At 25.4% G+C, this 144,179-nt stretch overlaps 6 protein-coding genes, 1 long non-coding RNA gene and 2 other non-coding genes across 13 annotated transcripts; 3 read left to right on the top strand and 6 right to left on the bottom strand.

Moving 5' to 3' along the window:
* Positions 1-1,058: 1,058 nt before the first annotated feature.
* Positions 1,059-1,165, bottom strand: LOC122850740. The gene has a single exon (XR_006373648.1). It is a non-coding gene; the product is annotated as a U6 spliceosomal RNA (small nuclear RNA).
* Positions 1,166-28,572: 27,407 nt separating this feature from the next.
* On the bottom strand, positions 28,573-33,318 carry LOC122848994 (TATA box-binding protein-associated factor RNA polymerase I subunit B). The gene is made up of 7 exons (XM_044147497.1): positions 33,156-33,318; positions 32,794-33,095; positions 32,553-32,712; positions 31,907-32,474; positions 31,629-31,827; positions 30,016-30,543; positions 28,573-29,950 (listed from the first exon to the last, which is right to left on the bottom strand). The coding sequence occupies exons 1-7, from the start codon at positions 33,240-33,242 to the stop codon at positions 28,657-28,659; spliced, it is 3,138 nt and encodes a 1,045-aa protein (XP_044003432.1). The 5' UTR covers positions 33,243-33,318; the 3' UTR covers positions 28,573-28,656.
* Positions 33,319-33,508: 190 nt separating this feature from the next.
* Positions 33,509-35,989, top strand: LOC122848988 (signal recognition particle subunit SRP72). The gene is made up of 3 exons (XM_044147490.1): positions 33,509-33,660; positions 33,738-33,855; positions 33,946-35,989. Exons 1-3 carry the CDS (start codon positions 33,555-33,557, stop codon positions 35,699-35,701), a joined length of 1,980 nt encoding a protein of 659 aa, XP_044003425.1. The 5' UTR covers positions 33,509-33,554; the 3' UTR covers positions 35,702-35,989.
* LOC122848991 (coiled-coil domain-containing protein R3HCC1L) lies at positions 35,812-40,562 on the bottom strand. Of its 3 annotated transcripts, none has more exons than XM_044147493.1 (7): positions 40,085-40,562; positions 38,551-38,697; positions 38,165-38,292; positions 37,988-38,093; positions 37,207-37,918; positions 36,667-37,144; positions 35,812-36,598 (listed from the first exon to the last, which is right to left on the bottom strand). In XM_044147493.1, the coding sequence occupies exons 1-7, from the start codon at positions 40,162-40,164 to the stop codon at positions 36,534-36,536; spliced, it is 1,716 nt and encodes a 571-aa protein (XP_044003428.1). In that variant the 5' UTR covers positions 40,165-40,562; the 3' UTR covers positions 35,812-36,533. The 3 variants fall into 3 exon arrangements, with proteins under 3 accessions (XP_044003428.1, XP_044003430.1, XP_044003429.1); XM_044147495.1 differs by lacking the exon at positions 40,085-40,562 and adding an exon at positions 38,765-39,078 and having other exon boundaries at positions 36,011-36,598; XM_044147494.1 differs by lacking the exons at positions 38,551-38,697; positions 40,085-40,562 and adding an exon at positions 38,370-38,462 and having other exon boundaries at positions 36,011-36,598.
* Positions 40,563-40,803: 241 nt separating this feature from the next.
* On the bottom strand, positions 40,804-43,026 carry LOC122848992 (polycomb group RING finger protein 3). Its single transcript, XM_044147496.1, has 4 exons — positions 42,819-43,026; positions 42,251-42,546; positions 42,034-42,179; positions 40,804-41,957 (listed from the first exon to the last, which is right to left on the bottom strand). Exons 2-4 carry the CDS (start codon positions 42,525-42,527, stop codon positions 41,688-41,690), a joined length of 693 nt encoding a protein of 230 aa, XP_044003431.1. The 5' UTR covers positions 42,528-42,546; positions 42,819-43,026; the 3' UTR covers positions 40,804-41,687.
* A 2,837-nt stretch (positions 43,027-45,863) lies between these two features.
* LOC122848990 (receptor expression-enhancing protein 4-like) lies at positions 45,864-56,567 on the bottom strand. 2 transcript variants are annotated; one of them, XM_044147492.1, is made up of 9 exons: positions 56,307-56,567; positions 50,212-50,284; positions 49,935-50,014; positions 49,571-49,805; positions 47,751-47,865; positions 47,523-47,670; positions 47,286-47,448; positions 46,394-47,000; positions 45,864-46,044 (listed from the first exon to the last, which is right to left on the bottom strand). In XM_044147492.1, the coding sequence occupies exons 1-9, from the start codon at positions 56,336-56,338 to the stop codon at positions 45,968-45,970; spliced, it is 1,530 nt and encodes a 509-aa protein (XP_044003427.1). In that variant the 5' UTR covers positions 56,339-56,567; the 3' UTR covers positions 45,864-45,967. The 2 variants fall into 2 exon arrangements, with proteins under 2 accessions (XP_044003427.1, XP_044003426.1); XM_044147491.1 differs by lacking the exon at positions 56,307-56,567 and having other exon boundaries at positions 50,212-51,217.
* On the bottom strand, positions 51,788-52,466 carry LOC122848993. The gene is made up of 2 exons (XR_006373491.1): positions 52,108-52,466; positions 51,788-52,008 (listed from the first exon to the last, which is right to left on the bottom strand). It is a non-coding gene; the product is annotated as an uncharacterized LOC122848993 (long non-coding RNA).
* A 663-nt stretch (positions 56,568-57,230) lies between the features above and the next one.
* LOC122848945 lies at positions 57,231-138,539 on the top strand. 2 transcript variants are annotated; one of them, XM_044147410.1, is made up of 16 exons: positions 57,231-58,086; positions 78,069-78,314; positions 78,619-78,732; positions 80,267-80,458; positions 80,529-80,613; positions 80,967-81,058; positions 92,848-92,938; positions 103,382-105,029; positions 124,984-125,140; positions 128,285-128,701; positions 128,798-131,464; positions 132,896-133,133; positions 133,608-134,071; positions 134,152-134,410; positions 134,617-134,747; positions 134,952-138,539. In XM_044147410.1, the coding sequence occupies exons 1-16, from the start codon at positions 57,931-57,933 to the stop codon at positions 137,091-137,093; spliced, it is 9,099 nt and encodes a 3,032-aa protein (XP_044003345.1). In that variant the 5' UTR covers positions 57,231-57,930; the 3' UTR covers positions 137,094-138,539. The 2 variants fall into 2 exon arrangements, with proteins under 2 accessions (XP_044003345.1, XP_044003346.1); XM_044147411.1 differs by having other exon boundaries at positions 57,239-58,086; positions 128,303-128,701.
* Positions 134,793-134,869, top strand: LOC122850748. The gene has a single exon (XR_006373656.1). It is a non-coding gene; the product is annotated as a small nucleolar RNA SNORD36 (small nucleolar RNA).
* Positions 138,540-144,179: the final 5,640 nt, after the last annotated feature.

Raw genomic sequence — 144,179 nt, 5'->3', positions numbered from 1 at the left:
TCAACTGAAATAATTCATATCCGTATAAATAAATGTGTATTTGAAAATATTGTTACAATAGTTTTGAGATAACCTGGACATTTTCCGGTTTTAATAGCCGAAGATTTCTGTCGGACGGAATTCTTCGAAGCTCTGTTGAACCTCTACTGGTGCTGGGCTCATCTCTTGAACAATGACCTTGGAAAATTATTTGCCATCAAATTTTATTGTCAAAGTATTTTTCAAATTTCAATTTTATTAAATTACCAATTTGTTGATTCAGCAAAAGCACGAAAAAAATACAAGTTACTTTCATAATAATTACAGAAAATATGTTTTTATTTAAAATTTCTGATAGATCTGATCAGTATAGCTGCTATTAATGTTTTAAAAAAAAATATTTTTCATTCAAAACACATACTTTATGCTCAGGAATTCAAGTCATAAACGAACTCATAAACTTTATTTTAATTTGTTTTTCCATTTTTTTTTTAATGTCGATATATAATTTTTTTTGTGATAAACTTGGAATTTTTTATTTTATTCGAGCAGTGACAATATTTTTGTGTCGAACAAAATTTACAATATTATTAATATTTAAATGTTACAAAAAAATTATATTATATGATGTATATGATAATAAATTGAAGAATGTAGTCATAAAATACAAATAAAAATCCCAAGTTTATTTCTTATTATTTTTTTATGAAAAAAAAATACATGTTGACATAAAATGAATGTAAAAAATAAATTTCAAAGTAAAGTTTTTCTAAATTAAACAACTTATAATTATCATCATAGTTAGAAGAGATAAAAAAGAGATAAAAATTTTCATATACATTTATTTTCATATTCATTTTTTTTTTATAATATGAAGATTGTTTTTTTTTTTCAGCACATGTCATTCAGATGCATTCATCAATTGGTTGAATCTTATAAAATTCTCCGACTAATATTTAACTTTTTTTTTTGTTACTATTCATATTACTCTAATCTAGTATTTTCCAGTAAATCATGTCGACAGAGACGACATGTTTAGTTGTACAGGTGTAAACTGAAATTATGATAAATAATAACAAAAAAATGTGGAACGCTTCACGATTTTGCGTGTCATCCTTGCGCAGGGGCCATGCTAATCTTCTCTGTATCGTTCCAATTTTAGTATATGTACTGCCGAAGCAAGTACAAAAATGGCCACTCTTAAATCGTATATATAGAAACCAAACACTGTGTGACCACATGCGAGAAAAATTAACACTTTACTTATTAATCAATATCTCAAATTCTAATTAACTAAATTCAATAATTTTTTCATCATTCGTAAAAACAATTTAACGTTGAATTATTGCATCTAAATTTATATTATAAAACTATTCTCAATAGTTTTTTCGTGACATTTTTATTAAACACACACATATAAATTTAGTAATTTTTACGAGTATGAACTGTCATTCAAAAATTTGATATTAAATGAGTTAAACTATCATTAAATATTATTTATTTATTTATTTATTTTTTTATGGTCCCCGACTCAACCTGTTGGCAAATTGTGAGGGTCAATGTGTTGGATCATATGTTGACGTATTGAATATAATGAAACTATCACTATATTGATTTGCTATATCCGGTTTAAACTATTTCACGTAAATTGTTTCAAAATAAATATTAGTATATTACTATAGACAAAATACTTCTCGAGTCGTATATATACAAACAAAAACACTGTGTGGCCATATGCGAGAAATATTAACCCTTCACTTATTAATTAATCAATATCTCAAATTCTAATTAACTAAATTCAATAATTTTTTTCATCATTCGTAAAAACAATTTAACGTTGAATTATTGCATCTAAATTTATATATTATAAAAATATTCTCAATAAGTGGTGTGATGTTTTTTCGTGATATTTTTATTAAACATACACATATAAATTTAGTAGTTTAATAAATTAAGAAATTCTTTTTTTTTTATTTAAACAATTTATTGTGTTTTCAGTTTTTATAAATACTTATGAGTTTCCTGTTAAAAAAGTATCATGTAATCAAATTATTAAACATGTGATTTACTTTTTTCATATTAATTTATTATCCGTTATCTTTTTGAATTTAATGGTCATTATATTGATAAATTTTCGACCAAACTGTTATTTAAAAATTTGAACAAGTTAAATTATCATTAATTATAATTTATTTATTTATTTATTTTTTTTTTTGACGTCCCTGACTCAACCTGTTGGTGAACCTGTAGACTCAACATATGATTCAACACATTGTTGACGTATTGAATATAATGAAACTATCACTATATTGATTTGCTAAATCCAGTTTTACCTATTGCACGTGAATTGTTTCAAAATAAATATTACTATAGACAAAATACTTTGAGCTCAATATTAATTACTATTATTAATTAAAAATTAATTTACGAATACATAAAATGTTGAATGCGTAAAACCAGCATCAATAGATTTTGCAACAAGTTGATCTGGTAGACTTCCAAACCCTACATGTCCTTAGAGTACAGTAATACAGTGTTTTATAAAAATTCAAGACTTCACGTTTTCTATTCCAGCCTTATATTTGGTATTCATATGATTTTATATTTTTACGAAGAAGAGAATGAAATATATTTCTATTTTCGTTTTAACTATATATAACGAGTATATTTTTTCAATTTTTTTTCTTAATACTTTGCAGTAAAATAATTATTAAAAAATAAAAAAAGTAAATATAAAAAAAAATTTTTAGTAACGGATTCGTTCTATTGAAAATCGAAAATTTTCAAAACTCCGGCGAAAGCCCGTGTGGTTCTTCTTGATTATTCCAAATTCATTTTAGTTTTTTTTTTTTATTAATAATTTTAAATTATATGATTAAATATTTTTTATTTTTTTCGCGCTGTTTTTCACCTGTCAAATTATGTACATAAATCAAAATACAGATGAAAAAATTTTAAGGTTATACCACTTGTAATTAATAATTTTATTAGATTCGTTCAAAAAAGAAATCAATACAAATATAAAAAAAATAAATCGTTCAATTTAGTTGTTTTTTAACTAAACAAATCTTTTTTAGAACCATTTTGTTTATTACTTTTATTTATAAAAATTTGTCCATGGTAGTTTTTTTTTTCTTTTCAATAACATGGTAACATAAATAACTATTTTATCAATCAAGCAAATTGTAACCACAGCAAAGAAAGTTTTACACATGCGCTTTCAACTCTTTTTTGAAGAAAAAATGTTTAAAATAAAAATCGGTAATTGTTTATATTTTGGATAACTTTTGAACAAATTAACATAAAAAAGTTTTATTAAGCTCAAAAAATTTGATATGAAATGCCTGAGAGCCACCCTGTCTTGATAAAAATCGCTGAAATCACTCCTCCGTTGCTATTTTTCAACTGTAACATAGAGGATGATAGTGATTGTTATAAACAATTGCTGATATCTAATTAACAAATGATCAGAGCAAATTTTATCAAGAGAAGGTGGCTCTCGGTATCGAAAAGACAATTAATTTGAGCTATAAACAAAGCTTGTAAGTTAAAATTTTAAAGAGTTATGCAAAATATAAAAAAACAGCAATTTTGTTTTTTTGTTTATTAACAATCTTCCAACGACATTAAAAACAATTTTCAACTCGATTATTATCAATTCTGTCATTCTTAATATCCTGGCAAAAAATCGCATCCATGATTTGTTCTTAGTTTTCTTATTATTTGACTTTAAAAATTATACGGTAATCGTTTTTTGTTAATAACAAATTAAATAACAATTATATAACAAGAATTTAATGTAAGGTACAGATAAATAAACTATTGTGTAGTATGATAATTTAAACTGAACGTAGTGATACTTCATTCGTGATTCGAAATGAGAATTTAAAGTAGAACATAGTCCAAAAGTTGTGGACTTATACATGGTTCTGCTGGAGCTCTTGACAAAACTGATGGATATAAATTTTTTTATTATACAAAATTATTAATGAGTATAGTAATATAATTATTATTTTAATTGAATTATCGAGATATATTAAATTTTTGTATAACAAATTAACATTTTTTGTTTAATTAAATTACTATAAAAAACAACAAGCAATATTCAACAATTGATAGATAAAAAACAAAACAGAAACGTCAGTGAACAATCGGAGAAATAATAATAGGCTGCATTTCTACTTTCGTATGTCAATTTTTTCATCAATGATATTTTTTATATTCAATAAATTTTACAAAAAGAATGAAACTATATTTACTTGTTTTTCCTTAATATTGCATATTGTTTAATATTTGTCAATTATTTTTACAAAAATTTTAATTATAAACAAAAAATAAATAATTAAATATAACAATTTTTCGAATAAAAACATAATACTTTAATGGAATTATAGATGAATATCATCATTGATTTATGATTCATCAATATGTAAAACAACAATTATTTTTACTGTGTGTTTTTTCTAGGATATACCACTGGAATGTGAATGTTGAAATTATTTTTTGAGTTTCATCTATCAAATTTTATTTATTTCAATAATTACATTACATAGTAAATTAAAACTGTGAATTTGTCGAGTATATTCAATCACTATACATCACTATACATTATACCCATTATACATGCTTATAATATTTCATTTACTATTTGTTAATAATGAAAGTTAAGTTTTGAGTCGGAATTTTACTATACTGCAAAAACATCAGTAGTAAAATTTTAAACACAAAATATAACTATCTGGCTTCTTCCCAAAACTTATCCAATTCATTATAATATATAACCAACCATTTAGATTTAATTGTTGGCCTACAAGATTTTTCACGAACCAGACGACCACAGTGTATATACAATATAATATCATTCTTACGATATTCAGTTTCCTGATCAGCAGCCATAATTGTATTAATTGTCACATTAGTGTTAAAGAGATGAAGATGTTCAAGATCTGGACAATTTTTTATCAATTGAATGATACCAGAATCAGTAATTTTTTGGCACCCGACTGCTTTGAAAGATGTTAAACCCTTTAGTTTGATGATAAAACTGTCTGTTACACTTTTAAGATTGGTGACATTTAATTTTTGTAATGATTCCATGCTAGTTATGGCATTAAGACCTGTTTTAGCAATATATTCGCAATAAGATATATTCAAATACTTGAGACTCTTACACGAATTAGCTACAGCAATAATACTACTATTAGTGAATTTATGTATACCTGACACATTTAAATATTCGAGATATTCTAATTTTGATAACTCATCAAAAACGGTTACATCAGGAACTAGTCTTTCATCATTATCATCATCTTCAGTATCAAAAAACAATGGTGTACATACATTAGAAATTTTCAGATGTTTGAGTTTTTTACAATTGTTTGATATTGCCAGTATTGATTCATCACTGATGACCGATGAAACAAAAAATTTTAAACATTCGAGGTTTTTTAATTCTGTTAATTTTTGCAAGACGGTTTCTTCTACTTCTGTCTTAAACGATAAGTATTTTAAATTATTGCAATATTTGACAATTTTGAGTGCTGAGTCATAATCGAGAAACCAAAAAATAGTGAGATATTCCAAGTTATTATGGTTTTCCCACTTTTCAATTGAAGCCATGAAATAGGGTTCATACAAATATGGCTTCGACACATTGAAATATCTTAAATTTTTGCATGTATTAAAAATATCCCTCACAAAATTTGGAGAGACACTGTCAGAATTTTCAAAAAGATGTATATGTTCCAAATTTACAAGCTTATTAAAAATACCAGCTTTTATATGTAACAATCCATTACTGCAGATTAAAGAATGTTCAAGATTTAGATAAACAAGTGTTACTTTTTCTGATATTTGTTGGATAATAGTGTCGAGATTGCAGGCGCTTAATGTCAAGCCTTGGAGATTTTTGAATTTTCTTAAATCCTAAAAAAATGATCAAAATTATTTTCAATAATGTGAGATGAATGCTAATGCATTTTATTTAATTGGTAGAATTAATTATCAACAAGTACTTACAATAAACCATGGTTTTCCAAACTCGCTATTTCTTTCAAAAATTACATGAATTTCATTAATTCCTTCTGGCAGACTATGAAGTATTGCAGACTTCAATTTTGTTTTTTCTCCACATACCCGATTAATAACATGTATTTTAATGAATTTTATTTTATGTAACTTCTTGAAAGCTTGAATATAGTCATCTTTATTGAGTGGCAATTCGTCGTCAAACACAAATTCAAGTCTTGTCAAATTTTTGCAGTGTTCACCAATGATTGGCATGATACTTGAGGTGCAAATTTTCGAAAGAATTAATTCTCGTAAATAAGTACCACAACGTAATATCAAAATTTTAACATATGATTGTGTCAGCAACTGGTTATTATAAACACCACCAATTGAAAGGCTACATTCGTATTTTTTAATATCATACCAAGTTTGTTTAGAGATTTCTTTCCATCTGGTACAAACTGAAAAACAAAAAAAAATAACATAAAAAACATTAGTAAGAAACAGTATTAGTAAACATTAGAAAGAACTTTAATTTTAATAATTACCTTTTTCCATATTTATTCTGTCACATATTGGCAGCAGTATGAATATTTTTTCTAATGAATAATGATCCAGGGAGTTGATAAAATCCATCTTTTGGTCAACATCATCAGAAAATTGTTGTTTTTCCGTACTTGACATTATTAAGTTCATCTATTAAAAAAATAATATCTTTATATAAATATGAACACTATACAATGTATAATGATGATAAATTTAATCATTGTTGGGCAGTTTTGTATTTTTCAAAGCGTGATGACGCATTGAGTAATATTTATCAGCTAAATTTAAATAGCACAAATTTATTAATAGTACATGAATAAAATCATGCAATAAATTTTGAAGATGCAAAATAATGTACTGAACAATAACAGATAATTTGGATCGATTATTTTTAAAATGATTGCCGGGGAAAAAATTAAAACTTTTATCACTTATTTTTTTTTTATCCAAGCACCACCAATTCAATTAAAAACGAAAAGAAAATTCAAAAATTTATTTATCAATTTTTCATATAATATATTTATAATTACCTTTTTTTCAAATTTATTCCAAGTTTAAGTTAAAAAATATGAATGCAATATTAAAATTTTTTATTTTTAATTAAATGAATTCACTTATCAATATTAGCACTGACCAACACAAAAATCCAAAATAGCACAAAGTCAAAGATTGCCGTATCGATGCCAGTGGCTGCTGATAACTGGACTCTAAGATGCAGTGGTGCTAGCATAGTGCTAGGTAAAAAAAGCATGTGTGGAAGGGATGATAAGTCCAGCTTGAATTTGATTGGACATCTTGGTGTGTTGGTATCCCCAAAAGATCAAAGAAAAATATTAACATAAAAATAATCCTACACGGATTAACTGAGTAGTCAAATAAATCAAATTCTATTGAATCGAGAAAAAAAAGTTGTCTACACGGTCTGTACCGGGCTCGCTTCAAAGCCGGCCCCCACGAAAAAATATATATCCTGGATTAAAGCCAAATATTAAAGCCAAAAAGAAATCCAAGTTCAAAGGGCGTTATTATTGCATCCGAGTTCGCTCCAACCGCTTTCCTTCTAATACATATACCCCCATCTCAGTTTTAAGTATCTCCGATCTCCTTTAACATTTCTCTTGTGAAAAGTTATTTTTTTTCTAATTTCGAAAATGAGAATAGTTAGCTGGGAAATTGGAGAAGGAATTGTATAGGAGGGAAACGAATGCAGCGAAATCGGATTTTTGGTTTTTTTTAAACGTAAGTGAACTCAGATGGATATACCCCGCCCTCCAAAATTAATCCGGATATTTCGTGAAAGACGTAAACATCTATATGTATGTTTCAAATTTTTCAACGGAGAAAAAAATTTAAAAGTTCAAGCTATATGTATTTAAAATTTTGAATACATATTATATGTATAGCTTGAACTTTTAAATTTTTAAAATTTTTATATTTTTAATCTATAAAGACTAAACAAATAAATATAAAAAATAGAAATTATTGTAAGATGCGCTGATTTTCTTTTGTCACCCTTTTTCTTTTCCTTTTTAAATTACATAAGAATGATGAAATTGTAACTCAACACTTGGGGGAAATTTGATTATCTATATATTTTATATGAAAATTCAATGAGGCAAAATATTAAGGATATTTATTTTTCTATTTATATTTAAATCTTATATCTATCAATGACAAATGATGTTTTTAAATAATAATTTATTATTAAGATTGATGAAGAATTGTGGTTAGTAATTATTTGTTACAAATTTATTATTTACAATTTACATATATAGATAGAACATTCTAACTGTAGTTTTCTTTTTTTTTTTTAAATGTTTCATCCGCTGGATAGTTATAAAAATTTTCGAAAAATTATACAAATTTATATTTCAAAGATTTGTAGATTAAGAAAAAAAAAAAAGAAAATTCAAACTTTATATTTAAAAATATAAAATATGGTAATTGAATTTCTATATATAGCCATTGATAATGTCATCTTGTCAAGGCCTGTGAATATATCTTTTGGTAATGATGTAAGATGATTTTTGTGTATGTAAAGAATCTTTAGATATTTAATAAACTTGACTCAAGATAATTTATATAGTCGATTGAACGACAAATCAAGTTTTTTAAGATTTTTAAGCCAGTAAATATATATCGTTTGGAAAAACAAGCAAAATTCTTTGGCTAAGTTTGATTCCATAACTTCTATTCATATTTTCACGGAGTAATAAACAAATTGTCGGATCATAATGAGATATCTTAATTTTTGTACAAAAATATTTATGAAACAGTTAACTATTAGAGGTTATAAAGCAACATCATCACACAGTTTTCTTAATTCATCAACTAAATATGTCTGATTTTCATTATATAATATAAATTATAAATTACTTTTTTAATGATATAAAGATATTACAAGGTTATGTATAATTCATTACTATATTATACATGCTAATTAATTTACTACTTATTGAGAATAAAATTTTCAATTATGCAAATACATCAGTAGTAAAATTTTAAACACAAAATATAGCTATCTGGCTCCATCTTTAATGTTTTTCCATTCATGATAATATGTATATATAAGCAGCCATATACTGCAGAATTAAATACTGGCTTACAAGATTTTTTGAGCACCCTGGTGATATCTTCAATATTAATTATGATTTATGAATATATCGAAAGAATTTCAGTAAGACATTGCAGTATCAGGGAACTTGTTTCATAAATCACGAATGAATATTTGCGTATGATAATGTACGACCAACCATTTAGATTTAATTATTGGTGTACAAGATTTTTCAAGCACCCGACGACCACAGTGTATATACAATATAATATCATTCTTACGATATTCAGTTTCCTGATCAGCAGCCATGATTGTATTAACTGTCATATTAGTGTTAAAGAGATGAAAATGTTCAAGATCTGGACAATTTTTGATGAATTGAATGATACCAGAATCAGTGATTTTTTTGCACATGATCGCTTCAAAAGATGTTAAACCTTTTAGTTTGATGATAAAACTATTTGTTACACTTTTAACATTGCTGACATTTAATTTTTGTAATGATTCCATGCTAGTGATGGCATTAAGACCTGCTTTAGTAATATATTGGCAACTAGATATATTTAAATACTTGAGACTTTTACACGTATTAGCAACAGCAATAATAGTACGATTAGTAACATAACGTAAACCTGACACATTTAAAGATTCCAGATATTCTAACTTTGATAACTCATCACAAACAGTAACAGGAAGTACTGGTTCATCATCATCATCATCGTCATCATTACTATCATCTATTACAACATCACCATGATCATCTTCATAAGCAGTATTAAAAGAATATATACTAAGTTTATAAGAAATTTCCAGATGTTTAAGTTTTTTACAATTGTTTGATATTGCCAGTATTGATTCGTCACTGATGTTATATGAAACAAAAAATTCCAAATATTCAAGGTTTTTTAATTTCGTTAATTTTTGCAAAACGGTTTCTCTTACTTCTGTTTTAAACGATAAGTATTTCAAATTATTGCAATATTTGACAATTTCAAATGCTGAGTCATATTCAAGAAACCAAACAATATCAAGATATTCCAAGTTATTATGGTTTTTCCAGTTTTCAATTGGAGCAATAAAACGTCGTTCAGAAAATGGCTTTGACACATTGAAATATCTTAAATTTTTGCATGTAGTAAAAATATTTTTTACGAAATTTAGGGAGACACCATCAAAATTTTCAAAAAGATGTATATGTTCCAAATTAACAAGCTTATTGAAAATACCAGCATCCATATGTAACGATCCATGGGAGATCACAGAATGTTCAAGATTCAGATAAACAAGTGTTATCTTCTCTGATATTTGTTGAATAACATTGTCTAGATTGCGACCGCTCAATGTCAAGCCTTGGAGATTTTTAAATTTTTTTAAATCCTGAAAAATGATAAAAATTATTTTTAATAGTTTGAGATCAATGCTTATGCATTTATTTGATTTATAGAATCAATTATCACCAAGTACTTACAAAAAACCATGGTTTTCTTAACCAGTCTCTTTCATAAATTACATGAATTTCGTTAATTTCTTCTGGCAGACTATGGAGTATTGCAGATTTCAATTTTGGTTTCTGTCCACATACCGGATTAATAACATGTATTTTAATGATTTTCATTTTATTTAACTTTTTGAAAGCTCGAATATAGTCATCTTTATTGACTGGCACTTTGTCGTCAAACACAAATTCAAGTCTTGTTAAATTTCGGCATTGTTTACCAATAATTGGCATGATACTTGAGGTGCAAATTTTTGAAAGAATTAATTCTTGTAAATGAGAACCACAATTTAATATCAAGTTTTCAACATATGATTGTGTCAGCAACTGGTTATTATAAGCACCACCCATTGTATGGCTACATTTGTATTTTTTAATGTCATACCAAGCTAGTTTACAGACTTCTCTCCATTTGGTACAAACTAAAAGGAAAAAAAAAATAAAAATCATTAATATATATACATATATTAAAAGAATTAGAATTCCAATAATTACCTTTTTGCATGTTTATCCTGTCACATATTGGCAGCAGCATAAATATTTTTTCTAATGAATAATGATCCAAGAAGTTAATAAAATCCATCTTTTGGTCAACATCATCAGAAAACTGTTGTTCTTCCTGAACAAGACGGACTTTTTTTGTACTTGACATTATTGAGTCCTTCTGATAAAAAAAAAAATACCTATATAAATATTAACAGTATAATGATGATAAATTTAAATTATTGTTGGGCGATTTTGTATTTTGCAAAACGTGATGACATCAAGTAATATTTATCAGCTGAATTTGAATAGCACAAATTTATTAATAGTACATGAATAAATTCATGTAATAAATTTTGAAGATGCAAAATAATGTACTGAACAATAACAGATAATTCGGATCGATTATTTTTAAAATGATAGCTGAGGAAAAAATTAAAATTTTCGACACTTACTTTTTTTTTATTCAAGCACCACCAATTCAATTGAAAACAAAAAGAAAATTTAAAAATTCATTTATCAATTTTTCATATAATATATTTATAATTACCTGTTTTCAAATTTATTTCAAGTTCAAGTTAAAAAATATGAATGCAGTACATATTAAAATTTTTTATTTTTAATTAAATGAATTCACTTATCAATATTAGCACTGACCAACACAACAATCCAAAATAGCACAAAGTCAAAGATTGCCGTATCGATGCCAGTGGCTGCTGATAACTGGACTCTAAGATACAGTGGTGCTAGCATAGTGCCAGGGAAAAAAAGCATGTGTGGAAGGGATGATAAGTCCAGCTTGAATTTGATTGGACATCTTGGTGTGTTGGTATCCCCAAAAGATCAAAGAAAAATATTAACATAAAAATAATCCTACACGGATGAACTGAGTAGTCAAATAAATCATATTCTATTGAATCGAGAAAAAAAAGTTGTCTACACGGCCTGTACCGGACTCGCTCCAAAGCCGGCCCCCACGAAAAAATATATATCCTGGATTGTGTTTTTTGAAAGTTTAAGGTTAAAGTTTTATAAATAAATTTAATATAACGAATAATTGTAATATAATAAATTATTATATTACAATTCATTATTAAATAATAAATAAAAATTGTAATTTCGGAGTTAACGCGTCCTCCCACCGGAGTTTTGAAAATTTTCAATTTTCATAGAGAATGCAGCCGTTCCTAAATTTTCTATTTTAAATTACATAAGGATGATGATATTGTTACTCAACACTTCGGAAAAATTCGATTATCTATATATATTTTATATGAAAATTCAATGAGGCAAAATATCAATGATATTTAGTTTTCTTTATATTTGAATCTTATATCTATCAATGACAAATGATGTTTTTAAATAAAAATTTAATATTAAGATTGATGAACAATTGTGGTTAGTAATTATTTGTTACAAATTTATTATTTACATATAGATAGAACATTTTAACTGTAGTTTTCTTTTTTTTTAAAATGTTCCATCCGCTGGATAGTTTTAAAAATTTTGAAAAATTATACAAATTCATATTTCAAAGATTTGTATATTAAAAAAAAAAAACTTAGTAACGGCTGCATTCTCTTTGAAAATTGAAAATTTTCAAACTCCGGTGGGAGGACGCGTTAAATCCAAAATTATGATTTTTATTTATTATTTAATAATGAACTGTGATATAATAATTTATTATATTACAATTATTCGTTATATTAAATTTATTTATAAAACTTTAACCTTAAACTTTCAAAAAACAGGATAAATACAAAATAATAAATAAACCAAATCGATTCCTAGAATTGTTGAGTGCTACCATCTGCCATTTCAAAAAAAAAAATCTAATGGTAAAAATGAGTGGGTGACTCTACAGTCACAAGTGCGCATGCGTACGGCAAAAATAATGATTGTTTAAATCTTCATTAATTGCTTAAATAATTAACTAAAAAAATCTCATATTATAGTCAAAAAATTTGTTAGAAAATTTTCAACAAGTTGTCAAGCCAAATTAGCTGATTGAATGATTTCTTTGTGGTTCTTTTTATTTTATAAACTACTCACTCTGATATTTTTTATAAACAATCGCTAATTATAAAAAAACTAATTGTTGAAAAAATTTCGTGTATGGCTCTGGTTGTAGATTTTTTGACGAGGAATCCATTAAAACTAAAATAAAATGTCTTAGTTAATTTTTGAAAAAGTTATGTCTGTTCCGAAAAAATGTCGTTTCAGTTTTTCTTGAATAAACAAACGAATTCGATTTTAAAAAATATAAACTCTTTTTAATTATCTTTATTTTACTATTTACTGTTATCTGTGAAATTTTCGCATCCATGATTTTTTTTTAGTTTTCTTAATATTTCGCTTCGAAGATTTTGTTACATTTTTCTTTCGTCATTTGTAAACTCAATAATAACTCGAAAAATTTCAATTTTATCAGAGGCTCTAGAGCTCATCGAGATCTTCAATTTAAGCCTAATACGAATAATCTAGCTTAATTATTATGGAAGCTATGAGCGGTATTCATAAAACATATAGTGAAAACAAAACTATGGTGGGACGCTTCGCGTCTATCCCACCTCCGTAAAAAGGAAATCAAAATTTTATATTTAAATATATATACTTATATATTTGGTATTTATATGATTTTATACTTTTATGAAGAAGAGAATGAGATATTTTTTCATTTTCGTTTTAACTATTATATGTATAATGAGTACATTTTTTCAATTCTTTTTCTTGATAATTTGCAGTAAAATAATTATAATAAAAAAAAAAAGCTAAATATAAAAAATTATATTTTTAAATCAGAATTTCATTTAAGGTAGATAAATAAATTATTGTGTAGTATGATTATTCGAACTGAACGTAGTGATACTTTCAGAATGACAATTTAAAGTGGACTGCATAGTCCAAAAGTTGTGGTCTTACGTGGTTCTGCTGGAGCTCTTGACAAAACTGATGGATATAAATTTTTTTATTATACAAAATTATTAATGAGTATAGTAATATAATTGTTATTTTAATTGAATTATAGAGATATATTAAATTTTTGTATAACAAATTAACATTTTTTGTTTAATTAAATTACTATAAAAAACAACAAGCAATATTCAACAATTGATAGATAAAAAACAAAACAGAAACGTCAGTGAACAATCGGAGAAATAATAATAGGCTGCATTTCTACTTTCGTATGTCAATTTTTTCATCAATGATATTTTTTATATTCAATAAATTTTACAAAAAGAATGAAACTATATTTACTTGTTTTTCCTTAATATTGCATACACTGAGAGAAATTTTAACTAAAAATTAAAATCATGGTTGGATAGAAATTACTATAGTACTTTGTAATTTTTGTTTTAATTCTGGGACTGGCCGCGAGAGTCGGAATTCTACAATAAAATTATGTAAAATGTGTAAAATGTCAAAAAATTGTTGGGTTACTTCAAGCCTCTATACATCGTTATCTATTGCAGATGGACATGAGGTTGAGTAAAGTTTATTATTGAAAATTCAATTCTAAACAATTTATAAAGAATTACTTTTTTTGATTAATCTCTTAGATAATGAGTTATGAGTTAATTAAAATAAAGACATACATGTTTTGTGAAAACAATAAAAATTATTATATGGTTGAATAAAAAATACTGCACAATTTAATAAATATTCTTATATATATAATAAAAATTATCATGTAGACATATAAAAGTTAGCATAGACTTAAATATTTTTTACTATATAGCTTTGTAAAAATTCTGTTTGTGGGACGAAATAACACAAAGATGGCCGACCGATTGAACAAATGATTGAACTGTCATGTAATTTCAAGCATTTCTACAGCCTTATCTGTTGAAGCTAGGTATGGGGTTAAGCGAGGTTTATTGTTGGTTATTTATTTCTAAACAATTTATCAAGAATAACTTTTTTCTATTTAACAATTAGTTTTCGAGTTTTGAGCGTGTAAACAGAAAAGAAAAAATGTTGCCGGGAATTGATTGCTATTCTCCGTGAATCTAGCACAAACTGCCCAACTTAACACAAAAAATGTCCAACTTTTAAATAAAATTTGTAATAAAATTTAGTAAATTCTAAAACCGGTAGTGGGTAAATTCTCAGTCTGCTAGAATTTACTTGTGAGTGTCGTGAATTTAGTCATTTTTTTAAACAGAAATTACAATAAAATTGTGTAAATTTTATGGCTTAGTAGTGTATATAGTCAATGGCCAGATTTTTTACATAATTTTATTGTAAAAATTATCTATCAATATACGAATAATTCTTATAAATGACGGGGGAACGCAGTTTTTACTATTTATTTTGTATTTTTTTCTTTTACGTTTGTAATTCTTAGTTAATATTTCTCTCAGTGTATTGTTTAATATTTGTCAATCATATTTACAAAAATTTTAATAATAAACAATTAAATCTATTGATTAAAAAAAAAAAAGAAGAATAAATATTACATTTTTCCTAATAAACGTAATACTTTATGAAATAGATGAATATCATCATTGATTTATGTTTTAATTTATCTGGCTCCATCTCAAATGTTTTTCTCTTGGTAATAATATACATCCAACCATTTAGATTTAATTATTGGCCTACAAAGGTTTTCACCCTGCACCCGACCACCACAGTGTATAAACAAAGTAATATTATTCATACGATAGTCAGTTTCCTGGTCAGCACCTATAATTGTATTAGCTGTAATATTAGTGTAACGGAGATGAAGATGTTCAAGATCTCGACAATTTTTTATCAATTGAATGATAGCAGGATCAGTGATTTTTTTACACTTGTTTGCTTTAAAAGATGTTAAACCTTTTAGTTTGATGATAAAACTATTTGTGACACTTTTAAGATTGCCGACATTTAATTTTTGTAATAATTCTATGTTGAATATGGCATTAAGGCCTGTTTCAGTAATATAATTGCAATGAGATATATTCAAATACTTGAGACTCTTACACGAATTAGCTACAGCAAAAATACTACTATCAGTAAATTTATGCATACCTGACACATTTAAATATTCGAGATATTCTAATTTTGATAACTCATCAAAAACGGTTACATGAGGAACTGGTTCATCATCAATGAATTCATCATTATTATCTTCAGTATCAGAAAACGATGGTCTATATTCATCAGGAATTTTCAGATGTTTGAGTTTTTTACAATTGTTTGATATTGCCAGTATTGATTCATCACTGATGTCCAATGAACCAAAAAATTCTAACCATTCGAGATCTTTTAATTCTGTTAATTTTTGCAGAACGGTTTCTCCTGCTTCTGTCTTAAACGATAAGTATTTTAAATTCTTGCAATATTTGACAATTTTGAGTGCTGAGCCATAATTAAGAGTCCAAACAATAGCGAGATATTCCAAGTTATTATGGTTTTCCCACTTTTCAATTGAATCAATCGAATGTGGTTCAAACAAATATAACTTTGACACATTGAAATATCTCAAATTTTTGCATGTATTAAAAATACCCCATACAAAATTTGGAGAGACAAATTCCCAATATTCAAAAAGACGTATATGTTCCAAATTTACAAGCTTGTTGAAAATACCAGCATTCTTGTTTAACAATTGAAAGGAGATCGAAGAATTTCTAAGATTCAGATAAACGAGTGTTACTTTTTCTGATATTTGTTGGATAATTTTGTCGAGATCGCAGCCGCACAATGTTAAACTATGGAGACTTTTAAATTTTTCTAAATCCTAAAAAATAATAAAAATTATTGTTAATAATTTGAGATCAATACTAATGCATTTATTCGATTTATAAAATTAATTATCAACAAGTACTTACAAAAAACCATGGATCTTTTAACCAGTTCATTTTATCAAAAATTACATGAATTTCATTAATTTCTTCTGGCAAGCTACTGAGTATTTCAGACTTCAATTTTGTTTTTCGTCCACATTCCAGATTGGTACTTTGTATTTTAATGAATTTTATTTTATTTAACTTTTTGAAAGCTTGAATATAGTCATTGTCATTGACTGGCACTTTCTCATTAAACACGAATTCAAGTCTTGTTAAATTTTTGCAGTGTTCACCAATGATTGGCATGATTCTTGAAGTGCAAATTTTTGAAAGATCTAATTCTCGTAAATAAATACCACAATTTAATATTAAGTTTTCAACATGTGATTGTGTCAGCAACTGGTCATTATATGCACGACCAATTGTAGGGCTACATTTGTATTTTTTAATGTCATACCAAGCTACTTTACAAACTTCTTTCCATTTAGTACAAACTAAAAAGCAAAAAATAAATAAATAAATAACATTAATATAAATTAAAAGAGCTTGAATTCCAATAATTACCTTTTTGCATGTTCATTCTGTCAAATATTGGCAGCAGCATGAATATTTTTTCTAATGAATAATGATCCAGGGAGTTTATAAAATCCATCTTTTGGTCAACATCATCAGAAAACTGTTGTTCTTCCTGAACAAGACGGATTTTTTTCGTACTTGACATTATTGAGTTTATCTAATAAAAAAAAAATATCCAAATAATATATATATATATATATATATTAACACTATACAATGTATATATAATAATGATAAATTTAAATTATTGTTAAGCGATTTTGTACTTTGCAAAACGTGATGACGCATTGAGTAATATTTATCAGCTGAATTTGAATGGCACAAATCTATTAATAGTACATGAATAAATACATGTAATAAATTTTGAAGATGCAAAATAATGTACTGAATAATGTACAGATAATTCGGATTGATGATTTTTAAAATGATAGCCAAGGAAAAAATTAAAATTTTTATCACTTATTTTTTTTTTATTCAAGCACAATCAATTTAAGGGAGTTCGAACGAAAAAACTACAAACAAGAAATGTGGCCTAGTGGGCACCTTAATGCTATAGTAAAAATTTATAAAATTTTATGCGGCACCCTTAACTTTTTGTTGCGTAGACGGTCCTGTTTTCCACCAATGCATATACGGTTGTGTGTATCAATATGCACACAAACGTATTTTGTTACCTCCACTCCTCCACTCTTTGATTTTTTTTTTTTTTTTTAAACATTGATTATTCAACTTTCTAGCAGGGAACTTGAATTTTTTTTTTTTCTATGATTTTACTATGATTTTGAAGTTTTATGAAGGTAGTTTTTTATTTAAGGAGGTTATGCACAAATTCATTGCGGGTGTTGCGGGGAGCTTCTGACGTCACAGACAAAACTGAAATCTGGCTACACTGTAAAAAAATAAAGTGAAAAGCGCCTGTGCCCCGTATACAATATATGGAATTGCGGGTATGTGTGTGTGTGTTTGAACATGTCATACGTTGCCACATCTAATTTTTGTAAAGTTTATAATTAATTTCTCATTAATTGACCGATCAACATATGAAAATTTTTCGCGCAATTAATAGAACTCGGTTTCTACTATATGTGTGATTTTTTTCAAGACTTTTCCGTCATTTTTTCTATCCGAAAAAAATGGTTGAAATCTCCATAAGAGCCAATGTTAAATATTATTTTCAATAATTAATTACAAAAAATTTAACCGATCAACATAAGAAAATAATTATACCGTTGTATTCAGAATGAAAAGATCTACTTGTGTACAAAATTTCAGAACATTCTCATTATATTTTTAAAAAAAAGAGTAATTTGTGCATAACCTCCTTAAGTGTTAAGACAAGAACAACGTGAAAATTCGAGATATGTTGTTTTTTTTTTAACACTTTTCGTTTTTTACGTTAGCGTACACGTTAAAAGTTGTTGACTTTAAACATTATTACATTAATAACTATTTTACTAGCAGGAATAGACTTCTGAAATTTTTGCATAAGATAGATAACTATTTTATAAACCTACTCCAAAAATCTAAAAAAAAGTTAAAAATAATCGAGTGTTGTTCAAACTCCCTTAATTAAAAAGAAAATTTAAAAATTCATTTATCAATTTTTCATATAATATATTTATAATTACCTTTTTTTCAAATTTATTTCAAGTTTAAGTTAAAAAATATAAATGCAATATTAAAATTTTTTATTTTTAATTAAATGAATTCACTTATCAATATTATAATGCTATAGCACTGACCAACACAACAATATTAACTCCAAAATAACACAGAGTCAAAGATTGCCGTATCGATGCCAGTGGCTGCTGAAAACTGGACTTTAAGACGCAGTGGTGCTAGCATGGCTACCATAGTGCCAGGGGGGCTACTCTCGAATTCATATAAGAGTCGACTCGTATGAATTCGAGAATAGCCTCCCTGGTAGAAAAGCCATGTCTGGAAGGGATAATAAGTCCAGCTTGAATCTGATTGGGACATCTTGGTGTGTTGGTATCCCCAAAAGATAAAAGAAAAAAAATATTAACATAAAAATAATCCTACACTATAGAATATATGACGGATTAACTGAGTAGTAAAATTCTATTAAGTCGAGAAAAAAATATTGTCAGAGCCTGTAACGAGTTTGTCCCAACTACTCTCCTTCTAATACATATATATACCCCTATTTCAGTTTTGAGTATCACCTCTTTTAACATTTCTCTTGTGAAAAGTTGTTTTTTTTTTCTAATTTTGAAAATGGTAATAGTGAGCTGGGAAATTGGATAAGCAATGGTACAGGGGAAACGAGTGAAGCGAAATTGGATTTTATTGTTTTTTTCAAACGAGAGGAAACTCGGATGAACATACCCCGACCTCCAAAATTAATCCGGGTATTTCGTGGAAGACACAAACATCAAAATTTTTCACCGAGAACAAAGCAACACATTTATTGGAAAAAAATAAAAAGGACAATTAATACTCATCGATATTATTACAAATTTTAACTATTATCATTATTAATACATATTTTTTTTTTGTTCTATATATCACGAAATTTCCACGTCGTTAAGAAATTGACGCAAAAAAAAAAAATAGAAAAAACAAATATAAAAAACAAAAAAAAAGTTAAATAGAAATAATAATATTTATTATAAGATTGATAAAGGATTGTCGTTAGTAATTTTGTTACAAATTTATTATTATTGCATATAGACCATTCTAACTGTATAGTTTTCTTTTTTTTTTTTTAATTTTTTTTTTTTAAATATTATGTATATCCACAATGAATTTTTTCTATTTTTTTTTCTGAAATTCTCAAGAATTATATATATTCAATTAGTATATACATGCTGGTAATTTTTGATTTACGATTTGTTGAAAATAGAATTTTCAATTTTGCAAAATTATCAGTAGTAAAATTTTAAACACAAAATATAGCTATCTGGCTCCATTTTAAATGTTTTTCCATTCATGATAATATATAACCAACCATATATAGAATTCTTACAAGATTTTTTAAGCACCCTGGTGATATCTTCAATATTAATTATGATTTATGAATATATCAATAGAACTGCAGTAAGACATTGCAATATCAGGGAACTTGTCTTAGAAATCACAAATGAATATTTGTGTATCATAATGTACGACCAACCATTTAGATTTAATTATTGGTCTACAAGATTTTTCAAGCACCCGACGACCACAGTGTATATACAAAATAATATCATTCTTACGATATTCAGTTTCCTGATCAGCAGCCATAATTGTATTAACTGTCATATTAGTGTTAAAGAGATGAAGATGTTCAAGATCTGGACAATTCTTTATGAATTGAATGATACCAGAATCAGTGATTTTTTTGCATCTGGTCGCTTCAAAAGATGTTAAACCTTTTAGTTTGATGATAAAACTATTTGTTACACTTTTAACATTGCTGACATTTAATTTTTGTAATGATTCCATGCTAGTTATGGCATCAAGACCTGCTTCAGTAATATAATTGCAATAAGATATATTTAAATACTTGAGACTCTTACACTCATTAGCAACAGCAAAAATGCTACTGTCAGTAAATTCATGCACACCTAACACAATTAATGATTCAAGATATTCTAATTTTGATAACTCATCAAAAATGGTGTAATGAATTATCATCTGAGCTGGTTCATCATCATCATCATCATCATCATCATAATCAGCATCTTCATATTCAATATCAGATAAATATGTTCTATGCTCATATAAAATATCCAGATGTTTAAGTTGTTTACAATTGTTTGATATTGCCAGTACTGATTCGTCACTGAGGTCATGAGAAACAAAAAATTCTAAACTTTCAAGATTTTTTAATTCTGTTAATTTTTGCAAAACGGTTTCTCTTACTTCTTTCTTAAACGTTAAGCATTTTAAATTATTACAATATTTCACAATTTTGACTGCTGAGTCATAATTAAGATCCTGTACCATAGCAAGATATTCCAAGTTATTATGGTTTTCCCAGTTTTCAATTGGAGCCGGTAGTCTATAAGAACATGACTCTGACACATTGAAATATATTAAATTTTTGCATGTATCAAAAATATCCTTCACAAAATTTGGAGAGACAACATTAAACTCCTCAAAAAGGTGTATATATTTTAAATTTACAAGCTTATTAAAACTTGTTTCTACAATAGCATGACGAAACAATAGAGGAGAGATCCAAGAATGTTTAAGATTCAGATAAACAAGTGTTATTTTTTCTGATATTTGTTCGATTATGTGATCCAGATCACAGCCACTCAATGTCAAGCCTTCGAGATTTTTAAATTTTTTTAAATCCTGAGAAAATGATAAAATTTTTTTTTTAATAATTTAAGATCAATGTTAATGCGTTTATTCAATTTATAGAATTAATTATCAACAAGTACTTACAAAAAAGCATGGAGTTTTTAACCTGTTATTTCTTTCAAAAATTACATGAATTTCATTAATTTCTTCTGGCAGACAACAAAGTATCTCAGTTTTGAACTTTGGATCTTGTTCAAATACCGGATAAATGACATATATTTTAATAAATTTTATTTTATTCAACTTTGTGAAAGCTTGAATATAGTCATCTGTATTGAGTGGCAAACTCTCGTCACACACAAAGTCAAGCCTTGTTAAATTTTGGCAGTGTTCACCTATGATTGACATGATACTTGAAGTGCAAATTTTTGAGAGAATTAATTTTCGTAAATGAACACCAAAAATTGACACCAAGCTTTCAACATATAATTCTGTTAGCAACTGGTCATCATAAGCACAACCAATTGAACGGGTACATTTGTATTTTTCAATGTTATACCAAGCTAGTCCACAGAGTTCTTCTCTCCATTTGGTACAAACTAAAAAACAAACAATAAATAAATAAAAAACATTAATATAAATTGAAACATACTTTAATTTTAATGATTACCTATTTTTATATTTATTCTGTCCCATATTGGCAGCAGCATGAATATTTTTTTCAATGAATAATAATCCAGAGAGCTGATAAAATCTATCTCCTGGTTAACATTATCGGAAAATTGTTGTTTTTCCTTAACATGACGAATTTCGTTTGCACTTGACATTATTAAGCTCTGTTAATAAAAAAAAATATATCAACATATATCAACAGTATAATGATAAATTTAAATTATTCAAAGGCAATTTTGTATTTTGCAGAACGTGATGACATTGAGTAATATTTATCAGCTGAATTTGAATAGCACAAATTCATTGATAGCACATTTAGTTTTTTTTTATAGATGAATTTATCAAATAAATTTACTTATCGATATTAGCACTGAATAAAATAACGATATTAACTTTTAAAATAACACAAAGTCAATGATTGCCGTACCAAAGCAAGTGGCTGCTGAAAACTGCACTTTGGAGTTTAGTAGCTGATCCTACAAGTGAAAAAGTCTTGGAAGGAAGGGATAAAGTCCAGCTCGGATCTGATTGGAACATTTTGGAACCAAACTGACGCACCGTCGCTTAGTATTGTAAATTCCTCTTGCTTAGCATATATTGCCTACCATGTTGTCTATTAAGAAAAACATCCCGTTGAGATTTTAAATTCAACGTGAATCTTTTCTGACAATTGTCGTATAGGAATGAAGGTTAGAAAAGATTAAAATTACTAAATCTTTCATAATTTCCACAGTCATCTCCCAGGTTTTTTTATCGTTCTTTTATCGTGAAAATATCGTTTTAAGTGCAATCGTTTAATTATTATTAAATTAATATAAAATATAGAATCATATTTTACACTTCATATTCAAAAAAGTTATATTCATTAATTGATACAATATAAGAATTTTTAGGATTTTTAAATGTTTTTTTTTTTTTAATTTGTGGTGCTTTTAGAAATAAGTGATTTTAATTTTTTATTGTTTACGGTTTCAAAAATACCTTATTAATTTTTTTTTCACTTAAAAAATTTTTTTTTTCTTCAATATTTATTATAAACCAAAAAAAAAAAAAAATATCGATAGAATTGCAATAAAACATTGCAGTATAAGGAAGCTTGTTTTATAAATTATAAATAATCAATAAAAGAGTAATTATTTTCATTTAATTAAAATTATTTTTTCTTTATTTTTCATCAAACATTTAAAAATTATATATATTTCTGTCATCATTCAACAGGTGCATAATTAAATTAGCCATAATTTTTTAATAGATCCTCTATTATTATCAGTTGATTGATCGAATTTTGTACTTTTATTTTTATTATTATTTTTTGGACCATCACCAACATCAACAGACAACACATCAGCAAAATAACTTTCAACACGACAAATTTCATGGAACAATAATTTTACTCTTCGAATTTAAAGAAGCGGAGTACATTATATTATACTAGTAATCTTCACAATATAATCAAATGATAATTTAAATCTGATGTTTTTATAAATTCGAAGTATTTAAAAAATAATACAATAAATTAACACGATGACTATACAGTTTTTTTATTTAAAGTTAATTTAATTAAATTAATACATAAACTATTAATTTACATGAATTGTTAGCTCGTCCCTTAAACAGATCAAATCAATACTTAATTAAATTATCATAATTATATCTATTCATTAAATTATTATAATTGTATATGAGTTTATGCCATGAAATAATACAGAAATGTTGCAAGTTTCTAATTTTCGCTCTTGTTCGTTAACAACAAAACAATGATTTCTATCAAAAATTATATTGATACCGAGATCACACGATAGTATATACTTATTTTTAAATTTCATTAAACAAAAATTGAACATAATTTTTTTATTTTGTTTTACTTATCTTTTTTGTTAAAATAATAATAATTTTCATTGTATGACCGAGCTACTGTTCATGGCAGATTTTTTAATACACACACACAGCCTGCCGTAACAATGATTGACAAAAAAAAAAATTATTTTCCAAATAAATCATTGTTTACTGAGTGACAATTTTTCAAGTCAATATCTCAATCAATCCAGCAATAGCTTTTCAATAATTTAGATATACTCCAATAATAAACTCTAGCATTGCAATAAAAATTAAAATTGTTTTATTATTTCTTTGTTTCTATATCTTTATGATAATGATAAATTTATATCCTAAATTGATGTGCTATATTAATTATTTACTCATGTAGGCTTGGTTTTTATATATACATCGAATAATAGCTGAGTTTTTTTATCTAAAAAAAAAACTAGTAACGAACGCGTTCCCTGTTGAAAATTTAAAATTTTCTAAACTCCGGCGAACCGGCTGACACACTAATATTTTGATTTTAAGTTTATTTTTTTTTTTTTTTTTCATACAATAAAAAATTATGAGATGATCAAATTCAATTTAAATTTAATAAATAAATAAAAAAAGTAAAATTGATAAATGATATACGAAAAAATTAGAAAAGTTGTTATTTACATTTATGATTTTAAACCAAATTTGAATTTAAAAAAAAAATAAAATTCTCTTTTTTTATTTAATTTATTGATTTTTTATCTATTAATTTATATTTTATTTTTTTTTATTCTGAGATAATTTTTTTTTCTTCCGATAATTATAAAAAATGATCTTACTATGAAAATCCATTTTTTCTGCAAAAAAAAAAAAAATGATCGAGGTTTGAATTCCGGCAGAGATACTTCGAAGTTTCTGCTTTTAAAAATCGCGTGTGTAAGATATTATGTATATGTATCCATAATTTTTTTTTCTATTTTTTTTCCGAAATATAACATTAGAATGTGAATCTTAAAATTATTTTTCAAGCTTTATTTATTGATTTTTTATTAAGGAATATATAACAGGGTTTATTAATTAATAGTTTTAAAACTATCAATTTGTAAAATATATTCAATTACTATACTATACAATATTTACTAATTGTGAAAAAATGAAATTTTTTATTTTCCAAAAACATCAGTAGTAAAAAATTTGAACACAATGTAGCTATCTGGTTTTACTATAAAAGTGTTTTTTTTTAAATATAATTTATAACCAGCCATTTAGATTTAATTGATGGCCTACAAGATTTTTCTATCCTCCAACCACAAAGGTGTATGTACAAAATAATATGATTTATACGATTTTTGGTTTCCTGGTCAGCAGCGATAACTGTATCTATTGTCATAAAAGTGTTCCAGACATAAAGTTGTTCAAGATTTGGACAGTTTTTAATAAATTGAATGATACCAGAATCAGTGATATTTTCGCACTTGTTTGCTTCTAAAAATGTTAAACCTTTCAATTTAATTATAAAACTGTTTGTAACACTTTTAAGATTGCTGACATATAATTTTTGTAATAATTCCAAACTGGTTATGGCATCAAGACCTTCTTCAGTAATATAGCTGCAATTAGATATATTCAAATACTTGAGATTTTTACAGTTATTAGCAACAGCAATAATACTACTATCAGTAAATTTATGCACTCTTGACACATTTAAAGATTCGAGATATTCTAATTTTGATAACTCATCAAAAACGGTTACACGAGGAACTGGATTACCATCATCATCATAATTTTCAGTATCATCTTCAGTATCAATATCAGTATCAGTATCATCATCATCTTCATCATCATAAGTTTTAACAGAATATAACATTTTACAGTTATGTGGAATTTCCAGATGTTTAAGTTTTTTACAATTGTTTGATATTTCAAGTACAGATTTGTTACTGATCTTTTTCAAAAAACACAATTTTAAACACTCGAGATTTTTTAATTCGGTAAATTTTTGCAGAGCCTTATCTGATATCTTTATCTTAAACGATAAGCTTTTCAAATTATCGCAATATTTGACAATCTTGCACGCTGAGTTATAATTTATAACCCAAGCAATAGTGAGATATTCCAAGTTATTATGGTTTTCCCAGTTTTTAATAAAAACCGGAAGTCCACTAGTACTCGAAGTTGACAGATTGAAATATCTTAAATTTGTGCGTGTATTAAAAATATTCCTATCGTCATTCAGAGATCTTATATATGTATAAAAACCCTCGAAAAGATGTATATGCTCTAAATTTACAAGCTTGTTGAAAATACCAACATTCCTGTAAAACAATCGACGGGGAATCGAAGAATTTTCAAAATTCAGATAAACGAGTGTTACTTTTTCTGATATTTGTTGGATAATTTTGTCGACATTGCAGCCACTCAATGTCAAACTATGGAGACTTTTAAATTTTTCTAAGTCCTAAAAAAATAATAAAAATTATTTTTAATAATTTGAGATCAATGCTAATGCATTTTTTTGATTTATAGAATTCATTATTAATATATACAAGTACTTACAAAAAAGCATGGAGTTTTTAACCAGTTATTTTTATCAAAAATTACATGAATTTCATTAATTTCTTCTGGCAGACTACTGAGTATTTCAGATTTTAATTTCGTTGTCTGTTCAACTACCAGATTAATAACATGAATTTTAATAAATTTCATTTTATCCAACTTTGTGAAAGCTTGAATATAGTCATATTTATTGAGTGGCAAACTCTCGTTAAACACAAATTCAAGTCTTGTTAAATTTTTGCAGTGTTCACCGATGATTGGCATGATACTTGAGGTGCAAATTTTTGAAAGAATTAATTCTTGTAAATGAGTACCACAATTTAATATTAAGTGTTCAACATATAATTGTGTCAGCAACTGGTCATTATATGCACGACCAATTGTAGAGCTACATTTGTATTTTTTAATGTCATACCAAGCTAGTTTACAGACTTCTCTCCATTTGGTACAAACTAAAAGGAAAAAAAAAAATACAAAACATTAATATATATTAAAAGAATTAGAATTCCAATAATTACCTTTTTGCATGTTTATCCTGTCACATATTGGCAGCAGCATAAATATTTTTTCTAATGAATAATGATCCAGGGAGTTGATAAAATCCATCTTTTGGTCAACATCATCAGAAAACTGTTGTTCTTCCTGAACAAGACGGATTTTTTTTGTACTTGACATTATTGAGTCCTTCTAATAAAAAAAAAATACCTATATATAAATATTAACAGTATAATGATGATAAATTTAAATTATTGTTGGGCGATTTTGTATTTTGCAAAACCTGATGACATTGAGTCATATTTATATAAGCTGAATTTGAATAGCACAAATTTATTAATAGCAACAAAAAAAGTATTTTTAAAGTATATTTTAAGTTATTTTTTTTTATTCAAGCACCACCAATTTAATTTAAAAAAAAAGAAAAATCAAAAATTAAGTTATTAATTGTTTATATAATATTTTCATAATTACTTTTTTTTTTTCAAATTTATTCAAAGTTTAAGTTTAAAAATATGTGAATACAGTATTGAAATTTTTTACAATCAATTTAATAAATTCACTTATCGATATTAGCACTGGATAACAAAATGATAACACAAAGTCAACGATTGCCGTACTAATGCAAGTAGCTGCTAAAAACTGGACTCTGAAGTGCAGTAGGCTAGTGCCAGGTAGGAAAGTCATGCGTGGAAGGGATAGAGTCGATAGAAGGTAGTGTAAAATCTTCTTGGTATGAGAAAAATATATTGTCTACCATCTTGTCTACATATTGAGAAAAACATCCCGTTGAGATTTTAAATTCATCATAAATTTTTTTTTGTTTTTTTGACAATAGTCGTATGGGAATGAAAGTTAAAAAAGATTAAAATTACCAAATCTTTCACAGATTTATTTTTATTTTTTTTTTAAATTGTGAGATTGTTTTTTTTTTTTCTTTTCAGCACTTGTAATCTAGATGCATTCATCAATTGGTTGAATCTTATTAAATTTGTAATGATAATTGCTGAAAATATCGTTTTAAGTGCAATCGTTTAATTATTATTAAATTAATATAAAATATAGAATCATATTTTACACTTCAAATTCAAAAAAGTTATATTCATTAATTGATACAATATAAGAATTTTTAGGATTTTTAAATGTTTTTTTTTTTTTAATTTGTGGTGCTTTTAGAAATAAGTGATTTTAATTTTTTATTGTTTACGGTTTCAAAAATACCTTATTAATTTTTTTTTCACTTAAAAATTTTTTTTTTTCTTCAATATTTATTATAAACCAAAAAAAAAAAAAAATATCGATAGAATTGCAATAAAACATTGCAGTATAAGGAAGCTTGTTTTATAAATTATAAATAATAAATAAAATAGTAATTATTTTCATCTAATTAAAATTATTTTTTCTTTATTTTTCATCAAACATTTAAAAATTATATATATTTCTGTCATCATTCAACAGATACATAATTAATTTAACCATAATTTTTTAATAGATGCTCTATTATAATCAGTCGACTGATCGAATTTTGTACTTTTATTTTTATTATTATTTTTTGGACCATCACCAACATCAACAGACAACACATCAGCAAAATAACTTTCAACACGACAAATTTCATGAAACAATAATTTTTCATCGATATTTATAATTTTTGAACATTCAGTTAATAACCAACGATAGTTAAATGGTAAATCTAATTTAATATCTGTAAATTTTGGATTTGTCATTAGTCGCCAATCAGAAACACGTCTTAGCCAAAAATCTTTATATGGTATAAACATTATTTCTTGTTTTAATTTATTTTTATCATTTATTGATTCAGATAATATTAATATTTCTTGTTCAGAATCAGAATGATTATCATCAACATCAATAGGAATTATTTCATCATCATCATTTTCATCGTCAATATCAATTATTTCTTTGTCATTTTCATCATCTATATGAATTATTTCGTTATCTTTTTCAATATTAATTATTTCATTATTATTATCAATTATTTCATGTTGATTTTCATTATTATCATCAACTATTTCATGTTGATTTTCACTATAATCATCAATTACTTCATTGTCATTTTGATTTTCATCATGATCATCAATTATTTCATTTTGTTTATCAATATTATCATCAACTATTTCATCATCTTCATCTGAACAATTTTCACACATTAAACAATCACATAATTTATTTCTTTCATATGATACTTTTGATGATTTATCTAATTTATTATTTGTATATAATTTACAAATTGTTCCATCAATATTTAGCCTTTCAAATTTCGATAGTAATATTTTTTCATTTTTATCATCATTATCATTACTATCATCATTGTCAGATGAATCTGATGAATCACTGTCACCATCAGGAACATACAAATCACCATTTGGTTTAACTAGACCAAATCCAAAATCATCAATTGCATTTTTTTCGATTTTTTTTCTACTCAATTTTTTCTCATCAGCTTTACACATATTTCGATAAACTTTTTGTTTTCTTTTATCAATATATAATTTACCATAATTTTTCGAATGAAAATACGTTAAATGATCATCATTTTTTAAGCTATTAATTATTATCTCATTATTTTCTTCAATTGTTGATAATACAACTGGCACATCTTTGTTAAATATTTCTGGTGTTTTTATGAGTAAATTACCAGTACAACCATCCCACGTTGGTACAATTTTTTCAACATAATTTGCTGATGATTTAACAATTATCAAATCAAATCCATTGTCAGCAGCATGTTCTTTAAACCTATAAATAAATTAAAAACAAATTAATATATTTAAATTAATTAATTAACAAATATTTATACTTACATATCTGGATTTGTGATATAGCCAATTTTAGATGAAGTTAAATCAAGTCTTAAAAAACCTGGTATATCAATATCAGTATTATTTTTTAATTTTTCAAGATAAGAATACAATGGTGTTAATGAAAAATCAAATTTTATATTATCATTTATTATTGGTGATTGTTCAATCAATCTATTAACTTCATCTTTCATGGCGTTTGTCATTTGATCAATTGTTTGAGCTAAATCTCTATTTATTTTATTTTTAAATATTGTATTATTATAATTTTGTGTATCATTGTGATCATAACCATCATTATAATCATCATTATCATCTAAATCATCATTTAATTTTGTATTTTCATCAATTGGTTTAAATTCTTTTAAATAATTTACATATAAATCACTATTTTCAGTTGGTGTTTTTGGATAATATCTAAATTTCGTTGGATAATGTTGTGACATTATTATTGTTTTACGACATTCAATGTATCTTTGCCATTCACAAAAATTAAATAGTCTATCATTGTTGCCTCGTTCTTCAGCAGCTCTATAAAAATACAAATAACAATTATTATTAAAATTTACACATGATAATAATTATTAGAAATACATTAATATTCGCAATAACAAGATGAATTTTTCATGTAATTTTGAATTTTTTCATATCTTGTATCACCGGATTTCCATCCATATTCAATTAAATCATCTTGTATTATTGCATAAGGCATAAATGAAGATGTAAAATAAACACTGTGACAACCATTTGATTGCAATACAATTCCTCCAATATTAATATTATATTTTTTACTTGTATTATCAATGAATTCCTGTAAAACAATATTACAACAATTTCCATTTTCTGTAATATCATCAACAACATCACGTGCTAATGTTGTTTTATATAATTCATCACTTGCACCAGTTAAAATACATGATGCTGATTGTGTTGCAAATATACTAGAACCAATTGTACATGATACTGTTCCTGGATATTTTTTATTTCTACCACCACTGCTTGTACCAGCTGACATATTAATACCATCCCAAACAACACATCCAGGATTTGAATCAATTACATCAATATTATCATTTGAATAATTTGCAATCATGTTACCAGGTGTTAATAAAATATTTCTATTCCAATTTTTAATAATTTCATTAGTAACAATGCAATTTGGTAAATTATCCATGACTTTTTTAGCAATTAAAATTGGATGTTCAATATTTCTAACAGATAATACAGTGCCTGATTTAAATTTTGTTCCATTTATTATACTTGCATCCATTTCAATAATATTTTCATTATTTGCAAATGAACCATAGCCACAATTAAAAAATTCATCATTTTCTAACCACCATATTGCATCAACAACAGCTTCATCACTATTTTTATTATTAATCAATGCATCATATGCTTTTAATGCTGCTTTAATACAACCTGATACTTTTTCCATGATATTAACATCATTGTCATTTGACAAACCTCCAAGAACCATTACAATACATGATGATGATGTTGATGCATCATCCAAATTACATTTATTCATAATTTTGACTTTAAATTTATTTAATTTAAACTATAATATATAATAAAACAAAATAGAAAATAAATGACAATCGAAATTTACTTACGTATTAATTTTATCAACAACACGACTCATTTCGATTTCTGTGACACCATCAAGACCAAATAATATTTTTAAAATTGTTATTATAATTGCCATTGCTTTAGCTTCATAATTTGGAAATGTTGTATACATTGTTTTTTTTTTAACTGTAAATATTGGTGGTGATTTTGATAATATACGTTCAGCATAAATTCCAATACCATCTGTTAAAAAAAGAAAATTAATTTTTAATAAATTAGAAATAATTATTATTCAAATTAATTAATGTAATAAAAAATTTACTTGGTAATTGAAGTTCAATGCAATATCTTTTAATTAATGTTATTAAATTTGGTGATGGTATTTGTGAAACACCTAAAAATTTAATTAACTTTGATGATGTATCAATTAATGATTGATATGATAATTCTGTATTATTTGTTATTTTTTTTTCTGGCTCTTGTTCATTTTTATTATGTAATTGTTTATATTTTAAATGTCCTTCATTATGTAATCGCAATAAATCACTTAAATGTATATCTGAATCATGTATTCTTAATGCAATATATAATATTCCCCATAATTTTGTTAAACCAAGACAATCTGGTTCAGCTATATTTTGTGATTTTAATATTAATTTATCAATTTTATCACTTTTAATTTTTTTACTTTTAATAGTTTTTATTTTTTCATTATTTTTTTTTTCACGTTCAATTGAAATTTTATTAAAACGACGATATAAATTAATTTTATCTTTTTTTTTTAATTTACTTGCATTTGAATGATAACTTGATAGTGTTATATTTGTAATACTTGTTATGTCTGTTCCAGAGTCACTTCTTTTTTCATATTCATTAAGATAAAATGCTTTCTGTTGATTATTTTAAATTATTATTAATTTATTTATTCATTATGTGTAGTTATTATTTAAAAAAAAAAACTAATTTACCTTGTCTCTTTTTAATTGTCGTACACGATCAGTGAAATTAATTCCAGTTGCTTCACTAGATGTCAATGATGAACCACAACTTTTCGATGATGCAACTGAATGTGAACGTTTACGTTTTCTTCCTTTTTTACCTTCATATTTATATATTATTTGACAATCTCTATAAATAAATATCATTATGAATTATATATAAATAATATTGTCAATATAAAAAAACATAAAATTATCATAAATACTATACTTTTTTTTATAGTTACGTGAAAGTTTTGGTAGCTCTTTTTTACTTGTTTTTCTTGACATAAATGCAACTTGAATTTTGCCTAAATATGTTGCCCATAATTGTAATACTGTTATTTTAATATCAACATTTGTTATAGCCAATATATCTTGTGTTAAATTATAAAGTATATAATTATATTGTTCCCAACTTGTCCAACCACTTAGTTCAATTTCATTTTTATTTACTATTTGTGGTTTTTTTATACGTTTTTTTTTTGCTCTTACACTTGGATCAAAAACGTAGACATTAACTTCTTCACGTTTCTATTAAAAATATCATTAATTAATATATTATTTAAGCAATAATTCGTTTATATTATTTACCTCTTGTTGTGTATTACATTCGAAACAAAAATAATGTCCATCAGCAAGATAAAATTCTTTATTAGAACATACACCACATGGATCCATTTTTTACTCATCAATTTAAATTATTTAAAATCTTTTTTTTGTACTCTTTAAAATTAATTTAATAAATTGTTATTTATTTGTTTAATATTTTTGTGGTTATAACGCACGTGGTCACTTGTCAAATTTTGTTATTTAAGACGGCCGGTACATTAGCACAAATGTCATGTCAACGGACAGCTATCAAATTGTAAACTCAACTTTATTTTATGTCGAGTTGGAGCTCTCTCTTTTTTTTATTTGTGTGTGTTTTTTATTTATAATAATAATAACAATATTACAGTGGCATGTCAGTGACAAACAATTGCCAACAACATGACTTCAAAAGAAAATAATTTATCAATACTTTATATTGAATTAAACAAATTGGGACGTAGTGCCAATAATGACTATGAAAAAGCTCTTAAAGTTGCAAATAAAAGTAAGTTAATTAATAATTATTTTATTTATGTTTTTTATTGTTAAATTTTATTAATTATTAACCTTAAAATTTTTTAGTTCTTGGACTTGCTCCAGATGAAGAGGCTGCATTTAAATGTAAAATTATTTGTCTAATTCAATTATCGAAATTCAATGATGCACTTCAATTTATCAATAAAAATCCAAAATTATCAACGTAAGTTAATTGAAAAAAAAAAAACAATATTATAAATCTAACATATTGTTGTAAATATTTTTCGATTTTATTTTTTGTTTTTCTTTGTAGAAATTTGGATTTCGAAAAAGCATACTGTCTTTATCGATTGAATCAAGTACAAGAAGCTTATAACGTTGTTGAGAAGATACAAAATCCATCAATGAAAATAAAAGAGCTTAAAGCACAAATACTTTATCGTCTTGAAAAGTATGAAGATTGTTTTACAGTTTATCGTGATATAATAACAAATTCAAATGATGATTATGAAGATGAAAGAGAAACAAATTTAGCAGCTGTATTGGTACAATTAGCTGTTAATAATTCAAAACTTGATGTACCAGAACTTCGTGAAGATACATATGAGTTGACATATAATTCAGCATGTCGTTTAGTTGCACAAGGTGCATCTGGTGATCGTAATACTCTTATTGAAGCTGAAAAAAAACTTCGTTTAGCTGAAAAAATGTGTAAAGAATCATTGGAAGAAGATGAAAGTACTGAAGAAGAAATTGATGATGAGTTACGAATAATAAAAGTACAACTTGCATATTGTTTACAATTACAAGGTCGTGAAAAAGAAGCACAAGTACTTTATACAAATGCACTTAAAGCAAAACCTGATGATATTGCATTAATTGCAGTTGCAAGTAATAATTTAATAACATTAAATAAAGATCAAAATGTATTTGACAGTAAAAAACGTATGAAATATGCAACAAATGATGGTTTAGAACATAAATTAACATCGAAACAACGTTGTAGTATTGCATATAATCAATGTTTATTAGCATTATATACAAATCAAGGTGATAATTGTCATCAATTATGTAAAAAATTAATGCAAACATATCCACAATTATTAATTGATGCAACAATTGTTAGAGCTGTACAGCTTAATAAAGAAAATAAAATAAAAGAAGCTGTTAATTTATTACTTGATCATACATCTGAATTATTTGTTAAACTTGTAAGTGTACAATTATTATTATCACAAGGTGAAAAATATGAAGCAATTAAAATACTTGAAAATTTAAATGAAAAAGATAAAGCATTACCTGGTATTGTAAGTGCACTTGTAACACTTTATATGGCTGATAATAATCGTGATAAAGCATCAGAAATATTAAAAGAAGCTGTTAATTATTATAAATTAAATAAAGATAAATCAGAAAATCTTGGTACAATGTGGAGACAAGCTGCTGATTTTCATTTACGTAGTGGTCAAATTGAAATTGCTGCTGCAAGTTTAGAATCATTATTAGAATTATCACCAACAGATAAAAAAACATTGTCACAATTAGTTATTGCATATTCAAAATTTTCACCAGCTAAAGCACAATTGTTATCTAAAAAACTTCCACCAATGGATCATTTATCAGAGGCTATTGATGTTGATGCATTGGAAACAAGTAATTGGATTATTGGTACAAAAGTTGTTAAAAGAAAAATTGAACCATCACCTGCTGGTGGTTTATTAACAAGTGATTCAACTGGACCAATTGTTAAAAAAAGAAATAAAAGAAAACGTAAAGGTAAATTACCTAAAAATTATGATGCAAATTCATTACCAGATCCTGAAAGATGGCTACCAAAATATGAAAGAACTGGTTATAGAAAAAAAAGAGATAGAAGAAATAGAGATACTGCTATGAAAGGTACACAAGGTACTGCTGCTGGTGCTAGTGATCTTTATGATATAACTAAAATGCCAGCAAATGTTAAACCATCACCCAATCCAAGACAAAGTCCAGCTGTTGAAACTTCTGGTCCAAGACAACAGCAGAGAAAATTTCAACAAAAAAAAAAGAAAAAAGGTGGTAGATAGTTAAACTATTTATCTACAAAAATTTCATAAACAATGTTTTTTTTTTTAATCAATACTTATTATATTAATAACAATAATAAAATGCTTTCAAATAAAAAAAAATTTGATTATTTTGCTGCAACATAATTTTTATTTACTTTGTTTTTTCACAATGAAATTACATAATTAATTTTTTAATTTACATATTTAATTATTCTCTGGTAACAACAACAATAATTTGTGTATTTGACATATTAACATATATGTATCAATATTCAAATTTTCATTTCAACAGCAAAAAAAAAGAAACAATGATTCTTTTAACTTTTATTTTTTGTCAATAAAATTTATAAATATATTTTTTTTGAATATATTTTATTGTCGTGTTGTACTACCATGATGAATAAATTATATTTAATTAGTCAAAGTAGAGGCAGTTTTGTTGAAGGTACATTATGAAAAAAAAAAATTGTTAAATATTTAAAAAATTGCATTGCCCGAACATGTAAATTATAAATTTCCTAGGCATTGATTTGTTTTTTTTTTTTTCGAACTTTTAAAGTCTTAAAAGTTAAAACAACACATACTGACAAAAAAGAAAAAAATTACACACGAGATTTAACTATAAATTATTAATTTTTGAACATTTTATCAAGCGATATGTACAAACAACATTGAGTCTCTAGTTGCCTCATGCAACACTCATCTATACTTTGAATAAAAATGAATCAAGATTATTATTAATTAACAATTAAAAACCTTAATCATTTGTTTTTATATTTTTAGATGAGTAAGGCACAATTGTACACAACTTTTCGTGCTTTGATTTAATATTATTATTGATATTTTAAAATCATTTTGGCGTTATTATACCTTCCCAAGCATCATCACGTTGTTGATTTGCAAGTCTTTTTCTTTCTAAAATTAAAAAAAAAAAAAAACAATTAATAAATTATATATTAATGTATAATAAATTTTCGAAATACCTTTAGCTTCACGTAAAACAATTTTTTCTTGTTCTCTTTCTTGTCTAGCTGTTGCTAATCTAACACCAAGTGCACCAGTAACAAGTCTTCTAGCAAGTGCTGCACATGTTTCTGGTCTTGTACGATATGGTTGAAGTGTTTCAGCACTTTTACGAGCCTTCGTTTTACTTAGCATTGTTGCTTCACTCAATGGTCTTGTTTTAACAAGTGAATGATCTGATGCCAACACTTCAGCAGCAACAAGTGGACTACTAAATACACCAAGACAATGTGTATCATCAACCCATTTTAATTCAAAACCACCATTTCTAAATGGACTAAAAACAGCAGCAAGATCACTTGTTTTATATTCCGATGGAAAATTATATATTTCAACAACATGAGCAAATTCATCAGTTGATACTTCAATTGGTTTAACAAATGGTTTATAATCATTTTTTGGCTGTTCAATTGTCACATCACCAACTGCTGCTGTTAGCTATTAAACAAAAAAATCATAAATAAAATAAAGTTATTTAAAGCAAAAGAGATTATAAATACCTCCTCAATTAATGTTGGATCAAGACAATCACCATTGTCATCAAAAAGACTATCCCAATCACATTCATCACGATTTAATTTAACTTGTGGTGAAGGTGGTGACACCGGCTTACTTTTAGCTCTTGATATTTTTTTAGATTTTTTTTCAGGTGGTCTAACAGCTATTGGCAATTCATCATCATCATCGTCAATTTTCTTAATTTTTTTATCATTAATACTATCACACTGTGATATTATTAATACACTTGAACATTCTATATTTTTTTTTTCAATTTTTATTATTTCATTATTTTTATCTGATGATAAATCATCAGAATTTAAACTTGTCATTGAACTATCAGAATTTTCATTTATAATTGAATTACTAAAATCATTATTATCATAAATTTCTTCATCAATACTGTCGTCATTATTTGTCAAATTTTTATCAATTGAATCGTCAATATTTTCTTCTTCTTTATCATTGTTTATTAAAATTTTATTATTTATTTCTTTTGGTATAACTGGTTCAATGATATTTTCAACTAAAACAGTATCAATATTCTCTTCTAATTCCAATTTTGAATCATCACATGATTGTATTATTTTTTTATCATTTGTTTTTAATGGTATCACGTCATCTTGACGATGAGGACTACCTTCTGGATCTGTACTACGTCGATGTTTTGGCACATAAACTGCTCTGTCTGGTCGTCGTTGACGATTGTTATTTCTAAAAAATAATAATACGTTATTAATAACAATACAAATAGAAAAGTTATTTTGATTTTTTAAAATATACTTTGATGATGGTGATTGGTCATTAAATGGTGTTGTTGTGGATGAAGATAACTGGCCTCGTCGAGCAGCAGGTGGTCGATATATTTCAACAGCTGGTGCTGATTTTACTGTAATTCAAAAACAAAATCAACATATGTATTTTTAATTCATATATTTGTTATTTAAGCTGAATAATTACCTTGTCGATTTTTTGTATTTTCAGGAGATGCCGATGGTGAACGTCTATCTTTAACTCCCATTTTTGATGATGCTTTATCAGTCTCCTCTCTGCTCCAAAAACCCTGCACGTCATTCAATTTTGGATCTCTAAAATAACAAATAATTATAAATTAAACGACAAATAATTAAGCTTTATAATAAATAATTTATAAAAAAAAAAATACTGCATTAAGCTGTTGATGGGTTCATTAAAATATCCTGAGTCAATAAATAGAAAGCCTCAGTACATATTACAATTAAAATTTAAATGACTAAAAATATAAAACTTTTGGCTCGAGTGTTTAAAAAGAAAGAAAACATTGTATGTATGTGCTTTTTTTTTATTTCTATTGTTGGTGTACTCACCTCAACACATCTGACTTGAAGCAAACAACTGTTCTCCTTGATAAATCTTGACCAATTGAAAATGTTTTTAATTCGTTAAATCTTTCTTGAACAATTTGATGAATAAGAAAACGTCTGTAGTTGTTGACAGGTGGAAAAACAAGTACTCTGTAAAAGTGAAAATATTTTTTTTAAATATTTAACAAATATAACATCAGGAAAATTTAATTAATACATTATGACTTTTCCATTGAAATATTTGTCGTCAACTGTTGATATTTTGTTAAAAACAATTTGTTTAAAAACAATTTTAAATATTCAATTTCCCCTGCTAAATAAACTCCAACATATTTGTGTTTTATTTTTCAAATCAACTATTACTAGTAGATTCAATATAAAAAATTCATGAATTTATGTAACACCAAGTTGAATTGCAACTTTCACTTTTGTTTGACTTCCTGATATCCCCACTTGAATTTTGTGATGGTTCATCAACAGACAACGACTTTCAGATACAAATCAACAAATTTAAACAACGTAATCGATGACGTAAAAATTTATTTGTATTTAAAAATATTAATAATAATATTTCAATCATATTAAGTCTCTAATTTAATTAATCATCAAATGACAATTAAATTTTATTTTATGTAAAATAAATTTCTATAAAATTTGCGTGTTGATAAATACAGATATCCTATATAAAAATATTCGAAAAAAAAAATATAAAAATACATTTTTATAATTAAATATCTGGAAAATTTAGAGTCGAGTTAAAAATATATTTTTTATGTTTATAAAATTCTGAAAATAAATGAGAAAAAGAAGAGAAAAAATAATAAAAAAAAAAGGCACAGCTGAAGCAAGCTGAAGGCCAGATGTCTGGAGTCTATAAAAATTGTAACATAATAATAATGTGGTTTAATAAATATAAGAAAAAAAAAATTGAGTCATTGGCATGGAACGAGATCAAACGAGACTGGTAATCATGGATTTACTTAATATTTTATGCATCAAGCAAATTTACGTTATACGTACGGATAACGGGAAAGTTTGTAGGGAAAATCTTGTTTAGTCTGTAACAGATATTATGAATATAAAAAAATTATTGCGCAATATAAAATAATAATTATTAAAATGATTTAATAAAATTTTATTAATTTTTTTTAAACTTTAAAGCTATAGAAATTTAATTTTATTTTTCGAAATATTTCTAATTCTATTTTTTTTTTTAACTTTAAAGCTATAGAAATTTAATTTTATTTTTCGAAATATTTCTAATTCTATCAATTTTTTTTTTTTTTTTAATTTTAAAGCTATATAAATTTAATTTTGTTTTTCGAAATATTTCTAATTTTATTATTATTTGTTTTTTTTTAATTTTAAAGCTATAGAAATTTTATTTTGTTTTTCGAAATATCTAATTTTATTAATTTTTTTTTTTGGAGTTAATGAATGGCCAGCTAGAAAATAATTATTTATTCCTATTATTTATATTTTTTTAATAACAATTTACTAATGTTATTATTATTTTTATTATTTTTATTTTTTTTACCTTTTTCGTGTTTGCAATTGAGCAAAAAGAGTCACGTCGTCTTCGACTTCCTCAGCGAAGAGACTATCTTGCAAACTCATCTATCATTTAAAATTATTAACATTAAAATTAATTAATATTATTGACAATATATTGTCAATATGAAATATATTATTTTAAAAAAAAATATATATTATCAGCTGTCTTTATAATTTTTGTCAATAAACACAAATACACACACTTAAAAATATCCACACACTTTATTAAGGTTAAATTGTTACAATTAAATTAATAAATTGTAATTTTTTTTCATTTAAATTAATAGGTTTTTATTAACCTATTTTTATTTATCATAATTTTTAGCTACAAAAATACTATTTGTACTACGAATAAACACATAGAAATTATTTTATTTTTTTAAGAACGTGTTGACTAATTATAAAAAAAAAAAAAAAACACCACAAAGAAAGCACACGCTTTTTTTTTTTTTTTTGGTTTGTCATAACAGTGTTTTTTTTTTTTTTTTATCGCGTCCAAGATGGTGGATGTAATTCCCAAGGCCACTTGACAGATGGCGCTCAATAAAAAAGCGGGAATAATTTGAAAAAAAAATTTCTAATATATCAATTATTGTCATTTCAAATTAAATTTATTAATTGGTCCTAAATTAAAAAATTTAATTACTATGTAAAAATATAAACAAAAAATTTAATGGATTTTTTAAAAATAAAAATTATTGATTTTTAAGTTGTACTGTACAAAACATATTTATTTAATAATTTACTGACATTGATCCTTCAATAATCTCATTTCGATGGTTATGCATTTTTTTTTTATTATATTTGTATCTCTTTCTCTCTCTTATTACTATTAATTATTTATTTTTTTTTGACCTGGCACTTGTGTACAATCATACTCCTGACTTTTTCGAAACAGACCAAAAATACAATTAACTATTAGAAACAGTGTTCATTGAACTCGGCAAAAGCAGGCAAAAATTTAAATTAAAATTGTTATCGTAATTGAAAATAATTTTATGTTATGCGTTATTATTTTTATGACTTTTTTATTTATCGCCAAGTATAACGAATGCAAAATCAAACAAAACGTAAACCTATTTCATCGGAAGAATTTTTAAATTATATATTTACAGCAAAATAAAAAAACTTTTATAATATATATATACTGGCAATTTTTTTTCTCCTATTATTGCTGTTATTTAATTAAATTAATATAATAATAAATCGTTTGAACGATAAAGAATTAAACATAAACAACTCAAAATAAAAATAATAAATTTTTTTTTTTTTTTTTTTCTTTTTCAATTTGAGCTTGATATTAGTTTTTTTGTTTGTAATTATTATTTATTTTTTTTTGTCACTTGGACAATATTGTTTGGTAGTTTTATAATTATTATTTGCTCACCGGATTTATTTATTTATAATTTTTTTGGACGATATAATCTAAGTACTTGAAAACACGACATTTATGATAATTCTAAAAAAAATTACTGCACTCATTTTACAAATAATATAATCTTTTTTTGTTTTTTTTTTTATGTTTATACTTAATTAATATTATAATAAAATTAAATTATAACAATTTAATATTATTATTTTTTAAATTAAATATCTATTCTTTGTCGATACTGTAATTTTAATGGAGGATCTCGAAACCTCCATCGTGTAACATAAACAAATTTTAACGTATGATCTTTACCAAGTAATTCATCATTGCACAATATATCAATGTTTGGATATTTTTCAACTCCACTAAGAACTTTTTGAGCAATAAATTTTTTAAGATGTGTTATTGTTGCTTGTGCTGAACATCTGATAAATCTACGTCTCAAAGTTTTTAAACTTTCATTGATACATTCCAAACAAACATTGACCTAAATAAATAAAATCCAATTAATAAAAATGTTTTTTTAATATGTTATAATTAATGATATATTTAAAGCTAATTACTTGTTCATCTGTTCGATGATTATCTGATGCAGCATGAGGATCAGCAACTGCTTTTTCTTCTTCAGCTTCACCAGCATTTGGTAGTACATCTTTGGGACAAGGAAGTCCTCGCGCACGATAAAATTCACGTTCTCTTTTAATCTCATCTATCAAAAAAAATGGTCAATGTTAATTAATGTTTCATTACAATTATGACAATGATTATTTGATGACATACTTTCTTGTAATTCTGGTACTAATTTATAAACAATATCCTGCATTGTTCTGTCAAAGCTAATATACTGTAATGGATGAGATTGATGAATGACAATTTGACATGTTGGACAAGTATGTTGTTCTTCAAGATGTTTAACAAGACAACTTTTACAAAATGTATGTAAACATTCAGTAACTGTTGTTGCATCAATCAAATATCCCCTGCATATTTTACAGGTTATGTTTGGATTTAAAGTTTTTAACTTTATTTTTCTTTCCATGGCTCCTGCGAGCACCATTTAAACTTAATCAATTAATCTGTAATTAATAATCAATTATTTAATTATACAAATACAAATATACATTATCAAAAAAAACAAAAAATAATATTACAAAACAAACAAAATTAATTTTTAAACAAAAAAAAACTTGGAATTGTTTTTCGAAATGATTAACGATGTTTGTTTGTCTTTTTTATTTTGCTAATAATTATCAAGATAATATTGATAATTTATTTGTAAACAACACTTGTAAATACTGTTATTATTATTATTATTTTTCAATGAAAAAAATTAGGTTGAATAACTAACCTAAATTATTGTTGCAATGCCAGATATTTATTTTCACTGGATCAAATATTTTTGATGTAATATAAACAATTTTCTTTTCAAGCACAACATTGTCGTATTTGTGATTTTTTAATTATTCATTAATTAATTTATTTGTTTACTTTATTGACAAATAAATATGTTGAGAGAGAGACACAATATTTGTAAATGTGGCTGCTGATGACAACAAAACGATGATTCCGACTGAAGCGCTCCCTAGCAGACAACAGTTATTTGTTTTTTGAAGTGTGTGTGTGTGTGTGTGTGTGTATTTAAGGTACAAAACTTAAGGTCTTCTTTACATTTATTGAAAAAAAAAGACGATGGGAAACAATGGGAAATCAAAAAGAATCTTATTTAAATCTTTTCCGTGCATTTCCGTGGAAATTGGTGGAAATCTTAACTTTGGAAATGGCTAATGAACCTTTTCTAAATTTGTTTTTTTATATTTATTTTTTTACTCTTTACCTTTAAATTATTTATCAACTAATTTTTTAATTATTAAAATATATATTACAGTTGATCGTTCAATCCCTGGTAGAAATATTTCTCCGTCTTTTGTCGAACTTTATCCACCTTTTTCCGAAAATGACCCATGGTTGGAGAACGCTGGAGAAATGTTGGAAATATATTGAAAATAATTATAAGTGATATTTGAAATACGTATTTTGAGCTTCAATCATTATTATTCCATGTATATCTAGATTCACTAATTTAATTTCGAGATACATATACATATCATATATTTATATTATTATATATTGGAATTAATTATTCCAATATACAGTTCAATATGAACCAAACAAAAAAAACAGCCGGAAGACTATTGTATATTTACTGGTGGTGTTGTTTTGCTTGACACTAGAGTTTGGTATCATGCTACACTTGTCAGAGAGAAAAATTCAATCGGGTATTTGGTAATAATTTTTAATTAATTCCGTTAAACCTTTGTAGGGGTACCCTCGGTTAAAATTTCAACCCTCTGAGACTGGTAATTCGGGTGGGAGAGGGTAGTGAAAACCGAGTATTTGATTATTTTTTTTTTTTAAATATTCATTATTTAAACAATAAAAAATTTATTTTTACAAAAAATTTTTATGGAGAATAGATTGAGGATATAGATAGGTACATGAGGGTAAAATTTCAAATTCTAAGGAGTGGTATTGTGGGTAAGAAACTTGGATTTCCTTTTTTTTATTTCATACAATAATTATTTAAACAAAGAAAAATTTATTTTCACAAAATATTTTTATGGAGAATAGATTGAGGATATAGATAGGTACATGATGGTAAAATTTCAAATTTTTAAGAATGGTATTGTGGGTGAGAAACTTGGATTTTTTTGGTTTAGTACATGAGTTGGATAGGTACATGAGGGTAAAATTTCAAATTTTTGGTGAAAATATATTTGTCGACGATTTTCCTTAATTTCTTTATGATTACTCCGAATTTCTCACAAATTAACCCATGCGGAGAAATGTTTAAAAAAATTTCTTCGAAATCGCTGACGACGAAGAAATTTTTCAACCGTTTCTCCGAAAGAAACTTGCGTGAAGAAATGTTTGGAAAAATTTCTCCGAGCTACGAATATTTCTCTCCACATTTCCGGATAAATAAATGAATAAATATTTAATTAAATAAATAAAAATATGGAAATTATAATTTGTAAAATTAATAACTACATAACTAAACAATATAAATAATGAATAAATAAATTACCAAATAATTTTAGTTACATAATTTTTTTTTATTACTCATTGTTTTTTTTTCTGTTTCGTTTGAAATTTAACATTTTGAAATAACATCTATACAGTCTAACAGATAGAAAAAAAATTAATAGCTTTGATAACGAATCTTGGTTTTTTTTTTGTTTATTTTTAGCACCTTGAATTATCTTTTTAATAATTATTATTAATATTTGTATTTGAAAATTTTATTTTCATACAAAATTATGAGTAATTAGCAAAATTACTTTGATAACACATTATATCAAGCATGGTCAATTAACAATATTAATTATTTAAAAATAAAACAATGATTATCAACCAGAAAAAGATGTTTTTATTTTATTCATTCTTATTTTTAACGATACGTATGATTAGATGATGATTCCATTGATATTTATTTATAAATTAAATCTTTACTAATCTCTTATAATCATTTAAATAAACAAATGAAATTCAATCATTAATAAACTTTTAAACTTAAAATATTAAACATATTGAATTAATTAATCTAAATAGAATAAAATAATAATTCTCATAATAAACTATTATTTTATATTTCAAAAATGACAGTGATATAAATGTATTATGATAAAATATATATTTAATAAATTCATCAACGCATTATCTAATTAATTTATCATAATTTTTCCTCATTAATATTAAGAATAAGTTGAAGAAAAAAAACAATCAACAAAATTAAATTCATCTTGTGCGTAAAGTGTGCTCAAATAATTATTTATAAAAAAATTCATTTGAAATTTATAAATATATATGTAATTGTTTTTTTTTTTTGTAAATAAATTCATAAAATTTCGTGCTAATTATAAATTTAAATTATATTTTAAAAATTTAGTTAAATTTGTATTTAAATATTTGACACATAATTATTATGTTTTTTAATTTTAATCTAATTTATTATTTCTGTAGTCATAGCTAATTGAAAAATTTAACAAAATATCAATTTTTTCCATTGAATTGTTTTATTGTTTTGAAACAAATAATAAATCATTATTATTATTATTGCTATCTAGCTAATGTTGTAATAGAAAAAACTGAGCTGACTAGACATCACATTGTTTTTCATGTTTTGCTCATTTTTAAATTATCTATTTAGTCAGTTTATTTTTTAAAAATACAATAAAAAGCAGTACTGTGTTTGGTATAGAAATATTGATGTTATAAATGAGCTGTAGTAATTATTTTCACTCATCTATTATCAATTAATATTTTACTTATTATCTTGTTTGTAATTTTTGCAATTCATTCAAATCTAGTGCGCATTTTGGCAATATTATGATTGATTGATTAATTTTCAGCTCATAAAAATTATTCAATAATTTTTTTTAATTACAAATTGTTTTTTATATTGTTGCAAGTATACAATTTTCTTCCATAATGCTGTACTCAGCACATGTCCTGTCTCATGGAATTTTCTTCTTTGTTGGTTTCTTGCTTCGTGGAAGAGTTGCAAAGCTTGTTATCTAAAAAAACATAAACAAACATTCGTTTTAATAACAAATAAATTATCATTTTTTAATTATTATACAATCATCAAACAATTAATAAAACCTTGAAGCTTTTTAAGCAAAAAATATATTAGTCACACACAAATTTCATCATTTAAAAAAAAAAAAAAAACTCTCAACCATTTAGACAAAACGAACCAGATTTTTTTATCATCCAAATTTTCATTACAATCATGATTAATAATAATCACTTGAATCTTTGTACTTGATCTTACAACTGATGATTTTTTTTTTATAAAATTTTTGATACATTTAATTGATTAAAATTTTTTAAATAAATATTTTTTATATTTATTTATCATACCAGTATTATTTATGTTGTTATTAACAATATTATTATCATTATGAAAATTTATTGTTGATAATATTGGAATTTTTGGAGCTTGTTTTTTATGATATTTTCCTGCACGTTTATTTATTTCTAAGCTACGTGTTGATGTTGATGGAGTTGTCCAAATATCATTTGTAATTTTATTGTCAATTTTATCTTGTGAATTTAGAACAACAGTATTATGAGCTGTTGTTAAAAGTCGTTTTAATTCATTCATTTTATCATGACATATTTCTTCAGTTATTTTACAAATATCAATGATTTTTTTGTCACTATTATTTGATGAATAATCAATACTTGATTCATCAATAATTTTGTCATTTATTGAATCAATTAAATTACTTGATTTTTCATTATTTTCAACAGTCTCATCTTGAGTATTTAATAACGAACAAACAGATGAAGATTCTGTATTATTTAAATCATCACAACTTTTTGTTGGGGTGTTATTTATGCTTGATATTAAAAGAAATAATTCAAGAGCTTGTTGTGCACTTATGTGGGACAAAGAAGTCGGCGATCTTCTTGGTTCAGCAGTAAAATTAAGCCACTCATCTTCATCATCATCATCTTCTTTCTCCTTCAAATCATTCAATTTCATTTCATTTCATTTTTGTTTTTTTCTATTAAAAGCAAACGTTTAGATACCAGAAAGAAATTGATTTTACAAATCTCATTAAAGTTAATTTTCAATAAGACTTGTTTATCAAATTACAATCAATATCTGACATTTTTCTATTCATTTTTTTGTAAACATAAACCGATTGATATTCAAACCATTTGTATATTTATATTTTCCATATTATTTCATTAAAAAAATTGAGTTAGCTATTGATTAATTTAAAATAAATAATAGAAAACAAACCTCTGGTGATTTTTTTGTTATTGTTCGTGGCTTTGATGATCTTGTTCTTGCACCAACACTTGATGTTCTCATCAATGATTCCGAGCTTGGTGTCATGCGTTGTACTTGCATTGCTTCACCACTGCTATATCCACTTGATATGTCATCCGATGATTTGATATTACTATTCAAAAATAAACAATATTATATCATTTTACCATTATAACAATTTAAAGATATAAATAAAAATTAACATACGCTAAATTAGATATTGGTTCTCTAGATGTTGGCTGTCTAACTTCAACATCTACCTCTGAAAAATACATGTCAACTCTGTTGCTACTTGACTGTGTTCTACGTGGACTATATCCTCTTCTTCCTGGATTTACTCTTCGACGTGGTTCAACTATAAAAATTCAATAAATAATCAAACAAAAATCAACATTAAATTTCTATCAATTTAATTTATATGTATTTTTAAATAACCTGTCATATCTGGTTCATCATTATTTTTAGTATTTCTATTTTCATCATCTTTTTCGCCTGTTAAATCACTCAAACTGTAACTCTTTTTCAATTGCTGGACAAGTCCACCACCTCCCTGGAAAATTTATACAAATATTTTTATAAATATTTTTACTAAATTAAAGTCAATTTATTTATTAAATATGTGTGTGGTGTTTGGTGTGGTGTAAATAAAAAATAATAGAAAGAAAAGAAAAAAAAATCATAAAAATTCTTACCTAACAAATAAAAAAGTTAATGAGTTATCTGCCAATACCAGTGGAATTTTTATATACGTCTGTATAAAATCAAGCTTTTTTTATTTTTTTATTATTCTAACATTCAATATTTATCTCGTCCAAGTGTGAGATTATATCAGTGCTTCTATATTTGTGAGAGATAAATATTAGACTGGCAAAACAAGCATAAAATAAAAACGTAATTAAAATTAAAAATAATAATTATTAAAATGGAAATAATGAAATTTATTTATTGATTAATATTAATAATTTATTTATTGATCTTTGGGATCGTTTATAAAAAAAACTGCTGATAATACAACTTAAAAAATAATTAATTTTATAAATGGTAACATTATATCTAAAAGAAAAATAATAGTAATATTAAATAAACATATGATAATTATTATATAATTTAATTAGAAGTGATGTTTGAATTAAATAAGCTTTATCACATTGAGTTACAGAGGCACTTTTGATTATTATCATTAAACTTTCATCTAACAATATAAGTAGCTGATTATTTAATTAATATAAAGAAAAATAAAAATATTATTAATAATTGTGCTTGAAAAAAATTAAAAATAACAAATGAAATGAAAATTGTTGGCCTCAGTCTTTCTTTTACATTTTATAATTTCTAATTAACAAAAATATTTTTCATCGAAACACAACAAAAAAAAAAAGAGAGAGACTTTCGAATAATTATAAATAAAATAAAAAAAAAAAAAGATGAAAGATTATTTGATAAATGAATTAATTAAAAAACAATTTATTGAAATGAAAAATTAATAATATTCAATCATCATCATCATCACTAACATCATTATAACTACGTAATGTTTTTTTACGTGATGTAACATTACGTTGACGTTTAACTTTATTTGAATTTTTTTGTACTTTAATTGGTACTTTAAAATCATCAACAATTAATGATGTATCATCATCAACATCATCATGAACATTCATACTGTTATCCTCATCACTGTTATCACTTTCAGATGTTGTTGTTTCCATCAGTGTAAAACGTTGTGGACTATCATCACTCAATGGACTATCATCACTGTTACTTCGTCGTGAAATTGAACCATCCACGTTGTCCTTGTTCATATTCTTTTTCTTGGTTGATTTGTTGTTGACTAAACTAGAAATCGCCGGATCTGATTGGCTTTCGGAAACACTTGGACTAGGAGGATTCAGGATCACATTTGGCAAATTCTATTTTTTTTTTTTTTTGCAATGTTAGTCGTTTTGTTGATGAGTTGTTTTAATTTGTTTAAATGATCCAGATGAATTGATGGTTGATTTTTTTTGTTAATTTGGATAACAGGAAGCAGTGGATGGCAATAAAACAAAAAAAAAAAATTAAATAAAATAATAATAATGAGTCAAATCAGTGTGTAATTTTAGTGCATGAATAAGTGCATTAAGCAAGCTCAGTATGAATGAAAAAATAAACAAAAAAATATATAAAATAAATTAATTTAAAATTGGGAAAATGGATTTTTTTATTTCTTTTTCTTGTAAACTATTGGGAATATAATTTAATGATTTTTTTTTTACCTTTATTGCAGTTTGCATGAGAACAGTTGTAGCATAATTGACTCCCTTGGTACCAAGATGAAGAACAGCAGTGTAACCTTGCTCAGTTGCTCTTGCTAATGCATCATCAATTTCAGCTTCACGTCTTATCAATGCTGGATGAACAAATCTTCGATAAAGTATACTTGATCCTTTTGTTGCTGGACTCAAAAGCCACAGTACCAAAATAATTTTAATTTCATAATAAAATGGAAACCTATTTTAACACAAAAAAAATTATATTATTCCATTAAATAATTTACAAGATTTATTACTTTTTCAAGTATAAATATGAAACATGCATTATGCACATTTAGTTTATTCAAAATTTTATGTTTATTTTTACCAGAAACTGAAGAAAACATCTGTGAAAGTTTCAGCACATGTGAATAGAGCAAATACAATCCAGTACATCATCCATTTTACCTTAAAAAAAAAAATTTTTATTATTTATTCTTTCTCTAGATTCTTGGAAAAAAATTAAAATTTATTAACACTAAAAAAATGAGCTTTAAATAATGTTAATTAAAATTTATATATAAAATTTTTTAAAAAAAGTATTAACACTTTTTTACATTTAATTAATGTAAAATATATTTTAAAATTAAAAATATTAAACTTACATATTCTTTGACATTTTTAGTTCTAACTGCTTTGTATGAAGCATAGGCAGGATACAATGTTCCAAAGACAAGTCTGAAAATTGGATAAATAATTGCATAAGTGAATGAACGTGGAAGAATAACAGCAAGTACAATAGCCACAAAGCCAAGGTTTCCAAGTGTTAATTTAATTGGTAATTTGCCGATTGAATATTGTGCCCATTTAAATGATTTTTCAGTAAATACATCCGCTACACTTTTATTATTTTTCATTGATAATTTTCTATTATCAAAATTAATATGATAATCATGAGGATCATCAACTTCACATACATCAATTATTGAACGACAATTATGACTTGTTACGATGTTTTTCATATTTTTTAAAATTTATCAACACTACTAGTGTTCTTCTGGACCAAAGTAAATTGTTGTTGACGTGATGATAATGATTAATAATGCTATGACAATTATCAATGTCAAGTGTGTGCGTTATATTATTCAAAGAAAGATGTGAATGACTTGCTTTCCAGTAGTCAACTGATGCCTTCAGAATAAAAGCTAGCTTGATAGTTTAACACGCGCTATTTTCGCGCAAAGCCTAAAACAACTTTGGCCCCTTTCGGTAGGTTTTTTTTTTTTTTATATATATATTCTAATTTTGTCTCTATTTTTAATCTTTTCAAGTATTTTTATTTCTTTTTTTGAATAAAAATATACAAACTTAATAATAATGTGAATTTTTTTAAATGAAGAAAATATAAACTAGCTTCATTTAAATTTCGAATAAAAATTTACAATGATTTTTTTTATTGAATAAGGTTTATTATGTGACACCAGGTAATACGATGATTATTCTCGTCTCAAATGTGAGCATTATGCAATGACATGTGTGCAGTGAAGTAAACTGAAAATAAATTTAAAAAAAAAAAATACATCCTTTGTTTAAATCAGTGTATAAAAATAGATCTTCATTTTTATTTTTTTTTGACCATGTTACAAAGAAAGTCATGTATTGATAAAGAAAAAAAAAAATTTATTTTGGAAAATTTCCAAAAATAGAATCAAAGAAAAAATATAAATAAATTAAAATTAAATAAAACAAATTATAAAATTATTAATAATATTTTAATAATACATATTTTTAATTAATTATTTTAATTGGTGGTGGATGATAATTAATTGTTTTAATATTAACAACAACAACACGTTGAAATATTGGTGTATGAAATTTAATAAAATAACGTTTAGCTATTGGAATAATAATTCCACGATTTTTTCTATCATGTGGTGTTAAACAAGTCATATTGAATTAAATAAATTACAACAATAAAAAATTATATATTTTTACTATTTTTCAATAGTCCAACGACCCCTTTTAATTCACAAAAAACCAATTGAAAATTCTATTTTTAAATAAATTCACTTTCACTTTTTATCATCTCAATCATCAACAGCAGCATGTCATTAGCTTTCTTTCAATTTTTTTTTTACAATTATTATTATTGTTATTATTATCTAGACAATGTATTTATTTTTTATTTTTCTTTTTTGTCTGATAGTCGTCTATTGGATACGGTCGATTACACTTTGCTGGTGTTTTTATATACATGAACACGATCACGCAAGGTTCAATGCCCAGAATTGTAATTTTTTTTTTTTATTAAATATTTCTTTTTTCTCTGAGGTATATAGACGCAAATAATTTATTTTTTATATAGTAAAGAGTTTGACGATGAGTCATATGTAGATGACAACCATATCGTCATGAAAAAAAATTGTTATTCGAATCTCTTGATGAACAGGTGAAGACATTATCTGTGTATGTAAAAAATATAAATTTTTAGTTAATTTAACTTTTGGCTAATTGACATTGGCAATTAATTAATTTATTTATTTTTAATTTATTTATCATACCTTGTTTGTAATATTAATTTGAACGTTGAATTTTTTTATTTATATCCATGCTAGTTTTTAATTTTAGATTATTATTTTTAAATGAGAAAGTTAAGTAATAATCAGCTGATATTTGATATTATTTTGTTGAAATAATTATGACACTTGGATATTTAAAAATTATTTTATTATTTTTATTATACGTGGTTCGTTAAACGTTGCTTGGCTAAGACTAGAAGACTCAAATTCGTGCAGTTGAATTTATATTTAAAACGATGCTGCTTGAGAGAGTCCTAACGAAATAAAGAAAATTTTTTTCGTCTGACGATTTGAATTTACAAATTTCATCTACGTCATAATTTACATGCGTGGGTTTTTTATTCAAGTAAATAAAACGAAAAAATATATGTTTTATAAAATTTATAACGTGACAGTTTTTGGAAAATTTTATAGAAATTTTATTATTAGTTTCTTTGTTCTGAGCTTTTTAGTTTTTCAAGAAGAATTAAAATTTTGCGGAGATTATTTTTGGCATTAAGAGACAAGAGAATTTTAAGTTAAAGTATTTTTTTAATTATTAAAATTTCTGAGTCATTGGAAAAACCATGTGTAATGTTTATAAAAAGATTTCAAGATTCATTATATTTGAATGTTGAAGTGTTTCAATGTGCTTTTATTAGATATACGTAAAATATTTTTATTTTTATATAAATTATTTTCTTGTCAAGCTGATTCATCAATTTCTATGCGGAAAATTAACTTGAACTTTTAGTTTTTTTATTTTGTAAGATTCAAATAATTAGAAATTTATGATGTTGAAATTTTTCTTTACGAAATTGATGATTATTATTTGTAGAAAAAAAAACTTGTAGCAATTTTTGATTACATGACTAATATTTTTGATAAGAAATTAACAATAAAGTGCCGTAATGAAAATATTCCCTTGGTAATTAAGAAATAAATTAGCTACAAATTTATCTTTTGGTAGAAAATAATTTCTATACAACAAATTACTCTCGTTATAGAAACATCACAAAGAAAAAAAAAAAAAAAAACGACTTGGATCATTCTTATTAATTTTTTTATATAAATAATAATTGTAAATTTCGTGGAATTTTTTTTATTCCAATAAGATATTGTGATTAAACTATTCTGTAAATATCATAGAAAAATTCCATCAATTTCTATTTTTTAAAATTCATTTAAACTGACATGAAATGTCCAAGAAATTTATCATTTTTCGACTCAATTTTTCTATGTATTTGTCATTTTGCTTGTACTATTTTCCTGATGATTAATTCCAAATGAATCATGACTTTTTTTAATCCCAAAAGACGCCACAGGATATTTATCCTCGTTGAAAAATTATTAACCAGGATAATTTATTTACTTCTCGATGATTCGACCGGAAAATTTTTTTCTTCAGAATATTTTAAGCATGTTATTTAGTCGTTATACATAATAGGTGATGTTATATATATTTTATGATAAACATAATTACAATATTCAAAAGCGGAAATGATGCTTTCAAATGGCGCATGTTAAAAAAAAAATCGCCAACATTGCCGGTTAGCAACAGTAAAAACCCTCCATCGAAATATCAAAAAAAAATAATAATAATAATATCAGATTGGGAAAGTACTTGTTTTTCTTTATTCTCATTTTCCATTTGACTCATATTTTTATAGATCAATACTTGTCCACTGGAAAATCAAATCAGTAATCACTCAAGGAAATGACCTGGCTCTTTAAATTTTCGAATATATAAATTTAAAAAATCGAATATAAATTATACATCAAACATAAAATTGAATTTTCAGATCATTGACCTCAGTTGAAGTGTTAAATTAATATTTCAAATATAACTTTGATATAAAAATAAATCAATCATTTACAAAAATAAAAAAAGCCTTAATTGCAGTAAAATTATAAATATTTAATTTATATTTTCATCATCAATATAAAAAAAAAAATGAAATTGCAAAGGATATAACGGTTATCAGATTTAAAAAATAAAAGATAATCTACAATCTCATTGATTGTCCCACTTAATTTGATGACTGTAATATTATTGTACATAGCAAATGGTAAGATGTCCGTGGTTCTTGTGTCAGGGAGAGACACAGAGTGAGAGAGAATGGCCAAGGCTACACAAGAAAGACATGTGTATTATTAACAAAAGAGATATATACAGCTTGTATAGATAAAAAAAAAGATAATTTATATGTAAGTTTGTGTAGAAAAAAAAAATAAACAAACGGGGCAATGATGTTTGAGAAATGCGAGTGCAGCAACCCGATGTGACGTAGACGATCAGCTGATGAGAACCAAGTCATCACACTATGTATTAACGTAACTGTATGAAATTAAAACCAAGAAAATATAATAAACAATACAATAGTATTTCTTTGTTTTATAAAAAACTTACAATAATTATTCCGGAGGTCGTTTTATTTCGAATCGAAAAAAAAACAAAAAAACACTAGAAATTTAAATTTCTAACAAATTAATTTAATCAACAAATTACTAAATACGCTAAATCAATCAAATTAATTTAATAAACAACAAATTAATAATATTTTTATTATTTTATGATTACGTTTGATTTTTTGTTAAAAGTGTCAAGTTACTGATTTAAAAATACATGTTTAATTTAAAATAAAAAAAATTTTATTGTTAATAAAATTTAAAAACAATATTTAATAATTTTTTAAAAATAATAATGACAAAATTTTGTTGAATAAATTAATTAAATAATAAAAAAGAATTTGGCGATGAAAAATAAAAATATATGAAAATTATTAAGACAGTAAAATTTAAAATAATTTCAAGGATATGACATTGATAATTTAGCAAATTATGACACATTAATATTACCATAAAAAGTCATCATTATCATCATCATTAAATATATACAGACAAACTGTTTTTGGGGAGTTTCGAAAGGCTCTTGGCCAAGTTGGATTAAAAGCGTTCTCCTTTGAGGCCAAGAATGTAATTTAATTTATTTTTTTTTTCTTTTATTTTTAACTTTTATGTGTACAGAGTGATAGACCTTATTCGATGACCAATATAAAAAAAAAAAAAATACTATTAAGGACACGAGCGAGTAACCCAGCATCTTGATTGATAAAAATAAATGAAAAAATTTTGTAAACAAAAGAAGCAAAAAAAACTAGCGAAATCATTAGAAAAAAAATAATTTAATCATTTTTTTAATTTTAAATATTCATTAGTAAAAAAATCTGATAATTTTTTAAATTAATTAATTATTTTTTTTATAATTTTAACAATATTATTCGTTGAAAATAAATTTCTTTTCTTTTCAATTTTAAAAATTCATATTAAATTTTCTAATTTCATAACAAAAAAAATTGTAGCAATACATTAGAAATAACAAAGAAAATTGAGTAAAAAATTTTTTAATTTTTTTTTTTTTTTAATATTAAACAAATGCGCAGTTAAAATAAAGTGAACGTAATTATTTATTAACTGGTTGGTTAGTTTTTTTGCTTTTATTATTTATATTTTAAATCTAGCATGATGATGACGATTGGATAAAATATTATCCCAAGTTTATCAACATTTAAAAGACCTTGTTTTATTCATCAACCTCAACTTGATAAATAATAATAAAAAAAAATAAATATTGTTGAATCATACACTTTCACTCCACAAGGATATGATGGACAACTGTTTTTTTTTTTTTTTTTCAACAAAAATTATTTCTTTGTTTAAACAACAACAACAACAAAAAATATAATATTTTTTTTTATTGTAATATTATTAATGAATAGTACTTTGAATATTTAGACTAGTCCATAATATTTTATCATAATAATAATGACATTTTAAGCTCCCAGCTGATTTTACCATTTTGTTATTTGCCTTGTCTTGTTGAGAATCGATTTTTATTATAGGTAAATAATTTTCCACTTGTTTATTTAAATAAAAAAAAAAAAAATACACTTAGTATTTAAACAAAGAGCTATTTAAAATATATGTCTATTTTAATTTATATTGTTGGTTAAATAAATCCTTCCAGACAAAAGACTCTTTTTTTGTCAACAATAATAAAAACAATTTATTGAATTTTTATGAATTAATAAATAAATCCTTGGACAATAAATAAAAAAAAAAAAAAATAGGTAACACTTGATTGGCTTTGATGGTATTGTTTATAATTTTAAAATATATATATTTTTTTTAATTTTACTCACATTACAATACGTGAAACGATCGATGATATCATATTTTAAAGATGATTTGTATAAAAACGTATCAATGCGTGCTAAATAAACTGATTTTACATCACTTTTTAAATAAACAATTAAATTGATAAATTATTTATAATACAGCTTTTTTTTTTTTTTCTATGATAAAATTATTAAAACGGACTATGAGTTTTAACACCGCCACCAAGCTCAATGATCGGCCATGTTGAACTGGCAGCTGGTTGCTGCTGCTGCTACTGCGCTAGTGACGTCACACAGTGTTTTGGTCACGTGACAATCAGGAGCGTAGGCGTCAATCACCATTACCCTAACTATCATTGTCGTCATCATCGAGGGGGCCAATGTCAAAATAATAATTTTCATCAAAGAGCCATAGGTCAAAAAAATTTATTCTTTAATTTTAATTTTTTTTCAAATAAACAACTAAAATTGTGTTTAATTTTTTTTCAAAATTATTCAAAAATTAATCGTTAAATTAGCTAAATATATTTTCAAATAAAAAAAAAACAACTATTAATAACTAAATAATTTTTTAAATATTTTTTTTATTTATAAATAATTATTAATTATTTATTTAAATTTTTTATTTAATTTAATGATAAATATATGTATTTGAATTTGGCCTAATTATTAGAAAAAAAAGCGGGAAAAAATCATGTAACGACACCATTGGAGCGTAGATATAAAAAAAAAAAAAAAAAAAAAAAAGAGCGCGCGGGAGATTGGTATGTATTCCCCTTCGCGTGTGTTGCGCATACCGTTTGTAATATATACATATATGTAGGCGCCCCACCCGCTTGTGTATATAAATTTAAACGTGAAAGAGAGAGAGAGAACGAGAGAGAGAATTCAAAGAGGGGGAGGAGCAAAAAACCAAGACCCGTTGCTGTGCCTTCAATTCTCGAGTCCACAGTGCGCGCTACGCGATATTCCTTGACGGTTATATGTGTGTTATTATTATTAATTGTGTTTTTATATATAAATAAATATTAATTAATATAAATTTTTATTATAAATAATATAAATAATAATACAACTGTGACAGCCAATTTTGTGTTAGTTCATTTAATCACGAAAATCACTGCCGTAATTTAGTGAAAAATAATTTTTTGTTTTGTTTATATTTGTACCTTGAGGATTTGTATTTTTAGTTGATCATTTTTTTTTCTAAATTAAAGTGTGTGTATTTTTGTGCTAAAAAATATAAACGTAATTGATTTTTTGTTGTTAAATTTTTAAGAAAGACATGAAAATTTAAGGCTAACAAAAAAAAAATCAAATGTCAAAATCAATATTTTTTTGAAATAATTTTCATGTTGAAGGACAAATATTGAGCTTGACATTGTTAATAATCACATGAGACATTAAATAAACAAGATAAGTTTAATTTAAAAATAAAAATAACAATAAAAAATTGAATAATGAATACGTGATGTTGATTTTCCCGCGAATTTCAGTGCCAGATTGATTCTCGATCGGGATTTCATTTCTCCTTGATGATGTTGTAAAACAACATACATCAAAAATAAAAATTAAAAAAAAAGAAGAGAGAGATAAAAAAAAAAAAAGCAAATGGCAATATTTATTTTTGATTAATAGTTGATAAAATATGGCGTATAAATTTAGAGAAGAAATTGTGGGCAAGAGGTTTTTGTCAGTGAGTGGTTTTGGTCAAATTAAAGTTAATAAAATCAGTGAGTGGGGTTGGAGATGTGGTGTTATACGAGCTGCAAGTCACAGGGATAATAATTGCCTCGATCTTCAGGTAATACTTTCATTTGTTTTTAATTTTTTTTTTTTTTAATACTGTTGCTAGGTGCCGTAACAAAAGCCAAATGATTTTTATTTTTTTTTTTCAATACTTTTCTTGCCTCTCCTCTCCCCCTGCTCCCCACCCCTCTTTTTTGAGCTAGTTTTTTGTTAATCAGAATTAAATTCTGGGTGGTCTTACCAACTGAAAAAAAAAACAAATGCAATTTTTTGTTTGTTTTAAAATAAACATTGTAAATGTAATTGTTATAAATTATTTTTAAGAGATTTGATGTAATCAATTGAATATTAATATTTTTTTTTGAATTTTAAAATTAATTTTTATACATGAAATAAAAAAAATTCATATTTCAACTGTTTTTTACCGTTAAAATTGAGGTTTCCTGGAATGTCAAGCGTACCACTCGACCGAGTTTCACGAAATCTTTATAAAAAAAAAAAAATATACAACAGATTTTATATTAAAACTAAAATTTAAACTATTTTCTTGATTTTTTTTTTTTTTAAATCATAAATCGATCATTGATCTTTAATTCTAATATATTTAATCGTATTTATCCATAAAAGTCAATGCAGTACATATTTATTTATTATTGAAAATAAAAGAGAAGAAAAAAAACGAAATTTTCTACTTTCTCGACCTTCTTCTTGTCGATTTACCACCATTTTTTTTTTAAATTTTTCCCTGGACATTCCATCATGGGTTACATATTGTAATAATAATAATCAAGCTACACATTCACTGGATAAATAAAAGAAAAATCATAATAAAATCGAACAAATAGTTGCGTGTTTATATCCAACAACTAGTTTCGATCGCATCATGTGATAATTTTCCATAAAAAATCATTGATAAAATCAATTAATAATGATGAAATGTAATTCAAACTTGAAACTGTTTCTATATTCAAATAAAAAAATGATCATTTAAATGTTGATGATGATGATAAATCCAGGTATCTCAATCAAATTGGATTTACAATAAAAAATCTTTCCAACTTTTTTTTTTTTTTTTGTAATTTATATTTTTAATTGTAGATTCGTGTTTTTTATTAAACATATTTTTGATAATGAGTGATAAAAATTGATAATTGAATTGTTTTTTTTAAAAAAAATATAACATGGATGTAAAGTATAAAAAAGTTTGTGATTTTATCGATTTGACCATCGACCCGTGACGATTTCGTGCATGAACGGATTCCTCGTTACCCTGGCCCCGCTCGATTTGATTTTTTTTTTTTGAAAATAATTATCATTACTCGTTTTACATGATTGTAAGACGCTTGTCATTCTATCTATGTTTGCAAATCGAAATACCATTACGGTCTACACGATGACTTGAATATATTTTTTTTTATATTTTTCTATACGCATAAAAGTTTGGCTTTATTAATTGAATTCAATCACCTTTTCATCGACATTTATATTGTTAAAATTTTTTATTTATTTTTTTTCTACTTGAAGGTTGTTTATTTATTGTATCAACACTTGCATTGCATGAGTCGAGGTCGAAATATATTTTTTCTTCTTCTTTTTATGAGTATTTTACTCGATTTTTTAAAATAAATTTTTCGAAAATTTTTAGGAATTTTTTAGTCGCACTTGTTGAATGTTTTGACCAATGTAATTTTAAAATAAAATTTATTATTTTTATTGAGGGAAATTACACAACAGGACGTATATCGATTGATGAAAATGCATTGAACCGTAATTTAAAATGGAATGCAAAACTATTGTACATTGTGTTTTTCTTCTTGGTGTTGTTGTTGTTGAAAATGGTCTCGCTCTGCATGATTTTATTTCCTGCATTGACTTTTTTTAATTTATTTTTATATATATACTCTTGCTGGGTTTTGTTGGAGCTTTTTTATTTTAAAATTTAATTTTGTAATACATGTAGAAATAAATGTTGTTCTAGTCGAAAAACAAAATTGATATTTTTATTTTTATAATTTTGGTTTGTCGTGTTGATTTCTATTTTAAATAGTAAAAAAAAAATAGAAAAAAAAATTCATTTTTATATTTTAAAACAGCTGTATTAAAGCTGAATTTATTTATTTTGTTTATAAATAAATTTGAAATGTTTAATGGCGGTGTTTTGTAGAATTATGTTAGTTTGAATTTTTTTTTTTTTTTCTTGTTTCCATCTGTCAAGTATATACCGTTAGGTGCACTTGCAATCGTAATACAGTCTTTCGAAAAGTATTTTTTTTTTTCAACGTCGATTTTAAATTGCGGATTTTTGTATTGATAAAAAATATATATTTACATTTTACACATTGAAGAATTATGTATTACATTGTCGAGATGAAATTCAATTGAATGGATTTTATTATTTTATTTTCATTTGATATTTCAATATATAATGATAATTTTTTTTACTATCTTTACGTGGGTATATATCTGTTTATTTATTTTTTAAATATCAAAAGAATATTTGATTGAAAAAACACTGTGAAAATTGTATTTGCTATTGTTATTGTATTGTTGAAAGATATTTAATTATTAATTTCTCAATTTTTTTTGACAACGAAATCGATGACATTTGTCATTTGCCAATGATTTCAATACAAAATTCATGATATCATGGTTATAATATTTAAACGACACCCAGATATAGTTGTTCTGAAATTTTTAAAATTTAATTTCAATTATTTTTATACTTTTTTGTATTTTATAGCGAAAACTATTTAAAATTTCGCTGCAAATCATGCATTTGTTTAAAAAATAAAAATATATATTTCCGATTGCAAATTTCATGATATTATCATTCTAATATTTAAACAATACTCAAATATAATTATCCTAAAAATTATAGAAATTAATTTCAATTATCTTTATATTTTTTTATCAATAAACTTCATATTTCGCCCAAAATTTGATATTTTTTGCCAAAACTCGCATCGTTGCAAGCGAAAAAAAAATATTTCTAAACAAAAATTTTATAAAATTATACTTTTACTAGTTAAACAACTCCAAAATATAATTATCCTGAAAATTTTAAAATTTATTTTCGATTATTTACATTTTTTTTTTCTTCAATTTTATCCATTACGCCAAATAAATTCTATATTTTTTTTTTTCAAAAAACCACAATTCTTAAAATAAATATTCCCAATAAAAATTTCCAAGAAATCATGCATCTACTATTTAAACCACACCAAAATAAAATTATCCTGAAAATTACAAAATTAAATTTCAATTACTTTTTTATTTTTTTTTCTTCAATAGATAAATATTTAGCATGTGATTTTCATAATGACGCGATAAACATCAGCTCTTTCTTCACTGTATAATAGCATTAATTTTTTTTTTTTTATGCAATCGTGACACCCACGAGGTGCTGCCCCCCTTCCCCCCTATATATCTATATATAAATATACATAAACATGTACATGTGTGTTGTTATTTTTTTCTAAGATTGGCCTCCATCACACGCGTCTCTCAAACTCCCACGACCGATATAATATTGAAAAAAAAAAAAAAAAAAATATGTCTAAATATACATGAATATAATTATGTTATTAATAATCAGTGGCCTATATTTGTCAGGATACATCAGGACATGATAAGCATATCATCAATAATCTCATATTGATCATTACTTAAATTTAAAATTCATTTTTTCTTTGAATTTCGCGGTTTAAATAGTGGTCCAGGTTTAATATATATTTTGATCTTAATTAAAACAATAATTGTTATATATTTAAAATAATAATATATTTATAAAATTTTTATTTTATTATTACGTTGTTGTTGGTGTTGTGCGAGTACATGTGTTGATGGAATTTCATTCAAATAATTATCATCAAAATTTATCCATTCATTTTTAAAATGTGCATTAAAAAAAAGAAAAAAAAACGATCCCGTTGTTATATATTTGATTTGAAGTACATGACCGACTTAAACCATAACTATAAACAATGGCTTTATGACCTAGTTTTTAACTTTAGCACGTAGAAAGCAACTTGCATAATCCTTCTAGGCAACATCTATTATACACACAATTTACGTTTGTGTTGAATTATTATCTTTAATAATAATAATAAAAATAATTCAAAATATTTAAGAATAATAATAATAATACAGATGGCTTTATTATTATATTTTATTTCTTAAAGAAAAGGATCAAAAAGTTCACCGCCATGTCAAGGTGGATGGCTTCATATCTCACCCATCATCAAGACACCAAAGAGCCAAAGAAAAATATATAAAAAACCAATATAAAAATAAAAAAATAAAATTTTTTTATTATAAATAAAAGAATGCAATATTGGGTATAAAATATATAAATTTAAAATGAGTATACAATTGACCATGATGATGATGATGTGAGAATATTTTAAGCAAAAAAAAAAAAAATTATTTGAATAACTGACTCGGTTCAAAATGAGGATGATTTGTGGGTGGGTAAAGATGAAAAGAGAAAATTTAATATCAAGACAGACTGGTCAGTCCGTTATATATATTTTTTTTTAATTTTTTTTGTAATTTTTTTTTATTTTCAACGCGTTATTTCTCGTGGTGGAATCAAGAGCTGGTGTAGAGAGACAATGCTGCGGTACCACACTGTTTATGGATGAGGGGTTTAAATTGTCAGAGGGATGAGGGGAAAATATATATAAAAAAAAAAAAAAAAGCCAAAACAGGTTCGTGGTAGAACCACCAACCGCCAAGGGACTCAGGTCACTCACCCAGATTCTCCTACAGACACAGTGCATCACCTTTTTTTTTTTTTTGTTCTCTTGGTTTTTTTATGGTTTTTTTTTTTTTTGAATATGATGATTGAGATAAAAAATATTTATTATTTTTTATTCTCGTTATTTTTATGTTTATTTATTATTATTTTTATGTGCAAGAAGACAAGTATATCTTGTATATTTGTCAAGGCCAGACCGCCCACGAACTAGATACTCCAATGTTACAAGAAATTTTTTGCTTCGCTTTGCTTTGCTCTAGCTCGATCAATCTTTACTTGAAATTTACATTGAAACTTGATGGTTTTTCTATGAATATTATTGTTGATTAGTATTAAATTGTTTTTCATTTTTTTTATTTTAAATTGTACATGTAATTTTCACGATGAACATGATTTATTCTTGTGTAAAATACTCTACAATTATGTTGATTTTTTACTTTTTTGTTTATCAATTTTTAGATAGAAATATTCATTATAGAAAAAAAAACATAATAGTATTTTTTATCATCTATTTGAGTAGGTAAAATACAGCCAAAATTTAGGACTGTAAAAATTTTTTTTCATGCATTATTAAGTCGATTAGTTTACTTCTTTTTTGTGGACTATTTCTATACACGTGTTGTAGAAATAATAAAAAATTACAAACTGAAAATTACACCGCACTCTCCCAGACAGACATTTTCGATTAATTTTTTTTGCATTAGCTTGATTAGAATGTCAACTTTTTTTTGTCATTAATTTCAATAATTATTTTTACAAACTAACAATAAATAAATAACAATTAACAAAATAAAAAAAAATTGTAAATGTAGAAAAAGAAGAGGTCAATGTATACACATTGTTATGACTAAATTTATTTATAAAAATAATAATGATTTAAATGAAAAGCAAGTATATCTTTTGATGTACTTTCTTGCCATATTTTTTTTTTAATAACATTTGTTATTAATAATTTATTGTGAATCGAGCTGAAAGCCAGCACAAAGATAACGATAACATATCAGTCATTTCTTTGCACACAATGTGTCTTGAATATTATCATCATTTAAAAAAAAGTACAATATATCAGTGACCCTTGTCAAGGTCAAAGTATAAATATAAATAATATTTAATTTAAAAAAATAAATACAAGTCAAATAAAAATATAGTCAAAAAAAAGAAGAAAAAAGTCATTCTGGTATTTTAAAAAATATTTAAAGAATTTAAATTATTGGCAAGCTTAGTTAGTTGTTACGTCACATAATCATCGTCAGTGGTTTTGATGTTTCTCATTTGCTATTTCTTTTCCTGTTAATAAATTCACATACAGTATATATTTTTCCGCCTCCACATTTTACAACAACGTGTCCTTGCAAATTTAACATGATCCGGTTGACGTCACCTGTAAACATATTTATATTAATTATATTACATAACTGAGACCAAAAATTACTCTCTAATTAACTGTACATTGTCATTCTATAAAAAACAAAAAATACAAAGCACATCTTATTATCGAAACTTTTCCTGAAACATCAATCGAAATAAAATTTAAAAAAATCCAACAACGCGAATTTGTTTAAAATTTTTTTGGCAAATGACTTGTCTATCTCTCGGTAAATTTAAAATTTATTAATAGAAAAAAAGAGACGTATGTCACATGAATGTAAATAGTCGTATGTCCATCATGTTTAACATTAAAAAGTCGTATGTCCATTAAAAAAAAAAATACGTTCAGTCGTCGTTTTTATAGTAAAAAAAAATCGAAATTAAAAAGAATTCAAGTTAAAAATCCATGGAGGACATACGCCTGTTTAAAATTATCAAAAAATAAATTTTTTATGTTAATTACATTATAATCTTAAATTTTTGATTTATTAAATTAATTTTTTTCAAGAATAAATATGTGATTTTGTGAAAATATATTTAAAAAAAAATATTATTTTTATATTTCTTTGAATAATATTATTGGTTCCACATGAGGATATGCATGTGCATGTGCACTAGATATATATATACATAATGTCACGCAGTTTGTGCATCAGACGAGGTCGTTGACCCTGACGTATGTGTATCCACCACTTCTGGATGCACATGTGTGCGTATACTAGACGTGAGCCTCGCCCCTCCTGCTGCTGCTCCATCAACAAACCAGCCATCCCTTTAAAAACTCACACGCATAGTCGAGTCGATGACCAACCCCCTTGAAAAATATCACAAAAAAAAATATATATATTATTAAAATTATATTTTTAAATATTAATAACTTCTTTTTATTTATTTTTTATAGTGTCTTGTTGTATTTAAGATTTTTTAAATGAATTTTTTATTATTTTGCTTTTCTACGACAGTGTTAACATTTAAATTCACTTCACTTGTAAATATTGTATATTTATTTTGCATTATAATATACGTAATTACACAATCTTGAAATATAATTAAAATTAATAATTATTTACAAAATACTTCAATGTAAGTTGTCTAATTACCTATGAAATTAATTATCATTCTCTTTTATTTTATTTTTCATTTTATTTTCATTTTTTTTTTCCTCAAATCATTACAAAGTATTTTAATATATGCAGTTTAAATTATTTAATAGTTAATGTAGTATTAATTTAAAATATAAAAATTATACAAAATCAAGTTGGAAATATTTATTTATATTTTTTTTTGAATTTTTTATTTATTTAAAATTTATATTGTTAGCTTGACTTTTTTTAAGTTTAATTTTTAGAAAATTTTAAATTATAATTCAATGATTAATAAATTAACTGAATATATTTATATTTTATAATAATTTTAAATATGCTTTACATTTTTCTATGACGAAAAAAAATAACTGTATCGATCTATTTCGATAAAGCTCATGTCTATTTTTGTTCATTGCATTTAATAATAATAATAACGCATTAAATAATTTTTTTTATTTTTCAACTGTTAATATATCTAAAATTTACTAGAATTTTTCTATCTTTTGGAGTAATTTTTTTGACAAATATATATTTTTCTATAGAAAAAAAAAAAAATCGAAAAAAACATCAACTAACCTCAGCTGTAGTAATTATTTACTACACTTTTGGCTGACATTACCAAAAATAAATTTTAAAAAATGCTTTTAGCTGTAGGTATATAAATTTTCCATGTATATAACATCTGACCAACATTTTACCATCAGACAAACTGACATATCCCAAAAAAAAAAGTAAAAAAACTCTCAAGTCTGAAAGAAACATTGAAAAACTTTTTTAAAAACTTTCTGAGGACTGTTGGAGGTATATATATGTTATATAAAGATTAAAGAGCAAAAGAGAGAATAAAGAGAGAAATATATAACTTATAGCGGTTTTATGAACCGACCGTTACGCGATCCTCTCCTTTTTTTTTTTTTTCCTCCTTATTTTCATTCCTCTTTTCTCTCGATGTTATAGTCCTCCTTCGTTAGCTTGTGTTTTCTTGAGGCCGCAATTATCACATCCTCATCATCATACACTCTATGTGCATGTATAAAATAATAAATATATATTTTTTTTATTTAGTCTTATATATATTTATCATGGGCCACTCGTAGTAATATTAATAAATATATCAAGGTCACGCTGTAAATTCTTTTTTTTTTAAATAATTTTCTTCCATCCATCAAAGTCTTCAAATAAAAAAATATCTTGACATAAATTTACATATTTTTTATGTCAAATAAATATCGTTTGTCATTCGAAAAAAAATAATTTGGATCATAGAAAATATATGTCTTAAAAAAAATGTAAATATACCATTGGATTTTTTACTTTGAAAAACGAAAAATTAGATTTGTTTAAAAATTAATTTAGCTATTTAAATTGCTGCTGTTTTTTGGAGCAAAAATAATTAAAAATTTTTAATTTATCAATTGTAAAAAAAGGCGTATGTCCATCATGACTAATAGTAAGAACAATAAAGGCGTATGTCTATTAGAAATATTTTTAAAAAATCGAAATAAAAACTTGAATTTATGGAGATACGTCTGTTTACCATTACAGCAGCTACATACGCCCTTTTAATTATAGTTTTAATTTTTTTTATTGTTTAAACAAGGTTAGAAAAAATAATAAAATAATAAATGGAGCAATCAAAAACTTGAAAATGCACATATTTCTTTCATGAAGTTGCAACTTGAAAACAGACTTTTTCATATTTTTGATAATTACGCCTTTTTAATTTTAATACGACGATATTATAGTCGTTATAAAAATAAAAATAGTAAAATGAGGTTAAGAAAATAAGAAAAAAAAAAAATAATAAAAAGTAAAATGTATTTAAGTTTGAGAAACAGGGGTGGTAGTGTCAGGGAAAATTGTCCAGTATGTGGGGCAAAAGGGCTATGACGAAGATCAATAAATCCCCCTCTTTTTTATTTAGCCTACTTATTTTATAAATCGTTTATGTCGAATAAGACAATTCACATGTCAAGTATTATATTTAAAAATTTTAATACACATACTTTCACCTATATAATTACAATATTTTATCAAAAAAAAAAAAATTAGAAAAAAAACTAATTTTTAAAATTTTCTCATAATTATAAATTTATATTTCTTAGATAAATAATAATAAATATTATCTACTCATTTTTTATATATTTTTTTATACGTTATTTCAAGCTTGAATAATTTTTATACGATTAGACCGACAAAGCGTGTATCCGCATTTGGATTTAAATCGTAATTTCACGGACCAAAATAAATCTAAAAAAAATTTCAACATTAATAAGAAATTTGTTGTTAAATTTTGCTAAAATTTATTTATTTTTTATACAGTAGCCAATCAGTTAAAGATAACCGGGTAATTTTTGAATTGCTTTTAAGGGATTACCACCACCAATCAAAAACGCAGATAGAGCCTTGAAATTTTTTGAGCAGATTAATGAAATAATAATACATACGCTCAAATTTTTTGATAATTTTCTTGTAGCTAATTACTTAGTAATTAATTACTAAAGTAGGCTACTTTTTTGAAGGTTATACATAGGTTCTTATGGAGAGTCTGGTTTAGTTTTTAGAAACCTGGTTAGCCATTTTATGGAAAACGCAGATAGCTTTTTCAAAAACTACAGATAGATAATAATAAGGAAATTCTGATATAAAATTAATAGCTTTGAGACCTTTTTATTTTACAATAAATAAAAATAAATTTTTGTCTTTGTCTAAATACTCAAGTTGAAGTGAGAAACAAGATTTTCTCCTTCTTTTTTATCTCGTTCGCACTCATAGAAATATTATGTTTCTAAATTTTATACGCAAGAGGTCTCTAGATATGCGGTGGTAATCCCTTAATGAATAATATCGAAATTTAAAATTTTAAAAATGATAAATTGATTGTAGAAACAACAATACAACTTTAAGATTTTTGCCTTTCTACAGTTGTGAAATATATCGACGATATATTTATATATTTTTTTTATAACGAGGCATAGTTTGTGAGGAAGAAGAAGGGCAACATCAGGGTGGGAGGAAAAAAAGGTAGATAATGCCCTTCCTTTTCCATTCTCTTGTGTGTCTGATCGGCATCTTTGATGGTCACCATGGTAACCTCGCTTTCTATCCTCAACACCAGCTTCACCACCACCATCACCTCCTATACATCTTTTGCATTTTTCTTTTTATTATCAAAAATATAGTTTTTCTTTTTTTATATACCTCCTGAATCAATATGTACATTTCCCTTTTTGTATATTTATATTACATCTTGTCGAAAAAAAAATATTTAAAAAAATCATAAAAATATTCTCTCCCAGAGAGTTCGAACTCGAAATAGGTCTTTCGAAATAGGCTAGATTTTTTTTTTTTTTTTTTTATTTTCTTTTGGCGCTTGGTGCATTCTATATTTAACACGAGACCAAAGCACGGAATATCAGTGTCTTATATTACGATGAAAAAAAAAAGAAAAAAAAAATATATAAAAACTCGGATATCAGCAGTTTTACGTGTCATATATCATTTACTTTTTTAAATTATTTTTTTAAAAATATTATCAGTCTTTAAAGCAAAAAAAATAAAAGCATAATTGCAAAAAAAAATGAAGAAAAAAAAAGTTTTAAAGTTTAAAAAATAAAGGTTCTCCAAGTTCTTTTTTTTGCTCAAATATTTTAGTTTTTTTTTTTCTTTTGCATTGTTTGAACAGTAAAAAAAATAGGTAAAGTTTAAAGAGCATATGTACCTGTTGATAATGATAAACAGACGTATATTCCCATGATTTTTTTCCTAAACTTTTAAATTTTTTTATATTTTTAAAGTCTGCGAGACTGAAGGGCCTGCACAGTTGTTTTTTGCTTTTTTTTTTTTGATGAAGTTGTTACTCTTCTTCCAACTACAGCTGTACAGTATTATTTTTATTTTTTTGCATCTTTATATTTTGCCCTGACCTTCTCACGAAATTCGGGTATTTTTCATGATATCATGGCTTCAATATTTGAAGAATATAAAGGTGTATTTCCAATGAGCGCTGAAGACTCTTTGCTGAAGATGAAATTTCGGAGCAATGTCGGAGTTGATCATGCTGGAGATACGCCTGTTTTAAATTAACTATCATAATAATTTTACAGAAGCTTAGACAAGTGTCTATCCAAAACAATTTCTCTGATTTGAAAAAAAAAATAAAACAACGTTTCATTCATCGCATCAATTATCATGACACTTTTTTTCTTGCAAAAATAATTTCTATAGAAACTGGTAAATATCTCGGTGGAATTCCATCAATATCTTGAATTTTTTCGATCATGATTACACCTGCAGATCTTTTTAAAATTTCAAAACAATATAAACAATAAAAAGCAGATTTTTAAACAATTAGATTGTCAGTGTAGCTTCAAACACACAAGTAAAATAATAACTTGATGTAATTTATAATACAACTTACATCATTGTATCAACATTTAATGACTCTTCAAGTACACACTCGTAAACATAAAAATTGTTCACGATTTTTTTACGATATATCATCAAGAAATTTACCGTATTTACCAGTTCGCTACACAATCTAAACCGTAAGCAACAGAGGAGTGTCATTAGTCACGTACGAAAAATAAATAAAATAAACAAATCCAAAAATGGCACTTACGCTTATTTACCTTCAATTCAATGACATATATTTTTTACTCGTTATTATTGTCATCCAGTAGAAGGACAAGAGTTTGCAATTACCACAAAAGTCTATTCACCTGTATTTTTTATTTTTTATAAATTGATTAAAGCTGAGTGTGTAGCCAAGTTCCATATAAAAAGAAAACAAAAAATCATCTGATTGAAAAATTAATTACATAACAACAACACTAGATATTAATTTGTTATCAATTATTTTAAAATTTCGATTAGATTTCTAAATAAATAATTGTTGAAAAAACAGTTCAAGTGTGTCTTGTTTTTTATTACAAAAATATTTATATATTAATTGATGATTGAAAATAAAAAATAGAAAGATTATATCATTTATCGTTGAGGAATCGTCTGAGTTGGTCGCCAAGGTAACAAAATTAAACTCTTGCATGCAACAGGGGTGTGGTTCCACCAAATTTGCTGCACTAAATTAGCCATTTAAAAAAAAAAACATTCTTATCATTCGAGGGATTTCGTCGATTTTTTAAAACGAAGAGTAAGACAACATCTGTTTCCTCTGTTTTTTGTCTTTTTCGCACTCATAGAAATATTGTGTTTCTAAAAGTCATCCGCAAGAGGTCTCTAGTGATTTTTCAATAATTCCTCATAAAAATCAATTTTTTCATACTTTAATTATTAATTATAAAAAAACTAAGCTCCAAATCTCGTTTATTTTTTTTCCATACGTTTTGTTTTGTTTCATTTTATAACCCGATAGTTTTTTTTCACGATGTCATATTGTCGATTAGAGATATTGGTATTCTAATGGACTTTTTTTTGACAAAAATCGCATTCTCCATAAGAGCCCATGTTAAAAGTTGTCAACTTTGAAAATTAATAAAAAAATAACGAGCCTCCAAACAATTATCAAAAAATTACATAAAATGTATTAGTATTTCAAGAATCTACTGTAAAAATTTAAAAGCATTCTCATATTCGGAAAAAAATCGACAAAATCCCTTAAAGGGAAAATACTTGAAATAAAAAATTACTCAAAAATAAATTTCATTACTTTGATATTTAAATTGACGAAAAGAAAAACAAAATTCAAAAGAATAATGTCATACTGAATACTATTTGATTAATTTTAAAAATAAATTTTATATATATAACAACACCATGAAAAATATATCAAGTCAATAGATGAATAGAAAAAAAAAAAAGAAAAGTTTAGCTGGATATTTATAGAACTAGTGTTAAAAATATAAAAAAAGATTTTTTTAAAGATATTTTTTTTGTACCTTGATGTGTATTTTGGAAAGCCATGCACAGACGGTGGTGCTGGAAATGCGATCGCATGTATCTGGTGGAATAAAAGGTGTACGTGGGAGAAAAAGAGGAGAGAAAATACACCGACACAGTCGTCGTGCTGTGAATTAAAGGGGACGTTACGGTATCTGGTGTCGAGTATAAGTCTCCTCATGGGATATCTTGAATACCACAACCACGAGAGATATTAAACTCGTCTTTCTCTCCAAGAATCGACCCTCCTTTTTATATCTTGATTTTTTTTTTTTTTTTTTTTCGATGGTATTCAACCATATAATAATATTTTTCATCTTCTTCAATATATACACATGATTCGTAGCAGTCAAGCAGTCAAAAGCGCCAAAATTACAGTTTTTTTTTTTCTCTTTTTTGAATAATTCTTTTCTATCATATGATATATTTTTTTTTTCATATTTGATTTCCCAACAGAATCATTATTTTTCCGGCTTTTGAATGTTTCATCATATGATCTTTATATATGATTTTTTTTGAGCTTTTCTTTTCTTGTTAGGGTTATTTATTTTTATATTAAACAAAATTTGAAATTTTTTTTCGAACTGTAATCGACATATTTGGGAGAGAAAAAGAATTATTTGGTGGAAAATTAATGTATATTTTTTTTTTGTTTAAATAAAACGAAATTTGTTGGGTTACTTTTATAAAATGTAGACAAAGTTTTTGATAAATTTTTATTTATTATTATTGAATATTGCTTTAGATATTTTTTTCTGATTGGCTTTTCATTAGTTGATATTTTTTTTTATAATATTTACATATTTTTTAGGAAAATTGAGAGTTATTTTTTTTTTAATTTTTTGTGTCGTTAGATGCTGTAATATTTGTATTTATTTATTTCTGTGATTGTTCGTTATTCACGAATTTTGACACATCTTTTACATCTGTTACTTAAATCTACTTTTCATTCATTTCATTCTTTACCATACATCTTTACATTTTATCCACTCTTTACTTTTCTTTTGCATACCATTTTTCTCTTTTATCCTTTATTATCATCTATTTATTTCCTTCATTAACTTTTTAACATTGTTACTATTATTCATTCTTTATTTTTTCTATCTCTCTCTCTTTTGCTTATTTTCGTTAGATGCTGTAATAATTTATTTAGTCATATTTAAATAATTCAATAGACAATTGTTGTTAACTTGAACAATAATTTACAAATTGAAATATTACAAAAGTATTTATTATTAAAAGCAGCAGACAATAATTGTTTGTAGTAAAAATAATAATTTTTTGTCATCAATTTTGAGGCACAAATTTATAATTATATTATTCATCTATTTCATATATATTTTAACCCTTTAACTAAGCCTTAATTTTCAAGGTACAAATTGAAACAATATCACAAGTTTTAAGTTTATAAATATTTATTTGAAATTTTTCTGTAAAAAGTTTGTGTCTCCCAAGTACACAAAAATTGTTGAAACAATTTTTTTAAATTACATATATATTTTTCAAAATATCAAGAAACCCTGCTATAAATTTTTTCAAAATATCATTTGTTTAAACTTCAATATAAATCACTCAAATTTTGACAATTTCATTTATTAAATTTTTTAAAAAAACACAGTAAATATAATAATTTTCACAAAAAATATATAAATTCAAATAAAAAATTTAATAACAGTTAGTTGTTTTTTTTTTTCTCTCTGTTTTTAAACTTTTTTTTAATTTCGATTTAATGAAAAATGCAAAAAAAAACGTGCTCGTGTACGATAGTTTTCGTTAGAGAAATATGAGATGCTATTTTTGGAATATTAAAGGAGATATATTACTACCACTATACGCTTGGCGATAAAATTTATAAAGAAAAAAAAAAAAATAAACTTTCAGTTGATAAATTCTACAATTTTATTTTAAAAATTCTATTATTATTATTTTACCTAAATGTGTACATTATTCTGGCAACAACTGAATGCAAAAAAAAAAAAAAAAACTGAATATAATGGAAAAAATTGTTGTTAAAAAAACATTTTAATTTACTATTGTTTTAATGAAAAATAAAATATTTGAAAATTGTTAAAATATATTTCATCAAATTTTTTGCTTACAAAAAATTGTTATTTGTTAGTTAATTATTTGAATGGATACTTCAACAACAAAAAATAATTAAACACGAATTTTTTTAATTTTAAAATAATTCTATTTATTTTAAAAATAATTTATAGAAAAAAATTGAAATTGTCCATGTTCTCTTGATGCTTTGTATAATTTAAAAAATATAAAATTCATGTGGTTTAATAATTTTGTGAATTGCAATTTTAAATATTTGATATTTGATTTTTTTTGGAGCTTGTTTATTCATTGTTTTATAAATAAACAATGGAAACTTTAGACAGAAACTCATCAAGACACATGCTTTGTTTATAGTCATATTTCTCTGACGTTTATATTTTGAAATAGAGCATTGCAAATTATTAACAAGTGGGTTAAACACACTGCAGAATCAAATGAGGATCTTTTGTTGGAATCAATTTTAAAAAGAAGAAAAAATAAAATAGTGTTGAGACATAGAGAAAGTATTAATTTCAATTTGAGCAATAGGGTTTTATTTACACTTGTTCCATTGATGTATCGGGTTTATAAGCCTCGTGTGATATGATGACGTTGTGTCAGTGCGACGATCGCAAGGTCAAACAGTGGCCTCAAACTTCCGGTGTTTATAATATATATGTATATTAAATTAAAGGGACCTCATTTTACTTGCTATATCATTTTAGTATTTTTTAAATCATCATCATCATTAAAGAATTTGTTTTTGAATTTAAATTTTATTATTTTATCTATTTTATCGGTATATGGTAATATTTTCGTTTTGATTTTTTAAATATTTAATTCGATAGATTAATCCAAATTTGTAGTATAACTTTTAGGAAGATAATTTAATTTTCTTTATAATAAACAATTGTTTTTTAAATATTGGTATCACATTATGCTTGAAATATTCTGAATGCAAATATTCTCGTCAAATCATCAACAAATAAATTATCCTGGGTAATGATTTACTCCAAAAATCATCATGTAGCTTGTGTTGGTATAAAAAGCCACGAGATATTTTAAAAATTAAAATTGATAATTATAAAAATAATACAAGCATAGTAACAAATAAACCGAATGATAATTATGACTGTTTAAAATTTTTCAAAAATAATTATGACAATGATCATCACGATAAATAAATAAATATTACATTTAAAAATTTATTTATTTTTTTAAATTTACTATTATCATATATCTTGGATGAATTGAAAATTAATTTATTTAAAAATTAATTAATTAGTCATCGTATTGTAATGACTCAATGTTATTATTATTTCAAATTTAATTTTATTAATATTTTACCATTTAAATTATTTATTAAATGTTTATTTATTTTATTTATTTGTTATATATTATTAATCAAATAATTATTATCATGGATCTTTGATAAATTTGTAATTTATTTATTTTGTAGATATTTTTGTTGTGGCACACATTTTCTATTCAAGATTTTTTTGTAGCTTTACAAATTATGTCCAGTCATCTTTATTAATTTCAATGATTTTAAGTTAACTTTGTATAAAAATTTTAAGTATTTTTTTGCTATTTTCCTTTTTTTTTTACAACAAAAACTTGTTTAAAAAATTGAACAGGTTTCACCGTTGAAACGGTTGGCGAATAAAAGAAAAAAAAAATACATTTTAAGCATCCTCATTTAAATAATTGCGAAAAAATCTGCTGCTATATTAAATGCAACATCTAAACTATAAAAAAAAAAAAAAAGCAGGCCAACATTTATATCAAAACTTAATGTGCTACAACTATTTCTATATTTTTTTATTTCAATCTTGATATTTTTTTTTACATCAGACTCTCACCTCTAAAGCTCCCGTGGCGGCCTATTTATTATTTTTCCCCTATTTTTTTTTTTTCTCTATTTTTCTCTGTAGAAAAGAAAAGGGAAAACTACACGTTTCCGCACCGAATGAAAAGAAGCCTTGTTGGGGTGGCATAATCTAGAGAAAAATATATATCCAACGGAAAAATACGCCCTCGTTTCATTTTTTTTTTTTTATGCATATCTTTGTCTAGAGTTTTTCCATTCAAATACAAAATGGATTTTCGCAATTTTCTTTAAAAAAAAATAATATATTTCAAGTTATTTCAATTTCATAACAAACTTTGAGTAAAAAAAAAATGAATGAAATTCATTAATTACATACTCATTTTTTCATCTTGACTCATTTTCTTTCATTTTTCTTCAGTTAAAATTAAAGTAAAATGACGTTTTAATTACAATCATAAATAAATAAAAAATAAAATAATTTAAATAAAAATAAAAATAAATTGAATCACATTTTATAAATCGGTATTAAATATTTTTTTTATTACCGACGTTTGGTAAGCTTCACAATCAGCTATAGAAAATATCCATACACTTTTTTCTTTAAAGAAAAATAATAGTTGATCATAGAGAAAATTAAAAAAATCAAACCAAAAATTTGTAATCATAATTTCAAATAAAATTATATAATTTGTCTGTAAAAAAGTTGGCAATTTTCTATGACTTTGTTATACACGCAACAAAATAAACCAAGCATATAAAAAAAAAAAAACTAAAATACAAATAATTAATAATTTTGCAATCAAAAAAATACAAAATAAAAATAAAAAAATATATATTTTACAACTTATTTAAAACGTGTAATAAATTTTTTAAACTAGATTTTTAAATAAAAATATTTTCAAGGAATCTGTGTGTGTCTGTTGATATTTAACTTTCAAATTGTTTAAAACTAAAAGAGGGGAAAATGGCGGGATATCGCGTGCGCATGTAAATGACAGTACTCCAGCAGGGGGTCAAGAGGGGCAAGAGAGAGAGGGAGACGAGAGAATGAGGGAGAAAGAAATTGAGGTAGGTTATAAATTCATGATGGCGTCGATAATATTGTAACCATGGTAACCACGTGGGAGTAAGTGACAAGTAGGCGGAGTCAATGAATCGTCAGCCATCATGAATTTTCCACTCTGAGCATTGGCACCACCTGGTGGTAATATTACAAACCAGCATAATTTTATTTGCCGCCTTTTTTTCAATTTATTTTAAACACTAGTTATTAATAATTGGCTGAAAAATAAATAAACTCAGCCAATCAATCAATTTTATGAAAAAAAAATTTATAAAAATAAGAATTTACTGTTAATGACATGCTAATTACTAATTGTAATAAATAAATACATGATTTTGTTGATAAAATAAATAGAAAAATAAATAAATAATATAAAAAAAAATTGTTGTTGGTGATGGTGCTGATGATTGATGATGGATGATGCCAACAGATATATAATAACTTGTGAGTTTCATGTTGCGTTGTCAAGAGGCAAAAAAAAACGATATGATGATAAAAAAAAGAGGCTTTGTGTATGTGCTGTCTCTTGGCAACAGGCCGAAATAATAAGTATGTGTCTGGTGTTCACGTGGGTATTTCATTTAGTATATGGTCTCGAGTTTACGCAATAAGAGAACTGAAATCTGACACTCGTCGTCAATATATAACTTGTATCCGGTGGGTCTGTTTATCCACTACACTTATTTTATTTTTTTTTTTCCATAATATTTTATCAATTTTATACATAATAAATTTATATATATCTTCAACTAGAATAAATATAAAATATAAATACAATTGTTTATCAAACAAATATAAATTTTAAATATTTTTTGATAAAAATTATATCAGTTATTGAATGGCGCGCGTGGCTTTTTCAAATTTTTATTTATTCAAATATTTATACATTAATAATGATAATTTCTTTTTTTTTTTTATTGTTGTAATCATTTTTTTTTTTTTTATCAGAGAAAGAGAGAGGTACAGTTTCAACGAGAATTGCGTACTGATCGTGCGAATCGACCCACGCCTTTTCCTTCTTCTTCTTCAGCATCTCCTCCTTTCATGTCATTTTTTTTTTCTTTCATACTCGTCTACTTGGTTCATGAATTATTCAACATTATTGCAATTATACACCACTTCATACTTATTCATAGATCAACCATGTAAACACAACTTAGTGCAGACGCTAGACGTGTCATGTACTACAATTTTTCATTGAATTTTTCTATTTATTTTTATTCCAACAATTTTCAATGATAATTCATGATTATTTTTATTTTTTTTTCATTCAATATTATTGATGTGAAATGATATTGTATATATTATTTACTTATTTATTATATAATGAAATATTTATTAAACTAAATTTACAGTTATTTTTTTTAACATTTATTATGTTTTTTTTTTTTTTTTGATAAATAAAACACCTTGAAGTTGTGCAATAAAATATATAATACAAATTTAAATATTAAAGCTTTAAGAGATTTCGTCGATTTTTTTCCGAATATGAGAATACTTTGAAATTTTTACAGTAGATTATTGAAATACTAATACATTTTATGTAATTTTTTGATAATTGTTTGGAAGCTCGTTATTTTTTTATTAATTTTCAAAGTTGACAACTTTTAACATGGGCTCTTATGGAGAATGCGATTTTTGTCAAAAAAAAAGTCCATTAGAATACCAATATCTCTAATCGACAATATGACATCGTGAAAAAAAACTATCGGGTTATAAAATGGAACAAAACAAAACGTATGGAAAAAAAATAAAAGAGATTTGGAGCTTAGTTTTTTTATAATTAATAATTAAAGTATGAAAAAATTGATTTTTATGAAGAATTATTGAAAAATCACTAGAGACCTCTTGCGGATGACTTATAGAAACACAATATTTCTATGAGTGCGAAAAAGACAAAAAACAGAGGAAACAGATGTTGTCTCACTCTTCGTTTTAAAAAATAGACGAAACCCCTTGAATTAATAATAATTTAAATAATTTTTTTCAGTTGCTGGTTGAGTATGACGATGTCGAATGGAGAAGACGTGAATGGTTAATTCCACATCGTGATTTACAATTTTCATTGTTTCTCATTGAAAAAAATCTCTACTGGGCTGATAGACAAGATCCAAGACATTCAAATAGTCTAGTACCAATTGATCAACACTGTAATAATAATAATCAACATCGTTCAAATGGAAGATCAATAAAATCCACATCAACAACAAATACAACAATTAATTGGCCTGCAATTGTAAGTGCACATTTTATATAATAATATTGCTTTAACGGTATTCATTAAAAAAAAAATAACAACAAAATAAAACGGAAATGTTAAATATATTCACATGTGATTTAAATTTTTAATTAACAATATGAAAAATAAAAAAATTTAATAATGAAAATCTCACGGTTCATAGAAAACCAATTTATGTGTGTGCATTGTTGTTTAGGTGAAAGTGCACACATTATTAAAAATAAATAATTATTATTATTAAATTATTTTTGTGTTTGTTTTTTCATTTAATTATAATTTTGTTTTTTTTTTTTTATTTCAGAGCTTTTATCCGCTAGTTGCAAGAGTTGAATTGGAAAATGAATTGATGCCTGTCGAGTTTTTACATGATAAAAAACTTGAATTTATTGATTATACCACCCTCAAGCCATTTGTCGTAAGTCAATAAAAATATATTTTAATTTTAAATCAACATATTGTCATTATTATTTATCACGTAATTGTTATTTTTATTTAATTTTTTTTTAAATTGTTTTGTAATTAAAATGTCAAGTTAATTTTGTGTTAACATTTAAAACTTGTCTACATGATGAGGGTCACAAACTTAAACTATATATAAAATAAAATTAAAAAAATATAATTCATTTTGGGTTTAAAAGTTCCCTGTGGTGGTCATGGATGTATTTTATGAGAAAATTCCTTGAAAATCATCTGGAAAATGTGGCTAGCATCCTGCTGAAACTAAATTTGAAAAAAAAAAATAAAAAAAATATCCAATAAATTAATTTTATTATTATTTAAAGAAAATACTGTAAATTTTTTTTTTATGGATATAAATTTGATGACACTGAAATACATAAACAACACATGCTTGTCTTGAGATATTGAATATCTTTTGTTGAAAAAAAAATAATATATATAACTAAACGTAAATGGAAACTCGTAGAATGTTATTTTTATTTTCAATGAAATATTTTTATTTTTATATTGTCTTGGCTATATGCAATTTAATCATTAGTGTATTTATTTTTAAACTTAAAAAGTTATAGAGAATAAATGTCGACTGGATAATAGCCAAGATCCATGGGCGCCAACACATTCCCCAGTTTATTTGTAACGGTCTTTGGCAGCCTTGTATCAGGTCACGTGTACTCCAGGCTCTTTAAACATTAAAAAAACAACATAAAAATTTCAATTTAAAATACAAAAAAAAAAAACAACACATTGTATACATCCTGAGCATTTAATTTTCACTGTAAATTTTTAATTTACCTAAATTCTTTTGTCATGGAAATTCATTAAAAAGTTTTTTTCATTTAAAATTTAAATCAATTGTGTTATTCGAAAAATATGTGGTAATTTTATTAATTATTTTTTTTTTATTTTTCTTATGTAATTATGTGATAATAACTGTGTGGAAAAATATAAAACAAATGTAGGTTTTTTTTTTTTCAATTTCAATGCCAAGTAGGGATTTAAGAAAAAAAAAATTACATTTATACAAGTTAGACTTTGAAATGTTTTTGAAATAACTTTTAAAATATTTTATTTTTATTTATCAGACATTTTTATATGTAGCATTGTAAAAATAATTTATTTTCTTTTAAATTTTATTGAAGTAAGTTGAAAATAAAGTATGATAAATTTGAGTAAATCGAAATAAATAAACGAAAAATTGATCAAATCGAAACTCAATCGAAACAATTTCGATTACCTTGATTTTTTTTTTGTTAAATAAATCAAAAAGGATATTTTTACGTTGAATTTTTAATATTACAAAAATAATTTATCATGCAATTTTGTTTTATGGATAAAAGAAAAAAGAAAAAGTTGAAGAATTTAAAGCAGAATAATATTACTACCCTTGTATAAATACACAAAACTTTCCAGACAAATTATATTAAATTTATAACCCAGATAATGACTTTAATAAAAATTAATATGACTTATTATTAATAAATTATCAACAGGATTGGGAGTTGACAAAGACATCAGTAGAATGGGCGAATGCTGCAAGAAAATGGTCAGAAATGCAAGATTCACAGAGAATACTTTTGAACACACCAAGTGTACTTGTTGGATACAGAGTTGAAGTTTATCGTGCTGAAGGTACAACTCAATGGTACACTGCTGTTATTGTCGGTTACAATGAATCCACCAAGGTATTTATAAACAGCCATTTAACGATCCATCAAAATTTATCAATAATAAAAATTAAATATTTTCTTCCAGGAGTTGACAGTAACTGATGACACTGTCTTGGAAGATCACAGTGAAGATCCAGGACTTGTACAAATCAGAGTCCTTGGAGATAGAGGTCAGTTATATACACTCAAATTTATTTATAAACTTTGATTAATTAAATTTTTCAATTCTCTTTTTTTATATTACAAAAATTTTATTAACAAAAAAAAGTTTTATATATTTACTTTTTCAAGGTCGTTATGAAATTTTTTTAAAAACTTTATTTTATTTTTATGAGTCAAGTTAACTTTAAGAAGGAGAAGAAAGTTGTAACAAGATTGTTTTGTAAAATAACTTTATTTAAAGCTCTATTTTTATTAGTTAAAATATTATTACTTATTGTTTTGTTTTAATAATAACTAACCTATACACTTTGATAAGTATGTAAATAAAAAAATATATATATTTTTGATTTTATGGGTGCAGTTGTGGAAAGTATCATGAGGGGCGAGGTCGTCGGCATGACGCCGAGGAGGTCGAGGTCGTCGACTGGACTGATGACGCACGCGATCGTCGTGGTAAGTTGAACAAACATTTTTTAAATTATTATTACTATATTTCCCTTCCAGTCGAAATTTTTTAAACTGGCTTTTTTTTTTTCTCTTGAAATTGTGTCCTTGTTTGTCCAATTTTTATAATCGTTTTTATGAAAATGCGGCTCAAAAGTGTGACATGACTTGAACCTGGACACCGTCTGCGTGTTACACTCAACGACCTGACCAATTTTCTAATTAAAATTATTGTAAATTTAGATTCTAATCTTTTATATTTTCCGAATGATTATTTATATGAAAAACCTTGTAATTTATTTATTTTTTAAAGTAATAATTTGCTTCGAAATTGCGACGGTTGTTTAGTATTTTATTTCGAAAACATTCAAATAGAAATTATTAATTTAAATTATTTCTATTCAAATAAAACATTATTATTCAAGTCTAATTTAACTAATGATATTTATTATTTAATTAATCTATTCCAAGTTTTCATTTTCCATTTACTTTTTAACTTCTTTCCTTAAAAAAAAAAACAAGACTTGAAAAATTATTGTTCATTTGTAAACACATCGTGTGTGTTTCCCTTTAAGCTTTTGAGAAAATCGATATTGTGACTTTTCCGGTTGAATCTCTGTCAAAGAAATACTTGCTATTACAACACATAAACTCGTTTTTTTTTTTTCCATAAAACTTTTTCATCAAAGAAAAAACTTTTTTATTGAATTTATAAAAAAAAAACATACATCTTGTTTTACTGATTTATTTATAATTATTATTTATTCATCTTTTTTTTTCTTTCAAGTATTTTCGAAAATATATATACATTTGTGTTCAAGACAGAAGCAATTACATTTTTTTTTTTAAATTTCTATACAAGGACTCTTGAAAATTGCTCACAAATACAAAGCAATTGTTGCTTTAACAACACCAGAAATTTTCATTCTAATTCTATACATAAATCCCCTTTAAATGCGAAAAAAAAAAAAATACCCTCATTCATTTCTATGGAATTAAATACACCATAAAAGATTTAATAATGAAAAAAAAAAAAGTAAAATAACCTGTTATTATTTGCAAAATTCATACTGAAAAATGAAACACTCTTCACTGAAAAAATTTTTTTCTATTTTTAAGACAAAAAGTTCTTAATAATAGAAGTTTTCTTCTTGCAAAAAAATGGATTTGGATTAAGAAAAAGTTGATTTGGATTGAGACAAAGACTTCTTAATCCAAATCATAAAAAACTTCTTGAATCATGAAAAAAACGTCTTGGTTCAAAACAAATTGTTCATGTTTTTAGAAGTATACTTCTTGGATTATGAACAAAAGTGTCTCGGTCCAAGGCAAATTGTTCATGTTTTTAGAAGTATACTTCTTGGATTATGGATAAATGTGTCTTGGATCGAGACGAACTGTTCATGTTTTTAGAAGTATGCTTCTTGGATTATGGATAAATGTGTCTTCGACCGAGACAAACTGTTCATGTTTTTAGAAGTATACTTCTTGGATTATGGATAAATGTGTCTTGGATCGAGACGAACTGTTCATGTTTTTAGAAGTATGCTTCTTGGATTATGGATAAATGTGTCTTGGACCGAGACAAACTGTTCATGTTTTTAGAAGTATACTTCTTGGATTATGGATAAATGTGTCTTGGATCGAGACGAACTGTTCATGTTTTTAGAAGTATGCTTCTTGGATTATGGATAAATGTGTCTTGGACCGAGACACACTCAGAGAAGGATAAGTTAACAGTTAACATACCAATATGTTTACATTAAACATACAAAAGTTTAATGTTAAGATATATATATTAACAATAAACATAGATATCTTAACTGTTAACATACGCATGTTTATAGTTAACATACGTATCTTTACGCGGCCAAATATTTTGATGCGCCAGTCTACTTCTTGTCATCTTTTTTTTTTGACATTATATTGTGATACTATTCTAATTGTAATATAATATAATATGTACTCGTGTTGTCATAAATTTATTTAAATTTAGTTTTTTTGTAAATTCATTCTTAATTTTACATTCAATTTTCATATTTACATACGTAAATGTCTTCAACTATCAGCCTAACCTTCAAACTGTGTCAATTACAGACAATTACAGATATCTTAATAGTTAACATACGCATATTAACTATTAAGATACGTATGTTTAATGTTAATATATATATCTTTGATGTAAACTTATCAGCCACCACCCATTTTAACATGGCATATGTTAACATTAAACAGGATATGTTAACTGTTAACATATCCTTCTCTGTGTGCAAACTGTTCATGTTTTTAGAAGTATGCTTCTTGGATTATGAACAAAAGTGTCTCGGTTCAAGACATATTGTTCATGTTTTTAGAAGTATTCTTCTTGAATTATGAATCGATATGTCTCGGTTCAAGGCAATATTGTTTTTATTTATGAACATTTATTCTCAATAGGATTGAAAATAAAAAAAATAAAAAAAATTTTTCAATTACAAACTTGTAATTTGTAATTTTTTTTTTCCTGCAATTTTTATTTTATAATTTTTTTTCCTACAATTTTTTTTTTTTTTTACCTAACGCGGGACCCGAACCTATTACCTTAAAAACCTATCTAATCTAAACCTGTGCCTTAGCTCGCTTAACCACGGGCGCGATATGGAAACGGGAAGTTATTTGTATTACTTTAGTGACAAGATATTTTTTTTTAAATTTATTATACAAATGAACTGAAACTACACGTATATATATATTTTTTTATAATTAATTATTAAATTACTATAATATCATTCTTTTGTTATATCGAAACATTTTATGTTTTCCAAATAATTGTTAAACATATAAATAACATTTTATCATTATTATTATTTAAGAATATAAACAACAATAATATAATAGTTAGAATTATTGAAAAATTTAAGATTTACTGACTGTAAAGAAAAACTTAATTATAATCGAAAATTGAAAAAAAAAATGTATTATTTTTTTAAAGTTTTATCAAGTACAATTCTAAAAATAAATTAAATCAAATAAATGTTAAATTTAATTTATTAAAATACAAAATGTGGCAATATTAAATCGACTCAAAATACTATAGCATTTAAATTGTTTATATTCTTAAATAATAATACTGATAAAATGTTATCTAAATGTTTAATAAAATTTAGAAAACATAAAATAATACAATAGTACACTAAAGTAATACAAATTGATACGTGGTAGTTTTAGTTCATTTGTTCATGTAATAAATTTAAAAAAAAAAAAATATCTTGTCACTAAAGTAATACAAATAACTTTCCGTTTCCATATCGCGCCCGTGGTTAAGCGAGCTAAGGCACAGGTTTAGACTAGATAGGTTTACGGTCACAGGTTCGGGTCCCGCGTTAGGTAAAATGTAGGAAAAAAATTATAAAATAAAATTGCAGGAAAAAAAAAATTACAAATTACAAGTTTGTAACTGAAAAATTTTTTTTATTTTTTTTATTTTCAATCCTATTGAGAATAAATGTTCATAAATAAAAACAATATTGCCTTGAACCGAGACACTTTTGTTCATAATCCAAGAAGCATACTTCTAAAAACATGAACAGTTTGTCTCGGTCCAAGACACATTTATCCATAATCCAAGAAGCATACTTCTAAAAACATGAACAGTTCGTCTCGATCCAAGACACATTTATCCATAATCCAAGAAGTATACTTCTAAAAACATGAACAATTTGCCTTGGACCGAGACACTTTTGTTCATAATCCAAGAAGTATACTTCTAAAAACATGAACAATTTGTTTTGAACCAAGACGTTTTCATGATTCTGAGTTTTTATGATTTGGATTAAGAAGTCTTTGTCTCAATCCAAATCAACTTTTTCTTAATCCAAATCCATTTTTTTGCAAGAAGAAAACTTCTATCTGACAGAAGTTTTTTTTTTCAGTGTTAATATTAAAATTTTCATTGTAAGGTATTACTTCATTCCAGTATTTAAAAAAAAAATAAAAATATAATTTTCATAAATCAAATTTTTCTGTAACATTCAATTCCGAAATAAAAAAAGTGAAAGCCAAGTTTTTGTATGAGTGAGTGAATGAATTTAAGGGTTGCCAGACAAACGTTGTGATGGATTTCGGTCGAGTGTTTGAGTGAACAAAACAAGGATTACGATCAAGAGAACTCGAGTTACATCTATATATATTATATACAATGAATATGAGAGTAGGTTGATGTCTGTAGCAATTGTATATGATGAGTGAGAGAAAGGGTTGATGTAGTTAAGTTACAAAAAAGAAAGAAAGGGTAAAAGAAAATGGAAATAAAAAATAAAAATTTGTGGTGATGGTGGTGGTAAAGATAGATGGTTTAAAGGGGTATGTATATATGTACATTGAGAATATGTAAAGGGGTGCGTTTTGCGAGAATGTTGAGGGGTGGTGGCGGTCGGTAGCTGTATTGATTTGCTTTTGGTTGAAAAGCAACGTTAGAGGGGTAAAAGGAGAATATATAAAGAGGAAAAATAAAATAGTGGGAGGTTATATTTTAGAGAGGGGAAAATGAAAATTGTAGACATAATATTTCTCTGTATGTATGTCTGGTGATGATGGTGATGGTAGTGGTGGTACTATGTACAACTAGGGGTAGGTTATAACGTTGACTCGGTTCTGGTCTGCTCTGGCTTCAACCCAGCCAGTCTCAAGTCCTCATTTTATTTCTCCTACTTGCACCATTCATCCCTCTATATATATACACGTCTTTTTTTAATTTTTTTTTTTTTTACATTCTCTGTCTACTTTCATCGATACTTTTTTCATCGTGTTTACATCCGCCAACTATAATAGCTCCATAAACATTGAACCTTCGACCCTATTTTTCTCTATTTTTTTTTACTTTTTTTTATTTTCTTTTTCATCACCTCAGAAAAATACATATCGATTTGTTTTATTTTTTTGTTTATTCATCAAGGTTAAGCTGTAAAAAATGAAAAATCGCAATAGAAATTTTTTTTCTATATAGAAAAATTTCTATCGATTTTTCATTTTTTTTCTATAGAAAAAAAATTTCTATTGATTTTTCGTTTTTAATTAAATATATATTTAATTAATATTAAATATAATATTTAAATGTTTTTATACAAAATACTAAAGTTTAAATTCAATTCACCTGTTTTTCAACTGGTGAAATAATTTATTTAATACCAATTTCGACATTCCATGGTGTCTCTTGTATAGTGGGGTGAATAAATTGAGCAACAATGAGATAACGAATACGCGAGATGAATAGAAAAATATATTTATTATTATTATACAACGTCACTGCAGTGTAAATTTATTTCATTTATATTTCATCTTGTATTTTTTATATATATACATTGAGTTGTTTTTTATATTGTCCTCGTTTTATTAAACTGGTTTTAACATCAACGAAAAACCATGTTATCATGTTATTTGTTTTTATTTTACTGACCAGTTTAAAATTATTAAATTACAACCAACAAAAAACTTCCAAAATTATTTATTAATATACATTCTTTAATGCTTCTTTTTTATCAATGTAAAAAGCAGTATTAAATATATTTTTTTTACATAAAAAAAAGAGTAAATATTGGTTTATTGAATTTGAAAAAAAAAAAAAAAAAAACACTTGTATCAATTTTATTATTACAAGTTAAAGTATGTGACCTCCTTGTTGGCTGGTTATCATTAATGCTTTGTACATGTGTGTAATATATATTACAAACTTTTGTGTTATGTGTATAGTTTGATAAATAATTTAACCAAACTTTAACAGCGTGAGAGAATTTGACCAAACTCATTGAAAACCTTTGTTGCATATTTATATGCATACTAATAAATTACCTGAGTTAATAAATTACCTGTCAATACATCGATAAACACGTAATTGTATAAATTATAATTAAACATAATATAGCTTATTACTTTTTTGTTTTGTATAAAAATATTTGGTTTATCATTAACACCAGCCTCTTTATCAAATTATTTTTTGTCTATTTGTTTGGTTATTTTTTTTGGCAACAATAAGTCTATCAAATTATTTGATTGAGTATTTACAATATGGTCATGAAAATATACCCCATAAAATGACAAGAAGAAAAATAAAAAAGCCACTCTTGTCCCTGTTAATCTTGTGAGGAATACAAGTATAAAAAAAAATAATAAAATAAGCAGCCATATAAAAATGAAAAAAAAAAAAAAAATTGTGAAATACGAGGATCTTCGTTACAGCCCGGGCACAGTATATAATATCCACAAACTCCATAGCATCAGGGAGGAGATGTTCGATAAGATACTCGAGGGTAGGCAATTCCCCTTCTTTTATTTTATATCCAACAGGACCACCGAAGGATACTTTAATCGATGCCACTGTGTCCTCCTTCTTCTCTTAGATATATTTCTCCTCTTATTTTTTTTTTCCCTACACACTTGAATCGATTCAACTTTTATCCATTTAAAGAGCTTCTTTGTAAAAATATTTGCGTCTGGATAACTTTGTGCTACTCGAAAATTGTGGCCTAGTTCAAGAAAAACATACGGAAAATCTACAAAATTTTGTCAGCTAAATTCAAAGAAACCCAAAAATAAACAAAAAAAAATACATATAAATATATTTTGCCAGAAATGAATTTAAACCATCGAAATAATTTCCACGAAATTTCGAAAATAAAAAATGCAAAATAATTACGAAATAATATGCATCAATTATTACAGAAAAAAAAAAAAATACGTAGAAAACCCGGTAAATTATATCGACCATAGCTGGTAGAAAAAAAAAAAAATTTCAAAAATGTTAATGAGATTATGCGAAAGAGTGTGTTGAGCCTGCAGCACACAGTAAAACCAGTCCAAGTTTATTATCGAGTATGCATCAGACTCCTCGAGTTTGCAATATTATCGTTTGCGTGACATGCCTAGTATCAAACTACAAGGAGGGGGTGGAAGAGCGAGGGGCGAGGGTGAAAGAAGGGAAGGGGGGCATTTAGAGGAAAGAGTTGTTTCAATGTTGGCATGAGTGTGTATAGTCTGTGTTGGCTGGGGCAACAGACTGATGAGCTGATTCGCCTTGTGTTTACGTTTACGGTTAGACAAGGATATAATCAATGTATGGACTGATAAAAAAAATAAGGATAGAAATCAGTCTCGACAATGTTGGCTTGTTTAATACATACATAAGAGAGAGAGAGAAATAATTTTGAGCACGATCGAAAGGGACTTTTGGCTTTGGGTAAAAGTGGACGCATAGTGGGAGAGAAAAATAGCTGGATTCTCTCTCTTTCTCTGCTCGCATCGTCTGTATAGATGCGCGCGCGTGGTCAAATTATGTTAGAGTGGGGGCAAATTAAAGTGACATGCCATGGTTAGAAATAGCAACTTGTAGGAGGGGGAGGTGCGATAGCATGAGAAGCAATTGATGTTGGCCCAGTAGACGGCAGCACTGTGGTCCGCGCGTATCGCTGTTCGCGTTTTCGCGTTCCAAACTCATTTCAATTAATTATACATCAAAAATAATTAATTAATTTATTCGAAAATTAATATATTTGTGAATTTTAATTATTTTTCATAAAAAAAAAACAATCATTATTTTACACTTGAGAATTATTTAAATAAATTTTTATTTTTTCTGCAAAACAAGTTTATTAAATGTGCGTCTGTGTAATTTTTTTTCAATGATTTTTAATTATTTTTATGCTTAGAAATGAAAGTTTTTTTATGTCTTGTTAATTAATATTGTGTGTGATTAAAAAAATTATTCATTGTGTGTGAATTTTCGTGTTTCTACCGGCTTGATTTATTTTTATGCACATGTTGTTACGTGTGTGTTGATAAAATTTACAATTAAACATCAGTGGTGTGTATTGAGTTATTAAAATTATTATAATTTTTTTTTTTATCATCATCATGATGGTATTGATACGAGAAATACTAAAAAACCCAGATTATTATTCGAAACACTCCTATTTTTATTTCTCCAGCTAATTATTTCTACTACACTCAATAAATTTATATTTTTTTCGAAATTAATTATCTATCCGTTTACTCCGTTTCGATAAATAAATTTTCGAATTATTATTTTTATCATTCAATCGATAACAATGTTGATTTCTGGGCTCATGAATGGCAACCCCTCAACTTTTTTTTTCACCACCCACCGACCCAACTGTCTTTGTGCAATTATTTAATATTGGATCGATACTTTCCTCATCAAAATCATCCCAACTCACACATTAAAAAAATATATCCTCAATATCAATTAATTGAATCATTAAAAATAAATAAAATTATTTATTATCATCAAGATTAGAATGACCTATAAATAAATATGGAAAAAAACAAAACGATAAGATAATAATTTTATTTTTTTATTCAATTGACCTTTTACGATCCATCATCATCATCATCATCATCATAATTATATTTACATCAGTAATGTTAATATAATTATTACTCAAATATAATAACAATATTTAATTGACATTTTAAACAGTGATTACACAAACAACAACAACTGTTATTTATTTTTAAATTAATTATTACAAAAAAACAAGGAAAAAACTTATCTTCATTGATAGAAAAGAAAATTATAAAATCGAAAAACTATGTTATATATTTTTTAATAAATAGTTAATAAATTAAACACAATATGAAATGTATATAGTAATAAGTTTAAAGCGCGTTGGTTGCCAAGTAAAGAGAGCCGGATATTACTGGTGGTTTTGATAATGTAGATGCATCATCATCATTATCATAACAATAATGATGATGATGATGATGATGCTTGACGATACATAGAGACAGTTAGTTGAGAATAAGTGACGGGTGACCCTCGTTGACCCTCTGTGGATATAAAATATCATAGTGGCTTGACTGGGTGAGTGAGCAACAAAACGAGTGGGTGGTTTAGCGGGTGGGTTGGAGGCAAGAGTAGGTAAATTGTAGAGAGGAAAAGAGGGATATATATAACAGCGGCCATTGCCAGTTTAAACGGACAGACGTGGAGAGGAGGGAAAAAAGGAAACGAAAGTAAGTCGAATGCGTAGACCGAATCACGCCCACTCCAAACTAGTTTTAATACTTTTTTTTTTTTTATTATTATAAACATTAGGTTTTTTTTTATTTAAAGTTTTATATGTTTTTTTTTTGTCGGTAAACTTTTGCTTGCTTTTGCTTGATATTTTGCCCATCCCTCGTGCTATTTTATATTATTACTATACTGTGTGTAAAGAAATACATATACACACAGTGATTTCGAGTAGAAAAAAAAAATAAATGCATATAAAAGTTTGTAATGAAAAAAATAAATGAGGAAGGAGAAATAGAAGGTGGAGAAAGATTTATTTAGTTTTGTTGATGCGAAATAAATAGACAAGTTTTGTGAGAAAAGAGACAGGATAAATTTATAATTTTAAAAATATATTATAGAAATTTTTTTAGGTTGTTCAATTGATCGACGAGAATATCTGCTACTTGGCAGTCATGGGCAAATGGAGGCGGTTTAAGAATGCGACATTTGTTCATGAGATTATATTTTTTTTTTACTTTTTTATTCAAGATAAAATATAAATTCATTCTTGAATAAATGATAGTTAAAAGTTTTACTTTAAATTTATACTTGATGTATATAAAATTCAATATAACTCGAGTGATTTATTCAATATTTAACGATAAAAATGATGATAATATTGGGGAAAAAAAAATCATTGAATAATTTATTATCAAAGGTATTTTTAAATTTTATCGAAAAAATTATTTGACACTGATGTACATATTAAAATTGAGTTCATAATAATTAAAAAAAAAAAAATGTAATTTATTTATCGAGTTGTATATATTTCAGTTGAATAATAATTCTTTTGACAGTATAAATTAAATTTCGAAAGGGAGGAATCGAAATAGAGATAGAAAAGTAAATTTCGAAAGAGAGGAATCGAAATATAGAGATAGAAAAATTAAATTTCGAAAGATGCATTTTTTTATTTTTCTCCCCAATTTTTATTGCAAATTGGGGTTAAAGTCAGGTTGTTTTTTAAACATCTTTTTTTCTACCCTTATTTTCTGCTCTCATCTTTTTTTCATATTTTTTTTCTATTCACCCTAACAACTCTACCATTTTTGGTGGTTGGTTCAGTGTTGCCAGAGGGCTGTTGTAAAATTCCTCCACATGTAATAAATATGCTCCAACTATTTTATTTCTTTTTGACATTTACCATACACCAGTTTCAATAACTCCTCATTAATTTACATCTATACATCATCATCATTACAAAAAAATTTAAAAATAATAAATAATAAACACAGTGACTTGATCATCAATGACTCACCTTGATTAAAAATAACCACAACTGTATTTTAAATAAAACATTAATTTTATAAATTTTATAAACCTCATAAAATTAATAATAAATAATCATTAAATACATTACGTGAGAAATTAAATAAATATATACATTCAAGTGCATCATTCAATCATTGACTCATCATATTTATTTTTTTTTATCATCATCTCATTCACTTGTAATTAATCAGCAAAATAACATTATAAAAATAAATATAATCCTTTTTTTTTTCTTGTAATTAAAACCACTCATCAGCAAATTTCTCTTTTCATAAAAAAAAAAAAAAAAAACTTGCCACGTGCAGCAGTATGATGCGTAATGCATTATCATATATTTTTTTTTCATTTCTTCGTCATCTTGTTATTTATTTTATTTTTTTAAACATAATGTTATAATATATGGTGTTTTTTTTTTTTATTTTCATTTGCCTTTTGTAGCATCGTATTACGCTTATTTATCCCGGTTGTCTCAGTGTACATGGATTATTACATACATGCACAAAGTCGTTGCCGTTTATCTGAGCTAATATATAAATGCATAAAAGTTGAACAAAAGCTTTTGAGTTGTGTGTTCTTGTTACTGTTGTTGCTGTGTACATGAGAATGGCCGACGATGAAAAATACACAGCAGGGGGGTCATATAACATTGTGTATGTTTTTATGTATATATATGCGTATAAAATGCACACGTATTGTTGTGTGCATACTGTTGCATTTTTGATCCAGACAACGAGACGATAGGTGGGACTTTAAAAACATGCTTTCTTCTTGCGGCCACACTGATGCGCGTGTTGTATTTTTTCACTGTGTATATATACACATTTATGTTCTTATACTTTTACAAAATGATCAAGAAAAAATGATGATGATGATGATGGAGAAGAAGATGAAATGAGAGTTTAAGAGAAAGGGCAAATATAAAAAAAATAACAGCCAACAAAGACACGGGATTCTGCGCGCGGCACTTGACGATTATATCTGACTTCCAGCCATGACGCTATAAAAAGATAGATGCCAAGTGGGGTAAAAAATATAAAATTGTAACGAGCAATAAGATGGAGGCAATTGGAAGCTTGTTTTAAAAATTATATACAGATATTTATATCGAGAAATTATTGTTGAAAATTTATATAATTCTTGGCTAATTTTTTCATCATCTTTGAATGATTTTTTTTCTATCGAAAATTTAGCAAAATTGATCAATGAAAATTGGAGTAAATTGTCGAAATATTGAAGATGATAAAAAAACATTTATATTTGCTCCGATTTATTTGATTTTTGTCCGAAAAAAAATCAGGTTAATTTCATTTTTGTTCGAAAAAATTTTGATGTATTTTATTTTTTGTTTCGAGTTGGCGAAATTTGGAGTAAATAATTGGAGTAAATTGAAAAAAAAAAAAAATAGATTAATAGGATAAATATAGAGGTGTTAAATTATTTATAAATATTAATATTGTTTATTTATTTTTTGTTTTTACAGCCTCGAGTTGGTAGAAGACCTCGTGGACGTCCAGTAAATACACCAATAGCTGCAGTGCCACAAAACATTGTCACCCAGCAAATTGATAAAGGTAAAAATTCATTTAATTATTGTCCTGATTATGTGTATAAATATGAGCTTCAGGGTGTGTTCATTTGATGAAAAATTATGCCATATAATTTTATGAATTCATTCATGAACTCAACTGGCGCGCGAGCATATACTCACAATTAAATTTGCCATTTTTTTTTCTCTAACCCTCTCTCTTTTTACAAGATAAAAGAAAAAAAAAAATTACATGGCAGATAAATAATAGTTATAAAAATAAAAAAAAAACCAACTCGATCTTGTAGGCCACGTTAAAAAAGAGTTTTAAAAAAAAAATAAATATAGAAAGAGCACGAAAGCGCCAGCCGGAATAAATGCTTCGAAGAACTTTACAAACCGGTCTCGACAAACAAAAGACCTCGTCTCTTACCCTTTCTCATCACCCTTCGTTTTCTATATCTTCCTTTCGTTCTCGTGTTTTGCCAAAGAAATAAAAAAAAAATTGAAAAAAAAGAACACATTTTAGCGTAGAAAAGACTGAATAAAAATAAAAAGACGAAATGCTGAGTCAGAAAAGCGGTCCAGCAAAAACGAAACTCCCCTTTGAAGTTTCGTTCAATTAATAAAATAGATTTATTTTTTCTAATTCAATTTGTCAAATAAATGAAAAAAATTATATTTATGTTCAATTAGTTTATGTGAAATTTGATGTTTATTGACTTGAATTATTTGTCCTTCAGAAATCGAAATTACCTTGGAGAACAAATTTTTTCGATATTCGAAACAAGCTTTGGAGCATTAAATTTTTGTCATATATTGTTAATATATATTTAAATCGATTGTTGTTAAAAAAAATAGACAAAATGAGAGATTTTTTGAAGTATAGAAGGTGTACACAAAGTACAAGATAAAGTTTGCCAGCTCACACAGTTTGCAAACGATAATTATTCGAGTTTTGAAACATGGTATTTGCCAAAACGAACAACGACTTTTGTGCTTGTAACACACATATATACACTTGAAATATTTATATGAAAACAAACTGTTGACCAAACTTGTTCTCTAGACTAATACAAGAATATTATCAGTCTATAGAAACTTGAATATCTGCATATTTATAATTCAACTTTCAAAGTTACAACTTTTTTTTTTTTTTTTTATTAAAATTAATTTTACAATGTGGCACAAAGTTTTTTAAAACTTTACAACTATCCTGAAAAATAAAAAATATATATTCCAAATTAAATTTTAAAATATAAAAAATAGATTTATCTTTTAACATCAAAGAAATTTTTATTATTTCTAAACACACAAATGAGTTGTGTTTCGATTTTATGCGGAGCAATTTCTAAGAAATATTATTGCATTATTTTAATTTGTTTATTTTTTTGTATAATTTATTTGTCACTGTAACCTTAACATTATGGAGCTAATAAAATTCGTTGAAAATAGGATAAATTAAATTTATTTGGCTATTCTAATAATAGATAAAAATAAAAAGTGAGTAGAATTTCGTTTCGCTGTTTTTTCTGATAGTTGAATACATATATATTTTTTTGATTTTAAAAATTTAAAATATAATAAAGTGTAGAGGTCGTTAACGCCTGTTATATTATAGCAAATTTCAACTACTGTTGAAACCCGGATGTATTAAAATAGAAAATTAAATATGTGTGTATATTTGTGTTTGTGTGAAACAAATTCGAAATGAGATGATCCTGGAATATTGCCAAATATACAAGCTAAGCATCAACGCACAGTTTAAAAAGAACTACGAGTATTTGTACATTATAAATGAGAAAAAATAAATATAATTATATTTTTAATTTATTAACATTAATGTTATTGTTGTTGAAATATATCGAGGAGGTGAATTTTGAGTTGAGACGAATAAAATTAAATTAGTTAATTAATTATAAAACTAATTAAAAATAATTTTTTTTTTCTTTAAATATTTAATTGATTGTTTAACATTTAATTGTTATTAATTTTATAAAATTTATATACGTTTTTTTTGAATTTTTATTATGCTTTTGTAAAAGCATTGAAAATTTTTGAAATTTTAATTTTTTCAAAAACAATTTAAACAGTAATTTTGCAACTTAAAAATTTAAATATTTTTTTATTTTAATTTTAAATTATTTTTTATTAAATTTAGATTGAAAAAAAAAATATATATATATATTTTTAATTAGTTTTTTAAGTACAAAATTATTTATTGATTATAATTTTTTTTTTAAATAAAATTTTTTTTATATTTAATTTAAAATTAAAAATTAAAATTTGTTTTTAAATTTAATTTCAAGTTTTAAAAATAAATAACAGTATAAATTAAAAAAAAAAACTTTTAATAAATTTTGCAAAACAAGTTTTAAATAATTTTTAAATATTCATTTTATAAAATTTCTGAATTTTAAATTTGAAAAAAAAATATATTTCTATTTCCTTTGAATCTAGGATATTTAAAAAATTTTTTTTTTCATTTTTTATTTTCATAACGTTGTTTTTAATAATATTATCATCATTATTATTATTTTTCTCTATTTATTTTGGTCGTAAAGTTATTCTCAAGAGCCGGATGACGCGAATGAAAAATGAGTTTAAACAAAAAACTTTTGAGGGTAAAAGTTGTTGAAAACTTTTACTACCAATGATGGTACTTTGAATTTGTACTTTTTCAAGTACTTTTAATTCTCCAGTAAATCATAATAAAATGAAAAAAAAGTATATATATAAATTCCCAAAGAGAGAGGAAGGAAAAGAAAGCAAAAAAAGCGGATTATGTAATTTAAAAAATATTTTTTGATTGTTAATGGAGTTGATAGAAGCAAAAAATAAAAATAAAAAAAAGACACCTGTCGTTAAAACGGTCGTGTGCCTTGCACCTGCGACCCCTCCTATACATTATTTTTATATATATCAAGCTTAAAACCTGTCCAAAATGTCCTCGGTATGTATGTAGAAAAAAAAAATTAAAAGAACCGTACATGGCACTGGTTTGGCCAAAAGAAAAAATAAATAAATGAGCAGGAGAAAAATCCATCCATCTGGTTTTTTAATTTTGAATAATTACTCTTTAAATTGACATGAACAAATAAATTTTTTATTATTACAACAATCAATTGTTATCTAAATAATTTCCATGCGCCAATAAAATTGATAAACAAAATTTCTTTGGAGAAATTTCGCGATGATATTTTCGGCGGCATTGATAATTAAAATTGGCTGTATTATTTAAAAGTTAAATAAATCATTGAATGACATGTGAATAATGCTATTTGTGATACTTGATAAAAAAATTAAATAAAAAAAATACATGTTAGTAATTTTATTCTTGAACGCCCCCAACTTTTTAACAAGCTAGGTGCGCTAAATAAAAATAACATTGCTGCCTCAATGTCTACGAGTCATCTAACAACCTACGTTTTAAAATTGCATATAATGACACAATATAATTATAAATTATTATATGTCATTTAGCCAACATCTATAATATGCAAATAGTTGAGAATAAAATGAGGAAGACATCATCAAATTTATATTTTAACTATGATTTGTTTTATATAATCATTGCTTGACATTATCGCCAGTTAAATTTGCTAATTATTAATCAAATTATTATTCGTTTAATCAATCTCATTGACACATATTTTTTTTTTAAATATCATCGCAAAAAAAAATACATCCAGAAGCTTTATTGCCAAAAGAAAAAATAAACCTGTTTCTACAATTTTTTTTTTTTTTTTCGCCAAAATGCTTTAATTTTTTTTTGGCTGTTTGAATAATTTAAAAAATTACTGGAATTTAAAGAACATATGTTGCTGTTGATAATTTTAAACAGACGTATCTCCATGGACTTACGCCTTTTTATTTATTATGAATTTTAAATCAGGATATTTGAATGTGGATTTTTTTCGTTTTCGAAACGTTTCGATTATGGCACATACGCTCTTTTAATACGACAATATATTTTCATGTTAATATACTTATAAATAACAAGTAATTCAAATATCAATAAAACATTATTATGTACTTTTAAAAGTACTTTAAAACAATTTAAAAATAAAAAAAGCCATTGAATAAAAAAGTTTTTTTTTTTTATTCTGGAGTTTCCGGGTGGTCGTATCGCTCGATAACGCTGAGAAAAAAAAATCAGACAAACAATTCTGTAACAATGATAAACAGATATAAGGGAAAAAAATCTACCCCATAGCTTTTTACCCTTGCAAAAAAAAATAATAAAAAAAAAATCATAGAAAAACCCATTCAAGTTCTCCAGTCTTGTTTGTCGAAATTGCGTTTTCTTTTTTTTTTTTTTTTCCTTTATATTATTACAGCAACTTTTTTTTTTATTTTTATTATCTTTTTCCTCTCTTTATATTAATAATAAAAATAACAATAAAATTTACTTTTATAAAAAATACTTTAACCTTATCATACTTGAAATAATTTATTTATTTTTTTTAAAAAAAACTTTAATAAAAATATTTATTAAAAACAAATTTTCTTTTCATCTTTTTTCATAATTTTTTCATACAATTTTGTTATTAAATAATATAAATTTTTTTTTTTTATAACATTATTTAAGTTTAATAATAATAATAATTGTTTTTTACGTGTAAAATAAAAAAGTATAGCGTGTTAATATTTTTATATGAAAAATAATTGAAACAAGTCTCTACTTGCGTGATTGAATTTGTTTGTATTTGTTTATGGTACATGAGATGATTGGGTCACATGTACAACTATGTATAACTATGTACAACTATGTACAACTATGTATACATGTATATATATAAATTGTATATATATTAATGTGTGTGTGTTTGAAATTTACGATCGACCATGAACCAACAGTAAAATCCGTGGATGTATTGCTATGCCCAGCTATGCCCTCAGTCTATGCGGAACTATAAAATCGTAACCGGATTCTCCAGGATAAGACAAACAAGCATTTTTTTTTTTTTCTTCTTTTTTTTTATTTATCTATATGTATATATATGTTTATAGTTTATTTGTTGAAATGTCCAAATACACCGACAAACCTGCTACATATTGCTCATCAATTTCTCTTGAAAATTAAATTTTTATTTTTCTATTTTCAAATTTATTTATCAATTATTTAGCTGGATTTATTTTACTGCATATTATTTTATATTTCATCATCAAATTGACTTGTGTTATTTTTTAATAATGGTATTTCATGTAATTGATATTTTATTTCAAGTTGTGAGAGAGAAAGCCAGAGAGAATCTTTAAATCGTGACTGAATTATAATAAAACACGTTTAAATATTTTTTTTTTTCTATTGATTTTTATATAATTTTTCATTCTTTTTTATTACTTTTTTTCGTTTTACTCTGTTCGATTGGTTTTACACTTTATTTTTAGACAAATCAAACATCAGACAAGTGAGGATTTTTTTTTTCTTTCAACAAAATATAAAATGTAGTTTAAAAAATTTTGACCTAAATCAATATTGTTGACTGAGTTAAAAATACTTTTTTTAAAAAGTTAATAAACACATAAATAAATTTAAAAATCAATATTTCAAAATTGGATTAATTAATTGTCAATATAGAGCTGTTATTATTTTAAATTTTTATAAACTTTTTATGTGTATGCAAATTGATAAATTTACAACGAGTTTATTTAACGTGAAAAAAAAAAAATGAGAAATTATTTGTTTATAGAGTTCAAACTTCATGTTGATGGAGATAATTATATTATCAATTGACAGACACTGTTAATACATAAACTTAAAACACACAATAATTTATAATAATATAAATATTGAAAAATAAAATATTTATTTGAAACTGATGAAAAAAATGGATTTTAAATATTTTTTTTTTCTTTTTTTTGTATTGGTTTTATTAAAATACCATGTGGATGGTTGTGATCAGTTGCATCCTGTAGGGATTTCAAATGCAGTGAATAAAAATATGAGAAAAAAATTTTTTTGAGGACGTTAAAGTCTTCAGGCATATCATCATCATCATACACTTCTTGGAATTCCCAGAGTATTCAACGAATTTTTGTTGGTATCTCTCCCGGTCTCTCCCTTCTCTCTCTTCTATCACATTATCATCATCATCATCATCATTTTTTTTTCTTCATCTTCTTCATAGTACAATATGTACAATATGTAAAACATTTTATCAAGTGGTCCTCATTAAATTGCAATCGTAATTCAAAAAAGTTATTTGTTAAGGGAAAAAAAAAATCCAATATTGCTAAGATTATTTTTTTTTTTTATTAAATTTCTTTTATGTTTTTTTTTCCACTCATCTTCCATTTATTTTTTCCATGAAAGATGAATCGTTACGTGTTGTCCATAATTATGAACCCAAGCAGTTTATTTTTAATGACGTCCTGGGTTGAAAAAGGTCGACCTTGAAAACTCAAGTAATTTATCGACTTTTTTTTATTATGATTTTGATATATTTTATTTCTTACTTATTTGTTATTTATTTGATTTCAATTTTTTTAAAAAACATAGAAATTAATATGGGGGATTATTGATGAAAGTTTATATAATTCTTGGCTAATTTTTATGTCATCTTTGGCACTTGACGATTATCTGACTTGATCCAGCCATAATGCTATAAAAAGATAGATGCCAAGTGGGATAAAAAATATAAAATTGTAACGAGCAATAAGATGGAGGCAATTGGAAGCTTGTTTTAAAAATTATATACAGATATTTATATCGAGAAATTATTGTTGAAAGTTTATATAATTCTTGGCTAATTTTTTCATCATCTTTGACTGATTTTTTTTCTATCGAAAATTTAGCAAAATTGATCAATGAAAATTGGAGTAAATTGTCGAAATATTGAAGATGATAAAAAAACATTTATATTTGCTCCGATTTATTTGATTTTTGTCCGAAAAAAAATCAGATTAATTTCATTTTTGTTCGAAAAAATTTTGATGTATTTTATTTTTTGTTTCGAGTTGGCGAAATTTGGAGTAAATAATTGGAGTAAATTGAAAAAAAAAAAATAGATTAATAGGATAAATATAGAGATGTTAAATTATTTATAAATATTAATATTGTTTATTTATTTTTATATAAATTTTCTTTAAAAATCAAACAATAATTGTAAAAAAAATTAACTAATTTTCATGTGCAAATTAATTAATAATTTCTAGTGTTCCATTTATTTAAATAAACTATAAAATAAATTTCAAAAATATTTAAAAAAAAATTACCCATATTAGTTTATTTATTTTTAAAAAATTAAACAATTTGCAGAATTATTTAAGCCTTGTGTTAAAAATATAAATAGACAAGAGGTTTTAAACAATAAATGTTTTCAAACACACAGCCAATCTGCGCCTTAAAATTAACACAAAATAAATTTAACTAATTTTTCATATTATCATTATTTAACTAAAGTAAATTCAAATGAAAAAAAAAATTTACAATGATTATTCAAGAGCTATAGAAACAAAAAAAAAAATCCTCGTAATGACTAATGTCCTCATATTTTAAACTAGTTATTTGCTTTTAATCTAAATCAATAATAATAATTATCAGCCAACCCATCATACTAAAAATATAAATTTTCACATCAACCAATAGATCAATCAATTTTACTTGTATTTTTATCATTTACTCATCTCCATATTTTACACGAGTTATTTAAAAGTAAATAGTAATAAAATCTAGTAAATAAACTCGTAATATATTTTGTTTTAGCAATAGCAAACACAAGATAATTGTAAAATAAAAAAAAATGATGATGATGATGATGATGGCGCGCAGAGTTAATATCCATCTCTGTGAATAAACGACTATATAAAATATATTTATGTACACAATTGTATAAAATTTTTAAACACATATACACATTCAACACGTGTAATATGTTGATTAATATATACAAGTGAACGAATGAGACACTTTATCGGTCATAAACACGCGAGTAATTATCACGCTTTGTTATCTCAACTTGTTCAAGTATTCGTCACACATCCGGTCACTGACCATTCAATGTTTTATATATTTTTCCTCCAAATATTAATATATTGGCTTTATTTTTTTTTTACAATACTAATTTTTTAATTAAATTCAATGGGCGTTATTTTAAATATTGGTCTGGTGACCTGGTCGTGTGGGCAGAGAAAGGGTTCAAAATAAAATTAGAAAGACGAGATGAGAGAAAATAAAGACCAAAGAATGGATTAAAAAAATTAAATAAATAAAATAAATTAAAAAAAAAAAAAAAATTGTTAGACATACAACTCATGTAACCGGTTGGGTGACTCGTTTCATTAAATCGAGTTCTGCGACCATCATTTTATAAATTTTTTTTATCTTATTTTATTCTTGGCTATAAACAGGCGCGGCTTTCTCGCTTCGCCCACTTGTCAATTTTTCTTGTATTTATTTATTTTTTTTTTTTTTCATGCTCTCACAGTTACTCATTCAGGGTTGAATGAAAAATTACTCTTTCATAAGATTATGATAAAGATATTGACACTCGACTCTCGATAATTATATTACATGCAAATTATTACAAAAATATTAAAAATGCAATGAGTATTTTAATAAATTTTATGAAATTATATTTACTCAATTTTTATATTGAAAAATATTTTTTTTTTTTAAATGATAACTTGTGTTTACTCAAGTTTATTAATCAGCTATTAAAAATAAAATTTTTATCTTTACACAATAACCTGATAAATGTGGAATTTTTATTTTTTTAATATTTACTTATCATAGATTAATATTTAAATTAATAAATTTTTTTTTATCAATTTTTTTTATTAATTATTATTATAATTATTAGATATTTTTTTTATTGAGTTGTGTGAATGCGTATTTATGAAATAATGAATATTAAGTGGAGTATATCCAGCTGTTGTTGGAGGGTAAATAATGGAACTTTAAAATAAGAAAAAAAAATAAATAAAACGATACGAAAATAGGTGATTCTTTATACTCAATTTCAATAAATTATTTGTCTTGGAAGTTGGGTTATTTTTTTTTTTTTTTTTCTACTTTATTCTGGCAACTCTCCAAAGAATTCATTCTTATTTTTTTTTAATACGTTTCTCCCTTATAACGATGTTTCAAGTCAACGAAAAACTATTTGGTCTGAGCTATCACCTTCAACTGCTGCCAATCGATCCAAAAAGAGCCCACAGGCTTAAAAAAAGTAAAATAAAAAACTCTAAAAAGAATAAAGTTTATGTTAAAAATAAAAGTTTGACTCACAAAATCTCATGTTACCAATTTATAAAACTTGAATTAGAATTTAATTCTAAACTTTAAAAATTTCGAAACAAGAATCTACGCATTGCAATCATTATTTATATTTTTATTTTTTTTTTCCTTAAGAGATTTCGTCGATTTTTTTCCGAATATGAGAATACTTTGAAATTTATACAGTAGATTATTGAAATACTAATATATTTTATGTAATTTTTTGATAATTGTTTGGAAGCTCGTTATTTTTTTATTAATTTTCAAAGTTGACAACTTTTAACATGGGCTCTCACGGAGAATGCGATTTTTGTCAAAAAAAAGTCCATTTAAATACCAATATCTCTAATCGACAATATGACATCGTGAAAAAAAACTATCGGGTTATAAAATGGAACAAAACAAAACGTATGGAAAAAAAATAAAAGAGATTTGGAGCTTAGTTTTTTTACAATTAATAATTAAAGTATGAAAAAATTGATTTTTATGAGAAATTATTGAAAAATCACTAGAGACCTCTTCCGGATGACTTTTAGAAACACAATATTTCTATGAGTGCGAAAAAGACAAAAAACAGAGGAAACAGATGTTGTCTCACTCTTTGTTTTAAAAAATCGACGAAACCCCTTAAATTAATAAAAATTTAAATGGATATTATATATTTAAAAAAAGACAATTGCTTATTTAAAGAATAATAAATTATAATAAAAATAAATAAAAAAAATGAATACACTTTTTTATTATTTTATTATCTATATACAGTTGCAAGTTATTTTGCTTTATTGAAGGTTTATACGATGGTAGTATATAGAGCTGGTATATAGAAGGGTAAAAAAATATAAAAATAATAAAAAAAAGGGGATGTGAATTGCTTTTGCTTTTGTCCGGGTCTCAGATATATTTATTGAGCCAACGTTACATGAGGAAGAACGAGGGGAAAGAATTTCCAATGCTATCTGTATGTTGCTTTTTTATTTTTCATCCCTTTTTTACTCCTCTCGTTCCCCCTTTTCCCCCTATTATCATCATTTTATTTTTTCTTTTATATAACATGAAAAGCAAAAAAAAAAAACGTCGCACCCTTTATTTTCAGTCTTCTAGTTTATCCGGTCATTGACAAATAAAAAAAAAATGTATAATAAATAAATCTCCCACTCAGCTTCTTGTATAAATGATAAATAATTAATTTTTTAAAAAAGTTTGTTTGTTTGATTGTAATTTGTCTTTGGAATTTATTTACATTGTTGGATTTTTTTTTTGTTACAGATAAGAGCAGCAATACGAGAAGTAATCGTCGTGGTCGTATAAGTGAAGGTAGTGTAAAAGACAAAACAGACGAATCACGTAAAGAAGATCGTGAAAATAAAGGTCCACCAACAAAACCAGGAAACCGTCCACCTCGTCCAGTACTTGAAGAAACAAATAACGCTTCAAGTAGTAGTAGTAAAATTAAAAAAAAAAATTCACTTAAAACAATTGAAGGAAATTCAAGAAGACCTGTTCGTGGTAGAAGAGCAGCAGCAGCATCATCATCATCAACAACAACAACAACATCATCATCCTCTTCGTCATCAACAACAACGACCACAAAGTCAAATCCAAATTGTTCAATAGACGAAGAAAATAAATTAGCATCAAAAGTTAAAGTAAATTCAAGGCTTTCATCAGGTAAATCATCTGATTCTGAAGAAGAGCCTGAAGACGAACAATCAGAACTTGAAGAAAAAGAAAAACAAGAAGAAAAAGATAACGAAAAACAAGAAATAAATGATGATAAAAAAATTATAAATTGTGAATCATTAATTGATGATAGTATAACAGATAATAAATTAAATAATATAATAAAAAAAGATAATAATATATCATCAATATCAGATAATACAAATAATTCATTAATTGAAAATAAAAAAATTGAAAAATCCGAAGAAGAAAGTGAATCAAGAGAACGTGATCGTGAACCAGAACCACCACCTTCATTAATAATTGATGATAATAATAAAAATATTGATAATATAAATAATATTAAAATTGAACTGGATGATAATATAGATAATAAAAAAGCCAACGTACTGGATAGATTAAAAAAATTAGAAGTAGTGGCGGGACATATTAATAATACGTTAATTCAAGAAGAGCAAGATCGTATAAGACACAATGAGAGTCCTATTATATTATCTGAAAGAATAAAACAACAGCCAAGAAATCAACAACATCAACAAGTTCGTTTTGTTAGTGGTCATGGTAGTCATGGTGGTCATTTAGAACCACCAAATTATCAACAAATATATACAACAAATAGTCCAATTAATAATAGTAATAGCAATAGTAATCAATTGTTGGTTGATGTAAGTGATAAAGTTATTAATAGAGATGATACCGGCAGCCACCTCATGGAGGTGGAAGCCGGGACAATTATTGGATCAAATGGAGTACCATGTAGTATCATTGGTATTAATCCAATACCACCAAAATCATCAGTATATGGTGACAGTGGATCAGACAGTGGTATTAGTTCATTAAAAAGTGCTGGTTCTGGTGATGAACGTAGTGGTAGTAGAAGTTCAGCATTAAGTACTGAAGAAATACCATCACCAGCACGTGTTTGGCATGTACAAAGTGTACAACATACATCATTGATGATGGCACATCCTGGTGGTATTGGACAAACAACAACACAAACAATTAATACAACAACATCAGCTGCAGCATCAGCAGCAACAACAACACCACAAGTTGGTTATCAATCATCAACAAGTGGACATCATCAACAACATCATCATCATCATAATAGTAATACTGGTGATATGCTTTGGCGACCACCAAGATATCCACCATTGACACATTCAATGTTAGCACCTGGACAACAATTACCAGATGAATTAATTGAACGTGAAAGACATGAAAGAATTATTCGGTAAGTTTTTATTTTTATATTTATAATTTAACTATGTAAATAATATTGTCATTTCGAATTTCGATAATGGATTTTATATCAATATTTTTTTTTTTTTTGTTGAATAAGACTTGAAATAAGTGTTATTTATTTTTGAGAGGTCATTGGCTCCATTTTGTCTGCCAACTATTAAAATTCATTCTAATGTATTTATTTTTTTAATTTTATTTTTGTCTCTCATATCTTGATAAAATACACTATTTGAATTATTCAATATCCTTTTTATTTTTTTCTTATAAATTTTAATACGTTTAATTTTAGTTTTTTTTTTAAATCATTTAAAATTGCATCATTTATTTATTCCGCTATTTAAAATAAAAAAATATATATTTAATAATTTTCATTATTATTAAATTAAACAGAATAGATTTATTTAAAAAATATATATTTTTCTTGTTGGCTTATCGTGGATGTGCTGAAAGTATTGCGTGATGAAAAAATAAAAAAAGTCTTCCTCGTGTCTCGCATAGCAATAAGTAGGTAATGTTTAACTTGACGGGGATATTTTTTGCAAGGAAGGGAATGTTTCAAGTAGTTTTATTTATTTTTTTTTATTTATACTTTTGGACTTTTGTATGAGTATAGTAACCCGATGAATGGCTGTTGTTTCCGGGCGCCAGCTGCGTGCAAAAATGAATTCTTCATATTTCCGTTTGATTATATTGTCCAAATTTTGAGTTTAAAAAATTTTTCCCTCATATAATAATAATTTTTTAAAAAACTAAAATTCACATTTTACAAGCTAACAATGAATCGTAATTCTTTATAAATTTTTTAAAAAGTTATTTCGATATTCCCAAGATAAACAAACATGAAAAAAAAAAAAAAAATTTTATTTTATTACATATTTCATTAAATATTTATACAAAAATAAAATACAACTGAAGGTCGCATTTTATCAAATTAATTTACACAATATATATTTGTGTTTAAAATTAATTTAAATATAACAATTGCGCAATAATTTAATGATAATACATTGCAACTTGATTGGTAATGGAAAAGGGGGTGATTGAGACAAGAAAATCTTTTATCATTCATGTCACGTCCAGAGAATGGAACTGGACCGGATAGCATCATGTTATAATACCACAACAACTAATCGTATTCCAAACCATTTCCTCTCTATATGTGCATTCTCTCAATTGATATACATTATGTATATATACATTTGTCTTTGTGTTTGTGTGTGGGTGCAATAATCACTTTTAAACTCATTATGCATTTCACGTTTTTAACAAAAATTTATGTATATAATTTCTTGCAAATTGTATGACAAATACCTTTATTAATTTTATCATATTCTTCTTCTTTTTAATTTTAATTTATATTCATATTTTATCCAACAAATTTTTTTTCATTGGAATTTAAACTTTGTTCATTTGATGAATTGACTTCCGCAATCGCATTTGACTCGTTATCTTTTTTTTTTCTTCTTATTTACCACTGTGACCCAATGTACACAGACACACTGTGATAACCCACTGTATTTATTTAAAAAAAGAATTGAATTTTTTATTTTTTTTCTTATTTTTCAAGATTGATTTATATCTAAAGTTGAAATTTTTTTGATAAGATCTTCTTGCGCGATGTTGGTGATATAAATTTAAACGTTAAAAAGATAATTTTTTTTTTGGATAAAATTATTGTTTAATTAATTATTTTATTTATTTAAAGAGATATATGATGAATTAAAATTCAGCTCTATGTTGGTAATCGTGATGAAAATAAATTTTTTTTTTTACGAAAAAAAAATAAATTAAAATAGCAGTATTTAAATGCTGCTGGTTGTGTTTTATTTTTAACTATAAATTTACAAAGTGAAGCCAAGAGTTGGTTATAAATATAATACTGTCATGTGTGGATTTATTTAATAATATATTTTTGTTAATTTTACGTTCAAGACACGTTCAACTTGAGCTCATCATAATCACCTTTTTTATCATCTCAGCTATAATATTGCGTGTTCAAATTAAATTTATATTAAAGTATTTTTTATACCACACAATAAAACCTCGACCTATCTTATAAAATTCACATCATATTTTCCATTCAATTTTCATAAAAAAAATATATTCTTTTAGTAATATCCAGGTGCTTTTCTTGTTGTAATATTGCTTTTATTTTTTTTTATTCTTTCATACAGTGTACATGAAATTTTTGCATGGCAAAACGACGGTTTGTAAGAATTATTAATTTACTGTGCTGTCGCACCTGTCAGGGGACACCTGGCGAATAAGAATGTCAAGTGGTTTTTTTTTAAATTCAAACAACCAAATGAAAAAATAATAATTTAATTTTTTAAATACAAAGGGTTTTTTAAATAATTAAAAAAAATTTCATAAAAGTACTTTAAATATAAATTTATTTTTTTTAATTTTTATTTCTATCGAAATTTCGAAATATTTTTCGAATAAATTTCTCGGTAATATCCTCGCGTATTTCAACTTAACGACCACAATTTTTATACAATCTTTTTCGCAAAAAAAATATATAAAAATTTTCACAGAAAACCATGAAACATATTAATAAAATTTAAATAAATATACAAAAGTAAATATGCACAGTACATAACAAGCCATACATAATTCTCGGTATAATGATTTTAATTATTATTTAATTTTAGTATAACAATGTGTTGTAACTTGTATATGCGCGTTTAGGTAATTTTTTATTTCGTAATTTATTGATTATAATCAAGTAAAAATAATTAAAAATAAACACAATTTGATATAATTATGTTTTAAAAAAAAAATAAATAAGAAGCTTGACCTAGTTTTATTTTAATTTGTCTTGTATATAATTTTTTATTCAAGATTTATTGATGCAGGTAATCAGTTAAGTATTTGTAATTCCGGGGAGGATATTTATTTATTTTTTATTTATTTATATTATTGTATATGTGTGGTTTACAGACTTTGAAATTTAGTTGCATTTGTGTTATATTGCCAAGGCACACACCAGAGAAACCATGTACAACATGAGCCGTAAATATCAACCCACGCATCTGTGAAACTGTGGGGGCACATGTGCGAATTATGGCGACCATTCCACCATCTCTCTTAAATTTTTTTTTTTTTTTTTTTTATCTTCAACAACGAGTACCGTTGCATACAAATTCACTGATTTTCATCGTCTATTATTTTAATTGGCATCTGTCAAGTTTTAAATAAATAGACACTAGTTATTTCACTTTTTTTTTTTTTCTTTTTCTATATTTATTTATTTATACTGTATATAACAAGTTAAATTTATATATAATTTTTTTTTTTACAATAAAATTTACAGTTTATTTAATAAATAATTATAATATTTTATTATTTTTTTTAACATGTTTGTTTATTTTTTGAGCTACAGCCAATTTATATTAAATATTTTTAAATTAGTTGACTGACCTATATTATTTTAATTATATATTTATTTTGACTTTAAAATTTTCCGGAAATATGACGAAATTATATTACTAATTTTGGTGGTTTTAAATATTTTTTTTCTTTATTATTATTTTAATAAAACACAGCTGTGTTTTAATTTTTTTTAATATTTTTAAATTGATTTTAAAGCAATAATATTTATGCGGGTAAAAGAATCTTGACCTTAGGCATCATTCAATGAGGGCTGTCAACTAAATACAAAATAATTATTTCGATTTAAAAAAAAAGTTCCATTTTTCTATAAACAGTCTAATTAGCTTCCATCCTTTCTCTCCCAACAAATGCAGCTATATTAAAAATAAAATTTACTACATTAAAATGTTTTTTTTCTAGACAAAAAAAATTACAATAACTTGACAATAATTTTTTTTGATATAAGGTCAATAGCCAGTTTGTCATTGACCTGATATTACGTTGCTGAATAAAATCCCAAAACAAAAAAAAATACCATTTATTAGTGTTGGATGAAATATTTAAGATTGAGTAAATAATTGTCAGTGGCAAAAGCACCTGGTGTCCTTGATCCAATCTGGTTCCAAGTGGCTCATAAAAACTCGCTAATAATATATAAAAATAATAAATAATCATCATTAATATACAATTTTTACGTCCAGACATTATTGCCATAAACCATCAAAGGTCAAAAACAACTCTCAATTTTTCTTTAATTATATCTCATTTTTTAATATATTTCAATATTAAAAAATGCATTTACAATTATTATAGCCTTGCACTTTGGATCCTTCCGCTTTTCTTTATTTTATTTTTCATATTATTAACAACGCCGGATACATATAGTTATGCGTTACACATATAAAGTCTTGTGTAAAAACTGCATAATACATAACCAGAAGAAGGTGGGCTTATAAATATGGTACCTGAACTTGTCAAACCGGTTTTATCTGGTTTTATTTTTTTATATTTTCGTAAGACTTGTTTTCTTTTTCAATCTTTGTGTATTATTTTTACTGTTTATTTATTTATTTTACCTGTATGGGGATTGGTTGGCCCTGTTGAACGACCACCAGACTTGATAATGTTGCCTCTATATACTATACCCAGTGGAGGTCAACCAATATATTCAACTCATATTATAAATTTAACATAACTTTCTATGATATTAACCAATATATTATCTTGATATATACAAATCACAACTTGTTTTTTAGCATCATCATTTTAAATTTCTAATATAACTTGTTTCGTTTTTCTATCACAAATTATCGAAATATTTGACCTGAAAAAAAAAAGGAAATAAAATAAATTAAATTCATTAGTTAATAAAAAATTATTTACTTCAAAAAAGAAATACATATTAGCTTAACAAAAAGCAAGAAATTATAGTTACCGAGTCATGTGATCCTGACCTTTTCTCTGATGATGAGTCAGGATGTTAGCTGACATAAGTTGATAAAAAAAAAAAAAAAAACTTTATGAATATTTTTGCAGACTCATCGAGGTCATACGTGAGTGTAAAATTGAAATATTATTCTGGCTCAATTTCATCGTTTTTAATAGTTGCACATTAACGTAATAATATTTGAAAAAAAAATATGAATTAATAGTAAAACATTCTCGAGCATTGTCTCATAGAAACAAAATAATTTCTATTATTTCCACATGATTCTCATTATAAATATATTTGCATTATGATGGTATATAATTTATGATGAATATTTGAAAAAGCATAGTCCAAACAGACGAATGAAATTTTAGACAGGAAGTATTATAATTTAATTTACAAATCATAAGCATCATTCAACTATTGATTTCGATATTTTTAGCACGCTCACTCATACACTAAGCTGGCTATAAAAAATTTTTTTTTTTATTTATCAAACAGACAGGTGAAGAGACACATTAATAAAATTTATACATTACTTTCCAATATAACAAGAACCATCAATTTTCTCAAATTTTTGCAATATCAAATTGTTTTTTTTTTTAAATAAATTTTTTAAATACGAAACAAGGATACATGAAAAACCTGTATTTTAAATTCTCATGTAAAGTAAAAGAGGACGAAAGAAATCGAACCTGTTTAAAGATTTTTTTTTATATTTTTTGAATGTGTTGCTCAAGGCCAGCTGTGGCACACAGAGCAGCTGAAATAAACTGTAGCTGAGCATACACAATATAAGCGACGACGAGATGAAGAAGAAGAAGAAAAAAAATTGATATAAAAAAAAAAAAAAGAGAAATAGTAGAGTGAAAGGGCTGTAGTTGGGGGTGATGAGGAATAAAAAAAAATAAAAAAAAAAGGTGGATGGGGCATGGTTGATGGGCAATGTACTCTTGGCAAAAGACCCGGGCGTCTACCCCTCTTGAAAGGTTACCCTCGAGGGGATCGGCATACTGACGTGACGCATTCCAGGGACGAGTCGAGAATCACGTGTTTCTCTCGAATATTACATATATTTTTTTTTATTTTTTTTTTTACCCTCGAATGATGATCCTTGGGATCGTTTTTCGGATGCTGTCTGTACCTGCTTCACCAGATGTGTGCATGTTTCGAAAAAATTATAGAAACATTTTGGTTTTTTTCCTCAAGATTTCTATCAATTCAAAGTTAAATTTAATTTTGTCAATTGAAATTTTTAATAGAGTGCTATTATATGTTTTAAATCTAGTATTTTTGCTTTTTTTTTTTTTGATAATTTAGTTAATTTTCATGCTATTTTTATGGATTTGTTAATTTAGTTTTTTAATGATCAATAATTGGTGGATTTGAACCCATTGAACCCATTGAGACACGAGATATAATAATTTATTTTTAATTCATTTGTATTGGGTAGTCGATAAACTGCTACATTTATTGATCATCTATTTTAAAAATTTTTAAATAAATTGATAACTCTGCTGTTGACAAAATTTTATTAAAGCCCGAGATGGAAAATTATTTTAGAAATTAACTGTACAGCTTGCTGCCAGTCTTCATATTAATTTTAATGAAATTATAATACTCAAAAATACATTTTATAATTATTTTCCTCTTTAAAAAATTAAATCCTTTCATTATTTTTAACTTACAAAGTTGAAAAAACAATATTCTATTCGTCATCTCAATCGAAATCTGTAGTAATAACTTGTTGCTAAGAAAAATTTCTAGAGCTTAAAAAATATTTTGCAAGCTAATTAAAAATGAAAATTTACATATTTTTTGCTTTGAATTAATAAGCATTTGTGAGACAATAAAACTAGGTCTCATATTTAAACATCGGGTCGATGCCACTTTAAATCGATATATACTTTTATTCAAACGAAAAAAACTGGCCTTCTTTAATTCACTGTACTTTAGTAACCTGTTCTATAGCCACAACAACTTTATGACTCATTCAATTTATTGTATTAAAAAAAATACCAATATTTAATTCACAATAATTAAAATAAATATACACATCTTAAATTAATTTTAAATATTTTTTCGATTTGTCAATTTAACATTGATAATAATAAATTTTACGATAACCCAAATGACTTTATATATATATTTACTCATAAATATTTTTTTGCTGACTCGTAGACAATGATAACAGCAATCCATATAAAAGCAACAAAAATAACAATATATCTTATCGTTATTTTACATAAAAAAATTGTAATATAATACGACTTAACTTGAATATGATATATTTTTAACTTAAACCACAAAATGATATATAAATTGCATTAGTTGATAAATCCTCTGTTGAATTTCATCGTAAAAAAAAAAAATAAACCAAACAATTAAAATTAAATTTAAAAAACCAACAATGAATATACATTTGATGTTCATTTAATTAACGATCCATCTCGGTATTTGGCTTGCAGACAATGTGATGTCAAAGTGCAACTACTACCTATCATCCGCATTGTCTAGTAGTGATCACAAGCAATATATATATACATTGTAGTTTAATTTGCGTGTGTGTGGGGAGGGGGATTGAAGAGGGTAAAAGGAGTTTAGGTAGGTACAGGTATATAGATATGTAATCGAGTTGTTTCAGCCGGTTACTCGTGCACACAACACATTGATGCTGTTGCTGATGATGATGGTGATGGTGGTGGTGCTGCGCGACGATAGAAACGCGGAGGCCTTTGACCTCCTCTTCCTCCTTCTCTTTTTCTTCTTATTATTTTTTTTTTTTTCTTCTTCATCATCTCCCCTGTCGACTCTACTCGCTTTTATCCTCCTCAATTTTTATTTTATTTTATTTCTCCTCTCTTCAATGTATATATATCTGATTCAACTCGACTTTTTATCCCCCACCAATAATGTAATCGTTGTCGGGATCCACCGACGCTTCGACCTGCATTCATCGACAATATATATATATTTTTATACAAAATGATACATATATATATCGTCGTCGTTCACCAAGTCTATTATATGGCCTCCTATACGTGCTAGACACTCGATATCACGACTCTCAACGAGTCACTTTTTTTATTATTTATTGCTGTTTTTTTTTATTGGAATTTTATTTTTATATTGTGTTTTTTTTTTTTTTTTTATATTGATTTTTAAAAGTTTATTTGTTTGTTTGTTTTTTAAATTTATTAGTTTTTTTTTTCATATAAAATGATAAATTTTATTGTCTCATTTTGTGAGTTAAGTGGAGGTTATATACAAAGTAAATATTATCATATTCAAAATGGTTGAAAAGCACATATGACCTCGGTAAATTATTTAAGAATCCAGTGTATTGAAAATGATGTTTTTTTATTTAAAATCTTTTTATTTGGACCAAGTGTAAAACTTGTTTTTATGCCATTACCAAAAACACTAATTGTATTTTTTTTTTAAATTTATTTATATATATAAATAAACCAATAACATTTTTTAAAATAATGGATATCTACATTAGTCTAGATCGATGAATCAACGAGTATTAAAATTTTGTATTTATCACTTATTGACTGCAGTCCTTGGAGTAATGATTGGCTTGGTCCAAAATTTTTCCAAGTGATTAATTGTAAAAATATCTGAAAAATAAATAAATTAATAATAATTAAAAATTAAATAAAATTTTCTATTGTAAATATATAATATTTTAAAGATTTGAACTCACGGAAGCCAATGAATCTTGCATATAAGTGGAGATGATTTTGATGTGATGAAAAATTATTGTGTTGTTATTTCATTACTTTCCTCGAGTCGTGGTTCACTGGCCAATTTCATTGAATTATCAAAATCTTTCATCATGGAATTATTAAATTTTTTATCATCATTATTATTATTATTATCATCATCAAGATCATCATCTTGATGACCATCAAGTTCAATAGTTTCATCAAGCCAACATACTAATTCTTCTTCATAATCATTATCATCATCATTATGATTATGATCATCATTATCATTACGACAACATTCAGTAACTTGTATAACAAGCTTGTCTGCATCACCATAATCATCACCATCCATGTCAATATCAGCAGCAACATTATCATCTTGAGACGTGTTGTTTCCTGCATGGAGCTATAAGAAAAAATTATTTTATTATTTAATTTATAAAGCTTTCTTATTTTTTTCTTAAATGTAAAATTAATAAATAATAACAAGAGTTCACTATATCCATAGATAAGGTACTTTAAAACTTACTTTTTGTAAAATTGAAACAGCTTGCCAATCTTTTGGACTGAAACCAGTCTCCATATTCATCTGATCACTTGAATAAGTCTTCATTGTTTTATTATTATTTTTATTAATTTTAAGTACTAAATTTCAAAAATTTGATGGAAAACGCTTGTTAAACAATAATAAATTTATATAATTTGTAAATTTAAGTTGTAACTAGTTGCAACCTGTTCCAACCACGTGCATCCAGATGATCCAAATGGTTCACAATCACAACTTTCTGCATGTCTCATCACTCGTGTGCAGAGATGTGCATATATGTAACACGATGTTTTAAACATCCTTAGTTTTATCCATTTGTATAAAACATCTCCCTCTAGCGGCAAATTTAAAACTACCATCAAACCAAAATAAATTACAAGCTTGCTGAATTATGCAGTATAATTACGGCAAAAAGCTAAGGAATTAATGTAAAATACGAAGGAAAAAATGTAGATAAGAAATAAATGTAGATATATTTAGAGTATGTTTTACTTTTGAGTAGACGAGATGGTGTCAATAGCAATATAACGTCCATTTAATTTTTTTATTAAACATTTTTTTTTTTTTTTTATATATTGCTCGAAGGCAAATCGATATATTTATAACTGACGAGACTTTTCATGCTATCTTGGTTATTTGTATTATCAATTTTTATGTTTTTTATTTTTGTATATTTTTATTTTTTTTATTGATAAATCATTGTTATCTATTTGTTATCACTGATTGGAATTATAAACGAGTCATTGTTCCGAATTTTTGTTGAAAAATTTGTCTAATATTTTTCATAAATAGAAAACGTTAACGTTTTAAAAATTTTTCATATTTTTAGATTTTTATATAATTATTATTATTTATTTAAAAATAAATTATTTATAGATTTAATATTTTTTTTTGTATTTAACGTTTTCATGTTGTGCATGCTCCAAAAATTTAATCTGTCTTTTAAAAATTCAGGTTTTTAAAACTTGTTTTTTTTTTTTATTTTTCGATGTCACATTTTGTAATGCCCATTTGTTGTTTCAATTTTTCTTTTTCATTTTAATATTTTTTATAGTACTGGTTTTTTTTTTAAAGTAATTTATTTATTTCATATAAATTTTTGAATATTTAAATTGATAAAATTATAATTTTTTTTTTTCTTGACAATGCAAAGAACTTGTGATAAATTTAAAATTAAATTTAGATTTTTAAATTTTTCAAAAATACTTTTATCATTTATAATTAAATTTAAAAATGAAAAATTTCATCTGGTTTTTTTTCTCTTTATGAGAACCATTTGATTGTATTTTTATTTTCTTGGATTTATTTTTTTTTTTTAATTAAAAATTTACTTTTATAATTTTTTCACAATTAATTTATCAAAAATATATTTTCTTTCGATTATCCAATCACCGTGATATGCATATTTAAATATATTCTGATGGTTTTATAATTAATTTCTTACAATTTATAATATCGAACACTTAATTATGCATTCATATCCAATTTATTTGTTAATTTTTGCTGACAATATGTTAGTAATTATCTCGACGAAATTCGTTTGAAAAAAAATTACAAATCAATCAATTTATATTGTTCAAAATATTAGTCAACACATGACAATTTCAGTCAATTATTATTATACAAAAAAGTAATAATAATTTTAAATTAATCAAGTTTAAATTTTACATAATCATCGTTGTTTTTTATTGGCCAAAATAATCGATACATTTGACCGATATAAACGCCAATAATAAAACTTGAAAAAAAAAAATTAAAAAACGATCAGTTAAATAAATAAAAATGAGCGTGTTAAGTAAATGTATATAAATTATAATAATAAACATCATGATATACACTTTCCGGTTTTTCAATGACCTTCAGTTTAAGACTTGCGTTTATATTTTCTAGCTGTGTATAAATTATAAATAAGTAAAAAAGTTTGTCAGACAAGTTGTTTAACGTTCAACTAGTCATTATGATTATTATGATAAATAAAATCAATAAATCAATTCTTGGAATGCAAAATATTTATAATCATCCATGTCAAAGCTCTTGTGAGTTAAATCCATGTGGACATTAATCACCCATCACGATAGCCAATAATCCTTCTCGACACAATGCGACTGACTCGACTTAAATTCAGGCATTTTTCTTTTTCGAAAAAAAAAATAGAAAAATAAAATGAGAATTTACTTGGAAAAAAATATAAATTCAATGAAAATATATTAAATGAATTTATTATTTAATATTGATATTAAATTTTTTTTTTTTATTATTAATTTAATCATTAATTTTGGTGAAAATATTTTCCCGGTTTTGTATATTTTTTTTGTTATAATATTCCATTAAAATTCCTGCTTCAAAAATTCACTCAGTCTGCAAAAATACATAGAAATATATTTACCCAGTGAAATTAATTTTGAAATAATATGAAAAATTTTAATTTGTTAGTTGAATAAAAATTCACAAATTAATAGACAAAGTAATTATATTATTTTGTCAAAAAAAAATCCAGAAAAATAATTCTATTGTTTTCCATGAAAAAAAAGTTGTTTTAAATTGAAAAAAAAATGATTTTACAACTATTTTTAAATGAAAAAGTAAAAAAAAAAAAAATTAACCAAGTGCTTTTTCAATTGTCGCTTTTATTATAACGTATATAATACGGATCGATAGATATACGCATGGCAAAATACCCCTCCAGTTTCTATTCCCGACCTGCCCAGGAATCTGCAATGTTGGAAAAGGAGGGTTAACACAAACACAAGCATACTTAACTTTTATATAACATATATATCAATATGTGTACATAGAGAGACAAAGTAGAACGCAAACTCCCACGTTGTGCGCCGAGATTAAACTGTCACCGCGGGTGATACACACCAAACGAAAGCACAAAATACCATCCAACTTTAATACACACACACGCACTTGTATTATACACACAAATGTATTTTATATCCCCTGCTGCGCCATCGTATTATTTTCCCTGTCTCTCTAATAATAACAACAACAACAATAAAACAATGGAAAATAAAAAAATTAGAAAAAAAAAAAAAAACTTTCAAGTTGAGTAGTTTCTCATTATGCAATGAATTAACGGGTTATTGCTCTGAAATAATTTTAAGATATTTACAATAAAAATGATAATAAAAAACTGGATTAATTAAAAAAAAAATCATGTAAATAAATTTTTATTTTTATACAAAAAAAAATCATTGAAAATTGAACAATAACAAAAAAAAAAAAAGGGAAAAACTTGATTTTAAAATCAAGGCCAGGGCATAAGAGGGATTGTAGATTGCACGCGGTATAAATACATGTATATATATATTTTTTTTTTGCGGTTTACGTCGTGGCTGAGTTGGCCGCTGGGTCGTTCGCGTTCGGTCACGTAAGTCGGTGGAACAAGGAGGCCGACGTGGCAAGATAAAGAAGCTGGCGTAAAGGGGCGAGGGCCCTGGGCGCCCGATGTGCTGCTGGCTTGGTTTTTTTTTTTTTTATTTTTTTATTTATCTATCTCTCTTGCTCTCTCTTTTGGTGTGTACATATACTGTAGAATGATGCTGACGGGGAGGGAGAGACGAGTGAGACGAAAGAAGGGGCCAACTTGAGCCTGCGGGGCGGAGGAAATTTTCACGACGAACAGCCTGGTTGCCGCAGTTGTGTGGCGGCCTTCGACGCGACTTCATTCGTGGCTGCTTTTTACAAATAATTAATAATAATAATATATTAATCAATTAATTTATAATAATAAATTTATTACTCGTCAGTTTATTAATGATTTATCAAGTGTAACACAAAGAAGAAAAAAAAAAAGATTTAATAAAAAACACTCGATAACAATTAAAAGTGGATAATTGTGATAAAGTTTAATATTTGCTCATTTTTTTAAAATTAAATTGTGTTGTATATGTGTGTGTATATATTAAGTGTTAACAATAAAAAAAAAAAAATTTTTATCGTAATCTTTTCAACTATTTAAACAAGAAAAATATAAAAAAAAAAAAAAAAGAAGAAGCGTCGTCGTTGTTACTCTTCAAGGTCCTTAACACAATCGTTTGTCTCAACAACTAGATATACATACTTCAGCCTCGTTCCTTTTAGCAAGGATATCGTCTCTTTTTTTTTTTTTTTTACTTTTTATTTAGCTAAAAATATTAAATCAAATCAACATTATTATTGTTATGTTATTGTTTTGCTCAAGTGGCAAATACATATTTCAATGATAATTATTGTAATAAAACATTGAAAAAAAAAAAAAAAAAAGAAGGGGAATTGAGTGAAAGGTGAATTTTGTATAGTTGCTTCTTCATTGTCCGTGACTTGATTCTCGGTAGAAGCTTGAGGGTGGTGATTGGGTGGGGGAAGCGCCCGTTATATTCTCTCTCAAGTTAAAAAAAAAAAAAAGTCAGCTTGGTAACGTGTGTTTTTTTTTTTTTTTTTCTCGTGTCTGTGAGCGCCAGTTAATTTTGTGAACTTTTCTGGATTTAGTGCAGTTTTTTTTTGAAAAAAAAGAATTAAATTTTTATCATTTAATTTTTAAATTAAATGATGATTAAGTGATTGAAAAAAATAAGGAGAAAGTATCTTCTTTTGTATCGCCATTTTGATTGAAATTGAATTTTTTTTTTTTTCGAAATTAATTACAACTGGATAAATGACAAGTTCGATAAATGGATTATGTGTATTGGTAAATTAGTGGTGTTTAAGATGATAGTAATTGTGTCGTGTATCTCGAGACGTTTATTAACGACGGCTCGAGTATGCCACCGGTGTTAGGTGGTAGTGGTTCAGCGGCGGCGGCAATGGCGGTTCTTCCGGCAAGTCCGCAAACTGCCACTGGACAGGTTAACCCGCATAATCATACACAAACTGGACAAACACAAATATTATTAACAAACGGTGGTGGTGGTGGTGGTAATAATCAACCACGACCACAGCTGCTTTATCAACCATATAATTTATTACCAGCAGTATCACCCTCACAAGCAACTGCATTTCAACATCATCAACATCATCATCATTCAGCAACATCCGCCGGTCAACAAACGGCATATTTACACGATCCACAAACATCAATTATTGCAATGTAAGTTTTGTCAATAACAAAACATCCAAAAAACAAAATCCTTTTTTTTTTTTTATTCAATTCAATATTTCGATTTATCATCATCTTGAAATTCAACAATACAACAACAACATTCAGGCGCCAGAATTTATAGATTTTTCTTATTTTTTTTTTTTTTTTTTTTATTTTAAAAAGTATCTTTTAGTCTTTTTCACCTTTTTTTTTCTTTCTTTTTTCTAACGTCGGTGATGATTCTTTTGACGAAATGAAATATCAACGAGTGTGTGCGTAGAAAATGCGGAACAAAAGATGAAAAAAAATATAAAAAGGTATCTCCAGGTAGAGAGACAAACATTGTATTTACGAATTGTATCTTCTTTTTGTCCTTCGGGGATATTCTACCTGACAACCTGAGCTATACTCCCGCATATATATTAACAATCTATTCTTCGAAATAATATTTCGAAAATCTTAGAAATATATAGAAAAAAATGAATAGAATAATAATAATAAAATTTCATGAAATACGGAAAGAGAAATATCAGTTTGGTCAAGGCCATTGAAGGCCACATATCATGACAATTATTATTATTTTTTTTTTCTTTTTTTTTTTTTCGAATTGTTCTTGGCTGATTTCCATTCTTTAAAATTACCATGGGTCAAGGTCAACGGTAATTATCATTGATTATTGTTACAACATCAGTTGGACATTTTCAACATAAATTTAAGCTTAAAAATTTTCATGATTTAAGTACTTTTTTTTATGAACACTTTCTTGGAATATTTATCCGGATGTTGTTTTATTTTTCATGCTTCGATTTTCAGGATTAAATATACAATGACTTTTGAAAAAAAAAAAATAATTTATTATTATTATTTATTTCATTCATGATGAATTGATTGAGAATTTCGTTAAATTTTTTTTATTGTTTTATATACTTATTGACAAAAGAATTGACGAAATATATTTTTCGATTTTTTTATTTTTTGTTGTTTTGTGTGTCATCTTGATTATTTGACTTGTAAATTTGTCATTTTTTAAAGCTGGATTTTTGTCTGAATCACAGCTACAAATAGCTTCGTGAATTTGGATTTTTTAAAATTTATTTATTTATCTTGTTTTGTTGCGTGCATCACCACAAGTTGTCGAGTGATGAGGAAAAAAAAATAAATAATTTCAGAGACATAAAACTCGATCTGGGTCAATAGTCGACTACTTAATCTCTTGAATAAATTCATCAGAATGTTCACTTGAGCATTACAAATATGCAATATATAAATATAATTGTGTTTTGAATTTATAATAATAAAAAAAAATAATAATTCAATGACACAATTTTTTTTTGCACTTATAATATTAAAAATAGATAAATAATTTTGGAATAAATAACATTCTTGTTTATATATTTATTATCTTTGTGGTATTTTTAAAATAGTCAAGGACAAATATATCCAGTTCAAAGTATTTAAAATATTATCGTTATGATAGTGGCTTTTTTTTATACAAAAAAAAAACATTATTATCTTGGATATTTTTATTGTTATATTTTTATTATTATTTCTTTTTTCCTTCAAACGTCAACTGATAATTTAAAATTATATGTTCAAGTGTCCTAGGTCGTGTTACGTCTCTCATAAAAAATTCGTAACATAATACTTGAAATAATAAAAAAAAAAAAAATATAAAAACTACCGACTAAACATGAAACTTTCAACTTTCAAAATTGACCGAAAGCACTTCTTAGAACAACTTGGTTGACTTTAAAGATGTACCTTTTGGCTCGGCTCCGACTTGGCAGATGTTTTGTAAGTAAATACGTGTTCTCAATCTACATCTTCAACTGAAAAAAAAAAAATCACATATTTATTCCCACAATAATTTAAAAATTCCAATTAAAAAAAACATTTGAAATACTCGACAAAATAAAAAACATATTACTCCAACATTTTACTAAATTTTCATTAAATTATTAAACAATTAATATTCAAATTTCTGTATATATATATAAATATAAATAAAAAATATATCAAGAATTTAATTTCAACAACCAAAAATGTCGAAAACTTGTTTGTGAATGCGGGGCTAAAAGTCATGACTTTGGATACAAGCCAAGTGCGTGTTGACGGAAATAGAGTTTCCAACAAAGATAGTCCAACAAAAAAATAAAAATAAAAAATTCACAGCAATAAAAAGTATTTTTCTTTGTTATCCCTTCTTCTTATTTATTATTAAAAAAATTATTTAAACAATTATAATAGCAACAAAACCAAAGAAAAAAAAAACAAAGTTGATAGAAATTTTTTTTTTTCTAAACTATTAGTCACAATTTAAATAAATGATATCAATATTTATTATTATAAATAATTTATAAATAATATTATTTTCTGACCTCGGTATTAATCTATTTTTAAATAATACATGTATATTGTATGTCAAAGCAAGTGTGTTGGATGGGTCGTCGAACTCGTCTGTCTACTACCGGAATTCAATGATCGCATTTTTCTATTATGTTGTAGGTGAAAAATTTATGTTTGGTTAAAGGTTCAATTCTTTGCACTTCCCTTTTTTTTTATACATTTTTTTCTATCCCTTCTTTTGTCATTATTATTATTATAATATTTTATACAATATATAAGATAGCAAAGGGAGAGACTTTAGGTTCATGGGCGATTACGTTGCTCTCTTTATATTATTTTATTTATTTATTTTTTTTTTCTTTACCCTCTCACTCTGGGGTATCCCCTGGAGATAGTTGAGGGTCGAGGGTGGTCGGCCATTATTATATTTATTTATTTTTTTTTTTTCATTTCATTCAAGCGTACCCATCAACCCCTCTTAAACCTCGACCTCGGATCTGACAACCAACCTCTCTCTCCCTTCGTCATCATCATCGATCAGACACTAAGAAATATTGAATTTTTTTATTTGTAAATTTTATATAATATTTATAATTAATTTATGTACTTTTTCAAGTTAATTTAATGATTAAATGTCAAACTACCCGCATTATTATTTCATTTTTATATTCGTCCCTGAAATTTTTTTAAAAAATGTATTACCCGCATTGTATGATGACATTTTTATTATTAAAAAAAATTATATTACGTCATTTGGAAATCTATCCAGTTTGTCTGGGTGTGCAGAAAGCGTATAGAAAATATAAACCACTAATTTATTTCTTTTTTTTTTTTTATGTATTTTCGTTTAATTATTTTATAATAAAAATCAAGTTTTAAAATTAGAACAAAATCATAATAAATGTTTAATTTAAATATTTGATCAATAATTTATTTTAATAATTTGTAATACTTGAATTTACATCATTACAATTTTGTTTTTTTTATTCTTATTAAATTTATTAACAAGTACAGTAATTATACTGAGGCTATTAGAAAGTTTATGTTAAAATATTTTAAGTATATTTATCTATGATTTATCAGTATCATTAATGACACATCTTGAGATTTTTTATTTATATTTTATTTGATTCAATGTTGACCGAAATAATTAATGTGAATCATCTACCTTATTTGTAAAAAAAACATTCCACTCTCTTTTTTTTTTTTTTTAGTACGAAAACGAGAACACTATTATTAATTAAAAATAAAATAAAAAAATAATTAACTCGTCGCCACGTATTTTTTTTTTTTTTTTCTCTTTTTTCTTTCATCACTGTTCCGGACAGAATGAAACGGGCTTCAACCGGTCAAGCAAGGCCTCTAAAAATAAAAAAAAAAAATATATATATTTATAATAATGATAATAAATTAACCAACAAGAAAACCGGTCACATATAATACAACCGAAAATTGCCAAAAAAGGTATTACGCACATCCTCCAGACAAGATTTTTGTATTTTTTTATTTATTTTTATTATTTTTTTTTTTCGCATATATTTATTTTTGTGTTTATACTATTTTTTGTTTGTTATAAATTTATTTTTATCGTAAAAAAAAATACTCGTTTCGTGATAATAAATTATATTTTTTTATTTTTTGTTATCTCTTACAATTGGAATGATAATTATTGGACACAGGAAAATATTTTTTCCAAATGACATTTATATTTATTTTGACGTTGTTTTGTATTTATTTTAATTGTTACATTGTTTATAATAATACGGTTATATTTTGTAATCGATTTTTATGTTTAATAATGTAAATTTATTAAAATTAATGTAAATTATTTATAAATTTATTTTGTGCAAGTGTTAATGCCAGTGATTAATCAATATATATTTTTTTTCATTACAAGATGGATTGTTTGTTTAAAAACTTTGAAAATATATTTCTAAGCAAATAATTTTATGAAATTATAATTGTGGTATTCAAATAGATTGTAAATATAATATTGTTCCATTAGTTTAAAAATTTTGGTTCAATTATTTTTATATTTTGTCGAGAATTTGTAGACAAAAATTTCGATTTTTTTGCTTCAGGTTCTCTGCTGTTCGAAAATACATATTTCCATGGAGAAATTTTATGAAATTATGGTTCTAGAATTCGAACAACATGACAATATAATTATCCTGAAATTTATAAAATTTAATTTCAATTATTTTTATTTTTTTTCGAATTTTATATTTTGCCATGACCTCTAGGCAAAATTCTGGTTTTTTCGCTGTAGGTCATATTTGTTGAAAAAAAAATATTTCTAAGCCATGATTTCATAAAATTATACTTTTAATATTTAACCAACATTTAAATCTAATTATCCCCAAAAACTACAGAATTTAATTTCAATTATTTTTATATTTTTTTTTAGAATTTAAAACGTGACGAAATTCTTTATTTTTCGTTGAAAATCATATTTGTTTAAACACACATTTCCAAGTACAAATTTAATGATTTAACGGTTTTAATATTTAAACAATTGTGTTAAACACGTAAACATAATTACCCTTAAAATTTCAATACTCAATTATTTTTATTAATAAATTAATTGATATAGTAACTTGAACGTAACATAGAAATTTCTGCACGTAAAAGCAAACGCGAATAAAAAATATCAACAAATACAACTAAATAAATAAAAGTAATAGTTTTTATATGTATAAATATAATTTTATTTATTCAATTTGTTAATCATGCATTAAAAATATTATAAATAATTCAAGGCTATTTATATGAATGATTATTTGCGTCAACAAAAAAAATGTCTTTAATGAGCTGATTAAACTTTAACAAAATAAAATAAATAAATAAATAACCAGTCACCTGTTATACGTGACTTGATGCTCGACACACAATCTGCATTATCATCATGAAATTTTAATTAATCATTTAAAAGATCTCGATTGATAGCATCAACTTGAATTTAATATTTTAATACACTTTTGTCAATCAATTGAATTAATGGCTTTTTTTTTCTTTACAAGACTAAATTATAATTATAATGAAGAAAAAAAAAATGAAAGTAAACCTTGTTATTAATATTTTTTATAATTTATTCTTGATGACATTCATCTACAAAGTTAAAAGAATAAAAAAAAATTAAAATCTATTATTTTTATCTATGATTGAATATAATGTTTTTTTTTTTCTTTTAAATTAAAATTTTCTTTTGATAAATAGTTTGCTGGAAAAGTTTGAGTTAAGTTTTCTCGGTGTAGTTTAAAACTTTTGTAAAATTTTGTTGGCCAAGTTTTGACTTTCACGATTTAGTTGATCGAATTTTCGTGAGTTTCAACATTGATAAATTTATCTTGTTGAAATGATAATCTAATAGAAATTTTTTAAAACAACTTTGTGTTTATTAATATAATAAAAAAAAAAAAAACTTTGTGTTTATATGTTATATTAATTATTGTTTATTATTTTTTTTAGGGAACGAAGAGAAGCTGAAGCACGTGAAATGGAAAAACGTGATAGAGAAAGAGAAAGAGAAGCTAAATTAGAAAGAGAAAAAAGAGAAGAAGCAAGAAATGCTGAGCAGGCTGTGCACAAACATTTTCAAGAGTCATTGAGACTTGCTCATCAAAAGGTGAGTTTTAATCATCATAATTTAAAACTTTAAATTGCGACTCTACATTTATTTTTAAATAAATTTATAAAATTTTTAAAAACTTGCTAATTTTATTCCGCTTTCTAATTTTTTTTTTCATCAAATAATTAAGTATCTATATTATGCAAATTTTAAAAATACAATTTGATTAATCCGAATGAAAAATTATTGATGCATTCCTCAGCATCTGCTCTTTTGTATTAAATTTTTTCCCCAAAACTACGAAAAAAAAAAAAAAACCTGTCTGTGTATTTTTCAACCATAAAATTCTCCATTTTTTTTACCTTCTTTTTTCTACCTAAATCTATTTTTCCATTACCTGCAGAAAAAAAAAAAAAATGTTCTAAAAATTTCGTCCTTGATTCTGTGAACAATAATAAAATGTTATTTTATTTTTTTTTCTTTTCGTTTGAATGGACCCCTAATAAGTTCCGGTATTGATTTTCGAAAAAAAAAAAAATTAGAAATGTTATTTTCTGATTAAATTAACTATTGTTTATGTAATATTTAAATTAAGAAAATAGGGAGAGGTATAATTATTGTTCAATGTAAAAAGCATTGAAATATTTATCAAAGAAATCAAGACAATAGAATTTTTTTTTAAATATCTGTTGACAATAAATTGAGGATAAGATAAAATTATACTTTATTGTTTTTAATGCTGGGGGGAAAATAATATCTTGTTGTTGGATTATTCAACAGTTGAAAACATTTACGTGAAACTTTCTTGACGTATTTGTTCGTTGACGATTAAATAGCTAAACATAGTTTTCGGATTATGCCTTGGCATGTTCTTCTCTTTCTCTTGATATATTTTTTTTTTGTATTTTGTATCTCTTTCTTCTTTTACAATGTCAAACTTCAGACAGATTAGTTCAACTTAGAGTCTTGGGTACTCTAATCTTGTTAACTTACTTATACTTTGTCAATATTCAACTCTGCTTGTATGTTTGTTTAATAGACACGAACTAAAGTCTCATGAAATGCATTTTAAATTATTAAAAGTATCAATACTTGATAAAACAATAACCAAAGAATAATTCGAAAAAAAAATTATGAAAATCTGTTGATTTTTGTGTCCGGTAGAAATTTTTCTATCTCGAAATATTTCGATTTTACTATCATCGAAACATTACGTCAATTGACAATGACAATTATTTTTTCACATTGATAATCATTAATAAATTATCTATATTTTATCTCAAATTAAATAAAATTTATCACTATTTTTATTAGTAATTTTTATAATTAAATTTAAAGCAAAAAGCAGATACAATTTCCAGATTTTATTTAATCAATAGTTCGGCTTTATGTGAACTCTTTAAACTCTTTTAACTCTTTTTTTTTTCTGCACAAGTGTGGAAAATAATACGTAATTAAAACAGTATCCCCAGAAGGGTAAAAAAAGGAAGCAATCTCAATTTGCTTCTATGAATTCTCTCTGCTTATACCTAGCAGTCTAGAAACTTCTGTGAAACAAATTCTTTTTCTTTTTTTTCTAAATGAATTTTTCAACTCAGCGATTTTTAATAATAATTACTAAAATTCTTTAATAATTTATTTTTTAAAATTACTTTTACAAGACATAATATGATTTTTAATTAATTTTATAATCGATTATGCATAATTTGTAATTCACTTGAGTGTAAAATTTATTTAAATTAAAAAAATCTATTTAAATTTATATCTTGTTTTTCAATAATTTTTGTTTTTATTTTTAAATAATAAATTATATAAATGACATTTAATGATTGTTGATAATTATATTCTGATAAAATCACATTAAAAATGTAATCCGTTATTTCATTGATATTAATTTATCTATTATTTATTTTCCATCTAAATTAATCGTCATATCTCAAGGTAAAATCCTCGTGATTAATCAGCCCAACAAATTGATAAGACAAGTTAAATTATTTATCATTTAAAATTATTTGTTATAAATATTTTTTGAGCATTTATAAAGACCGTTTGTCATTATCTTTAAATAAGAGTATTTTTTAAAAATCTTGTTGACACGACACATTAATATTCTCACTTGTATACATAACTTTTTGACACTGATAAGATAACAAATTTAGCGATAGCAAAATTAACGATTATGGTAGTAAAAAAAAATTTGATGATTCTCTTTCAATAAATAATATAGCCTTGATGTTGAGTCGTGGATTTTTAAAGTCGATGAACTAAAAAAAAAACATTTTTTTTTTTTTCTTTAAATAAAATGTAATTTTAGATTTAGATGTTTTTTATTTTTTCTTCTGGTTATTTTAATATTGACAGAGATTTATTGAACAAGTGGTAACTGTCTTGAATGATTAATAATATTCTTTTATTTTTGCAAAGGTTAATATTAATGCATTGTAGAAAAAAAAAAAATTTATTTTCAAGGTATCATTTATCTTTTTTATATGTTAAAAAATTAGGAGTAAAAAAAAAAAAATAATAATTGATAAAACTAGGTTACACAATGTAGTTATTTTAAAAGCTCTCGTTATATTTTTCAAACCCATTAATCATCCATCAAATAATCATTAACCAGTTACGATAAAAAAAAAACGAATAAAATTGAATGGAATGTTTTTTTTTCTTGTTGATTACTTGACAAAGTCGATGAGAGTTTCATTGGGTCATGTGATGTATATTAGTGTGACGTGAACAAACGCGTGCAAACAATATGGATTGACACTCACTTAAACAGTGTACAAAATAAGTTGACGACAGAGAGAGATAGAGGGACATGAGCAAAGAGGAAAGATACAAGATTTGCATAGTAATCTTCTTCGACTTGAAGGCCTATAATTAGATTCGCGCTCTTGACGGGCTGCTAAGTGGGATATCCCGAGGCACGTTTACACCATACACTACACTATCTTTCTATATATATATTAAGTAACATTAAAGTCGAGACTTTGTCCTCAAGATAGCTGGGGATCAATTTCTCATTCGGCACTCAGCCAAAATTCTTCGACACAAATAAAAATAAATAAAATATTATATTTAATGATTATTTTAAATGCGTGTGTTGTGATTCATGTTGATTTATCAAATATTATTATTATTATTATTTGTTAAATGTATATTTAAAATTATAATGTCTCGTGACAATATTGATTGAAGTAGGTATCTTATGTTCCACAGGGAAATCGGCCAGCAATGGCATGGAATAGTTTTATAACACTGCCACCACCAGGAAGTAGAAATCATCCTGGTGCACCATCACAACAACAACAACAACAACAACATCCAAGTACAACACAGCATGGTGGTCATCATCATTCAGGTGTACCAACAAGTCATTCAGTTAGTGTTGCTCAACAACAACAGCAACAGCAGCAACAGCAACAACAACAGCAACAACAACGTGAAAGAGAAGAAAGAGATGCTAGAGAACGTGAAGCACAAGGAAGAGAACGTGACAGAGAACATATTGCTGCTATGGAAAGATTACATAGACAAGCTGAGGCTCGTGATCATCATGCAGCTCAACAACGTGCAGCATATTATGCTGCTGCAAATGCAACACCAAATCCTCAACAAGTATGTATTATTTAAATCAATTTTATTATTAAAAATTTTTCTATTATTGAGAATTGTATTATTAAATATGTTTTTAAATTTGTTTTTTTTTTTTAGGTTTTACGACCATCAAGTGTACCAACTAAAGTTGATTATGCACCACCACCACCACCAGCTCATTCAAGAACATCAAAATCATCAATACAAGTATCATCACATCATGATAAATCACAAGTTATTGGAGCATCACCTCTACCAAAAGCTGAGCCAAATGTCAGTTTATTTGGTTATCCTGGTTATCCACAACAAGGATCATATATGCATGATATTAAAGTTAAAAATGAAATGGTACATAAACAACAACAACAACATATGACAGGAAAAAATATTGAACGTGATCATCATGGTCGTGAATTATTACCAAATCCACCTCCATTAATGTCAGATCAAAAATCATCAGTTATTGTTAAAAATGATCGTAATGATCATCAAAAAAGTCATTCATCAAGTCCAAAAATGATGTCATATTTAAATGTACAACAAATGCCACAACAACAACAACAACAGCAGCAACAACAACAGCAGCATAAAACAGTTGGTTATGAATATAGAAGTCCAACACAAAGTCCACATCATTTACATCATTTAGAAAATTTACAAACAAAAGGAGGTGGAGGTGGAGGAGGAGCTGGTAATAATATGCAACAAAGTCATCATAGACAACAAACAATATCAACAAATTTATCTTCTTCACCACATGGCCAACAACAACAACAACAACAGCAACAACAACCATCTCATTCACACAATAGCAGACAATCACCCTTGTCACATCCTCATCAAACACCACATCCTTCACCACCAGAATCACGTTATATAAATAGACCAGATCCAAATTTATCATATGCAAATCAAAAAACAGCATATTCATATCCTCATCCACCAACAGCATCACCAACATCTCATTATCCTCCAACACCAAATTCAAAACCAAAAGTATCATCTCCAGCACCACCTCATATTTATGGTAAACCAAATTCTGGTATTATGACAGGTACACCAGTTTGTCGTGCATCTGAACCATCAATAACAGTATCACCATTACCATTAACATCAAAAGCTGGTAATTTGCCTTATCAACAAGTGCCTCATATACATGGTGTACCATCACCACAGTCATTACCACCACCACCAGCTCATTCAAGTAGATCTGCATATGAATCAAGATATCAAAATTCTTTATCGAATACAAATAAATTACCATTACCACCTCCATCATTGGCACCACCACCACCTCCACCACAATCATCGTCGTCGTCGGCATCATCGTCGTCGTTATCAACAACATTATCATCATCATCATCGTCGTCTTCATCATCATCACCAATTGTTGCTCTAACACCAAGACAACAATTAACAAATGTACATAATTTACATCATCATTCAATTACTCCAGTACAAATACATTCACAACAAATAACAACAAATGTAAATTCATTTCAAACACAACCACTTGATTTGGGAATTGAAAGATCTGGTAGTCCAAAACGTAAATCTGATATTGGTATTATTGATAATCAAGGTGCATTGGAAATTAAAAAACGTAGAATTGATGAACAAATTATGACATATTCAAATATTCCAAATCATCATCAACAATTATCGCAACATCAACAATCACCACAACCACAACCACATCAATATCATCACCATCAACAACAACAACAACAACAGCAGCAGCAACAAATGCAACAACATCAACAGATGCAACAACAAATACAACAACAACAGATGCAACATCATCACCAACAACAACAGCAACACCAGCATCAACAGCAGCAGCAGCAACAACATCAGTTACTGCAGCAGCAACAGTTGCATCATCATCAACAACAACAACAGCATCAACACCAACAACAACAACACCAACAGAGCCAAGCAATATTAACGAGGGTATCTGAATCCAGTCCATTAGTTGCATCAACAGCAACAACGATAACTCCTGTTGTTAATAATCTTAATAATTCATCAATAATGTCACCACAACAGCCACAACAGCCACAACAACCACAACCACCAACATTACCAGAACAAAATTTAATATCAATAAGTCCAGCACCAAGAACAGCATCTGGTGATGGTTCATTGAGACCATCAAGTGCTGGTAGTGTTTGTTCAAGTTTAAATCATCAACAAAATAATAATACAGTATCAAGTCCAATAACAGTATCATCACCACGTCCACCATCAGCAGCACCATCACCAGCTCCAAGTGCACCAGGTACACCAGCTAAAACAGCACCAACAACTGATAGTGAAAAATCAAATTCACCAGCACCAAGACCACCAAGTACAACAAATTATCCAGTTCATAAATTAAAAAAAGCATGGTTACAAAGACATTCTGGTGAAGATGGTACTGAAGATACAACTGGTGTTGTTGGTAGTGGTTCTTGTGTAACATTACCATTAAATATAACACCATCTTTACCACCATCATCACAAACAATTAATAAAGAGAGAGAAAGTACTGTAAATAATAATAGTAATAGTAGTGGTGGTGGTGGTACATGTAGTTTACCAAGTGCTGTTAATTCAATTCATAATATTGGTAGTATGGCTGTTAATAGCATTAATAAGACTAAAGTTGGAGCTAAAAGTGGAAGAAAACCAGCAAATAAAGATGTTGCCAATGGACATGCCAATGAGTCTAAAAATCTACAAGAAGATTCATCAAGTAGTGATCCAGAAAGAAAATCACCACCCAAGAGAAAACCCCCCAAGGTAACTATTTTTACTAATTAATTTATTATAAACTATTGGATTATTGTTGATTTTTTTTTTTCATTTTTTATTTTCGCATTTTTTTTTTTTCTCTTCTCTTTTTTTTCCACTTTTTTTTATTGTGCTCGCTTGCATGGGGTTTTCTTTTGTGCAGAGTAAATGTAGAAGAACAAAGGGAGCTCATTCGGGAAAAAGGGTGTGAAAAAGCTTCAAAATAAAAGTGGTTTATCGTTGGATTTTTCAAATTGTCATTCTCTCGACATATATCGAGATCAACTCGTCAAACTGATTGAAGAATTCATCCCACATGCGCTCCTTAAATTATATATATTTATCAAAATATGTTTATATAAAAAGAAAAAAAAAAAAAAAACAAAAAACAACAAAAAAAGAAAAAAAAAAACATATTTATATTTTATTATTATTTATTATTCCCTTTCATCGAGTGAAATAATAAAAAAAAAAAAAAATGTATATATATTACAGTAAATATTATTGACATTGACAACTGGATTTTTCAATTAAATTACTTGTAATTATATTTGTAAATGTTACTAATTAAACGAGATATAATATAAAAAAAAAATTTCCCAAAAAAAAATAATAATTTCAATAAATATTGTATAAAGAATTTTTAATTTTTCAATATATAATTCGTTACTTGTAAATACATGATATTTAACAAATGGATAAATAATTTTTAAATAAAAAAAAAAAAAAAAAATTTAATAAAAAAATGTTTTTTTTTTAAATTTTTTTAGTATTTTTTTTTTTTTTTTATATAAAATTGTATTGATTTTGGTATTTGAATTTTTGCCGGGTTTAAAAAGCTCACACGACGCCATTACATAGTGAACCGTGCGCACGAACACACTCACTGTCGTCCTCCTGTGAGGGGGAAAGGTAATAGGCAAGAGTCGTCTTTTTACACATAAAAAAATATAAAATCATTTATCTCTGTTTTAATAATACATATTTGTATTTTTTTAACATTATTATTATAGTTTTTAATTGTATTTAAAACAAAGTTTATTAGTGCTTTTAATATTGGAATAATGGATTACATGGAAATGGTAATAGATAATTATTAATTTATCAATAAAGTCAAGCGTCTTGTTACACCCTAACCTAAGTTCTTTGTCCAATCGTCTCGTAACCGCATTAACCCTTTTTTTTTCATTGCATTTAGATCAAAAATTGATTATCGAAATTACTTTTATTTATTTTTTTCTTTTCTATTTCAAAAAATAAAATAAACAATTAAATTAAAAAAAAAAAAAAAAAAGTTTTAATTTGGTATAAATGTGTAAATATAGATTGGAATTTATTTATTTTTTTTTATTATTAAAGTTGAAAAATTTAAGCATTAGTTAGTTACGTTTACAAGAGCATGAACTTCCTGACTACTTAATAATCTGTGCCCTGTGGTAGGTAAAACGAAAAAAGGGAGCCGCGAGGAGACAACAAATTGCCGCGGAAGAACAAAAAAGAAGAAAAGAAGAAAAGCAGATTGTTGTTGCTGCTGGTGCAAGTGATTCAAGCAACGAGAGTGAAGCTGGTTCAGCAAGTGACGCCAGTGAGCCATTGAGTAACATCATACAGACCATGTCAAGACGTAATCCAACAACAACAACAACAACGACAAACGCAAACAACACTACAGAAAACGGTAAACAATTATTCATTTTTTTTATTTTTTTTTTAAATTTTTCATATAAAATTATTAGTGGGGAATTTATTTATCCATCTAAAAACACGAGAAGAATTTTAAAAGTTTAAATAAATAAATAGAAAAAAAAACTCAATTAACGACCTTGCTCCAATAATAATTAAATATTAATTTTTTAAAAATAATAAAAACACAACGATAAAAAATATATCCACTTTATTTTGAAGCTTTTAAACTAACGTGAATGTTGTTATTATTATTCAACAAATAAAAAAAGAAATGTTGAAGTAATTTTGATGATAGAAATTTGGATTAATTTCTTCAACTAAAAATGATGTAAATTAATTATATAAAATGACAATTAATGATTGTTTATATTGAGCTTTTTAACACTGATTAAAATTGAAAAAATAACAAAAAAAAAAAATGTGCTTTAATAATTATAAATTGAATAATAAAAATTTTTGTTGTTAGGAAACAGTAAAGAGCCTCGAAAACGAGGTAGGCGTCCGAAAACGGCGAAAAATAATGACACAAGTGGAACAGGAGGAGGAGGATCAGGTGGTGGTGGTGATGACCAACAACCACTTAAAAAAAAAGAAAGAAGAGATGACAGTAGTAGCAACAGTGGCAATGGCCAAGGTGAAAAAGACCAAGGAAATGGTGGCAATGGTGACCAAGGTCAACAAAACGATAAAAAACCAACAATTGCGGAACTCAAAAAATCAGGGGACAGTTGGGTACAAGATGACTGCTGCGGTAGTTTCGTCGCAAGAGTTGTAAAATGTCGTGAATGTCGAATGACACCAAATCAACGACGTAAAAATTTACCTAAAAATATATTTTGTCGTTTCTATGAATTTCGAAAAATGAGATATACTAAAAATGCACAATTAGCTATTGCTGGTTTTTGTGATCCAACAAAAGATGCATCTGAGGTTTGTCTTTATTTATTTAAATATATATTTTTTAAAATTATTTATATATTTATTTAATTTTATAATTTTGTATTTTACAGAAAGACATGAAACTTTGGTTGCCAGGAAATCATAAACAAGACATTGTACCAGTTAAAATTGAAAAAATTGAAAAAAATGGATCAAAATCAGATGATCATGATGATGATGACGATGATGAAGAAAATAATGATAAAAATGCAATTGAAAAAGCTGAATTAGATTTAGAAATGGCTCATCGTTTGTTAAGTCAAGTTGGTGATCATTTTTGTGATCTTTTTCATCAAGAAAAAAACACATTCCAAGAGCATGTACCAGATGGTAATATTATATTTTTATTATAAATTATTAATATGCATAAAATTAAAAAAAATGATGTAAAATTTATACATAAAAAAATGAACACTGTGATTATAAAAAATCGAGCTTTTTAATACTGATAAAAATAATAAAAAATTTTATAATATTTCTTTTAAAGAATGAATATTTTTTTAATGTAAAATTTGTTTATTTATTTTTAATTACAGATGGTACTGTTGCATGGAAACGAGTGATACAAGGAGTTCGTGAATTATGTGATGTTTGTGAGACAACATTGTTCAATTATCATTGGGTTTGTGGTCGATGTGGTTTCGTTGTTTGCATTGATTGCTACAAGGTAATTTTAAACATAAATACATATTTATTTTTGCAATAAATTTATATTAAATGATGCAAATAATATTGCCTGATAAATTTATGATTAAATTAAAATATCGAGCTTTTTAACACTGAATAATTAATTTAAATAATTACATTAAAGTATTAACAGATTTTTTTTTAAGAAAAAACTAATAAAATGTTTTTATTTTTTGTTATTTAGGATCGAAAAAATAAGACTGGTAAAATTTGGGGTGATAGTGGAAAAGATCGTGATGATTTTTCATGGCTACTTTGTGGTAATCGTACTGTACATGATCCTGATCGTTTAATGTTAACTCAAATAATTGCTGGTGATGGTTTATTTCAACTTGGTCAACAGCTACATGATGTACGTGCTGAATGGGGAATACCACAACATTGTTTATGTACAATTAAAACAGTTGTACAAAAAAATGATATACTCAAAAATTTAATAACTGGTATGAGTTCATCATCAGCATCATCATCATCAGATAATAAAACAAATGGTGATGATCAAAATTCACGTTTAAAATGGCTTGCTGAAGTTGCATTACAAAATCAAGAACCAAACCAACAACAACAAAAAAATAATTTACAAATAAAAGAATTAAAAAATGATAATAATGATAAAAATCAACAACAACAACATCATCATAAACATGACAGTGCAACTGATTCAGATTCAGATGAAGATAAAGATGGTAATTATTCAACATTACGTGAGTTATTAATACGACCAAGTAACAAATCAAATGGTGGCAATGGTAGTCGTTCAAATTCACCAACAAATAATTTAACACATCAAACATCATCAACGTCATCAACATCTTCATCATCATCAACAACAACAACAACGACAACAAGTACCACAACAACAACATCAACAACAAATTCATCATCATCATCACAAAATAATACACCAAAAGTAGCTAAAAAATCTAAAATGGATACACTGGATGAAGTTATATCAAGTGTCATTGAGCACAGTGTTAATAAAGAAACAGATAATAAAAATAGTAATGGTGATGATGATGATGATGATGGTAAACCAAGAGAGCTAAAACATTTTGTACGTCGTTATAAATGGACTCAACGTGGACGTGAACCATTACCAATACGTATTATGACATTAACTGAATCAACAAGTTTATATCCTGATGTACCACATTCATGGTTATGTGATGGTAAATTATTAAAATTAAATGATCCAAATAATCCAAATAATTATAGGATATTTCAAGATCAATGGAAACGTGGACAGCCAGTTATTGTATCAGATGTATCAAAATCATTGAATATGAAGCTATGGCATCCAGATGCATTTGCTAAAGATTTTGGTGATGAAAAAAATGATTTAATAAATTGTATGACTGGTAATTTAGTGCCAAATCAACCAATGAGAAAATTTTGGGAAGGTTTTGAAAATTTTTCAAAACGTTTAAAAGATGATAAAGGTAATTCAATGTTATTGAAGTTAAAAGATTGGCCACCAGCTGATGATTTTGCTGAATTATTACCAACAAGATTTTCTGATTTAATGAAAGCATTACCATTATCTGAATATACACATCGTAATGGACGTTTAAATTTAGCAAGTAGATTACCAGAATGTTTTGTAAGACCAGATTTAGGACCAAAAATGTATAATGCATATGGCTCAGCATCATATCCAAATAAAGGTACAACAAATTTACATTTAGATATTTCTGATGCTGTTAATGTTATGGTTTATGTTGGTATACCAAAAGATGGTGATAATGATGAACATGTTAAAGAAGCATTAAGAGCTATTGATGAAGCTGGTTGTGATGTATTAACTAGAAGAAGAGTTAGAGATCGTGGTGAAGCACCTGGTGCATTATGGCATATTTATGCTGCACGTGATGCTGATAAAATACGTGATTTATTAAATGCTGTTGCATTAGAAAAAGGTGCTAGACTTGAACCACATCATGATCCAATACATGATCAAAGTTGTTATTTAGATGGTCCATTAAGAGAACGTCTTTATAAAGAATATGGTGTTGAAGGTTATTCAATTGTACAATGTCTTGGTGATGCTGTATTTGTACCAGCTGGTGCACCACATCAAGTACGTAATCTTCATAATTGTATTAAAGTTGCTGAAGATTTTGTATCACCAGAAAATATATCACATTGTTTTCATTTAACACAAGAATTTCGTGCATTATCTGATGCACATACTAATCATGAAGATAAATTACAAATTAAAAATATTATTTATCATGCTGTTAAGGATTCATTGACTATTCTTGCTGATGCTAAAGAAGAAGCTTTAAATAAAATCAAATCTGATACAACAAACAAAGAAGAAACGTAGCAAACTTTATAAATTTTAAATGAATAATTAATTTTTTTTTTTCTTTTTTATAATTTAATGATAAGAAAAACATAACAAAAAAAAATTTAAATAATTATCTTGCTATTTTGTGTAAAAGCTCAAAAACAAAACAAAACATGGCAGCAATTTTTTTTTTTGAAATTAAATAACTTGGAGGATTTTATTGCTCCGCAAAAATCGACGTTAAATATGTCGTAGTTTGTTGTGATATTTAATGACTATTAAGTGTGAAAGTTTATAAATAATTATAATTATTTTCCCTTAAAACTTTACCAATTGGCTGAGCCATTTGGGCCCGGTGTTTATTAATTCGTTAATACTTTTTATTACTACTTTTATTCTATTTTTTTCTCCCCAAATTTCCTCTCTTATTATATAAATGTATGTAAGTTGTAAAATGTATAAATATTATTTTTTTTTTTTGTACCCATTTGAAAGAGTTTCAATTAAATAACAGACAATGAAGTCTAATTATTATCTACAATTATTATTATTTTATTGTGGATTTGGGATCCCAGGATCTTGCATCCAAATACCATTGTGATACCAGGGGGTCTTTGGATCATAAAATTATTTAATATAAATAATAAAATCGTTTGTAATTAATTATATTGTGCCTGTATTTAATACACACTGTCTATTCTACATGATAATTTAATTTATATTACATAAGTTTATGTATAATTTATACATATATTATATATATTTGTATAAGTTTATCTGTAAATGTAGATAATTGATTTATTAAAAAAAAAACATTTAAGTACTAAAAAAAAAAAAAAAACACTTTTAATGAGTAAACAATTTATTATATATTTTTTTTTTTTTTTCCATTCAAAGGCTATTTAATTCGTGCAATTTGTCATCAGCTTCTCAAAGCCATATGTTTATTATGGATAGTATAAATATTAATTTAATATTGAGGAGCACAAACATTGCCTTTGAACAAAAAAAAAAAAAAAATATTATAAATTTATAAATACCACGTTCAATGATTCAGTAATTTTTTTTATTTTTTATTATTTTTTTATTATAGACACATACTCATACACGTTGGGCATGATGTCCAATTTAAATTGGTCTTTTTTTTTATTTGAAATTAACAACGAGCATACTGAGATTGACTTTAGTAAATTTTTTTTTTTTTTAAATTTAATCTAGATGATACATGACAGTAATTTAGATGAATTTTTTTTTTAATAATATTTTTATTGTTGTTGTTTATGGCTCAATGTCAATTTGATATTGATTATCTCTTTTTTTTTTTTATTATTTAAATGTGCCAAGTTAATTTGATTGTTATTTTAAAAAATCAAGTTAATCTCAGTAATTTTTTAGTTGAAAAAAGGATTAAAATTAACGGAGATAATTAAATAAATAAAAATGAACGTGGGTCAATGTGTATAAACATGTAATATTTAAAAACAACGTACTTTGTTTATTGCTAAAAAAATTAAATTTACATTTAAAAATTAAAAAACACTTTGTATATAAACCATTATGTTTAAGCGTAAATTTATAGACATGCATATATGTATAATGTATACAAATATAAATATGAAAAAATAAATATAAGTAATATTATTTAAAAACACAATCCAATGACACTAAATAAATAAAATTCATCAATTTTTTTTGAATTAAAATAGAAAAGAAATAACAAAATTTACACGTTTAACTTGTCATCATTAAATTGTTATTATTCATTCATCAATTGATCTTTAAAACAAAATAAAAAAATGTTTAAATGAATTTTTAAAAATACAAATGTTTTTGTAGCGGAATTGTGGATGTGCGAGTCAGATTAAAAGTGATTTTGCATGCTATTGAGTGTATTTTTTTTTTGCGTGTGATTAAAATGAAATAAATAAATAAATAATGAAGATGGTTCTTTTTTTTTTTTTTTTTAAAATAATTTAATAAAGAAAAACAATATGTACAGTCATTTAAGAACATAGAAAAAAAAAGAATGAATTTAATAAACGAAAAAAATGAATAAATAAATCAAATTTTATTATTATAAATTTATATTATTTCAAGTAATAAATGAAAAAATAAAAATAAATGAAAATTTTGAATTTAACCTAGTGATTTGGTAGCAACATCAGTCGTGGTCTCTATTTAAATTGTTAAATTGCATCAACACCTTTTCTAAGTATATCCATGCCATTGAACAGAGGCAGTATCAACAACACAAAATTTGGATGATGTATCTTTATGAAAAATAACTTGAGTTATTTCAGATTAATTATTTATGTACAATTTCAATTTCTGGTGGTGTAATGAATATATTTTTTAATGATTTTGTTATCTAGTCAACATAATGACTTTTTTTATTTATATTATTGCAAGATCACTTGACATTTTTTTGTTACAACTTGGTGTTGTTGATAAACTTGTTGAATTTTATGGGCCAGGTGTTGCTGAATTGAGTATTAGTGCAACAATATCAAACGAGTGTCCAGAGTATGGAGCAACTGTTTAAATTATTTAAGATAAATTAGAAGAAATGAAAGTGATATTGAATGAATTGAAAAATATTTAGGAGCTGTTAAAATGCTCAGGTAAGTAATTTTTGTTTCTTTCAAAATATATATTGTAAGTAATTTCATGACAAATTTATTAAAAAATATCAATTTATAAATATGATCTTTTTTTTTATATATTAATTTAGAAGTTATAGTGATGACTCACAAAATCCAATATTTACCGGAACAGTTACCCTGGATTTAGGAACAGTATAGTTTGAAGTGTATCTGGCCCAAAAAAGAGCCCATGGCTGTGTCTCTGTCTTAGATATAAAAAATGATTTTCTTACAAGTCTTACAAACAAGATGATTATTTTTAGTAAACATTAATTAATTTATTTATGGTATCGTATTTATGACATATGATGACTTATGACTGAACTAGGATCTCACCCTGTACTTATTATTTTGTTTTATTACAAATTAATGGAAATTTCCAAAACCTAACTAGCAATGATCAATACTGATGACTCATTAGGGTTTTTTTTATTTTTTTACATAGAAAAAATAAAAAAATAAAATATATTGATAAGTATGTATTTATGTTGGTGTCGATGATGATGTGGCAATTGAGCTATCGGGTAACCAGCGCTGTGATATGTTGTTCTATGCAAACATATTCCAACGATAGTTTGCCTGAGGCTCAACTGACTTGATGATAAAATAAAATAAAATAAAAGCTAAAATATAAAAATAACTAATTAACAAAAAAAAATATATAAATATAAATTGTTGAATAAGACCAAGCGATATTACTCTGTTCATCTAGCTTTATAAAAATCAAATAATATATATAGCTAAATTGACAGAGTAATATCAGTTGGTGCAAAAATTGTATGCGTGGCAATATCTGTAAATAAATATTATTAATACACAATAATAATAACATGAATGAATAATTTAATAAAAAATTGTATTAAAATAAAAAAAAGACTTTCCGAAATCTTCACCGATTGAATCCAGCCCGGTGAGGGTTTAATGCAACCGCACCAAGATAGATTCAAATCGCTGCTAATATTCTATTTCTTTAATATACACAAGCATAATAATATGTAGAAAATATTTAACTTACAATTATTTGGTATTAAAACCTGGTCAGTATGCAAGGCTAGTTACAACTTACTATGAAGAAGTTCACTGAGCCACTGACTATCGACATGTTGCTGATGGCTCTTTTTATACAGAAGTTTGATGGATGTTTTGTCCCACCTGGATGAGCCAACATCACGCTCATTGGACGAAATTGTTATCAGGCATTATGTCACTGGTTTTTCTTTTCCTCCCTTGATGAAACGCAATCTTATCATTTAAACAATTTGACTATTTTTGTACATTTTCTATTCACACTAAGATTGGTTTTTTTTTTTTTTTTATTTTTTTTAAATAATCTAAGTATATTTATCGACGTTAATATTTTTAAGACTAACACGTCGGCTTTTTTGAGACACGTCATTTTTTTTTTTTTTTGTCGTTTAATATTTAATTTTAAAAAATAGAAATTTAATTATTTTGACTATGATTTTATTGTTTTACGCATTTGATGGACTGAGAAAAAAATATAATGATCAAATACTCATAGAGTCGATGATCATCAGAACAATCGGCAAAAAAAACGATGCATAAGCAAATAATTGGTTTTTTTGCTAAATATAACTTGCTAACAATCGCAAAAATATTTATTTTATTTTTCAACTAAGTATAATATAATAATACCAAGTTATTATTCATAATTTTAAATTAAATAACATTTCTTTGCTTTTTCAATTTTGAATATAGAAAGAGAAAGAAAAAGATAGTAGAAATAAAAGACAGAGAGATATTGGTGATAAAGAATTTTGAAGAAATGAAATAAATAATAAAAATAATATTAGTTTTAAATAAAAAATTTTTTTTGGTAAATTTTTTTATGAAAGAGAGAAAGAGAGAGAAACAGTGTATACTTGATAAAAGAAAGGTCAAATGAATTAAATAAATAATGAAAATAATTTTGAGTTTTGACTAACAAATTTTCGTTGGTCATATCTTCAAAGTTGAAAAAAAAAAAAATAATATTCTAGACGTTTCTATAGATAAATAACCGAGCAACGAAAAATAATAATCTATGAGTCATTAAAAAATCCAAAATTACAATAACTATAATAAATAAATATTTATGAATTTTATAATTTTCAAATTAAATAAACAATATAACTATTTCAATTTTTAGATTGGTTTTAAAGGATATGGCCTACCTCAAGGAACAACTAAAGCAGAAGGTACTTTTCAATTCGAAGGAAAAGATTAAAAATTAAACCATGGTTCGGTTGTGATAGCAGCCATAACGAGCTGCACCAACACGAACAAAAAAAAAAACGATTCATAAGCAAATAGATAATTGGTTTCCTTTGCTAAATATAATTTGCGAACAATTAAAAAAATATTTTATATAATAATAGTTATTATTATTTATTATTTCAAAATAAATAACATTTTTTTGCTTTTTTAATTTCGAATATAGAAAGAAAAAGAAAAAGATAGTAAAAATAAAAGACAGAGAGGAATTGGTGATAAAGAATTTCGAAGAAATGAAATAAATAATAAAAATAATATTATTGTTTTTTTAAATAAAAAATATTGTTTAACAAATTCTTTTATGAAAGAGAGACAAAGAGAAACAGCGTAGAAGTAATAAAAAAAAAGGTCAAATAAATTAAATAAATAATGAAAATGATTTTGAATGTTAAATGACAATTTTCGTTGGTCATTATCTTCAAAGTTAAAAAAAAAATATGAATCGTTTGCCTTTATTAAACACCTATGCTATAAAGTTATTCTACCAAATTTATTAATTATTAATTTATTGTTCTCCCTCTGTTTTTAATATTTTCGATAAAAAATTAAATTTTATAACGTTGAAAAATAATCTATATTTATAAAATATTATATCGTTTGAAAAAAAAAAAAAAATACGTGTATGATAAGAATATTTTCAACGAAAATATATTTTTTTTTTCTAATGACGTGTCAATATATCACATTATAAATAGACAATTAATTATAATTCTTGAAAATAATTTTTTTTATTATTAAAAAATGAATAATTGCAAAAAAAAATTAGCGAATACACATTCTTCTTTCACAAAATACATATAAAGAAATAAAATAAATTATTAATAGAATTTTAAAAATTTTGGACAATTATTTATTGCTTATTATTTTATAATATGATGCAAAATCTAAAAAGACGAATAAATGTTAATTGTTTAAATATTTAATCTCGGAATAAATTTATTTAAAAGAGTAATTTCTATGATATTTGACAAAAAAAAAAAAAAAAAACCAATAGAAGTTCCAAGAAAGTACGATAGTACGAGTGTTTTGATTGGTCGAGGAGCACGTACGTGTATCATAATGACGATATTTCGACAAGGTGGGATAGGTGTGACGACGATTTTTCCGAGTCAAGCCGACCATCATACCGGGAGTATAAATAGTCGTGAAAAGTTCGACAAGGTATCAGTCACTAATCATCATCAGGCACTTCAGGTAATTAATTTTTATTGTCATTGTTATTATTATGATTATTATTATTCGAGTATTTAAAAAACATTCTTTCATTATAATTAATAATTCACCATGTTCATTTATTTTTTTTTAACTTGTTTTTTTTTTAAGCGCGCTTAATATAAAAATATCCGCGGATATTTGTCTTTTCAATATTTATCTATTATATATTTTCGATGAAAAATTAAATCTAACTCTAAAAAATAATGTATATTTATAAAATATTATTATCGTTTGAAAAAAAAATAAAAATAAAATGTGACCAGTGAATTATTGTTTAATAATTGATAAGAAAATTTTTAATGAAAATATATATTATTTTATATTTTTATAATGACGCGTATTTTAAAATATATTATACCATAAATAGGCAATTAATTACCAACACGTCAAAATACTTTTTTTATTATTTAAAATGAATAATTACAAAAATATAAAAAATTAGCAAACAAACATTTTCCTTCCACTAAATATATAAAAAAATAAAATTAAATATCCATAGAATTTTGAATTATTAATTCTAAATAATTATTTATTCTTTTTTTGTTTCAGAATTTCATGAAACATCGAAAAAGACAAATAAATATTAATTGTCAAAATATTTGGACGCACCGGAACTCAGGTCCGTGGCACTCCACGGTTACCAGCCGCGGGGGCCATTGTTTTATGATGCTCACATATACATTCGAATATGCACTTGGTCACATCATTTGGGCCTGAGTTTCGATATTTCCGTTTTTGTTATTTAAAAAACCTTAGGAACACAATAATATGAATGTTCTGATTGGCTGGACAGCACGTACTCGTTTTGTAGTAATGATATTTCAACAATAGGTGTGATGACTATTTTTCCCACTCCAGCCGACCACCACACTGGGGCTATAAAAAGTCCTGAAAACTTCAAAAAGGTGTTAATTGATACATCAGGTAATTAACTTTTATTGCCATTATTATTATTATTATTATTTGAAATGTTCAAACAACATTTTTCCAT

The sequence above is a fragment of the Aphidius gifuensis genome, linkage group LG2, assembly GCF_014905175.1.
Source record: "Aphidius gifuensis isolate YNYX2018 linkage group LG2, ASM1490517v1, whole genome shotgun sequence".
NCBI lineage: Eukaryota > Metazoa > Arthropoda > Insecta > Hymenoptera > Braconidae > Aphidius > Aphidius gifuensis.
This window is presented reverse-complemented; position numbering and strand designations above follow the sequence as displayed.

Coding starts and splice junctions, on each gene's coding strand:
- LOC122848994 (XM_044147497.1), bottom strand. CDS start 33,242: ATGGATCCATGTGGTGTATGTTCTAATAAAGAATTTTATCTTGCTGAT. Junction 32,475..32,552: donor GACAATTAAAAAGAGACAAG/GTAAATTAGTTT, acceptor AATAATCAACAG/AAAGCATTTTATCTTAATGA. Junction 29,951..30,015: donor TATATCACAAATCCAGATAT/GTAAGTATAAAT, acceptor ATTTATTTATAG/GTTTAAAGAACATGCTGCTG.
- LOC122848988 (XM_044147490.1), top strand. CDS start 33,555: ATGACTTCAAAAGAAAATAATTTATCAATACTTTATATTGAATTAAAC. Junction 33,661..33,737: donor TCTTAAAGTTGCAAATAAAA/GTAAGTTAATTA, acceptor AAAATTTTTTAG/TTCTTGGACTTGCTCCAGAT. Junction 33,856..33,945: donor AAAAATCCAAAATTATCAAC/GTAAGTTAATTG, acceptor TTTTCTTTGTAG/AAATTTGGATTTCGAAAAAG.
- LOC122848991 (XM_044147493.1), bottom strand. CDS start 40,164: ATGAGTTTGCAAGATAGTCTCTTCGCTGAGGAAGTCGAAGACGACGTG. Junction 38,698..40,084: donor CAATTGCAAACACGAAAAAG/GTAAAAAAAATA, acceptor TCACTTTTACAG/AGTACTTGTTTTTCCACCTG. Junction 36,599..36,666: donor TGTTTTACGTGAAGCTAAAG/GTATTTCGAAAA, acceptor TTTTAATTTTAG/AAAGAAAAAGACTTGCAAAT.
- LOC122848992 (XM_044147496.1), bottom strand. CDS start 42,527: ATGGTGCTCGCAGGAGCCATGGAAAGAAAAATAAAGTTAAAAACTTTA. Junction 42,180..42,250: donor AGTACCAGAATTACAAGAAA/GTATGTCATCAA, acceptor TTTTTTTGATAG/ATGAGATTAAAAGAGAACGT. Junction 41,958..42,033: donor ATCATCGAACAGATGAACAA/GTAATTAGCTTT, acceptor TTATTTATTTAG/GTCAATGTTTGTTTGGAATG.
- LOC122848990 (XM_044147491.1), bottom strand. CDS start 50,568: ATGAAAAACATCGTAACAAGTCATAATTGTCGTTCAATAATTGATGTA. Junction 47,866..49,570: donor TCATGCAAACTGCAATAAAG/GTAAAAAAAAAA, acceptor TAAATTTTCCAG/GGAGGTGGTGGACTTGTCCA. Junction 47,001..47,285: donor TAACAAAAAAATCACCAGAG/GTTTGTTTTCTA, acceptor AATGATTTGAAG/GAGAAAGAAGATGATGATGA.
- LOC122848945 (XM_044147410.1), top strand. CDS start 57,931: ATGGCGTATAAATTTAGAGAAGAAATTGTGGGCAAGAGGTTTTTGTCA. Junction 128,702..128,797: donor CAACACCAAATCCTCAACAA/GTATGTATTATT, acceptor TTTTTTTTTTAG/GTTTTACGACCATCAAGTGT. Junction 134,748..134,951: donor TTTGCATTGATTGCTACAAG/GTAATTTTAAAC, acceptor TTTGTTATTTAG/GATCGAAAAAATAAGACTGG.